A 144,179-nucleotide genomic window follows, 5' to 3' on the forward strand; every position below is an offset into this window, starting at 1 on the left:
GCACATGGGCCTGAACTGGTATTTAAGATTTTTTTTTATTGGCTTGGTTAGACAACAGCACACACCTTTAAAGTTCAAGTCTGATTATCACCTTGTGCTTCAGCAGCCTTTAAGCATCTTATTAGATTCTTTTCCACACTGCCTACTGTTCAGCACTAGATTGTTCTTCTGGACATGTAAGATTATAATTCAATTTCAACAGATCAGGTTTCAATAATTTTAGTATGTTCTTACTCTTACTGAATGCTTCCTCAGAGACCTCCCTGAATCTCCTTATTCTTATAAGAATCTGTTAATATTTGTCCATTTGTCAATTGTCCACTGCTAACTGTATCTATCCCATAATACTTGCTATTATCCCCATTCCCAATACACTTGCAGAAAAGCAGCTTTTGAAGTATAGCAGGTTTGCAGTTTTTTTGCATGTTTGCTACTACAAGTTGCTTCATCAAGTAAAAGAGCACCAGAGTACCACTCAGGCTTTTTGGTGCCACGCTCATGCTTTATTAAATAAAAAAAGGCAAAAAAAGCACTACAAGATGCTAAGAAAAATTCACATTTACTTTACAAAAAGCCTGCATTCATTTTCAAGAGATCTGATCTCACTTATAAATGAAAACAAGCAGGTAAAAAAAATAAATGTTAATTTAACATTTCAGTTGCAGTACAACATCCATCTAAACTTAATCATCCAAAACAATCAGTCATTCTTAAACAAACTGACTGCTGACTGTATCTACAAGAATCATCATCTCCATCACTTCTTTGAATAAAAGAAGTGCCTGTGATAGTTTGGAACTATATGGAAAACTGTTAGGAGACAGTGTAATTTAGTCTACCTATAAACTCTTGCAGAAACTGAAAGCTCTGGCTTCACGTCCTCTTGTAAGCAAACTGCAAGTCCTCTGTATATTAAGAATCTTAGCATAAAGCTGCTAAAAGTTATTCAATGAGAGGATTAAACTGGTACAGCACAAATGTTTGTAGTTACTATCAAGTTGCACTAGTGCTACATCTTACACAAGCAGCTACCATGAAGCTAGTAAACTTGAGTAACTCTGAAATACTCCTGAAACAGCCCTTGTGTCACACCTATGAGGTAGATGCACTGTCTTTCCTTTGGAGAAGACAAAGGAATCACAATAATTTCTGAACTGCTGCTTAGTACATCAAGCACACTGAACCACCAGACAACCAGACTATGTTAGCATTTTACTTTCCCCTCTGCTTCCCTGAATTCAGATCTTTCAAATGCAACATTCTGTTCAGCACCATGAGCTCCAGGAATAAAAACAGTGAACAACGACATAGATTACTTCCATTCCAAGATAAGGAAGATGCTCAGCATGAATGTCTTGAAGCTGAAGTACTGCCATCACTACTCTGCTCCATCCAATTCTGTGGCCTATAGTTTAGCTATCTGGTACATGAAGAATCATGATGACCCTTCATCCTTTAGTCTGACACCAGCCATTTTTATCAGATTAAATGATAGTGGGAAAATAAACTGCTGTCAGATAGTATAAAGATTAGAAGGCTACAGGTATCAAACATGGTTCAAATGTAGCTAAATTAATGCTTTGCTACCTATAGACAGGAAACAAAGCAGGCATCATTCCCTCTCCTCCCCAAGTACAGACTTGTCAATCCTTTATAATTTTTTATAGTATTTTAGGAGCCATGAGGAAGGAATTAACAGTGGTCCTTTCACTAAGGCCATAGTTTCATCTGCAGCTTGACACCATCCTTAGTACCCCTTACCAATAATGGCAAAAACCCTAGCAAGACTTCTTTGAGTCCTTGTTCCTCTTCTCATAACTTCACATGAGCAGTTGCTTAGTAAACTGGCAGAAAACCAGGCTGGTAAAAGAGTGCAAGATTATATAAATGCTTGTGCTACCACAGGAAAAAGGGTGGCATAGCAACAGGCAGAATTGATAACTCGTTCCATCTTGAAGTGAATGAAACTACAAGCTACTCAACTAATAATGATATCCAATAACATACCTCTGATACTAAGCTATCTGTATGGGCAATGTTTTTAAAAAAAAAGTAGAAAAGTTCAAGTATCAAAGTGAAAGTTGTTGCATAACCAATAGCATAAACCAGCCATGTTTTCCCCACTTGAAAAATCCAGATGTAGTGAACTGGCTTATTCACTAGAAAGAATGCAAGAGATGCCAAAGTTCAATTGCTACTACACACTAGAATGTTATTTGTTAAATTTCAACTAAAGCAAACTAAGATGGAACAGGGAATTTAGAATTGTTACTTCGTTTATCATGAGGAGTACTGAACTGCTAGCCAGAGTTCCTACAAACTAACTGCTTATGACTGAGAAAGTTACTATTAATCACCCAATGTCAAAGTTCTATGACCTGAAAGACATCACCTTGTTATAGCTGTACTTTTCAAATTGCTAGTTCCTATGCAAGTCTGCTAAACTGTCGCCTCTCTTCTTTCAAGCTTAGAACTTGAGCAATTGGATCTTAACCACTGAGTGGAAAGGAGAAGAAAGCTGATACCTTCAAATATTAGTTTATTTCTACTTCTTATTTGTACAGTGTTTCAGTCCTTCTACATTCAACTTTTTCACTGGAGTTCTGGTCAGCATAAAATATTTTTAAAAGGACTAACTTGCTCCTAAAGGTAAAATCAGTAAGTTCATTTGGGGAAATTAAACTAGGTATTCCAAGATATTACAGATTACTACCTTCTGTTCTGATCCTTTGCCTTTTCTTGCAGAGTACCACTGAATCTAGAGAAACTCATTATCACCACCTGAAGGAAGAGTACCTTCCCTTCTTGAAATCTTACAATGAGTTAAAGTCTACAATTTAAGATCACCTTTTACCAGGAGGTTCCAAAAAAAAAAAAAAAGTCTCCTGATTTCAGGTAGGTGGAAGAGGTTTAAAAATCTGATTTCAGGTAGGAGTCATAATCAAAGAGAGGGCAGATACCCTTCTACTTTAGATGTGCAGTACAACAGCCATTGCAATAGCTGTAGACTTTAGTATAGCAAAATATTTAATACATAAACATTTTGGTGAATTAATGCAAGCTGGAACAACACAAACCTACCACAGAGCCAGTCAGCCAGATTACATCACTTAAGGCAAAGTTGTTCCATGCAATTTGTTAGTCACCTGTTCTGAAAGTAGCATTCAACAGTTTGCTAAGTCATATATATGATGATCCAACAATCTTAACTCTTTATTACATTATTCTGCCTGGGCTAGCTATGTTATCAGCACGTTAAGCAAAGCATCGAGGTTGTTCTTCCCATTCTTACATTATATTCCATTGCAAGATGAGTAAAGAACATCTTTACATTTCATTTTAGGGAAGCGTATAGTACAATAGTGGCAGTACAGGTAGCTTCAGACCTTAGACACTGCTTCAAACACAATATGGTGACATGATTTGCAGGTATTGCTCAACTCTCATTGGCTCAGATGCTCAGTCCCTGCAGAACAAGTATAGATCAAAAAGAGCACTTTCTCATATGGGAAATCAGGAAGGGGAAGAAAAGAAGAAAACAGGACATCTCAAATCAATGTGTTTCCTAAACTGAACAAGTTTTAAGATAGGGTCCAGATCTTTAGACACAGGAAAATATGCATGAGAGATGTAAACAGTTCAATCCTTGTTCAAGTGCCTAAATGGCAGCAAACTGACTCTTTGCAATATTTGCGCCTTTTGCTATCAAAGTTACATTCCTGAATGCAAGGGAGTCAGATCAACACCTCAGTTCCCGGTAATCACGTAAGTGGTGTCTTCCACAAAAGAGAATCCCATTTGGATTATGTACAGCTTTTCTGCTGAGTGCTGAACTAACACATTTAATAACAGAAATGCATCTGTGTTACTAATATGAAAGACAGGATGATAAAAACTCAACTTGGACTGACATACTGGTAAGTGCAAAAAAGTGAGATAAAAATATAAGTGACAGAGAAACCACTTATTCACCCTTTACACTTGTTTTGATTACTTGAAGCCAACAACTTTTCAAATTCAGTTTCAAGTGTGTACAGTAAATCCAAAGTCCTTCCCCATGTAAAGCTTCATAAGAAAAGTCCGTGTGTCTTGATACAGATGACATTCTAGTTTTTGAGAGAGAACTGAGAACTTACTGAAGAATTAGTTGTATCATATTCAGTAATTTTTTGAGCAAACATTCCAGAGCTACCACTATAGTCAGAATACCTAAGCTGCTGGCATGACTCAATAACTAATCATTTAACAAGTTGGGTAAAAAAAACTTATGTAGTAATACCAATTCAGCACACAAATTCCATGCTTCACAAGTTCTGCTGCTGTATAGAAGTCCTCCTAATATTTACGGAGATAAATTCAGATTTTTAGCTCACTGCATGCCCAGATCAAAACAGCAGCAAAATGTCTACTGCTACAAGCAGCTATACCCAGTTGTGCCTTTAGAATGCTAATTATGCAGAACTCTAATCAGTGTTAACACTGAAGTAGGACCACACACACAAATTCAGTATGTGTGCTGTAGAGAAAGTTCTGAAAAGAAAAATGCATACAGACTCTGATACAGACAGTATACAAACAAGACAGATTAAGTCACTACACATTCAGATTGGTGTGAACGGGGAGGGGAAAAATCCCTCAAAGACAGCATACAGATGAGAAGTCAGCATTACAAAGAACTCTAAAGGCACATTTCAGGTAGTATGATTTTGTTAAGACCAACTGTTTACACACACAGGCACAAAACTTAATGGCTACCTCCCCTCCCCCAACAATTAACAAAAAAAAGAGAAGTGCATTTTCAGTAATATTAACACCATTCAGTTAATCTGTTCAGTCCAAACATTTAGCAGTATTTTCCTTATGGTGGTATGGACTCTCTGCACTACTCCAATCCAAAAAAAATCCAAACAGGCAAGATTAGTAAAGGTTGAACTGTTGTACAATTTAACATTTACTCATCAGATCCCACCGATCTTTTCTGTGCCCTCTTGCGGGGCAACCGCCTTGGTGAAGCTTTATCTGGATTTGAGAGAAAAAAAAACAAAAACAATTGCTAGAGCTACTTCAGATTAGATGTTATTTGACAAAGTATGTACTTTTCTCTCTCCCACACACAGACCAAACTGCCCTTCCAGTGTGACACATCACCACATAGAAGATAGTTTAAACAACTCGTTAATGCTTTTTAACTATTAGCATCCTAAACAGAAGGTAACATAGGGGAAAAAAAGAAAAAAGTGCTATTCTGTAACATGTAACCTCAGGGCTGAGCTTGCTTAACTTGCCAGTTACTAAAACAAAAACCCACACCATATCCTGCTGATGCTGCATGCTCTGCTGTTTAAAAAAGTTCCATGCTTAGGAATTACTAAACTTTCAGAAATTTAATGAATTATTTTGGTCACTACTGTTTTGAGTTTACCTGCCTGAAGAATGTGTGATTGTCCTTTACATACCTTCATCATATATGAAATATTTCCACATTCATACAGATTAACAGCAAGAGAATAATGTTTATCATTTTGGTTGCGGGGAAAAAAAAGAGAATGATTCTTACCCAGGGAAGCAGCCATATTTAAATATGAGGAGGATACTTTGTAATCAGGTATCTGGTATGGGTTAGCAACCCCACTTCAGCTGTATGATCACTGGATGCTGAATTCTCATCTTAAATTTTAAGACTTTATGATATGCCTATAATTGTCCTTTACAGTGACAGTGAATATGTAAGGTGGAATTTTTAATCCTTACAGGATTGGAGAAAAGCTATGCTACTTTGAAGAAAAAATGTGCCTGAGCATTTACAAATGCATATTTTGTTAAAATTTGTTAAAAATAGAACTGTTTAGAGCATGAGCAAATACAATGAGCAACTGCCATGCTGTTACAAATATCAATCAGTACAGTATGAAGAAGCATCTTTTGACAGCTAAAGAGTCTAGAATCTGAGGATCTTGAGGGCCATGTATTTCAAAGAATGCTAGTATAGAGTTCTAATTACAACTAACCTGGAATTAAAGAAAAAAATAACACAATTAAGGAAAAGTCTTAAGACTCAGTTTTTCCTAGATTTCAAGTACTGAAAAGTTGAATACATATCTAGCTTAAAGAAAAACGTGGGGAGATAGAATTCAAATCTTACCAGAATTTTAACTCAGTTTAGATTCAGCTTATTCTACAGAGAAATTTAGCATTTAGAGCTTCAATCAGTTCTTCTTGCTAGACTAAGGCTGTATGAGACTGTCACATACAATAAACCAGAGTGTGCAGGATAGAGTTTACATTTTCAGAAATGAAACATCAGTCCTTACACCTAGTGTAATACAAATAACAGTTAGTAAAGGAAAAAGGCATTAAAAAAAGTGAAGTCGTCAGCTCCTGGCACAGTTTGATGTCAGAAATAGGGCCTGTAGGCTTTCTACATGAATAAAGCTGTCAGGCTCGCTCTTTAAGATCACTCAGAACATGCTTATTTCATCAAAATAGGAGTCTCTTTCAAGTTAAAGTAGTTCCAGCAAAGTGTTTTCAAAGCACTTCTGATCTGGGCTGCAAGTTTTATCAACTCACCTCAAAACAGATAGTGCTTTGGTGATAGGAGTTCATCTGGGATAAGGAAGACCTGGATAGATAAACCTCACTACTCAACTGTTAGGCTCTAAGCTGAGGTTGTTTTTTGTTTCTGACTGAAACAAGATGTGCTCAGCCATTGGTCATGATCAGTCCTCCATGTTAATCACAAACTGTAGCATGAAATTACATCAAGGTGGTGTGGAGGACAAGATACACATCTGTATTTTAGGTAAATGGTTCTAGACACTGTTAGAGCGGACCAGAGTATTTCACCAATGTATTACAGCTAAGCTACGCTACTGCAGTACAACTAGAAATTTTTACTTTTATTTATATATACACGTGTGTGTGCATGTATGTATATACACACACATGTATATAATATAAATGCACACACGCATGTCTGTCTAATCAGTTACTGTTCACGCTACATCACCAATCACTGCATGCAGGAAGCCAGAATTCTATCCATGCTTAATTATCACATGGACACACAGCAGTAATCTCCACTCTTTAAAGCACCAGGGTTTGTCTCACCTCTTCTACTCTGCACTGAAGCCACAGGAAAGCAAAACAGAAAAAACAGCAAGAGAAGTTAGAAATATCCACAAACATAGCTGTTCTAAAGAAATCAGATACTGAGTTTACTGTTGGGTATTGAGTAGAATTTAGTTATTTTGGACTTGCGAAGGACATTATGATCCAAGTCTTAATGTAGCTTCAAGACAGGGTTACACACCTCTGATGCTTATTTAAAGGTTCAGCCTATAGGCAAGCTTCCAAAAAAAACTTACAGAAACTTTCAGATGATACACTCCCCTACCATTTAAGCCTTTTGTGATACAGGTTTTGAACAGAGGTTTTATACTGTTGAAAGAGTCTACAGAACAAAGTGTAAAATCACCATGATAGCTGTTATTGTATCAACTGTATCAACCAGTCAAGTCTGTTAAATACAAGAATGAGCTGTCAACATAACAGCTTTATTAAGCACAGTGCTTTAGACAACTTTTTATTCCCCAGATGTATACTGTCCTGAGAATTTAGCATGAGCTACTTAACTGTTTTGATTCATAAGTTTGTTATGCTCCAGTTACGGAAGGCAGGCTACTTACTGATTTGATTTAAAGTTTCTTGAGGAATCCAGCTCATATCAACATCATTCTGATTTGATGTTCCCATCTCTACTTTCTGTACTGGTCTCTTCCTCTGAAAATTCAAGAACAGAAGATTTTGCCTTCCACATAAAGGTTCTGGTAGCACAAATATTAGAAATAACTAATAATCCTGTATTTAATAAACTGCAATTATTTCACTGAGACACAAACTTAAGGTTAGTCCCTGTATCAAGCCATCTTTCTAGCTTAGCTTTATAAGCTATCTTTACCCATTAGCAACTTATTCACCTAAGCTTGGTGTTACCACTTCTAACTCCTTGCAGTACTAATTCCACACAAAGATATCAAGATTTTATGCATGCCTGGGCAAGTTCATTATACCTGTTGTGGGGGGGGGAAAAAAAAGCTGATGGATAATCAAACTTTGTGATGAGCTGTTTTGTTGTACTTTTTCAGATTAGCACAATATTTGTGTTTGAGTGTCAGCATGCAAAATGGAGTTCATAGCAAAAACAGTTATCCATACTTCTTCCCAAGGGAAGCTACTTCAAATGTATTGTAAGCTTGGCTACACAAAGAGATACTCTAAGTATTCCGGCCAATTTTCCCGTGCAGATAAGACTTAAGTTTTCCACGGCTTATATCTGCCAGACCACTTATGCTGAGAAACCCTTAGCTATTACAATATTACAGAGGAATGCAGAAGGCCCTAATCAACATTATAGTAATGCACTGTTAAGCACTAAACAAAGGACTAGACAGCTGTTTTCCCTAAAGTTTGATCTAGTTTAACATAACAAATACATATACAGACTATGGGGAAAATTCATGCAGTAAGTATTAAACCAGTAGCTGCAGACGTTCAGCATTTGGAAAATATGTCAAAGCTTCCAATTCAACTGCTTTAGTGTGGTGATAAAGAACAGACCCAAAGAGCATTAGGCAAGCAATCTAAGTGCCTTTAATGCTGTGTTTGGAGGGGCTTTTTGTTTTTGATTTTTTTTTTTTTAAGGTCTCTAGTTTTTCCAGTGATTTTCAAGATCTCAGTCCTGAAAGTAAAACTTCTGAAGTTCTACCTGTACCATTCTAGGCCAGAAGTGATTTACAGTAATGCTTTCTTACTTTAAGCATACCAGTGAGGTCCTATATTAACAAGTACACAGAGGGAAGAAAAAAAACACACACACGCAACCCACCTTCCTGGATTCTAATAATTGATGTAGGCCAACAATGACAAGTAGACCAAGTCCAGCAAGGAACATGTACATGAAGATCCTTCAAGAAAAACAATTTAAGAAACCATTAATCTTAAGTGTTTAGAAGTTTACAAACAGGCAGAGCAATTAAGCCTAGCTTTGGCCACATGCCTGCTTCATCCTTCCCAAGCCATGTGCAGAGGTAGGGGAGAGGAAGCATGATATAATGAATCTGAAACTAAAGTGCTAATATATGTTAAGTATTTATTCTAAATTTCAGAAATTGTAACCCCAAATTTTGAACAACAGAACATTTGAGCAATGCCATATAAGCTCAGAAACTACATAAACTAGTAATTATTGAAATTTAGTACCTGCAAGGACTCTTTTGCAACACCACATTTCAAGATATTGGGTCGTAGGTAGTATTTGTGTGTGTGTGTGCATGACTTGGCTTTAACCACTTACAAAAGCTTCAAATCCATTATATGCTTTTAGTATGCTAATGCAAGGCAAGTACTGCCAGGATATTCATATTTATTGGCAAAAGAGCTTTGAAAGCCTTGCTTTAAAGCATCTAGTTCTGTGTTCCACAAATAGAATTCCTTAAAACAAAAATGCATGAATTTCACTGACAGAATTCTATCTGAAATACCTGTTAAAAATTAGCAGTAGGTGAACACAATTTCAATATCAAATTAATTTTAGGAGCAGGTAGGACTTTTGTGAGGTGAAGAAACTACTACAACATTTGTTGAACATTTTAATTCAAATTTACAACAGAAATTATGGAGTTAAACTGCAGAAGAGAGACTTAACTGAACATCCCTGTTTTATGGGAAGTGCCCATTCACAGGACATTAATTCAAACTGGTCCCGATTGATGGATTTGAATTCTTAGAAGAGCCCCTTTATCACCAGGATAGCACACATTTTCAGATGATCAGTTGCTCTTTCATTGATGCTATTCTACTTTGCAAATATGAATTCATGCAACAGCTATTTCCTGTGGTTGCCCTTTTTAGGAGGGAAGTTTGCTCAGTGGGCAAATTCTACCTGTGGCAGGAGAATTCAAATATTCATTGTCTTCAAAAAAAATTTTCAGAAATACTTAACTCGCAGGTTCTCTTAAAATACCAATCCAATATTAGAATATTAAAAAGCATATTATCAGAGCACATGTTTGCAACACATAAGGTCTGCCAGATTAACTACATCTTTAAGACAGAACATGCATGAAAATAAAGAAATCTGCTACCCATAAGGGAAGTGCAACAAATAATGAGTGCAAGTTTCCCTATCTCATACTGAAGGGGCACCTTTCAGTTTATATAATCTTGGATTACACTGGAGTGCTCCAGAAGCATGTTATTCCAGTCTTCAGAGTAGGACCTACAGCCCAATACTCTGAACCATCTACATCTTTTAACTCCTAGGAAAAAACACACTAGGATAACAAAAGCTTGACAGCTTTGTATTGCTATATATCTATGCAGCATTATGTACTACTCCAGGCTTAAGTTCCCTGAGCAAAACATTTGCATAAGATGTTAGTTAACACAGTATCAATCCTGAAGATTCCCAGTACTGACACAGAACTTAGTTTGGAGGAAAAAGCTCAGGTTTCCAGTGTATCAAGGTTTTCAGTGTATACAAGTCAAATGCCATCAGCAAGACACAGATTACATCTAGTATCCAATAAAATGAAGATACAAGAACAGTCCTCATTGACCCCATCAATAATCGGTTCTACCAGTATACCAACTAAGTTTCAGTCTCCAGCCTACTTACGTTTCTCCATCTAGCCCATCTTCTTTTTCAATAATTGTAACTGTTTGATTGAAGACAGCATCTTGGAACACATTGCCCTACAAAGTTTCCATGTATTTTCAATTAATTTCTTTAACAACATTTTTTGTACAAGTACAAAGAAGTCTTGATATTAGCAAGAAAGTCATATCTAGCCTTAATGAGATTTTCTGTAGCATAAGATATTACATGCCAAAGGATCTTATTAGCTCAGTCAAAACACTTTGAACAATGCAGAAGTCTTGTACTTCAGCCCACACTAAAATAAAAAGGAATCCCATACTTTAATCCCCATTTACGCTTTTGGAAAAATTTTTCTCCCAACTGCAACTGCTGGTCACGTATTTGCTCAAAGCTGAGTTTGCAGATGGGATTCAGGTTGATTGTTGAGTTTGTTAAAACCCAGTCTGAAGGGTACAGTGAAATTTAAACTATCCCAGAGAAAGTTCTAACTTTTTTTCTTAAATGACTACAACCCATTTCTACATAATTCTAAGGCAGTCTAGCTTCCACTGTTAACATAACTTCAAGTCTAACATACACAGCACTCCTCCATGTATACGGAGGACTACTGTGAAACAGTCTTGCTTACTTTGCTTATGCATTTATTAATTTGCTTAAAAACCTCAAAGGCATTCACTGTCTGAGAAGGTATTAACTTGACTAAGCAATTCCTTCCTGACATTTCCACATCAACTAAAAAGAATATGAGGAATGACATTAGGCTTACATTTACATCTCTGTAGTTCAGATTGATAACTAGTCCAAAAGGGCGACCACCCATAGGCTCAGCTGGGATGAAAGAGTACTCAAACGTGGCTTGTCTCTGTGGTGGAACTACTGTATTCAGTGGGAGAGCTGTGAAGTTCTGGATATAAAACTGGTAGTCTTGAGGGTAACGGAAAGAAGCATCAAGAGACTCAACAATAAAATCCTCTGTACCCTTATTGGTGAAGCCTACCAGAAATTTTACGATGTTGTTTGCTGGAAAGTCTAGAACACAAAAATATCCAACTGTTAGAAACTTCAAACAGCGTACCTAATCCTTGTTTTCAAACACAGAATGCCTGGAAAAGACTTGGTATTTTAGAGCTTCACTGTTTTTATGCACATATTGATATACTTTAAGCAGCAGTAAAGAAATTGATTGTAGACTGGCACAGGACTCTTACCTTCACCTTTCACAAATAAGATAGTTGTATCAGCACTAGGTGAGGCTTTAGGTTCGCCCGACAAGTCTTCTTCCTCTTTTTCTTCTGTCTAAGACAAGAGACTTTTTTGAAATAGCCTATAATGAACAGTGATGCGAAGACCATGCTTGTTTTACAAGAATCCCACATGACAAGTATTAGTGTGACAAAACATACAATGACAGTAAGCACTAACATCAACTCCTGCTGTTGCAGAATTCACATATAGGATCTGTGCTCCCTGTAGATTTGATTAGCATCCTTTTCAACATTTATCCTTCTACCTGTTAGATTTGACACAGTGGCTAATCTCAACTGCATCTTGAATGTATTCAACAGCATTTAGCTGTACCAAAAGGTTTCCAATCAGAAAGCCACAATAAGATTTCTTTTTTGGGGGTGGAAGGAAAAGGGAAGAATCTAAATGTAAAGTGTTCACATCTAATATATTTCAAATTAGAAAACAAGCATTTTCAAAGTTATAAACAACCACAAGGCAACTGAGTTACTTCCACTGCAGGGGGGAGTGTTTAGAGAAGCTTTTTATTCATTTTTAAGAAGTTTGGTGTTATGTCCCTGAAAGCATTGGACTCTGCTGACACTAAATGAGTTTATAAATTCACTTGTTCACCTTTTTGATGATTCTCTAATTGGGCAAACACAAGCATTAAGGGCTTATTTTCCACATGGAGATGGTGGATCTCCACCCCATCATAAGTAAATGCATGGCTGACCCCATTTTGAACTGTTTCCTAAAGCCACTGCTTGCAAGTTGGTTAGATCATTCGATTTGACTACTAAAACAACCACTTTAAACAGTGGATAGCCAATTGGATTCAGTTGTGCAAGCACCATGGGCTAGGGAAGCAATGAACCACAATTGAGTCGAGCATCTTGAAGTTGAGATGCTATGCGAAACTGTATCTTGTGTTCCAGTGACAGATAGAGTGAACTGCCTGAAAGTGACCACTTTGTACCTCGCTTAGTCTTACATTATGCATTAAAACCAAGTTACATCTAAATTTACTTAATAAATTCTAGCAGTATTGAATAACTACCACATCTTCTACCACTTGGAAAAGCCAGTCAACCATGAACTCAACTTAACATCAGTAAATCAATCAAACATCAGTCTAATTGGCTTCAAGAACAGTCTACTGGTTCTTTATTTTTTATCATGCATAGCTTATCACACTCTTTGTTGTCTTCTCCTCCTAGTCATGCCCTAGACTTCATTATTATAAAATACTTCATTTGATCAACCTGAAGAAAGTGACTCAAAAGAGCGATATGGCCACAGGTTTAACAAGCATACCCTGCAACTAGAGTCACAGACTATGAATGTAATCAAGTGAAAGCAGGTTGCAAAACAAGGTTTTCAGTATTACTGCAGAGCTTAATTAACAAATCCAAGACAGATTTGTACTACAAAGATTGTTTCTTCTTGCACATCAATACAAAATAAGCCAATATGAAGTAGTCCTGTACCCCAATGCCTTTCTCAGTTTACTGAGATGCACCTGGGAAAGAACTACTAAGAGCTTCTATGAGATTTGGTTATCCCACTTGGTGTTCTTTTTTCTGAACTACAGTTTTCATAGTTGGAGCCTGGCTGTCCCCATGTAGTCCTTCCACTGGTAATTCAGAAAGAAAAAAAAAATTTTCTGAAACTTCAGATGGAACATAAGTTTAATTGGAGACTTTGAAAAAGCAATTTCTAAGTATCAATGACACTAAAAATATACTTACATACATCTAAGCTATCTAGCTTCAAGCACTTTTGGTCTAATTCACACTTCTGAAATAACATTCATGCACAATTACCAAGTCTGTAGGCTCATCTTCTTCAACTTCTGCTTCGTCATCTTCATCTTCAACTACAGAATCTTCCATAGCTTCCTCATCTTCTGCAGCATCTTGAGCTGCAACAAGTAAACCTGCACCTACCAAAACAAAATGCAAATACAAGCAATATTTTTTCACGTCTAGTTGACCAACAGAAAATTGACACTGTAGTATGATTTTCAAGCTGATGTTTGACAAATTGCCTAAAAATTCTTCAAATACAGTATTTTGAAACTGCAGTTGTAAAAAACTCATTCAACTGATTGTCTGTGTTGATCTGTCTGCACCTTTTTCCTTCTCTAACACTCTCTAAACTACTCCTGTACAAGCCAGTAAGTTCAAAAAACAGAGTTTATATCTGGATAACCCAAAATTCAACATTCACACAGCAAAGCTTAAATTGCCACAGAGTAACAAACTGCATTAAAAGCTATTACTTAATTTTTGAACTTGTCAACATATTAAAATATTTTAATTTTGTTTTGTTATTAGAAATCTGAAAATAAAGGACACTTCTATTAGCCAGGGAACTAATTTAGTGAGCTTTGTTTCTTCTAGGACGAAATTTAATAAATGATTAGCATGTCATTCATCTGCTGGTGCCAGAACACCACATTTCCACATGTATTTATAAAACTGTTATTTTTGCATACATTTTTCATTCAAATTATACTATAAACAAAAGTCTTTTTTAGTATGATCTTCTGAATATGATATACTATTCTATTCATATGTTCAACAAAACTGGACTACTAGTTAGAAAAGAAATCTGAATATTGAGCAAGGCTCCAGGAGAAGTGCAGTCAGATAACTCATTACTTGCCTGCTTCTATGGTGTTGCGCATCATATATTCAAACACTGGTCAGATATGATTAATACAAATACTGGCCATAGTATGAAGTTCTGCCTGTTTGTAGTTTAGAGCACATGCAAGCCAGGCTGAAAACTCTTACAATATACACAGCTACAAATTTTTTTGATGAAGTTAATGTTTTCCAAAAATGAAAATAGTAGAAATGAATGGAAGATGGAGTTATACAAACATCAGAAAGATCTAATTCCTATAAGTACACATTTTAAACAAACACTTAAACTTTCACATGGAATAAAAATCCTTAAGCAGAACCAGTATACCCAAGGAATTCGAGATTTTGTCTCGAAAAAAGCCAAGCACAACACTCCTCTCAAATGTCTTTAGAGGGTACGCTCAAAGAATTTTGCTCATACGTATGTAATACTTCACCTAGGACTAACTGCAGTAATTTTATTTGCTGAAGTTTTTAAAGTTAAAAGCCCACAAATAACACGTTTTTAATTAAAACCCTTACACCTGAACAGGCTACTGGTATGTTATGCATGTTCTTCATATGCAATAGCACCAGCATATTCTCCTAGATGTCTAAATTGCAATCCGTTCAGTGGATGTCAGAAGGGCTGATGATGTGGCAACAGTGGGAAAGGAGAGCTTCCCCCTGTGGTAACACACGATGTGTGCTGCAACTCACTGGCAAAGCAGGGCGAGATGGTTGCCATTCAACCTTTCCATGCTTAATAGTATGGAAGCAGCTTTCAGATCGCGAAACAGATAAAGCTATAGTGTAAACAGAGATTAACGTTCTGCTATTTGAAGGACACTTAGGGAGCTGGGGGCACAGGGCAGAGAGGAAGGCTGACAGCCAGTGAATCTCTGTAGAACCCAAAGTCATCTTAGAGAAGGAGTGAAGACAAAACCGTTGCTGCTCTGGTCGCAATCTCAAGGGGGTTTTTTTGTGTGGGACAACCGAACCCGTGCGTTTCTGAGGCCGATTTCACAGCCAAGTTTGAAACCAGCCCCCCAGATAGCAGCAGTGCCCTGCTCGACTCTGCAAAGTGCGGTTCCTTCCGCAAGAGAGGCCAGAGCCCGATCCCATCCCAGGGGCCCGTACCCCCAACAAGCGCCCTCGACCGTGGCCGCCGCCGCCCCTAGGGCGCACAGCAGGACCCCGCTCAGAGTCGAGACACCCCCAGAGCAGCCCTCGTCCCACAAGAGCATAAATAGATCCCGGGGCAGCCTCCCGGGGCCTCCTTCGGGCCACGGCAGAGTGACGCCCAGGGACGCATTGAGGGAAAGCAGAGGCGGCTCCGGGAGGGAAGCCCGGTCAGCCCGCCTGAGCCCCGGCGGCGAAGGCACGCGTGCAGGAAGTGTGGGAGGCCCGTGCCCGAAGCTGTCCGCACAGGACCGGCAATGAATGAGTAGCGCCCGCCCGCCTCCTTCCTTTCGGCAAGGGGATCGCAAACGCGGCTTCGGGTCTCCCAACCCCGGGGAGAGCCACTCCCCCCCCCACCGCCTCCAAGACGGGAAAGCGGACGGAGCGGCCCCAGGCCAAGCCCGCTGCGCCGCTGCCGCCAGCGGGGAGACCGCCGCGCGCACGCGGAGCGACCGTTAGCGCTCCCGCTGCTCCCCCGCCCCAATTCGAATCCCGGGCAGCAACGGCCGCTCAGCGCGGCTCACCCGCCCCGCCTCACGCGCGCCCCTGCCCTCTCGCACCTGGGCCGCGGCGGGCGCCGCCGAGCAGCATGGCGGCGGGGAACACCAGCAGGACAAGCAACAGCAGCTGCGACAAGCGCCCCATGGCAGCAACAACCCAGCGCCCTCCCCAGCCTCTGCGCCCGCCACTCTCGGCTGTCTAAATGGCGATGGCCTCCATCCGGGGACGCGGCCTCCAGGCCCCGCCCCGGGCGCCGCCTCCCCCAGCCGTAGAGGACGTGGCTCCGCCGGGGAGGAGGCGGAGAAGTCACGTGAGCTTAACACGCGTCTCCGTGCCGCCCGCCCTGCGCGCGCATGCGTGCAGCTTCCCGCGCGCATGCGCCGCGCTTTTGCGTTTCCGGGTCAGGGCTCTCCTCCGCCTGCGGGCTTGAGGGGATGGGGTGGCCTTTGTCGCCGCGACGCAGCACGCATGTGTGCAGTGTCTGCCCGGCCTCCGAGCGCGTATGCGCCGGCCGCACTTCTGCTCCGCGCCTGGGCGCTGCGGCCGAGTGGCGTTGCGAGGGCGGTGGAGGCCCGCCGGCGCCGGGGTCCCGCGCAGCGCCGCGCCGCGGATCCTCTGCCTGGGGGTGGCTGCGGGGCGCGGTGCCAAAAAGGTTCCGAAAGCATTGTATGTAGTGTCCTTCAAAGTGATAGATTACTTTTGGCTTGGAGGAGAGGGAAAATTCATACTGAAGAAAATTTTCTTCCATTAAAAGAAATGCAAAACATACATTTAAATGGAAAAGCCTTCCCAAATCCCGTAATCAAAACACTCTGTGAAAAAATCAAGGCCAAAACCAGGCCCTGGGCTTTCTCTTGTGCAATTAATTGAGCAATTTGCCTAGAGAGTATAATGAAAAATCAGTGGTGCTTGGTCACATTCTGTATTTTGCAGTAACTTTTATTTGTCATTTGTACATATGCAACTTACTGCCATGCTAGTGGTAAATGGCATCTTTCTTTTGTCGTTCATTTTCCATATTATTTTCATTCATTTGATTTTGAACCTCTTGAATCTGCAAAGTACAAAAAAAAATCAGAAGCTGCCTTTCTGCAGTACACACTGAAGCTGTTATTGAAATGCTGTTAAGTATTGACTGAAGGCAAAGCATAATCATGAAAACTGGAGAACATCTGTGATTACTAGTACTATTATTTCTAGTCAGATAATATCTACCCAATGGTATAATGTTATTTTTTCTGCAAAGATCATTAATTTTTCTGACTTAATCTGTGGCCAAGCATGTTTGACTTACCCGAGTCATGGTTTTTGGAAAAGCAGCGAAGTATTTTTGCCTGGGGGAAATGCAAGAGAGAGCACTAGCATGCCATAGGAGGTTTTCTATTTAGCCCTGTTCTATGTCTTCTAAGCAGTGACTATGAATATTATGTGCCTCTTTTCCATCTAAGTTAACTGATCCCAATGTTACTAGTTAATGTTTATGTATGCTCTTACTGAGTTTGCATGGGGTGGTGGCAGAGGAAGGCGTTAATTAAAAAGGTATACAAAATATTGAGATATCTTGACTAGCCTTAGCAAAACACTTGAGTTGCAGACTGCAATACTATAGCTGTGCCTAAGCACCTATTATGCCATGGCTCCTTTGTACTAAGTACTCTACCCATATTGAACAATTTATAATCTAAAATGAAAGAGTAAACAATTAAATGAAGCAAACTGTGGAGAGATTTTTGTACAGACTGCTCTGTGTGTCTGTTCACAGACATAACAAACTACTTGTTGACAATAATTGCAATTATTGCAACTTTACTATTTGACATCTCTCACGTTGGATGCTAATTCTGAGAAGAATGGGAGGAACACTGGGAATTCCTAGCAGTATTTCTCATTGTGTACAAGCTTTGTATCCTTGTATTTAAAAAATATTTTCAATTAAAATTTACAGCTAGAACTGTTAGGAAAAGGGCCTTCAGTTTCATAATATATATTCTAAAAAGGGTGAGCATTTTTAACACCATCTTTTCTGGCCTATGGACTATAACTAATGTTTACCTCAGGTTTCCATTTTTCATTTTGAACTTCTTAAATGATTCTCCCAGATGTGTAGTTCTTTTTTCTAAACTGTCAGCAAAAGACAGACAGCTGTTTATATACATATGGAGATAGATCTATATATAGCTTTTGTTTCCACCTTAATATTTGTGTTAGGCATGACAAAGTGCTTAAGAAATCTGTTGGACTATCTCTTCAGCATGTACTATGTGGCTTCTATGAGAGATGATTTTAGCAAAGCAATGCTAGAAGTGGTGTCCTACACACAGTCTCCACCTATCTGCTTCCTCTTTTTCAGTTTTGGATGGCATACTGGGACTTGCCAAGAAAAAGCTGGCTAAAATGTAATCTGACCAGGAGAGAGATCTTGTTTGTAATATAAGGGGAAATTTTGATGGTAAATTCAGGATGTTCTTTATCTCACTTTTTGTTCCCTGAGTTTTCCTCGAATTTTAGATACTAGCAAAATTAATTTTTAGCTCAGTTATTTTTCTCCAGACTTTGCTATAGTTATCCCTACCTTTCAGTGTGACCATGCACTACTTCCCCATTCTCTTTAGGTTCACTTCTGTGCAGTGGTTTTGATAAATAACCCCTTTATCCAGCAAACAAAAAAAAGTAGCTCATTGACTTCAGTGGGACTTTTCATAGGCTTGCAGATAAGAATAAGTTTTACTGCTTTTCAGAAACAGTGTCAAAAGCTGTAAAATTTCCTGTTGTCTAATAGGTAGAGACTTTCTACCCTCCTGCAATTCTGTTGTGACTGCTGAAATCAAGAGAGAGTTGTGCTGCATATTGCTATCTCTTCTTAGAATTACATATCTGGAAAATGTAGCAGATGGTTCTCAGGGACATGTCTCAACTCAGACTGTCAGTTATGTGTATCAGTCAGTGTGTCGGTATGTATATTTGTATGTATATCTGAGTGACCGAAAGAGCCCAAGTAAACCTAAGGTGCATTACTTGCCTGAATGGTGTAGTGGTGAAATGCATATATAAGTTGGTAAGTTGAAATATAACTGTTCTGGAGAAATATTTTTTCTGCTAACAGTTTTTTAAGCAATATTTTCTGTTACAAATATTGTATGTGCATATTTTTTCATGAGAAGTGTTTTATTATAAAGCTTATACGTAAGTATAGTAGAATTTAATAGAGAATTGTAACGCTTAAATTAAGCTGACACAAGCAAGGGGACAGGGCCTATGGCCTGAAATTAAGAGACTTGGCATCAGTTTTCAACTCTGTCCTTGATCTGATTCTTGTGTGAATTTGGGCAAATAACTTTTCCAGTCTCTGTCTCATTTTCCTTTCCGATGGCTTATTTGTTTTACTGGTTTGTACTGTGAGTGCTTCAGATATGGGACTTTCTCCAATTTTATATATATATATATATATATATATATATATATATATAGCCTAGCAAAATTGTGTTCCAGCTCTTAATAACAGATTCCATTGAGAATCTCCCAGTTGGACCTATCAAGGTGGTGTCTCTGAGTGACCAAGTTACTATCTGAAATTGATGAGGGCAGCAAGTGCTCATATTGCAGGCTGAAGCCTTGGGAGTCCTGCCTACTGCTTCCAGCTGGGTAGTAGCAAAGGAGATAAAACAAGTATACAGCAGCTCTTAGTGAGATCTGCTAGGTTTTAGACTGATTTATGAGGGTCCTTTGAAAGTCACTGCTTTCCTAATTTTAAATTCCAGGAAGGAAATTTAGCTGCCATATTGCAGCAAAATTCCCTCAAAGATATCCAGATTCTCTGTTTTATCTGAAAAAGAGATACCTGTCAGGGGATTAACATGACACAAATATGCTGAGTAATGATGCATTCCATGAGTTTGACTAATTTAGACATGTTTGTGAGAAACAGAAGGAAAAGAAAAAAGCAACTGATAGTCTAGGTAACTTTTGTCATTGCTAACACTGATTGCTGAATCAAAGATAGACTTAAGAATTCCATATCCATTCAGTTAAGAGAGAAAATTTAGCACAATGATGTAAATCTGCCAAATAGCCAGGCTAGAACTGCATTAGCAACATTTATTTACATTATGGAATAAAAAATAGCCTCTTATCCTTCAGTGCCAACAAGTTTTTTTCTGCTCTTGATAGGGAGATATAAGATTAAAAGTCCTTTGGTAAAAGTAATTTGCATGCTTCAAGTTGTATATATTGCTAAACCATCATCCCAATCAACAACCAAAGTGTTATGAAAGGCTTAAGTTTGGGTAACCTTGAACTAGGAGCAAAACTTGGGAGCAAAGAGAGCTCCCAAGTCATTTTCCTGTGGCTGTCATAGGTAGCCCAAACATGACCCCAAGAGCAGCCTTTGGGACCACTGTGAGCCAAGAAGGTGCAAGCTGGACAAACGCTGCACAGACATTCAAGCAATGGCTCCATCCAAATTATCCTTGCAACCGGAAATTTTGGAGAGTGACAGTGCAGAGGCGTCTGAACTGGCCCCAAATAAACTAACATCCAACAGGGCTTATTAGCATCACTGCAGTGCTCCATGAATAATACTGTACTTTAGGATGCAAGCAAGCAAGCAACAGTGCTGCACTTGACTTGTAGCACAGGCTCAGGTTAGGCAGAGATCCCTCTGTAATGTTTTACTGTGTAATGTAGACACCCCTGGCTGCTCTGGTGTACCAGCCTCAGCTGCCTGTTTCTGCTCTTCTGGCATGAGCTGGCAGTACCTTTTAAGCAGAGCTGGCATAACAAAATGTGCCCCTCCTTTGGTGACTTCAATTCATAGCCCAGTACCACAATGACTGCCACTTTACTCTGTTATGTACTTTATATGGAATATGTTATGGAAGAGCTGAGACATGGATTAAATGTTTCTTTCTACATCTTCCAAAAGAATGATGTCCTCTCACAGACAACACAGCAGACAGAAGGTTAGCAATAATCCTCTACACCAAGATTCAATAGAACTGCCATCAGAGTGTGCTGTATGCTGTCTTGCTCTTGCAAGTCCTCTTGCATGAGGACTGTGGCCTATATTTTTATATTGGTTATGCATATCAGACAAACAGGACTTGCTCTTAAGTTTTCTAGTAATAGTAGCTTTCTCCACTAAAAATTTAGAATGTGTCTTATAAATTATCATCATTTATTCTTTCTAATTCTGTGATACGAGGAAGTCTCTCTTTCACTCACACATATGCTCATACACACCTCTGCAAAACAAGGAATATGATCAATAGTGATATCAGTCAACCTACTGTGGTATCTGGGAACTCCCAAGCCTTTCATCAGGGCATGCAATAATTTTCTCATATGATACTACCTTTAAAAATAAAATTAAAAAATGATTAGTTCCTGTATAACTGAGGTATGTACATACATGTACATGCATATACATATAAAGATATATGTATAAATAATACATATCTTCTGTATGGGGAAAGGAAGCTGCTGGCACCAGTCAGCTCCATTGCCTATATCCTACTTGCCATAAGCAGGTAATTCCACCAATTTCAGAAGGACTGACATAAGAAGAGCCTTAAAAGGATTTAGTTTTTACATGAAGTTCCACACACACCAAATCAAGACAGTGTTATATAGCCTCCCCTTCTATTAGAAAAAAAGTATATGAAATGGAGGTAGGAATTTAGTAGGTGTCTCACCCAAGCATTGACTTTGTCTTACATTTCTCATTTGGGAGGTCAGATGAGAAGCTCATGCAATCTGAAGGTCCATTACCTCTGTATAATACAATACACTGCTGTATATAGCTATCCAATCTTACTGTCAGTAAGTTTTTAAGTACTATGTCTGTGCAGCTGGCCACTCAGGGTTTTCAAAGGTTCTGTACCTTCAATGTCATGCTTCTCAAATCTTCATGAAGTTTGTCATTTTCTCCTGTAAGTCTCTTGCATTCTTCCTCCTTTAACTCCAAGTGATTTTTTAGTTTTTCAATCTCAGAAAGCAATAAGAAATTTAAATAAATAACATGATAAACATACAGTTAGCAAATAGAAGAAAAAAAATCTATCACCAAGGGAAAGCACAGAGGGCAAAAGGCAGTCAGTTTCTATGTAAAGTGGTAGTGGTTTCTGCAACCCTTTATTAATCATTTACAGTAATTCCCAGAACTGTCATGTGAGAAAAATTCCTTTAATACTTCCTCAGGATAAGAAGTTACTTGTACAGTACTAGCTTCTGAGAAACCTCAGTGTACTATAAGTAGCATCATTCACACTACCAGAAAATGTCGGTATTTTTGTTTATGTACATCCAAAGAGTGTATCATTAATCAAACATTGTGAGAGAAATAGATACTTTGTGACTGAAGCTATATGGCACCCAGATATCCATCACAAGTATTTCTATGGTTTTTGTTTGTTTGTTTCAGTCAGGTGTAGTCTCTTCACCTGGCTCTGAAGCTCGTTGTTTTGCTTGTGATATTTATCTAATTCTGGTCTGTGCAAATCAGACAGTTTTATACCATTTCCATGTTTCTGATAGCCAGCTCCTGATTCCTGTAGATAAATGTGCCATTAATAAAAACAGAATCAAATTCCATATCTGTCATTAAACTTACTTCTCTTCCTGAAAATACAATTTTTCTTATTCTAGGATGTAATTAGCATACTTTATACTTACAATATACTTACATACTTCAGTATACTAATGCTAATATCTAAACCATTCAGTCTACTAAAGTCTAACTTGGTTTGGAAGGATTTCATTTTGACTTGCTTCTTAAGATCAGGATTTTCTGATTTTTCCATTTGTCGGTCCAGTGTTATACTAATGAAATTTCTTTTAGTATCGTTACACTGGTTTAGAACTGAGGACTCCAAGAGTACAAGAGGCCTTTATTTAATAAGCTTAAGTTTGACTAAAAATTGTCTTTCATTTAAAATGGAAAAATCACTGAATGACATAACTCAATTTTTTTCAGTGTGTGCGTGAAGTATAAAGGTAATGGGGTAAATTTCCATTACAGTCCCCTTTCTTCATGATGCTCGCACAGTATGATAATAATATATTCATTATAATTCTAGCTTTGGGAATTCTGCTAGTTTTGGTTTGTCCCATAAGTTATATAACCATAACTAACACCACTGAGGCAGTGACTAGGCTGAGGATTAAGGGCTTGCAATTGCTTCCCTGATGACCCCTTTTTTGGTGGGCCTAACGTCAGTTTGGCATAGCTATAAAGTCTGGCTCTGCAGAGTTACACTGAAATTCTAGTGACATGGGAACTGTGATATAGCTTGGCTCCTTGCTCCCTGAGATAGCATGGGAACCCTAGTGTTAAAAAGTGATCCTGTCCTCATCTGTGTGAAGTAGCATTTCACATTGCTCACTCCTGATTTGCCCACCGTTCTTCACTGGTTAGCGAGGCAACCAGGATGAACACTGAAAAGAACTGTAGCTAGCCTTTCTCGCCAAAGAGAAGGGTGCTATACTGTGAGATCAGGAAAGCATGAAGTTGGAGAGAGTCCTAACTTCTGAAGAGGTTCCCGACTGGATCTAAATGTTTGTTTTGCTTGGGAGACACTAATGAAAAGATAACCCAACAGACCTATCCTAACTCAATCCTCTTTAAGTAGAAAATTGAATCTTTTTTAAATAATAGAATTACTGTATGTAAAGAATAAGTAGTATGTGCAATATTTTTATATTCTGCATGAAAATTTAATCTGAGAGTCAAATTGTTTTTGTGTTTCTTGGTGGTACCACAGAAATGATTCATCATATCCATCTATGTTTATATACTATTCCTTGTATATTGGTCAGAACCTAGCTGAAGATGACAGAGAGATCAACATCAAGATTACAAATTAAATTCATAATACTTCTGAATGCAAATGAAATAAACTGGCAGGTGTGAGAAAGTTTGCTTATATTAGAGCCTAGGTACCAGAATTTCCTTTTACAAAATTGAGACTCATATCTTGGAAGAGTTCAGGAATGAAAATGAATTTGATGGTGTAGTCTTACATAGTAAACTGGCACAGTTCAGAACTGCTGACAGTTTTTTTCTGGAGAGGCTCAGGGCTTACCCAGACATGGATGTTGTTCACTAGTGGCAAGTTCTGAAGTGAAAGTCTGCAAACTATCTCCCCACAGTTCCACAAGAGATTCCATATTTTGCTCTCACTTCAGAAGTAAAAACTTTTTGGTTTTGCTAGAGTTCCAAGATCCCTGATGCATACTTTACTTCTGTTGACTGTACTACATTACAGTCAGCAGAGATGTCTGGGTACTGTGAAGAAAACAGGTCCCGTTCTTAACACCAGCATCTCTATACAGTTTGTCTTTTCCAGCAAGTCTATATAATAATAATAGTTCTGATGTGGATGAGACATAAGCCTATGAAGTAAAGGAGGGAAAAAATGAGGATATTTCTGTACTAGGCAAGCTACCTGGCTAATGAGATAGCTAAGTGCTGCCAGCAGTGTCTAGCTACCCCGTAGTACTTCAGTGCAACCATATCATCCTGCTTTGTTTATGTAATATGGTGCAGTGAAACACACATACATTTTATTGACTGTGTGTACTCAAGCATTCCTCCAAAAGGAGCTTGAATAGCTGTCTAGCTAGGAGCTAGAAGCCAGTACTCAACTAGTAAGCTGAGGATGCCTGCATCTCTTGTATTATATATTTATTACTAGCACATTTCTGCACTTCAGGGCCCTAATCAGCTTCTAGACTCCATTTTACAAGCTCTGTATGAACACAATAACAAGGAGCAAGAGGGAAAGGGAGCACAGTACATAGTAATGTCTATATTAACAGTGCTCAGAACACCCAAACAACCTCCAACCTCTAATTTCTGTCATTGTGAATAATGATGAACTTACCTCAGTAACTTGGTCTTGGAAAGATTTCATTTCATTAATTAACTGTCTTGTGATTGCTACGCTTTTCATGTACTTCTGTAACTAAACATTTATGGTGATAAAATTTATGAGACTCAACGGTAATTTATATATGCTATGACTGTCTTATAAAAACTATTAATTGTAATAGCAGAGTTTAAGAACAGACTGTCAATGATAAACCCTGAGCTGGAAATAATGCTTTATATATTATATGTGGAGCCTCTTTCTAATATGTATTTTATAACATTCTTTTTGCTGCAGAATCACAGCTATCGGATGTAACCAGCTGTTCAGATCTTTATATCATGGCCTTTAGCCTGTACATTCAGTTATCTTCAACTAGCTTAGGCTTTTCTTCATTAAATTTTATCCAATTGGTCCAAGAGATGAGCCTAAGAAGAGGTAAGGGACCTCAGAACTCCTGGCATGCTAGGGGAAGGTAAAACCTGTGGAGTAAAGGAGCTGTAGGTTCAGTCCACATCATTTCTCTCTCTTCCTGGCTGGCAGTTACCCTTTTGGATACTAGCAGAGAAGAATCTTTCAGGGGAGCTGTAATATTATGATTGTATTCAACCTCAACACCACAGACCCATTTCATCCCTTCTTCTGTGAAGACTGGCTAGAAATCTACTCTTCACCTTTTTGTTCATTTTGTTTTTTGCATCTATTTTCCCTCCCCCCTTTCTTTTTTTCAGACAAAACACTAAGTCCATTTAGGGGACCTTTTATTACAGTCATGGAGTACAACAAGTAAAATTCTATTTGAGGATATCAATAGTTTCAGTTGTGATACCATCCCTCTTAACACCATGATTGTATCAACACAAGGGCATAACATAACACTCCAAACAAGAAAGCTTTAAAAGCCTATAATAAGGCAGTTTGCAGTATGCACTATAATAATATTAAGCTGGGTTCCCAAGGTCAGCCAGCCAGTCAGGCCATGCAACATTAACAGAGAGAACAATGTGACCACGGTTAAAACCCTAGGAGGACAAAAGATCTATAGACACAGACATTATCCCTTCTACAGTTCCTTATCTAGCCATGGAGCTCAAACCCTTTACTGCAATATTCCTGCCAGTAAAATACCTTCTAGTGCCTCCTTAAGGACTGGTATGCACTGTATGATGCTGCACACAAAATATTGTACATCCACAGGCATACACTCCTTATCCATATTCATTAGAATCACTGAAAGCATTTCTTGAATTTGTTCTTGGTTACTATGTTACTGAGTAAACAGTGTAAATAATTTGGCTGGTTTTGGCTTACACTATAATGGAAAACTTCCGGCTTATCTCTTGATTGATTTAATAGAAGGATGTAATACCTCATGTCATAGGTGAAGGGTGGCTTTTTGCTGAGTCGTTTCCAGAGTCTGACCTAGAAATCTGGTAACTAAATCTCAGCAGCCATTACGATGAGAGAAAACTAATACGATATTATGTGTAATGCATTTTACTAGACATAAAATCAAATAATCAATCATTTAAAGGGTAGGCTTCCTTCACTGGGAAGCACATGGAAAGTGTGATGGAAACACTGTGAATCAGCTAGAGCTTTGATAATCAATCCTGAAGGAGGATCACTGAGAGCTGTATGTTCTTGGGCTACAGAACCTTTCTTCATCAGCTGCAGAGACCCATTTGTACATTCCTCAAGCATTCAGGAAGATCTACCTTTTTCTCCAAGGTTTTCTTTTTAAGGGTAAGGTTCTTCACTTCTTCTTGCAGCTGAACAATTGCTTCATTCTTCCTGTTATGTTCAATGACAGAAAGATGATCTGTGTCCTAGTGAGTAACAATAGGAAAAACATAACAATGTCTGAACAGACAAAGACCCCAAATTTAGCAGAGTTCATCACTGCCTTTCCTTGGACTTAACTGAAGGATAACTCTGGTGTCTCGACCAAACCCAGCTATGACAAATGGCAGAGATAAGTATTAGGAGAAACTGGAACACTCCAGCCTCCTGAAGATCCTGAGCACATAGGCTACATGATACACTCCACAGGTAATTAGCATTGTATATATATGTCAGAGATCTACTTTTTGAGTATTAAAATACAGAATATATTATGTAACCTAACATAGTGTGTTTCCTGAAAACATCTAAGCCTCTATTAAGGTGTATTTATAAATGTTAGTAAAGGAAAAGAATTTAAGAGCAGGCCTGTGCCATTTGTCATATACTATTTCAGAGCTCCCCCCTTTAACCACTCCAAGTGAAAAGAAAAATTGTATTCTAAGCCTAGAATCTGTAGAATAGATAAATAAAATATAACTAGTAAGAGAACATGTACTTATAATTTGGAATAAAGTAATCAATAAACAAGAAAGCCATCTATGGCAGTGTTAAAAGTTGTAATTGAAAAAAAAGGCGGGGGGAACTGAAGAGACAATGAACTCCTAGTCATTCCACTTTATGCTGTGGGAAATGAACAAAGCAGATCACCAAATCACAGAATAGTTGGGGTTGGACAGGACCTCTGGAGATCATCTAGTCCATCTGTCCCCCAACCCCACCCCCTGCCCCTGCTCATGCAGGGTCAGCTAGATCAGGTTGCCCAGGACCGTGTCAAGTCAGGTTTTGAATATCTCCAAGGATGGAGACTCCACAACCTCTCTGGTAAATGTGTTCCAGTATTCAACCACTCTAACAGTAAAGAAGTGTTTTCTTGTGTTCAAGTGGAATCTGGTCAAGTGGAGATCTGTTTCATTTGTTGGATAGCTTTGTGTACTATTATCAGTACATTCAAATTTGAACAATACATTCTGGGCCTGAACACCATTTTCTTTCTCTGCTCAGTAAAGGAGCAATGCTCTTGCAACAAGGAAAAAAGTTTCTTTTAACTATAAGAATCAAGTACATAACTCTTGATTACCATCCAGTTTTGCAACTGAACCCAACAATGCTGGGTTTCATTCTCTGTTTTTCATGTTGTTATATGTAATGGCTCTGTATTTGTCACAGAGAATTTATCTTAAAATTTAGCATGTCAAATCAAGTACAGGCCTAATAAATGAAGTGGTAAAATAACATACCTAACCTTTATCATAGACACCAGGACTGTGATCAAACATTCTGAAACAACGGTACAACTGAGGGAAAAAAAAACCACCATAATTCCACTGCTATTTGGCTTTAAGAAGTTATTTTTCTTTTAAAATAGTGGGCTAAAATTAGTCTAATTTCAGTTCTGAAATAGTCCTCCTGTTAATCTCCGTCTCTTCTTCCTTGGGTCTTGCCAGCCATGAGTTCAGTTTGAATGCAGTTTATGTGATCTGGAGAATGGAGAGGAAGGAGGATGATATATTAACATCACCACGTGGAGAAGATGCTGACTTTTTAGAAGCTGAGGTCTTTCAGAAGGATTAGTTGCTGTTCATTTAATACTGCACTCCACTAATTGTAATCATTACCCCAACTTTGCATCCTTTATCTTTATACTTGATTGACCCTGACACATCCGAGGAAGGTGATGATGATGAAAACACAACTCTTCAGAAAGAGGCAGCGATAACCCTCACACTAAAATACCTATGTTGGGTGTTCAGTTTCACAGATAATGAGTTTGATGAATAGAGAAGTGCCTTCTGAATGATATCAGCTGCTGAAAGGCCAGCATCCTCCAGCTGATGATGATATTGTTACCTCTTTCTAAATGAAAAATGGGAGGACAACAGCACGATAGTAAAGATCAGTGACAGAACTCTGACATGATGGATAGAAAAGTGACACATAGCAAGGTGCTGCAGTATCTTTCTCATATTCCAAGTGGATTCTTCAATGGCCTCTGAGAAGAGTGAGGCCAGCAGACAAACTATAAGTCAGTTAGACGGTCAACTGTGAGACTCAAATCCACTGGCCACTAAATCAGGTATGGTGCTCAAAGAACTACCTGTAACAACATTTTTTTGTAAGGAATATCAGAAAGATTGGCATAAACCAGTACTGTGATTTATAGATATCCTCCCTGACCCTGCTCTAAAGCTGCAGTGAGGAACACAGTGCCCACACAGACCTTTGTGGCTTCTTTTCACATCTTCCATGCAGGATTTGCAGCAATGGAAGAAAGTCTGTTTCATGCTGCTGTATCTAGCCAAGGGCTTACCTATTTTTAATGTTCTGATTTCACAGGCTGTCTACTAGTGAGAAACTCCTGTGATACGTTTCATTGTGGCTGGGATCTTCAGGACACACCATAAAACTTCACAGATTCAGGGGAAGATGATTTTACTATACAAAATCCTTTAAAAAGCTGATTTTACACATACAAACACCAAGCCATATGTGTCCAAGTAATCTGGCCTGGATCAGTTGTGTGCAACATAGAGGACAACGGATGCCAGCTGTTGAGTCCTCACTGCATCTCTCAGGTTCCTCTTCATTGGCAATGAAAAAACTAGTTTTTAGACAGATCTCCTATATCCTTAGGAGTCATTAGTTGTTATAGGGTTGTCCTTTGCTGAGAATCTTGCATAATTCAGCCTCCATACATCTTAGACCAGATTGCTGCCCAGTATGTTTTTCCTTGATAGGGGTATATGTTTGAAATACATGTCTGTTATAGTTTGTATTCCTGCTGGGCTGTAAGGTTCCTGAATGCCTCCATTAGCCCTAACTGCCCTGACAAGTCACACCTTGATCCGCACCCACTCCCCTGTGCCCACTGGCATGGGAGCTCCATTTAAGCTCAGTCCTGTAAGCTCAGTTCTTGCCTGAACTATGTTGTAGGTAGACTTGACTCTGGTCCTGTTCCCTGCTGTTCCTGACCTGTTGACTGGACCCTGTTGACTGGACCTGACTTGTTACTGGGCATTTGATAATCACTGGGACTATTGGCAGAACCTGTTGCTGTCACCACCCCTGCTGTGCTTGCCTTACTTGGATACTGTGAGGCACTGCCTGTGCTGGGGTCACCATCAGCTTCTAGCTCATCTTCCCTTGTGCATCAGCCCTGCTCTTGCTGTTCCCTGACAGTTAGCTTGGGTCTCCTCGAGCTCTGAGTTGAGCACTGCGAGGCCTGGCCCCCAGACTGTGCAGGACCTTGCCCCACGGTTCCATGACAGCTCCTGGTTAAGTGCTGGATCCTGGCAGAAGGCTGGCCAGCCTACAGAGGTATGTCACAGCCCTGCTGGCTTCTGTATCCTAAGTGACCTCTGCTTCCAGGGCTCTGAATCCTTTAATAGGGAATGGGTGAAGGTATGGGGGTTTATTAATCAGATGTGGTTAATTATTACTGTCTATTCAGCAGGTATTAGCAGCTCAGTGGTAATAACCTGCTGGCTCTCAGGAGCTTCATATTCCACCTGGATGCCAGTAACAAGTAGAGTACTGCAGGCATCTATCCTGGGACCTGTCCAGTTTAATATTTTTGTCAATGATTTGGAGGAGGCAATGGAATGCCTGTTTACAGGGTTTGCAGATGACCCCAAATTGGGAGGGAGAACAGGGAACCAGTCAATAGGCTTGATGGCAGGGCTACCATCCAGAGAGAGCTAGGCAGGCTGGAGAAATGGGCCAAGGGGAACCTCATGAAATTCAGAGTCAAATGCAGAGTCCTCCACCTGGGAAGGAAGAGCGAGCCCTAGCAACAGTACAGGCTGGGAACTAGCTGTGGAGCAGCTCTGCTGAGAAGGACCGGGTGGGGGGAGTCCCAGTAGATGGCAAACTAACCATGAAGCAGCAGTGTGCCCTGGCAGCAAGGAAAGCCAAGAGTGTTCTGGGGTGTATTAACAGCAGCACAGCCAGCAGATAAAGGGGAGCGATTATCCCCATCTATTCAGTACACATTAGACTGCATCTAGAGTACTGCATCTAGTCTTGATCACTTATCAATATGTGTTCTTCCTTTATCAATATGGGCCATTCTTTTAACCCTTTCTTCTAACTTTTTTCTTCTAGTACTTATACACAGACATTTTCATTCAGATTTTATCCATAGCAACATTAATATTGCTGTTAAATCTCTTCAACTCTTGGCTCATTTAAAGTGTGGCACTAAGATCAATGATACTAGCAGATGAAGCACCCAAACATGTTATCTAATTTTTAAAAGATCACTGAGACTATTTACGGAGTCTTCTAATAAAGATGCAATAACTGCAATAATTTGGGGCATAATATATAACTGCAATAATTTTGGGCATACTGAAACTGTCTTCAGGAAAGTGGGATGAGACCACCACTTTTTTTTCGTTTTTTTCCCCTCTAAACTGGCCTCCTGATGGTCATTAAATGGTAGCAGATTTTGCTCACTACAAATGTGAACCAGATCTCACTGAATGTAAAACTGAGTTTTCTCCCCCACTCCCTTGTCATTCTGAGAGAGGGATGAGAGTATGAGCTGACAGGCAGGAAAAACAAATATTTGGTACCTCCTCATTTTAAATTCTCGCCCTTCTCCACATGGAGAGAAAATAAGGCTTTTTAGAAGAAGCAATCCAAAATGACTTCCAATAGATTTACCCATGTAACACAGTAGAAGCATGGCTGACTAAAATCAGAGGAAGCTGGAAGTAAAGATGTGTTTTAAGCTCTTGGTTTTGAGGTATATCTAAAAACTCCTGTATTTTAAATTCTTGGGAGAATACAGCAAGAGTAAATGCCAGGTGCTGATATTTGAACTGATCTGAAATCAGTGTCTAGGATCTCTGTAGACAGTTTCTGAAAGAACTGTTTTGTATTACCTGACACATAATATGTCCATCTGCCAGAGCCAGAATATTGCAAACTTTAGATAACATCTGGGATACTCTCTGCACATTAAAGGTGCTAAGGCAGTCTTTTCCACTCTTCAGGTTTTTCTGAGGTAAATCAGAAAGCACTGATGATGTCACATCCTAAATGGGAACATCAAAATTTACCTGATTTGAGGAGATCTGCAACTTCTCAATGGAAAATAAAAGTAACAAATAGAACTGATCTTACTAAAGAGAAGACAAATGCAGTACAGGATTCCCACTCTATTTCAGTCACCATTTGGTAAATTAAACCTGGTGAACTGAAAGTGAGTGCACAAAGTATTCTCAGTTTTCATCCTGGTGCACTTATTTCTCAGATTCTGACAGAGATCTCCATCTAGCCATTAAGATTAGCCTCCCATTTACTACCATTCTTCTCAAAGCCAGGATCATACCTTCTTTTGTACTTAGAAAACACCCTGCCTAATATGAGTGTCACTATTTCCATGAGTTAGTGGGATTTTCTGCTTTCAGTGAACATGAAGCATATACTATTCTCTTACCCCTAGATAAGGCTCTAGATTTATGAGGACACCCTGGTGGTCTTTTGAACACAAAAAATAACAATTGTCCAAGGATTCTGCTCTTTCCCACATCCCTCCTCAGTACATGCACACCATTATGAATACACAGCCTTTTCCCTTTCTCTGCTAAGAGGGCTTGGTACTATCAAGCTAGAGGCAGCATGAGCTAATGGAGAAAGAGCCAGCTATACAGAATTCCACAAAATTGAGGAAAGAGGTAAGGTGCCAATCTGCTAAACCCACAGGAACAATTTGGGACATGTTTACTTTTATATTCCACTCCTTTCATTCCTTTTCCCCTTGAAGAAGCTGAAAAAATGATGTTACCATAACTTTATATTCCCTCATTTACCTCAAATAATAAATTGCGAAGTGTGTGATCACTGTTTGAAAGTGGGTGATTGTATAAACCTCTCTATAAGACAAATTTCCACACTCCAGACTGCAGTCTGGTAAAGAACTAAAGAGAATAAGTAGTATCTTAACTTTAATGTACTTAAAGGCAAATGCAAGTTTCAGTACTTTCCTAGCTCTCAACTTCTTGGTCAGACCCCCTGACTTGAGTCAATGGAAGTTTGGCCTGAGAGGGGAAGGAGAGAAGTGTGTGCTTCAGGGCTTAGCAAGAGTATAAGTGCTACTGAGACTAAAATATTTCCTACAATATTTTCTTCTAAGAATATATTGCACAAAACCTAACACACCGGAAGACAAAACCTCTCCACAATATGCCTCCTCTGCTCTACTACTTCTTTCTTTCTTAATCCTCCTCCTGTAAGCAAATTTTATGCCTGAGTATCTGAATCATTTTGAAGTGCAGCTGATTCTGGCATAGAGACAGTAAGGTTAAAGAATGAGAAAACAACTGTTTTTCCGTATACAACTGCTCAAAATAAAGGGTCAAAATGTAAAACTCTCCTCATACATTTCATTGCTTCCACACAATGTAAAGTAAGAGGGCAAGGAAAAAAGCTCGCTTTTTTGGAGGAGGGAATGGGATATGGAATACCTCATCCTACTTCTGCATGTTAGACTCTACAGTTATTTGGGGATTTTTAATTACATGTAAACATAACCTTGATGTTCAGCCTAGGATTTACACTTAATTATTTTGATTTAATGCTTATGCAACATTGTATGTTTGCAAGTTGTTTCATGAGCAAAATTAACCCATTGTTACAGAGCAGCATATGTACAGCTGAAGTCCACAGGAAGTGTCTAAGTAGGACTTAGTTGGTAATGCACATTTGTATGTGCATTCATCACCCTGTTTTAAAACAGAAGGCACAGTGTTACCAATGCTGTATATGGCAACTAGGAACTCTATTCGTTATAGGTTCTTATGATGCTCAGAGTGCTGTACTGATCTGAAGTTATACCTTGGCTGTCTGCGATTCTCTGACTTTATCATATTTCTTTTTCCACCTGGCATTTTCAAGCTGCAGGATGCGGTTTCGTTCTTGGTCTTTAGCACTCTGTTGCTGCAGCTTTTGGTTCTCTATTCTGAACTCACAGATCTGCTGTTGCATTTTCTCCCTTTCAGCTTGTTCATTTTCAAATTCTACTTGCAGAATTTTAAGCTGAGCAGCCAGCTTGTTATATTTGGATCCCAGCTGTTGCCTTTCTGCCAAGCTGGCATCCTTTCCTCCCTGAAACGTTGTTTGCAAGGATAGAAGCCCTTTCTCTGTATTCTCCTTCTCCTCCCTTAGCCCATGCAGCACTGAAGTGACAGTATCAGCCTCATGTTCCAGTTTTTGTTTGAGATGCTGCAGTTCCCTTATCTTTTTTTCTTTCCTGCATATAGTATGGTCCCTCTCCAAGTACTGTCTCTTAGATTTGGTCTTCAGTTCTGCCTCATGCTTCTTTTGAAGGAGACAATATGCAGACTTAAATTCTTCTACCTGCTGCAGAAGGGCTTTTTTTTCAGTCCCAACTTCCTCGAGATGTTTGGTGGCATTGGATAAAGCTTCCTGCATGACTACCAGCCAACTCTTAGCCTCATTTTTCTCCTTTGTGACCTTGTCTTTTCCTTCTCTTAGATCTTCAATATCCTTCTTCAGCTTGTTCACAGTTTCTTCAAAATGCCATTGCTGAACAGTTTTTGTTTCTAATTCTTTTAAACTGGTCTCCAGAGAAATGGTTTCAGAGTAAGAATCAATTATTTGAGTTGGCTGTTTCTTCTGATTCTGCTTCATCCTCTTAGTTACTTCATTCAGACCTAAATCCCCTTCCCTAAGCAACAGTTTTCCCCTGTCTTTAATCATCTTCTTCAAAAGCATATCATCACACTGAAGATCTATGATTTGGGTTTGTTTTTGCTGGCCTTGCTCTAGCTCCTTGATGACCCCACTAAATTTCATAACTTCCTCCTGAAATGGTCATTTCTCCAAGTGGTACTTGGAATACTGTGTCTTAAACATGTTTGAGGATGCTTGATATGGACTTAGACAAGGGGTCCCTGTTTTACGAGTGGAGAGGATCACTTTATTGCTTGTGTCTCCTTGCTTATATTCTTCCTTGGGAGCAAGCGATGTCTCAGAATAATGGCGTAAAGATTTCTTGTCAGCTTTAGGCACTTCCTAGGGGGATAACAACATTCTGACATCAACTAATTAGAAAAATTAGAACTCACATGGCTTGACAGTCAACTATTCAGGGAAAGCAGAAAAGCAGCTGAGGATAAATTTGAATAAGCTTCACCCACACTGTTACAGTACTAGCAGAGCTGTGTCATTCTACTGTTACAAAACAAGAGGTGACACCCTTCACTCTATACTCAGTTCTATTTATTCAAATTATTTCTTCATTAACTTCAGTGGAAATTTTCAGTCCACACTATAAAATGATAAAAAACAGAGCCCACCCTCCAGCAATGCCTGCAAGGCCTTGCACCTGTATCAAGATCCAGGGGAGTGAAGTCTAAAGAGTGCCTTTGTCAGATTTTGGCCCAACTTGCAGTAAGTTCTGACCTTAAAGCAAGAATTAAAAACAAACAAACAAACAAAAAAAACAAATCAAGATTAAACTATTGGTCAAACCACTTGATTGTAGAAAATGGAGAAAGAGAAATGTTTACATTAAAGCAATATGAAGGAAAAATGTCTTTCAATGCTCTATGCAGCAAAGTATTTACTGAATTTCCAGCAGATTGATAGAAGTGAAATTTTACTCAACTGAAAACAGAGCTAGAAGGCAATAAAATCTGCTTGAAGTGCTACTGACTTAGTCTTTTGGATGGAGTGGGAGAGTCGGAATCCTATAGTGCTTTGTATAAGAGGGCATTGAATTTTTTTTTACTGAATTTGCTAGATAATATAATAAAACTAATAATAAATAGGAGTAGAGTTTGATCCACAATCTTTTTAACTGTTTGTATTTAATTTCTTTCTCACACTACCTGTAATTAAGAAAGATAGAAAACTAAAAAAAGGAAAAAGTATCTTACAGATTCTGATGGAAACTTTCTGTGAGCACTTCCTCTTTTGTTGTACTGAATTACACAGTTCTTTATAGGTCTTTTCACTTCTCTACTTGACTGCATCAGAGCTGGTTTACACATAAAGTTCTCATACAAGGAATCAGGAGAAAAACTATTGTTGCTCTCCCTACAGGTGTTTGAAGGGTCAAGCTGTTGTCCAGTGATTGCCTACCAAAACAGAGTCGGCATGTGTAAGCTGAATGGGAACTTCAGAGAATCACAGAATCACAGAATCACTGAGGTTGGAAGGGACCTCTGGAGATCATCTAGTCCAACCCCCCTGCTCAAGCAGGGTCACCTAGAGCACATTGCACAGGATTGCATCCAGGCGCGTTTTGAATATCTCCAGAGAAGGAGACTCCACCACCTCTCTGGGCAACCTGTTCCAGTGCTCTGTCACCCTCACAGTGAAAAAGTTTTTCCTCATGTTAAGATGGAAAGTGAAAATGCATTGCTTCTTTCATTCAGAACTCAGTTAATTCAAGGTGCAACTCTAATACCTGCATTTGATATTAACACTCCTCTTTCATATTATACATCAGGGAGGTATAACACTCACACATAAGATACTGCAATATACACCTCATTTAAAGAACTATCACCAGCTTTATCAGAGAACAATATTTTCATCATTTAAGCCTCTGTTCAAGCAACAAGAAATCTTACCATATTTCCTTTTGGACTGGGAGCTTTGCCAGCCAAGTTCAGATTATCCTCTCCAGAAAACAGTTCTTCAGTACCAAAACTTGGATATATCTTGAACAGAGAGCCATGGGGTTGAGTGAGAAAATAAGATACATCTTTTATGGGGGATTCTTTAATAATACAGTCCAGTAGCGACTCCCCCATTTCTACAAATGGCTTTTCATGAGGAGATACAAGGGACTTAACTGATAATTGTTCTGACAGGGAAACTTTTTCTTTCTCAGATTCCCACAATGCTTTTTTAATGGTGTCTTCTCCCTTCATGTTTTCTTCTAGCCAGCCCGGTATTCTCGTTTGATGTGCTGGCTCTTTGCCTATGAATTCCTTCTCTGGGATAAACATTGTGTCCACATCCGAAGATTCATTCCAGCTGGCTACACAGAGAGGTCTGTTGCTTTCATGGCAAGTGTTTCTAAGACTTGGTGACGTTGTTTTCTGTAAAGAATCTTGAAAATGTGTATAGAATCAAAGAAAAAATTAAGTTTCTTAGAACTGTATCAAAGAATATTCATGGAAATAACAAAATATAGCTGTGGAGAGGAATTACTTTGTTTGGAACTTAGCACAATGCATGAATCATTTGCCTCTTCAGTATATATCATTCTTTGATCAGGAGCCACCTAGCCAAAACATGGTGCAACTACATGAATGCTCACATCAGGATTAAAGTGTCATATTAATTTCTCTCTCCTATGTATGTGTGCCTCTTTCATTTAAACGTGCCTCTTCCATTTAAACTGATGTATATATAAAGTTGGAATATAACCTACAGTATTGGAATATCAAATGATGCAAACATAGTGCTTGACGTGGAGATCTGGCCTCTTACTGCGGTGATGTACAAAGAGAATCAAAGTGGAAAAAAAAGGGACTGCAAAAAACAGAGCAGGATTACTCTTATGTCCAAGACAGCATGAAGAGTTTCTTCTGAAAGTCACATGAACTTGCCTTGCTATTGATCTTTATTTTGACACAAGTCATTATTGTTGGAGTGAAGCTGGAGGGCCAGAGCTCAGCTGAAGCCATATCTCAAGAAAAGGCCACCTGCCAAGTGATGGGTGTGTGTACCCCCTCACAGCTATTCATGCTCTGTGTGTTGTGACAGCTTACTCTAATCATGGGCAAGAAAGGACTCGCAACTGGGAAGAAGCTGGAAGGACTCAAGTAGTGGAGAAATATTTCACTCTACGTTACACTAGCAGACTAGAAGGGGACTGCATTGGTCACAACAGTTTACTTCCAAAGCTGCACATCAGTGAACCGATTGCCTGACCTTATATTTCTTCTCTGTATGATTCCTGTGAACCTGTGAGCTGCAAAATACTGCCCTGGCATACTTTAGGGCGAGATAGATTAAAAGTCATTATAACCCATCCCTAGCACATGGTAGTTGAAATCCCTTCTCATGTTTAACATCACCAACAGCAACATACCACCTGTCAAATTTTCTAAGACAGGCTCAGGAACATGGGCTCCTTCGCAAAGTTGGCAGTCAGCATCTTTTCCTCCCTCTGGGTTCTGCATTTCATCCTGCAAATATAAAAAGGGAATTGCTAATGGCCCTATTAAGGTGCTTCTCCCAGAGACGAGCGAGACTGCAGTTCTTCCAGAGACTCTGATTATGGTGCTTTTCAGTTCCCCAGCTTCAGTGTGAACTGCAACATGCAGTGTATGTACTTTTTATGCACTTTGTGGATGTCCAAATGTGAGCAAGCTTTGTAACGCTTAATCTGCAGGAAAAATAATTTAAGGCAGTCATAGCCAGATTAAGGGAGGCAATAGTTTTCCAAGGACGTTCTTGTGTGAGGAGGACCATGAAGCTATAGTGATCCAAATGCACAGGCAGATAGAGGCCTATACTCACAGAGATTAAGGATGCTAACTGGTAAACCTCTGTCACCTCTTTCCACATGCCTTGTCATACGGTGGCTGGCACTTGGAACTGTTCTGTTGTCCTCCCCCTTCACTCCTGCTGACTTGCACAGTGGTCAGTAAGGAGTGGAGAGCCTTAAGTTCCTACTTTCCCTCAATGTGATCCTACAGAGGAATACTAAAAATGTTACCTCTTCATGGAGGTTGAAGAGGGTGAGGGCTGAGGGCAGTATCCTCCTACTTTAAGTGTCCCATTGAGGTGGAATGACTGTAGGCTGTGATTGCCTGCCTCCATCCCCCTGATCAGTTGACTAGATTTGCCTGATGTAGTCTATGTAGATAGCTACATGGGCCACCTTTCCTGTCCTAATGCCTTCTAAATGTGAATACATTTATCCTCACATCATGTTGGGTAAACACAGGAAATATTACCATCTCCATTTCAGAAATGAGAAACTGCAACCCTGAAAGATTAAGGGAAGGGAGTCACCCAGGACCACACTGCAGTTCAGCCTGTGACAGAGCTGACCGTGAGTCAAAGTGAGCCTAGCACAGTGCTTAATATAGGAGATTCTCCTTCTGAAGGTAGCACAACCACCCAGTAGCCTGTTTCACTTGACCCTTTTGCAGATGAATCATTTGCAGAACAGTTTGTGCCTCTTTCTGAATGAGTCCTTAAAACCTGGGATAAAAAAACATATCGCAGTCCACTATGGCTGTAGGGGGAGTTATGGGGAAGCTTGGAGCAAAGAATGAATAAAAACTGAATGAGGGAATCCTATGAGTATCCCACTTGCCATCCCACGTGTTATGTTTCAAACAATTCCGTCATTAAAATTAACACACATATTTACTTAAAGAGCATTGAATAATCTATTAGATACTCAGTGAAATAAACCTATAGGATAGCACATTCTCTGCGACTTCACCCACATGCTCTGAGAGTCCTGTGATAGCTGGATCTAAGAAAAAGATCAGTAAACAGGTGATCTTAATCCAATTTCTGTTGCATGTAGCTGAGCATTGGGAAAGGCAGCACAGAACATACCTCCATGAAGACAGATCTACCCTCCCCAAACTGGAGGCTACCCAGATTAGGTGAGGGCAAGGCATGCTGGTGGGGCAGCACTGGAACTAACCCAGAATCCCATGGATCTTGGTGTGTGACAGGGCCACTGGCTCAAGTCTGCCTGCCCCCAAACCAGGTGAATCCTGCGCTGCCTCTGCTGCATTCATTTTGCAGCTAAATAAAGAATAGCAATACATAGCATTGCATTCACTTTAAGAGAAAATGGTTAGCAGTGAGGTCCTTAGGGTACAGGCTCCCATTTTTGTTCAGCATCTGTATAATGCCTAGCACAACAGGGCATGGTTGGGATTTCCAAATAACAAAATATAACCAGAAATAACAGTGCAGTTTGCTTTCATATGGGATCTACCTTTTCAATTACAGACATCCCAAATGACATGGCAGAGAATTGACTGGGTATTGCAACTACTGGATAGCATGAGGGCCCTACAGTAAACCTCCCTCTCTTCTCTGGCTGAAGTCACCAGTGTCCAAGCAGTGTGGTGTTACGTCTTTATGCAGTTAGGCCTTGTAGGTTTGTCTACACTAAACATAGTTCTTTGGAAAGCAGTTGTGCTTGTAGTTGTGTCAGCAGACTGACACTGTTCTGAAGTGAGCAGTAACATATTCTTCTCTGCCTTACCACCTGACACTCTTTTAGAGAGAGAATATCTGACGCAATATTCCCTCTTGTATGAAAAAGAAGGAGAAAGGCATATTTCAGTTTCAGGTGCCCTAGAGTCAGAAGCTTAAGTGAAGATAGCCCTGAAGTAAAGCTCTTGTGTACACACCTCTGAAATGTCAGAAGCTGTTGTGTTGCTCTCCACATTCAGAGACTCTCGATGGTTTGACTTTAGAGAAGCACTGCAGATGGAAATGACATCTATTCAATTAATTCTTTGTAAAGGTTCCTCAGCACAAGCATCTCTCACTGCTTTCTGCAACAATTGCAGACTTTTTAACAGCCTTTACATTTGCCACTTGGATAATGGAAGAACATCTACAGAAAAGACTACAGTTGTTTCTTTAGATTTTATCATTAAGCACCAGAAAATACAAGTACAATGCTGACTTATTTTCTTAAACCTATTTTATATTGATATATAAATGGTGATTGCAGTTTGTTCAGTGTAATGGGTGTTATGGTTACTTAAGATGCTTCTAGTGAAGATGGAAAATTTGGAATTCCTTTGGCTTCAGCTGGAGTTTTATATTAATAAAGATTTGATTGTAATGTTTCAGAGTATATTATATAAAACTCTATCTATATCTATCTCAAAGGATACAGATGCTAAATAATGTCTCACAAAAGCAACCATGAATCTATGCCCTTAATAGAAGAAAACGGTCATTTCTAGCATGGGAAAAACAAATTGAAGATGCAATATTATTAAGGATCTCTGTATCACAAGTAAGTAAATTGAATAGTTGCCATGAATTCCACCACGGAAAACCCATGGTTGTCTGTTTTCTTCTTGTAGTGCTTGTGAGAGCTACATGGTGTGCCACTGACTTCAGCGGGGGTAGGATTTAAATCCTTATTCTTAGGCTTCTCTTCCCCTTCTAAATTTTCATTCCACCCTTCCCACCACGTTGGCTGCTCTAAGCTGGAGCAAATCCCAAAATAACAGAAATCTCATGGATCTTCTGGGCTGATTACTAGCAGAAAGTCCCCCCAACCTTGTGAGTATGGAAGAGAGGAGCAGACAGAAAGCAAGAAGCTTCAGTTTAAAATTCACGTATACCCGTTAGAGAGGTATCCTGAAGACATACTTCGTCCGTAAACGACGGGAAACACCCTGTGTTTTGCAAAGCAAACCTGCGATCCCACTCAGGCTTCAGAGGGTCCGTGCTCCCTTCCGGAGGGCCCCCACGGCCCGCCGTGGCGCTTGTGCCCGCTACGCCCCGCGCGGCCCTCAGGCTGCTGCGCCGCGCCCCGCCCCTCGCGCTCCCGAGGCTCGGCGGCCGCGCCATGCAACGATACGCTGCGCTAGCAGCGTCAGAAAAGCCCTTGTGACGTCAGGTGTTCGTAGCCAATCCCGGCGCCGGAACGAAAGGGACTGCCATAGAGCGAGAGAGCAGTACAGCGGCCGGCGGAGGGGGACACCCTCTGAGTGCTCCACCCGCACCGAGAGGCACGTCACAGCCGGCTTGAATATACCACAGCCTTAATTGCACCCCCCCCTGCGGGGCAGGCGCGCTCGCTGCTTTTAGTCCCTCTGCCCGCGCCGTAGGGGGTGGCTCCGCGCCGGGCGGCGGGCCGGGCCGGGCCGGGCGGCGGCGGTTGGCGGCGCGGCTCGGAGGGGGCGGGGAGTGGGAGGTGCCGGTGGTGGTACGGGCGCGCAGCCTGCGTCACGCCTCGCTCTTCCCGCGGCAGCACTGGTGTCTGCCGCCCCGCCGCCATGGACTACCGGGCGGCGGCGATGAGTCAGGCCGTCCCGGGGCAGTTTGACGATGCCGAGTGCTCCGACGGGTAAGAGGCGGGGCGGCGGCAGCGGGGAAATGGCGGGGCGGGAGTGGGGGCCGCGGCGGCCCCGGGCCGAGGCGAGGCCAGGCGGGCAGGCCTGGGCGGCTCGCTCGGTTTCGGCATGGTGCTGTCTCCTGGCTCGCCCTGCCTCCCCCCCAGTCCGTGCTGCTGCTGTTTCTCTTCCCCCGCAATCGCTTGTCTAGAAAATCTGGTAAAAAAGGGCGAATTGTGAGGGGAGGAGCCCTCGACAGCGGTCTCGGTTTGGGTCGTTGCTGGGGAAGGTGGCCCTGCAGAATGATGCCTGGTTAAAAACCGTGGGAGAGAACAGAGTTGTTACCTTAGTTAAAACTGTGTGCATGGGGAAAGTTTGCTCTCTTACTCTTTTATTATTACTTGAGTTCTGTTTCAGCACTAAAATGGACTGACCTAGCTACAAACTTGGGTCTACAAGCTAGATAATTTAGCTTTGTAGTTAGTTGGTTGAAACTAAGCATCTGAAACCATGTAGGAGAACAGTAATTTAGTTAAGATCTATTTGGGAACCAAAATGCACTTTCTGTTGAACTTAAAGCTTTTTATGTTTAGCAGGGAGCAGAGGGTTGAATAAGGAATGGTCTTGTCCTGTGTGTCCAAGCCATTATCTTCCTATTTTACCACTTAATTAAATAAGTATTAAATGCCTGCAGAGAATCTGCTCAGGGACATGCTTGTTTTGGCAGAAAACATGATAGACTGAAGAAATCAAAAGCACTAGCAAGTCAAAAGGGTTCATTTCTCCTACAAGTTCTTTCATAGGTCTGCTTATTTTTTTCACGTTGATTGTGTTGGTGACCCAGAGTTACTAGCAGGCTATCTGTTGCCACCAGTGAGAGCTGCTGTAATATCTTGTCAGGTGGAAATCTGATGTGGCCTGTGCTGTGGCAGCAGCAGAGTGGTTTGGCTTTGATGAAGGAGCTGGCTGGCATCATCTGGCATGATCTATTCATTTGTCTGCAGTCATGGAGAGATCTAAATGTTTGTAAACAGAAGAAGTTAGAAGGTGGCATTGAAGCAGTGAATAAGATAATTTAAATGTAGTCCACCCTTTAAAGGCAGTGACATCTTCATGTATACCTGTTTTAAAGACAGGTGAAGTGACAAGTATCTTGATGACTGTAGTGATCATTTATAGTTATATGAATGTCTGTATTTGTTTAAAGTGAACTTGCTCAGGACACAGAAACAGCTGAAAAAGGTGAAGTATCCAAGAATTGCCAGTCACGCTTGTGTGAAGAGGTTAACACTGAAGAAGGAGATGATCATGACGATGACGAAGAGGAAGATGAGGATGAGGATGAAGACTGGGACTGGGATGATGAGATGGGAAGACTCATGAAGCACCACAATGCGGTTGCTGGATGCAATTCACAGGTAAGTTGAAGGCTATTTTGTGAGCACCAAGGGTGCCCTAGAGCAACTGGGACTAACCCCGAGGCTTTTTTCAATGTTAATATTATGCTGAGCAAAAATTCAGATGGAGCTTTCTACTCAGGCGAATCCCCTTCCTTTGAGTCTCTTCCTCTGGCATGCCACGTGTGTATGTGCATTGTAGCCAGAACTCCTCTTGATTTTCTTGCCCCAAATCCTATTGCTGTATTCTCCTTGTTACTGCAGTGGTCCTTCTGTTTTTAAGCTTTCTTAACCTTTCTTTCTTTGCCTACCCTGATCTTAGTGCTGTTGCCTACTTTTCAGTATTGGTCCTCTGTGTTTTTGAGCATCTTTCCCTTCATTTCCACTGAATTTTGAGAGAGTACTTGCTTGTCATGCCAAGGATGAAACAAGTTGTGTTTTGGACTAATAGTGAAGGAGGCGAAAGAATGTATAGGAGCTGGAGGGAGATGCTAGAAATAGCTGAATTTAGAGCAAACACTGTTGCATTAGAAACATTTGGTTTGCTGCAGACTGAAAAGCACATACTGTGTCAGAACTAGCATCCTTCTTACTCTCAGCTTGGACAATGAAGGTTAAAAACCTTTCCTTTTCTTGTTGACATCAGTACAACAGAATAATTGAGATAAAGTAGAGTGGTGCTGATCATGGCACATTGTGTCTGAATCACAATGCTTGTTGTGGGTGATTTATTCTTGCCTTTAATTAGGGGTTTATGCCGTCCAGTGTTGGTGAAAGTGGATATTAATTAAGACTTCCTGTAAGAAAAGCTAACAACCTTGGAAAGTCTTCTGCTTGTTACCTTCTCAGTTCTTCTCAGTTTTCTCCCATTTTTCTACTTGCTTCTTTCTGCTATTCCTGTTCCTTTTAGGGATAAAAAAGTGTTAATATGAGAGACTTGCAGAATGATTGCCTGACTAAAAATAACCCTGTACTGGGGCACTTTTATTTTCTTCTCTGGAATTAAATAAAATCTGATGCTAATCCATATCCGTTTCTTCCCCCTTTCTGGTTTTGTATATGTAAAACCCTAGGCATAGGAATTTGACCTGACTTTTCCAATGATACTGTCTGTATTTCAAGGGCTATTTAGAGAAGGCAAGTTATATTAACAAATCCTTTGTTTCAGGCAAATAGACAGACCCCTAGTTGCAATTCAGCAAAAATGTCTACCCCTACAGACAAGGCTTTAAGGAAATTTGAACATAAAATTAATTTAGGTGAGTATAATTGCATTGTCTTCTTTTATGATAACAGATACAGTTCTGTAATGTTCTCGGACTAATTCTGCTTACTTTAAGTCAGAGCTTGCTGGAATGGCAGTTAACTGTTGCCAGGCAGATTAAAAAGGGCTCTAGTGCAGCTGAAGTTGCCTTTAGTCTTCGTTAACCAGCTGTCATACCTCTTTCTCTTCCCCTTTCAGAGCTGGAGAGCTCTTTTCTGCCTGGCATCTCCAGACCACACGAAATATTTCTTCCCTGGCTTCTCTGTAGGAGTAAGCTGCCTGGCTCGTGGGAGGGTATCATCTCTCTGCTGGAATGTCTTTGGCCGTTCTCAAGCCTGCTAAATTTCATGGTTGATTGCAGTTTCCTGTAGTATTAGTGTGACACCTTGTGCAACAGTTGTCTCACAGAGGTAGACTTTCTGCCATGGGTGGAGAGGCTGATGTCCTAGCCTGTGTAGTGTGGTGTTTATGATATGATGGGAATAGTTGTTCTGCTCAGCCTGTTAAGGGTAGATGCAGCTATGGCTGGGTTTTTTTGGTAGGATATTAAAAAGAGTTTGCATTTTCCTTCATAACTAAGGTGATCTGAAATGAAGGCTCAAAAGAGTAGTGCTGGGGTATATAGCCAAATACAGCAGCTTTTACACACTTAGCAATTAATAAACACCATTTAAAATACACTATGGGGAGACAATCCTAGAGACTATTGCTGTTCTGTTTAGAAAAACAACATTAGACTGTGGAAGAAAATGGCAGATAAATTTAACAATAAGATGTTACCCAAGAGGCTGTCTCTTTCTCATCATCTCTGGATGGCATTGTATCTCCAAGTCTGTGGGACTGTCTCAGTAGTCTGTGTTATTATTACAGTCCTACTTTGAAATATAGACAGACAGAGTGGAAAACTAAGTTAACTGATGCTTCTATGGTATGTGCTTTAAGTACCACTTCAGTTTGTTGTAGAGAGATCCAAGTGTGTTTGAACATTGTATTGGGGCATATTGGCTGGCAGCAGAATTGCAGATGCAATTCTGAACATAGGAAACTTCTTTGGTTTTTGTTTTTTCATTTCTTCTTGTGTGTTTTTCAGATAAGCTGAATTTTGATGACTCCGTTATAAACCGAGTCACAGAAAAGTCTAGACAAAAGGAAGCAGACCTGTGAGTTATAAGCTTGGCTCTATTTTCATTGACCTAATTTGGACCCAGAAGAGTTCTTCTTTCCTTGTTTGATCCAGAGTTTTGATTAAATTTCTTAAGAAAAAAATCTGTAAATATACTGTATGTAATTTGCATTCTGGTCTTAAAACTTCTTGTTTTCTGGATCTGTCACCTGAATCATTGCCAAGTTCTGGTGTTCCTGTCAGTGCAGTTGATAGCAAATCTAATCGCTATTGGCATTGTAATGCAGAAGTTACTGGTGTTACTCTAGTAGCAAAAGGCTCTTTTTCTCTGCTCCTTTCCTAAACAGAGGTCCTTGAGCAATTGGGCTAGAAAAAATACTGGAAGCCTTATGAAGGTTCCTCCTGATGATTTGGTGAGGAAAGGCATTTTTGTTTTATTTTATTTTTTTTCCCCTAGTGAGCCTGCAGCTTATAGCCATAACTTGTTAAGACAGATACCTTCTTGCCTCCAGTGAAATATGCTCACTCATGAGCAAATGGTATCTGTAGTAGTGAAGAGCACTGATGTTGGATTTTTTTTTTTTTTTTCCTGCCTGAAGGAAAGTGTTTGCTTTTGTATGAACTGAAAGTCTTATTTTTTGAGGCTGTTATCTTCTCTTTGAAGTAGAATGTCATGCTTTATTCTGTCAAAGTACTGAGTCTGTGTGTGGGATTGTATAATTTTATTTTCACTTCTGCTAGGTATCGAGTCAAGGATAAGTCAGACAGAGCAACAGTAGAACAGGTAAGTCCTTACTGCATCAAATATTTCTGTTCTGACTGGAACCAATAATCTGGAGTTTTGGAGCTGGTGATAAAACTCTCTGGAGCTACTGTTGGAACAGGATTTCACCTTGGAATTCCATTTCCTTTGGTATCCTAATGAAACTTGACTTCTATTTTTAAGCTTTTATCAAACTCCAAGAAACAATGAAAAGTTCTGGATTTGCCTGTTTAGTTTTTTTGGTTTGGGGGTTTGGGGTTTTTTGTTTGTTTGTTTCATTTTCTTTTCCCTTAAGTAAGACTGAACTATTGTTGGCCCAGGGCCACATGACTGCTCTATTTCAGTTATGGTAACTGTATCTTAAAGGAAAACTTATTTTAACACATTTAATGCAATTGTGGATGGGAAATCATTCTCTTACGTCCTTCAGCTAGCTCTAAAATTGTTATATGCTCACTTAAAAGAAAATTCTTGAAAGAAAAGGTGAGGCACTGTTCTAGAATTATGGCAGAATCCTGAGTGGCTACTATTTGAATTATCATTTGATTCTTAAAAATAGTCTGATGCTGTAGGCCCTTTAATGCAGTACTAAGAATAGGTTATAGGAGTAAGTTTTGCCCTCTTCAAAAGAGAACAGTTGTGCTAACTTTTCTATATTAACCTTGAGGTATTGGATCCAAGGACTCGAATGATTCTATTCAAGATGCTAACTAGAGGTGTCATATCAGAAATCAATGGCTGCATCAGCACAGGGAAAGAAGTAAGTTTCATTATAATTCATGTGACGCAGTCTTTTTCTCAGCAAGCTAGGTAGACACGGTGCTCAGAAGATACATTGAAATGCTTGGTTTTAGTATTACTTTTTGTGTGTTATTTGATTAGCATGAAGTTATCTTAGGATAAAATGCAACTTACGTTGAAGGAAGTTGGTTTTCCCAGCTATGAAGAATTTCTGATAACACTTAAATGTTAACTTAAATTAGTATTTCTCATTACTTCTGTGTTATAACTGAAATTTTTGGAAAGGATATGTGTACACACAATATAAAACAATGTCTGAAAAACAAACCCAGCTAAGCCTTTCTTCAGCAAGACAGTTCTCTTGCATGCAGATCAGACCCACTCCACATCTCCATAGAGATGGGAATGCCTGAATGGCATAGCAAAATACTGTTTAAAATACTATTAAACCTTCATTGCCTTTACAAAATTAACATGTTTGTGTACTGTTACTATCAAGTAATATTGCTGGTAACTAAAACCAAACCGCAGTTTTCAACAGTAAATTAATAAGTTCGTTTTAGAATGCCTAGTCTCTAGGCTGATCTGACTTTATTTGGAGTCCTTGGATGCTGATTTAAGGTATAATTCCATGCTGCGTGGTGGTGTCAGCATGAGGCATTTGGGCCATGTTTTAGGGCCTAAATAGTGCACAGGTCTCAGATTAACCCTTCACACAAGGGCTTGTTTCAGTCTCAAAATGTGGATGATGTGGAGTTCTCTTGTGTGCTGTAACACCCCTCCCCAGTCTTAAACACTCCTGTAAGCTGCTGCTTGTAGAAGCAGCTCTCCCTTGTATGCAGTCGCACTAACTCAGCTGAGTGCCACATAGGGGCTAAGGTGAAAAAGTTTATCTTCTCTTTCTGACATCCTGGAAAACATCTGAAGAAAGAAGGTTGTATCAGTTACTGTAAAGAACTCTTCCTTTAAATTTAATTTCTTCCCTTTATAATCCAATAGGCTAATGTATATCATGCCAGTACTGCAAATGGAGAAAACAGAGCAATAAAGATTTACAAAACCTCTATTCTGATGTTTAAAGATCGGGATAAGTATGTGAGTGGTGAATTCAGGTGAGTTGGAGTTCTGCCTGATTTTAATACAGAGTAGGGTTTGTTTGCATGATGGTAAAATAATCATTACTAATACTGCATTTGCTGAGTGTTGTTTGTTTGTGTTTTCTTTTTTTAAGATTTCGTCATGGATATTGCAAAGGCAACCCAAGAAAAATGGTGAAGACGTGGGCTGAAAAAGAAATGAGGAATTTAATAAGGTGATTCTTCCAGTTTTTATTTCAGCATGCAAACTGAAACTCATTTCTGTAACCGAAACTCATGTTTCTAGGAGATAATCCTTCTATTGCTAGACACTGGATATCACTACCTTTTTTGGTCTCTGGAGTATTCCAGAAAGTGTCTTAAGCTTACCTGTGGGAGGGAGGGGGGAAAAAAAAAAAAGGACTAAAGATATTCTTTTGTCTGACTGTTCATGCTGTAAAGTTCTTCAACATCTGAACTCTCTCTGACTTGACTGAAAACTGGGGAGAAGCCAGAAATAGCTGCTGCTGAGTAGTAGCACATTGTGTATTTCTGTGTGATATAGGTTAATCTAGGATTAACCAAAACTGTATAAACATTCTTTGTCTGAAATAGGAATGTTTAGAGAGGGGTTGGAGCAGGATGGCTGTGGGTTTTTTGCATTCATTGCCTAGTTGTTCTTCACAAGCATGAGTATCCTGTGTAAAGGAGCTCTTAACTCTTGTATGATGTTTAAGGCAACAGAGCTCCTGTAGGCACTATTGCAGTGCAAATAATAGAGTTGGTTTGTTTTTTTTTTTTTGTGAGTTTTGTTCTTGTGTTACAGGTTGAATACAGCCCAGATACCTTGCCCAGAGCCAGTTATGCTAAGAAGTCACGTGCTTGTCATGGGCTTTATTGGTAAAGGTGATATGTAAGTATCCTTAGAAAATCAAAATGATTCTTTTTATTAAAAATAAACAAACCAGCCCTCTGAATTTACCTACTATTACTTTAGGCCTCTAAAATTAGTATATTACTCTTATGTGTGTGTGACTTGTATAATACCCAGATCTTTGCCAGCTACAGCTGCAGACAGTCTACCTGATTCTGAAGCCACAGCTGTATTCAAAATGAATCCCTGAAGTGGTTTAACCGGAGGTTATAGGTGGAAAGGCTTGCTAATAATATGGGAAGATAACTCGGCATTCTATAGTACAAACATTAATGTAGCATGGTCCATTGTCTTAGCTTATGTTGGAAACGGAGCTCCCAGTATCTCTGACAAGCATATACCAAGTTTTGCTGCCTGACAGGCTGATTCCATGCACTTTGCTCAAGTCAGGGCGGGCTTTCTACTTACTGAGCAGAAGGGTCAAGTACTGCAGTTAAAGCATTTACAGCTGGTAGGAGGGAAATAGTACTCACTTTGTCTTATTTGTTTGGTAATTTCAAGGCCTGCTCCTCTGCTGAAGAATGCTCAGTTATCTGACTCAAAAGTCCGGGAGCTGTACCTGCAAATCATCCAGTACATGAGAAGAATGTATCAAGATGCCAGACTTGTTCATGCAGATCTCAGTGAATTTAATATGCTGTATGTTTTTAAACTTTGCTCTGAATTGTAACATCTAAAATGTATGTGCTGGCAGCTTCTGTGCATATATTTAAAGTACTAATCTACACTGGGGGGAAGGGGGGAGGGCTTTTCAAGACTGTGCCTTTCAATATATCTACTTAATTATGTAGCTCTTAACCCAGATCTGAAATCTCTCTATAAAAAACCTGTCAATTAGTGGAAAAAATCTGCAAAATATATATATATATAATAAATAATAAAAAAGATATATATACACACACACACGTACATGCACACAAACACTTTTTTTTTTTTTTTTCCTCCCCTCTTCCTTCCCCCTGCCTCCACGATTGCTTTTTGTTTTCCTCTGAAGTTTACTAATACAGCCTGGGTGGAGGAGGGAAGGGATTGACAAAAAACAAACAAACCTCTGGCCCTAATATATGAGATTTATGCTAGGAAAATGTTACGTTTGTCTGCTGATTCTTAAGTTTGCAATATGCTTTTTATGCCCCTCCTTTATCTTTCATGTAACAGTCCTGTGGAATCAGTGCAGTTCTGTGCGTCTATTTGCAGGTACCACAGTGGGGAAGTGTACATCATCGATGTGTCTCAGGCAGTGGAACACGACCACCCACATGCATTGGAGTTCCTGCGAAAGGATTGTGCTAATATTAATGGTGTGTGGGCTGCACTTCTGATGGCTTGTTTATTTAGGAAGGTGAACTGTGTTCTTCCTTATATTTTTTCAGCTATGATTCTTGACTGTCAAAGCTGTCATACTTTAGTCAAAATGTTCCCTCTCCTAGGTTCTCATAACTTCCTCAGGGAGCTGTAGGCTGTGCTGATCTCAGAAGACTGAGGCCTATCTTACTAGAAATTATCTGGCCAAAGTGAGTCACATGGCTGAATTTCATATATTTCAATAGAAAGCAAGGATTGGAGTCCAAGCTTGCACTAGCGCCCAAGCCCATCTTTGCATACTCCTTAAAATAAGGGCAGCTGACACACTCATCCGTTTCCTTCTGTGACTGGAACCCATAGCTGGAATTCCTCAACTGGCAAGTTACTATGTATTACAAAGTTCCCTGCACTGGTCCAGCTCAGCTTAGAAGATCGAGGCATTCTCTAACTTATTAGAGAAGCATCAGTTATCATAGTATTCTGATCAACAATGTACCTTTACAGTATTTTTCTCTTAAAGATTTGGTCTTCATGTAGTATGTGGGAGTATGTGTAACAGACATGTGTCTTCCACTAGGCTCTGTTCCTCTCAGAGGGCAAGAAGTATGTTGCTGCAAACTGCTTCCCCCCCACCTTTCTTTTCCATGCGATTTTTCTTATTTTAAGAGACACTTGAAAATCTGTGAAACATACCTGCTTTACATTTTGATTCTGTGTGTTTGTTGATACCCAGTATGCTAGTTGTTTCTTATTCCTCTTCAGTTCATGAATTTCTGGTTAATTCCTTCTGGATCAGATATTTGCGCCTTTTTTTTGTTCTGTTTTGTTTTTTGTCATCTATTATGGCTTGATCTCCCTAAATGCTGGTGCCCTAGTGAGGTGGTGTGTGTGTTTTTTTTGTTTTTTTTTTTTTTTTTACTTTTTCCCCCACTACAGTTTTCTCTGTGTAATCCTGCTACAGAGACTGTGAGACTTCTCTCCAGATGTACAGCCTCCAAATGTAATTATACTTGACTCAAAAAATAAATAAATAAAATAAATTTTGGGGGGGCATAATAGAGAAAATGCTAGTATGTTACGGTGCCCCATATGTCTTCATACTAAGGTGGATCATAATTAGGCTATACAGTGTTTCAGTGGATATTTCTCATTTTCTTTGACAAAAGTTTGAGGTCTGCAGACCTTATTCTTGAAATAGTTGTGTTTTTCATCTTGGTCATTGCAAATGTTGTCGTTGCAAATAGGTTAGCACCTGTTTCTTTCTTTCTTGACCCCTGCACCATTCAGTCTGACTCCTGCTGAAGTTGATTTGGCTTTGATGTTTAACCAGTTTCTCTTCCAGATTTGTTGCAACTGGAAGATAGTTTTATTTTGGATGGCCAAGAGTGCTTTAATAACCAAACCCAGCAGGATGCAATATGCGCAGCTGAGACTTTTGCAAGTCGTCAGGGCAATTGTTTTGCTGTAACTGTCACTTTAACATAACAGTTGCATGTGTCACACAATGACTTTTGTTTTTTTTCTGCCTTTGATTCCTTGTAGATTTTTTCCAGAAGCACAATGTTGCGGTGATGAGTGTGAAGGAGCTGTTTGAGTTTGTTACTGATCCTTCTATTACAAGTGAGAACCTGGATGATTATCTCTCTAAGGTAAGACCTCAAGGCCTCATTGCTTGTCTAAGAAAGTTTGAACAAAATATTGACGTTTGGTTCAAAGTCCATCTCACTTACTCTACAGCCTGCTCTTGAAGTGGGCTGGTACCTGATGTTGTCATGCCAGTACTTCAAACATATGTGGATCTTTTCCATATGTACCATTATAGGATGAACACATTTTCATTCTAGGTTTTCTGAAGCCTAATTGCGAAAACTCAAATGTCCATTTCAGGTGCTACTTGCATTAAAAATGGGATGCTTGAAATTAGTTCTTCCTTTTTGGAAAGGAGAGGAAAGCTTATTTAGCTCTGCAAATACCTGGCAGAAGCATAACCATATTTATATAGAGAAAGGAATTAAGAATGCAGATTTAAGCAGGGAGAAATTGGGAAATGGAAAGGAAAGGAATGACTCAAGGCAATATTACTCCGAAGAACACAGTCTTGCTAGCCAAATGTAGTGGCTGGTGGGACATACTGATTCCAGGAGGAGGTAAATGTAAATTATTTCTTTTCTAGGTGCCATTCCTTTGCTTCCAGTTAGATGAAAAAATAACTCTTCTAGTTGAAGCGACAGACATGGGGAGGAGCCAAATCCAGGCCATGTAAACCAGGCCGGGAGTGGAGATATGATGTGTACATACTCCTGGCTGAGACCATGAGGCAGAGGCTGAATGTTGTCCAAATACCAGTATGGCATGGATATTTCCAGATGTTGTGTACTTCTGTCATAATTGGAGGCTGAGTGAAGCAGAGCTGTGCTGCAGGGTTCCCCTCACTTGTGCTCCCCTGGTTTACTCAATGCGTGCGACAGTGAGAAGAACAAAGCCCAGAACTGGGGCACTGCTCTCTATATTCCTTGTGCTGTTATTTCCTGTAGTTATGCTGGGCCTGCATAATTTGGTCTGGAAGGATCAGGGAGTGTGTTCTTCCAGTATTAACAAGGCAAATCTGCAGTCATGAGTGAGTGTGCTCTGCAGAAATGCTGGGTACCGTTAGGTGTCGCTCAAGGCATTGCTGTGAGGAAAGCTATGGTATTTTGAGTGATACGAGTAGAATACAGGGAGAAATATAGATGTGAATGGTTGGTTGGATTAAATGATGTGATTCTGTAGCATGATAACATTATATTGTTTCATATTTCTTTAGGCAATGGAAATAGCATCCAAAAGAACAGAGGAGGAAAGATCCAGTCAAGATAAAGTAGATGAGGAAGTAAGTGAGGACTTTTGTTCCTGCTATGAAATTAATATTGCCTCTTCTAAACAATGAAAATTATTCTTTAATTTGGAAGAATTTACAGCTGATAAACAAAATATAATGTTTATGATACTGGTATGTCCTGAACTATTTGAGGAGACAAAGTATTGAGGGATGCCGTGTGTAAAAGCTTAAGTGCCAGCGATCAGAAATTGGAAGGCAGACGCTCCACTTTGTAAACCAATGTATTTGCTTGTGGCTTGACATGTCTTCCAGTTCAGGATCAGTTAACAGCAAAGAAAATGAGATCTGATTGTGCCGATGTGATTGGACCAATAACACAGCAACAGGAAAATTCATGGGATAGTCAGATGTGTGCATTGACCGAATTGCCCATCTGGCTTTCTTCCCAGTCTAGTTCAGTTCTACTTATTATTTCTCTACCTTGCTTTTGCATGCAGGAGAAACAATCACAAATCTGATCTGTTTGCATTACTGAAAACTGTTAGCATTCTGGAAAGCTTCATTTGAGTTGTAATCTTATGTTTCTGTTCCAGAAAAGTTTAAAAATATTTTGTCTTGAGTAGAATTTTTATCAGTGGGAACGTACTCATGTTAGTTCACTAAGCATTTATTGTTGGAGTCAACACTGCTTGATTTACTAAAGACTTTTCTTTTGCTCTTGGAGCTCTGCAGGTTTTACTGACTGCTTCTGGCTCAAGCTTGGCCAAGAAAAGGCTTTGTTTCCTTAGGAGTTCCTGAGAATAGAAGTCCCACTGAAGCATAGGGCCAGAGGTTACTATTTTGTTACATGCGCACCTTTTGCAAACAAATTATTCTCAGAAACAGAGCCTTTGCTTATGAAAAGGCATTGTCTTGTGAGAGAGATGGTTCAGTACCATCTGAGTTGAGTTTTCTGCTCTCTCTCAGACTTCTCATGTGACCTCAGGCTAGTTGTGGCGCTTTCTCACTCATGAAAGAGTGGAGCTTATTAAATGCAAGCTCTGTGGAGACAGGGTCTTTGCTGTTTGTACAGCACTTGGTCTAGTCATTATGATTGTAAAGCGTGTTTGTAGTCAGTTGACGGGAGTGATTTGGTACCAGTGGATTCCATGGAAAATAAAAATGCATCTGATCTAGTAGTGACTTCAGTTTGCTGGAGTACGGTCTCAAAAAATCACATTCCAGATCTGAAGTAAGATGTTGTTGATGGTGGTTAGGTTTGAGTTGGAGTGTATATTGACAGAGAGATTATTTGTATAAAGATTGAGTTGAAACAATGCATTTTTAATGGAGTTGCCTCCTGAAGGCATTGTAAACCTCACATTAAAAACATAAGAAAAAAATCCTTAGAACACAAAACCTCAAAACGCAAATCAGTTAAGAGGAAAGTGAAGGGTTTGGAGAAGGTCACAAATAAGTGGGCTGCTGGTGGTCATAGTAATGAGTAAGCCTTATTAGTGATGAGCTATCAAGAATGTATAAGTTCCATGTTAGTCTGCTCCAGCGAAAAAAGATACTCTTCAGTGGAAATGGTAATGGATTACTGCTTTATTCATTTTGAGTTTCTTGGAGCCATGAAACCCCTCATGATTATTCTCCTAAAGATGCATAATTAGGAAGGAAGAACATCATGAAACTACATGTAAATTAGTAAATCTGCTTGTTTCCTTTCACTCTACTAGGTGTTTAAGAAGGCTTACATACCTCGAACTTTGACTGAAGTTAAAAACTATGAAAGAGATGTGGATGTAATGATGAAATTGAAAGAGGAGGACATGGCATTGAATGTTCAGCAGGATAATGTGAGTAGACTTTCTGAGGCACTGCAAATGAGGGGGAGAGAATATGAATTCTTACTAAAAATTGATAGTAAAAAACCACTACTGTTGTACTTAAAACTGTCTGGTTAGTACTAATGCTTACATCGCTATCTTTTATGAGATACTCAATTTCTCTAGGTACTAGATGTGAGAGTCATATTTTGATAATATAATTTTATTTCTCTATCCCTGGGTGTAGATTCTCTATCAGACTGTGACAGGATTGAAGAAGGATTTGTCTGGTGTTCAGAAGGTGAGAGGGCCTTTTGCTATCCCTCTTTTTAACGACTTTAAATGCTTAAGGAGTGCAGAGAATGCCTCATCTTGCAGCTGGTGCCATGGAAGAAACCTGTTGATTGCAGAATGACTGTTTCTGTCTGCTTGGGCCCTGCCTGTGTGGAAATAAGTCTGGCACCATAGCGTATCTGAATATGAATTGCTTCCCTGTCACCAAATACAATATTGGGTTGCTTGAGAATGAAGTGATCATCCTTGCTATCACCATCCTCTTTAAGGGAATGCGTGGAGGGGGAGGAAAGATGCTTTCAAATCATGGAAAATGTAATTGATATGAAATGTAGTATGACTATAAGTTTTGATATGTTCAGGATATCTGTGCTGTAATTACTGTGGAAAGATCCACCCTGCAGTGTACAGCATAAGATTTTGTCTTGCTATACGTACAGAAATGTCACAATCAAGTACTTTAAAGCACATTTGCATAAGAAGTAGGATACAGATCAATCTATAGCAGTATATCTCAAGTTGATTACTCAAAGCAGGAACCATGTTTGGATCCCTTCTCCCCCCTCCCCCCCCCCGCTCCCATTTTGAAACCTTGGGTTTTCTAGCAGTGTTGTAGACTATTTTAAAATGAAAATAGAAATATGGGAAGGGATCAAGCTTTGGTGCAGTCATAGTCTGGCTTAAGAGTAAGTGTGTTTTGCAGTGTAGATGCCTGTGTTTCCACTGAAGCCTATTTGGGTGCCCCTAAATAGGTTTTGGTATGATCTGAATATAGTTAAAAAAACTAACTTCCATCTGTGTTAGCAAATTGCTCTTTACCTTATGTCAGTTGGTTTGGAAGTGCTAATGCAGCTGTGCATAAAAGGTTCTATACTGTATATTCTAAATTTCTTGGTTTTAGTTTGGGTTAACCTCTCTTTCATTCTTTTTCTTGAAATTCATTGTTTGTGGTAAAGGAGATGACACAAGCTTACTCAAGGCTTTCTTTGTAGGAGATTCTGTTCATATACTGATTTTTGCCTTTGTGCTATTGAGTTTGGATTTGAAATAAATTCTCTATTGGTCTATCTTGCAGATCCCTGCACTTCTTGAAAAAAAAGTGGAGGATTTGGAAACAGGCTCTGATGATGATGATGGCAATTCAGAGGGCTCTGATTCAGGCTGTAAAGAATCCCTGCATCCGAAAGATAAACCTGCTGAAGTTGGCATGGATAAAAGGGTAAGCTGGCCAGGGACTGTGTATTTTTCTACATCTGCCCATGTGACAAAACAAATCCAAACTTAGATTCTTAGGTTACTTCTTGATGGAAGCAAGCTATGGTCTCCTCTGGTTGTGGAGAGTGAGAGCAGAGAGTAAATTTCATTATGGATGTTTACTTTAATGGTGTTCTTGTACTGAGGGACATATAACATAGCTCTCTAGCCAAGGCAAAGTCAGAATAGAGATCTGCGTAGGGAACTCTGAAGCTATGCAAAGCAGAATTTAATGAAGACTGGGCATCTCTTCAGTACCTTTGGCTACTCTTCCAGGATTTGATCAGCAGGCATGTAGTCATGGCCCCCCTAACCTTTTGCTGAGGGAACTGAGGCCACTTACCTATAGAACAGGAAATTTGGTAACAATGCTTATACCATGGTCATAGTGGCTTTTGCAGAACTGTTAGTGAAGGCTGACTAGCTTTGCTGTGGGGAAGAGACATAAAGCAGACATGCCAAGGGGATTATGTGTTTTTCAGGTTTCTTTTTCCAAACTGCGTAACAGGTGTGCACTATTTTGTTCAGGTTCTTTTGCAGATTATCACCCATGTCTGAGAGCCCTGTGCAAAAAAAGAGTGAAAATTGCTGGGTTTATGAGGGTTCAAGATGAGGGGGTTTGCTTGTTAGATGTCATTCCCCACCCCACCCCCCAGGAAGGATAAGAGATAATAGATTCCAAACCTGTTAAATGAAGTTGCAGTACCCTGCTAGACACTTTTCTTAGAGATCTGTAGCTGCTGTCTTTCAGAGGCAAAGCAGAAAGGTCTTGGTCACTTCTCATTGTTATGGATGGGTTCTCACTTGGACTTCTTTTTGTGTGAATAAGATGAGGTGCTTGGTAATCTACATGTTGAACTGTAGGTTCAGCAACTGATTAGGAGTGATTATGGGTGTGCTTTTTGGTTTTGTTTTTTGTTTGTTTTTTCATCTATTATGTTGATTTTGCATTTTCTGGTTGAGTGTAGCCTCTTCACTGTCTGGCCCAAATTATAGTGTGCTGCAGTGGCATAGCACCTTCTCCTGCCAATCCTTTCCCCTTCCCCCTCCCACCCCCGCCCCCTCCTCTTGCTAACAATATATTTGATGCGGTGTGTTAACTAACCTCTTAATGCAACAATTGAGAGTGTGAGCCAAAGCTGCTTACCCCTTACTCCCCATCTGTTACAATGTAGGCATAACTAATCAAGTCAGCTTGCTCAAAATCTCTTGTTCTTGCTGGTTTTAAGTGACTGGTGTTTGATTCCTTGTAGGAAAGGAAAAAGATGGTTAAAGAAGCCCAAAGGGAGAAGAGAAAAACCAAAATCCCAAAACATGTGAAGAAGCGGAAAGAGAAGACTGCAAAAATGAAGAAAGGCAAATAAAATTGGCTGTGGCTTGGAAAAGGGTTGGTTGTTGTGGGCTACTTACTCACCATCAATTTTTTTTTTTTTTTTTTAATTAAAAAACATCTATACATACAGTACTAACTGTGAGGGTGGTTTCGTTAATGAGATGGTGTAATTGTTTGGACAGCCTATTCCTTTTTATTTTTTGATAGGAAAGAATGATTTTAACACATTTGTGTATATTAAAATCCTTTATATATGCAGGTTTAAACTGCTATTAAAGTTACATCGATTTGTTCCTGGGGTCCTACTTCCCTGCCTGCTTGTACTACATACATGTTTGGTTTGCTCCAGAGCAGTGATTTGGTTTAAAAAAGATTCTTGGAGGAGAGAGAATGTCAAAGGCTGGAAAATAGTTCACCCAAAGGCCCGTGCCTTCTTTATACTATAGAAGCAAATTGAGCTAGCTGTCTTCTGCAGGCTACTAGTCATTTATGGATACCCTTGCAGGCTTTGTGTCTTTGTTTGCCCATCTGCACTTGCATCAACTTTTTCATTTTACTGAAAGTTGGATTTCATGGTTTGGGAAGCAGCTCTCCTTACTGCCCAGTGACATTCTGAAGCAGTTGGGCAGGCATACCCAAACAGACCAAGGCCCTGATCTTTGCTTAGATGCCAGTGTAGGGCTCTGCTGTTCTTAAGAGTATTGTGAGCAAGCTGCTTGTAAGCTGCTCAAATGTGTATTTGCTATCAAGACTAATAATGTCTGTTCAAATTCAAAGGTGTCTGAGTGAAGGCCTGTGACAGGAGCTCTCTGTGGTGTGACTCAGCACACCTATCCATCCTGTGCTAGGCTGCCTCAGCTCTTTGGTACAGAAGGATTGGCAGTGTTCTGCTCATAAATGAGCTGCTTGGGTGTTGGGGCAAAGGTGCCACACTTCAGGCAGCCCACCTTCTCTCTTGGCAGCCACTTTGACCTCTAAGACTGACAAAAACCTTGGGAGACGTGTCCTCCTCACGCTGTAGAGCACAGACCCCCTTTTTCTGCTGGCAGCAGTCTTGGAACTTCCTGCGCCAGCAGAGAGAGGCTCTGATTTCTGTAAGTGTCTTGATTTATTTTCCCACGCTGGAGGTGGAGTTGTTGCCCTGGGGATTATGCTTAAGGGGCATACGCTGTCTGATTACAGAGGACAGCCTTTATCCATCAGCTAATGGGCACTACCATGATGGGTTGGCCAGGGGCAGGTTGAAGCTTCCTTCTCTAGACTCACCTCCCACACCCAAAAGATTGCAGGCTGGTCATGGGCAGCCACCTCTGGCAAAGAGAGAGATGTTGATGGCCAACTGCACATGTGGCTGCTGCAATGAGTGTGTTCCTCAAGGCAAGATGGTCTTGTTGCAGTTTGACCTCCACAGCCTTTTTGGTGCCTCTGCCTTGGAAAACTTTGGTGAGAGAGGAACTGGCTAACACTTCCAAACACCTCTCCCTCCCTTCATCCCCTTTCCACTTAACCATGCAGAGACTGACCAGCACTCTTATATTCAGTATGTATGTAAGTGTACACAGCATTGCTGAAGCATGTAGGGAGGCAAGATGGGTATTACTTCAGCAGTCAGGGATGTTTTCTTGGATATAGAGTAGAAATATCTGTGCATTTTGGAAAATGGCACTACATCAGGTGCAAGAAAGGGGGCCAACTCTATCCCCTTGGTAGGAAGGGATAGGGAAGGTAAGGTTTACATCCTGAGGGAAGGGAGTACTGTTGATGGACATTTGTCTAATGCCCAGGGCTGAGGTACTGCCAGTTGTATGAACATAGGCCCTTTCCTGCTTTTGCCTGCCACTGTGGGAGCTTGCATAGTGCCAGAACTGGGCAAAGGTGGCCTTGAGTGCCATGGGAGATGGCTGCCTTGAATCTGTGTGACTGTCTTCATATGTGCCATGCTGGAGAAGCTAGTGTTGAACCTGCCCAGGTGTCCTGTATCTTAAGCCTGTCTGGTTGGTAGACTAACTGTGGACTTGGGCTCTGCTAAACTCCCTATGAGGGCTTTAATTGTCAAAATTGGGCTGTGATGAGGGAGAGCAGGGGAGGTGGTGTCCAAAGTGGATGTCCTCCAGGAAAAAAAAAAAGGATGCTAGATTGTCACCACTTCAGCTAAAACCTGAGGGTAGCCGAAGCAATAAAGACACTGTGTGCTTTGCTATTGTATCACATTATGATGTTGATTCTTCCCTGCTGACTGACAAGGCTATGGTGTATTCATCAGTGATACCATTTGTGGTTCATGAAGGTGTATGCAACAGAAAGTGTGTGCCTGTGTGTGTGTTGTGGAAATGTAGTCCATCTGTTGCCTTGCCTCTTTCACCTGAAAACTGGTTGATCAGTGTTAGTCAGGAGTTGCCAGGCACAGGAGACAACGTTTTTATTGCGGGTGAGTGCTCTGAAGATGTAGGATAGCTAGTAGTTTTTGGCATAGGGCCTGGAAGCCCCGGGCCCAAAGCATGTGTCCAATTAGGTGCTTTTGCCTCCTCTACCTAAGGAGGCACTTTAGATCATGGCAGCCACCTTTTTTGTAGTGTAGTGCTTGAGGGGAGAGGAAACATCCCAGTTCACATAACCCTGTCTTTCCTCTAGGCCATGCACCACAGCTTGATCAAGTTTGCCTAGTTCTAGCAATTGTGTAGCGTAAAGGTGGTCCTGAATCGGTCATTTAGGATTCAAGCCTTGCTTGCAGCAATGCACAGCAGGACTATCTGGCAGGCTGTACAAAGCATGGGCTGACTATCTGCTTTGGGTGTTTTTTCTTCTCTAGAGTACGTTGACATAGCCAAGGTGTTCACATAGCACCTGAGGTGGAGCATGCCAGAAAAGCCTGTGTTGTGAAAGTGTAAATGGCCTGGGGATAGCTATTGCAGCTTGGTATGTGCTTGTGGAGGTGGGCTATGAGTGCAGTTTATGTATCCTGACTGTTGCGGACTGGAGATGTATAAAAACGAGACAGTCCACAGGAGCTGGGTGGGCCAGCAGGAGCTCTTTGGGTCAGGACCATGAGATAATCCCTCTTTCTGGTGATCCCTGAAGCAAGAGAGTGGCTGTTATCAAATACATTAGAGAGATAACTACTGAGAGGCACCAGTCTGGGGTAGGGGGCAGAACTATGTATCCTGTGTTAAAGTCTCAAAGTAGCATAAGTATTTAGTTATGCTCTGTTGACATCAGTGTGTGATGATGTAAGGTTTTTTCCCCATAGTTTAGGGTCTGGAAAAAGCCCACTCACTTTTCATTTTGCCATAGCTGAATACTTATGGCGTGCCCTGTTGCTGGCATCTGTGCTAAGCAACTGGACCTTGCAGAGAGGAACTATTGCTAGGGCAGGAATGCCATTACCTGGTATAAGATAACCTGTGATGCAAACAACTCAAGGTAATGCTGCTGTCTTCCCCCGCACTTCCCTCCCTCCCCTCCCTTCTCTCACCAAAAGTAGACTTAGTGGCAGGGCTCTGCGGTCTGTTGTGGGCTGTTGCAAGTGCCACCGCTGGGGAGCTTGACTGATAGCAAGCAATACAAGTGGACAGGCTGGAGAGGTTGTGGAGGTAATTGGTGAGCTGTGGCCCCTGCAATCCTCAGATGGCTCTGAGAAGGGTTGATGGAGTGATGTGGCTAAATTGTGGAGATGTGATAGCTACCCCTAAGCCTGTGAGAATTCATTTCTGTTGACTCCAAACCTGTCCTTCCTTTGTTCCATTGTTCAGTGGGTGTTTCAGTGTCAAGACTTATCTAGTTTTTTGGCTTTTTTTTTTCCTCCCCTTTTGAACAAGAACATCTCTACAGAGTTAATAACAAACTCAGCTGCTTTGTCATTGTGGCTTTGGGAATGTTTCTGCAAGCAAGAAACATATTGTTGGCTTGAAATATCTTTCAAAACACAAATTGTTTTCTGTGTTCTCTGAAAATATATTGGATTCCCAGTTCTTTCAGGTGAGTAGTATGAATTTATACAACTGTAAAAGACGTATGGTTAACTATATGCTGCTTTAATACTCCTTTCTGGTTAAAGGGTAAATACTAAACATCTAAAATACCAGTTGTGAAATCAAAACCCCTATACAGAACATTTTCAATTGGAAAATAATGTTATATTTTAGTTTAAGGAAGGATAGTAGCCATATCTGGGGAAAGTACAGTGATCTGATCAGCAGATAGATTTCAGACTGAAGACAAAAAGCATTGTGTTTGACCAAATCTGAAAGTTGGTATTCAGTTTTAGTCAGAACATGGTCCCGCAAAATGTGCTCTTATTCCTTGGTCTGGTGCTGTGTACAAGATGGGCAGCTACCACTTGGGGAGGAGATGGTGGCATTGCGTATGACACTTCTGAGATCACTAGCTTAACCTTTGGATGTCATCAGGAAGAGGTGGAGAATGGGATGGAGGGCAGCATTTGCTACTGGGTAAAGCTTTGGTGTGCCTTCATGTTGAGTGCTATGTGCATTTCTGGTCTGCACATAGTGGTGTTAGGAAGGCTACAGAGCTTCCCCGGGCGTGCATGATCAAGGGCATGGAACAGCTGCCTTGTGAAGAGGGACTAAAAATGCTAAGACTCCTCAGTTTGGAGAAGAGAAGGCTAAAGCAGGGGGATACGGCAAAGGCTTACAAAATCATGAAGACATACGTACAAGACATACAAAGTGAACACAGAAATGCTGTTCACCAAATCCTGCAATACTAGAGCTAAGGGGACTAACTTAAACTAGTGGAGAATTGGCTTAAAACAGATAAGAGAGAATGCTTTAAACGGTGGGTAGACAATTGGTATGCCACAGTAGGGAGTTTCTTGTGATCTCTTTGCACCACTGCAGGTAAGCAAACGCTGAAAATTTAGCAGCCTAGTTGAGGTGCTGTTAGTGGTGTGGGGTGTTTTTTTGAACAGGCTGACCTGTTTTGAAACATGTGACACAGGTCAGATACTTTGAAAAAAGCACTTCTGGGAATTTGTGGCCAAAAGACTTAATGATATTTGAAAGCTTAAATGTGTGCAGAGAAAACATTTAGAGCTATACTATCAAACATAAAAATGTACAAAAGCAATTAGTCCCATCTTTCAGGAGATAAGCCAGCCCTCATTCACTGAGACTTGGTGGGAAGGATATGAGACTGGAGGGCTAGGAGGGAAATACTCTTAGCAGATATGTTGGTTTTGTTGGGGGGTTTCTGTTTTGTTTTTTTGGGAGGGGGGAGGAGGGAGTTATTTGTCTGTTGTGTTTTGGTTGCGTGTGTTTTCCACCCCCTGATATCCTGCAGTGCTGTGTGACTGCTTTGCACTCTGAGCAGTTATCTCACAACTCCAGCTCAGTTCTGAAGACTGTACCAGTCTGGTATTAATTTGCTCTTTCTCTCCCACTATAGATCTTGTTTTATGTAGCAGCAGAAGCATTGAAAGGTGGAGGTTTGCAAATTTGGTTTCCCCATGATGAAGCAGGTAAAACCAGCTTTGCGTGTAAGGATGTGTCTGCTTAGAGGGTTTTCATTTCTGTGCTGAAATATTTTGATTAAACAATGCAAAGCTAGCTGTGACAGGCCTCTGGTGCCCAGATGCATGCTTGCTTTTGGCAGCTGTGCTCAGACAAGAACCACACCTATGGTCCTTCAAGATATAAAAGAAACAAGGTCAACATCTTCTGAAGACTGTGTCCTGCAGTTTTTGTAAACAAACAGCTGTGAGAACAATGATCTATGGGTGCAAAGGCGAGAAACTGATTCCATTTTTTTTTTTTTCCTTTGGAAAAATATACCTGGTTCTGTAGCTGAATCTCCTACTCTACCTGGTATTTTTACCTGTAAAATTGTACAGCAAGTTTGAATGCAATATTCAGTTGTAAATATGACACACAGATGCAGAATGCAGCAGGCACCTCATCTCTATGTACTCTTGATCTGTAGGATTCTTCCCTACGGTGTGCTTGCAGAATGATGAGGTACTATGGCGACAGGAAAGCATGTAGGGGTCTCCTGTCTAGTTACATGGACCTAGCTATTTACATCTCTCTCTGCTCAGAAAAATAAAGGAATGAGGAATTGGACCTTCAGTGAGTGAAGGTGGAATTAAGAAAAGTTTTATCATTTTTAATTAACTCTAAAATATTCAAAACTTCATAGATAGTTTATAAAGGAAAAGCTAAATGACATTTTATTTTTAACTTTCTGGGGCATTACTGTAAAAATAAATATGTAAATTTGTAAGTCATTATTTTTATAGATGTAGTTTTGCTCCTTCAAAAATACTGCTAAGCTTCTATAGCAAAAAGGCTGACCTCTGCCTTAGTGGCTGGTTACTTTCCTGATCCTGACATGATCTTATTTTCCTTGTGTTAATTTTAATTTCCTCTAGAGCAAGAAGTTCTTGATCAGACTATGTTATAATTATATATATATATATAAAATATTTATAATATATATTAAATAATATATGTTAAACCTTAACAGACTTTTCAACATAGTCTGATCAAGAATCTGATTATATTACATGTTAAACCTTAATATATTGAAAAGTGGTAATGATGTTTCAATTCTGTACGTAACTCTTTGTAAACTTTGATGGATTTTTACATAGCAGATAGACTTTTTTTTCCTGGATTTATAGTTCTTGGATAAAGTTTTATGCTCTCAGAGGTGATAGGGGTATAATTTGTTATGGATCAGGCAGGGGCTGCAGCTATGGCATTACTACTAGATTTAGGATGAGGTTCTAGGCAGTATGTAGCAAACACCCAAAAGACTTGTTTTTTATATAGGAAGACTCAGGTTGAGAAAAAACAGAAAGCATCCCATTCTGAGACTGTTCAAATTCACAGACATGAAATGCAGTCTTTAGTGTAATGCAGTTGTTAGATGGTAATTATTTAGGACTAATGCTTGTGGCAAAACACAGTCTGAGCAGTTGACAGTTACTCTCTTGTCTTTTTTTTTTTTTTTCCCCCCCTTCTCCTTTATGGTTGTTTGTTTTCAAACCATTGAAATATGAGCAAACTTGGCCCTTCTTCCTGACGTGCAACAACCTGCATCTGAACTCTGCAGCCTGTGCAGAGCTGTAAGCTTTCCTAAGCAGCAATGTGAATGCTACACCTAGCCTACAGCACTAGATTTAAGACTCCCTTTTATCTGGCCCAGAGATCCCTGTCTGCTTTGGAGTTTGCAGAGGACCTGAGGCTGGGGTTGTAGGGCAGGACTCGCAGATGGGAGTTTTGCTTAATTTTTTGAAAAGACAGCAGGCTGTATTAGGTTGCTGCAAAGAAGGATGAGAGATAGGCAGTGACCCCTCTGCTGGCATTTGTGTTGAGCTAAGGGTTGGCATTAAGGCCAGGGATGGGGATATGAGGACAGAAAAGCTTGGTTCATAGCTTCTGCTGGTGCCAGAAGGTTTACTTGCAAGTCCTACTCTTAAACTTAGCTTTTCACCCCTTTGCCTAACCTGAGCCCCAATCCATGAAGGTTCACGTGAACCCCATGCCCCAGACTGCGGTCTACCTCTCCCAGACTCAGCCTGAGCGGATTCTCTGTAGCTGGCTGCAGCCCCGCCCCTTCCTCATCAGGGTCCAGGGCCAAGTCTAACTCTTCAGCTCCTTCTGCCCTGAACACTAACCCCAATTCTAACTCTAGCCTTACCCTGAAGCACAAAGGTCCTGCATTCCCCAGGCAATTGTGGGCTGTGACCAGCACCAGCTGTCACTCCAATCCCATGGCACCTAAATGAGCAAGAAACAAACCTCAGTCTTCAGCCCCTAATCTAAAATTGTGATCAGACTCAGCCAAACAACTCCTTCCTGTCCTGCACCAAAGTTTGTCTATTTGGTATTGTCCAGAATCAGCCTAGTCTGGTAGTAGCTACAGGGTTCAGAAATGAAATTACCTGCTCAGCCCTCTCTCTCCCTAGCTGTAGGCTGTGGCTTGCCTGAGAGAATGGATGGGACTTAGGATGGGCAGCACTACAATGCCTGTGGGACTGAGAGAACTGAGGCTGGCAGGACTGAATGGCCTTGATAACTCTCGTAGGCTAGGGCTCGGGAGAGGAGGGACTGAATGGTTTGACTTCTTGCTGGATCCTCTAAAGGTACGTGCAGAAATGATGGTTAATTCTGGGTTGGGAGATGTTGCAGATCTGTTACCAACAACTTGGATGGGGATCTTGACAGAAAGTCTGAAAAGTTTTAATTTCTCTCTGGATTCTTCAGCATGAGGACTGGTGCTCACAAGGTATATGAGTTAAATTCATCATATTAGTAGTGCTGGTATTAGCCTATAAAGAGTCAAAGTAGGCTGGAGTCAAGGTTTGGAGGGTAGGTCTGGGTAAGCAGGCTTCTTACTAGAGCTGGTAAGAACTGAGTGTTGAAGTGAGGTCAGGTGCTTATGGAGTTGTTTGTGGTAAGGTTTGCCCTGAGATGGTAAGAGTGCCAGTTTTGGCCTGCATGTTACAGTTGGAGTTTGGGATACTCAGAGCTGATACTGACTAGAAATGGGGAGCATTTGATTATTTCTCTCTCTCTCTCTCTCGTTTTTTTTTTTTAAATCAGAAAAAAATCTATTTAATTTGCGTGCTTGAGATGAGATGTTACTTTTCATGCTCTTATACTTCTGATTAGGAAGAAATTTGAGGGATTGTTTGTCCTTTTCAAGTTTGTTCTGCAGTCCTTCGAGGTACATGAGCTTGCAAAGTATGAGTTTGCATGTGTTGCAAAGTATTGTCTCTCTCTGGGCTACAAACTGGGCTTCATAACCATGCATTTAAGAGCTACCACTGTCCATGGTAGACCTCAGGTTTGATAAATATTTGGGCATTCATGGACATGCAAGGATATAATACCATATTGCATGAAACACTGTTTATACAACTCACTTTGCTATAATAGCTGTACATGTTAGAAATGGCTCTTCTGTGGGTATGGTGATAGCTCAAGTGATGAACAATGGTCTGGAGAAAGGGTGCTAGAGGGGAAACAGCAGTTGAAGAGGAGGAGTAGGGTTTGCCCCCTTGTGGTTTTCCAGCACCTTTTGTACCAGTGCTTGCTTGCTCTGGATGCTGTCATCCATCCATCCCATGTGCTCATAAATGCTTGCCAGCTCTGCTTTCCTTGCTGGTCCATCCTGCCCTCAGCTCCTCACCTTCACGATAGACTGAACACCAGCTACATGTGAGGCAGAACAAAGAACCAGCAGGGAGACCCAGAGACTCTTTTCAGGGTGGTTTTGTCTTGTTTGAAATGCCACTCCCTGTGGCACGATTGAGGTGGCAGATTGGTGACTTGCCTCCATAACATTGGGAACATCAGTGTACAGTACAGGTAGTGGATTTGTTGTTTGGAATGAGTAGGGATCAGACCAAGGGCTTAATCCTGCTAAAGGCTCAACTCCAGTGCAATTGATGAGAGTTAAGAGCTAGGCTGGCTGAAAGGGGGGGCTGAAACCTTGAAAGCTGAGTAAGGGAGATATGTTCAAGAAACCATGCTCCTGTCATATTACTTTATGTTCCAGTATATTAGTATCAACATAGCAGGAGAAAACCAGTGATTCCTTCAAAGTCATTTTAAAGGCCTTAGCGGAATAGTTCGGAAGAGTCATTTATGTGTGTGGTTTTTTTTTTTGTTTTTCCTTCTCTCTTTTCTTGAGCTTGCAAAAGCTGGAAGGGGTGGAGTGGAAGGGGCTGAAAAAGAAGAATATACCATATTTGTAATGACCTTTTTTTGGTGATCCAAAGTGCTTGCATTAAGATGGACTTCAGCATTATACATATGACAGCTGGTGAGAGAAAATCCAGTTTCCATCTTTCCTCAAAGTAGACCAAGCTCCACCCCTGCAATAGAAGTATTTATCTAAAAAGCAAAAACAAGCAAAATTGGTTATTGGTAAAGAGCCACAAAACAGTTTGATCTTGACTTCAGCATTGGCTTTCCTAGTATTTAGACAAATTTAAAACTTTGCCAAAATACTGGCAAGTCCTTGTCAAACATGTTTTATGGACTGTTTCCTCTTCCACAGGCGAGCCAGGAACTCCCTTTAATCTTTTCCATTTGTAGAAAACCAGTGACGCCTTGTAGCAATGCACATAGACGCTACTGCTAAGTGATTTCCACTTAAGTAGAAATGAGATGTCAGCTTTCTGCAACCAGCAACATCCGTATGTGGAGAGTCCATCGATTACACTAAGTCCCTTGTGACTACCTATGTATTGCAGAATTAGATGCATTGTTTGTATTGGATTAACAATATCAAAGTACTACTTGCATTGGAAACCTGTTTAATGTGTACATTTTATTGGCAGTTGATGATCCTGGGTGGTGTGGTGGTGTTCTGCTTTGGAGTGACTGGGACACTGGAAGCGTTAGGAAGCTGATAGTAATTAAATGAGTTTGGTGGCAAGGCTTAAATGAAAACAAAGTGTATTTTAATCAAGTCTTGAAAATAAGTGTTATTGGTACTGACTCTTGTGCAGCCAGGAGAAACTGAGTTTCCTTAGTTTGTACAGAAAGGAAAGGGGACAAGTGAGAGAAAATCAGATGACACAGTTGGAATCCTTCAACAAAAGGTGCAGATAGCATAGGAGACACTGACAGCTCCATGCAATCAGCTGTGTGTGCCTTTAGGGTGTTAGGTAAAAGTGCATGATAAACTTGAGACAGCTCTTTGCTATTGCTTTTTGCTATTTCATAGTTAAGTTAGTCAGGACTGAAGAGATGTGAGATCCCTGACCAACACAGCTGCTCTTCTAAAAGCCTCAAGTGAGTGATCACTTCTGAAAGTTCACTTCTTACCTAAGGGGCGCTAGAGGCAAAAGATACAAACACTTCAGTGGGAAGGAAACTCATAGTAGGCACATCAAAACTGTAGCTTGTGAATTGTGATTTTACTATACTGGAGAGAGTGACTTTGCTGATTAACAGGGTCTCTCCGAGGTGTGTTTGGACAGTCTCATACACTACTAATCTATACTGTAAAGCACTTCCAGGGTAGCTGTAACCTTGCATCACTAAATGAGTGACTCCCAAGTTACTGGATCTGGCAGCGTTCACCAGGCTGCACAAAACGATGGTGATTGAACTACTTGTGCTTTGGATGTGTTTGTGATGCCCTCCAGCATCTTGCTGCACATCATAAAATACATTTTGAAACTATATTAGGCTTCCTTGATAATTTCCTTTTTTGCTCTGCCCTTAATGAATGTGTAAACTTGGTATTCAGGAAACATAAGTCTGATAGCCCTGGTTTGAGTAAAGAGCACTGATTGCCCAGCCATGTTTGTACGGTTTTAGCAGCTGGACGATTTGGCGAGGGACCATGGTGCTATATAGCTGTTTAAAATAAAAAGCTGCAGAGCTCTTCCAGCCTTTGTCAATGGCAAGACCCAAAAGATGAATGAAGCAAATGGCTAAATGGCCATGGATAGGAGCAGCAGCATGGCATAGGGTTACTAGTAAGTTTTGGTAAAGACTACTTGTAGGCCCAGTTTGGTAGCTGCCAGCATTACTGGGAAAGGTGAGTTTAAAGGAAAGATTTAAAGGAGGATTGGAGATAGTGACATCTGGAATTTTTCTAATTTGTAAGAGGAGAACTGGAGACTCCTATAGGTAGGAGATGGACAGTAACGAAGGCAGTGCTTCCCCTGCTATTTCAAAATAGGGATTCTTCCACGTCACGCTTGCAAGTTACAGTGAAACCCTTACTAATGCTACGGGCCAAATTTTGTTCTCAGTTACACCCATGCAACCTTACTGAAGTCAGCAATTGTCTGTTTTGCAACCATTGCCTGATGCAATAACTTGAGGGCTACATACCTTAAAGGTTTAAGACATGCTTGCATTCCCAGTGCTGTGACAGCGTATGTTGTTTGACATGAAATTGTTGTTGCCTGAATAATTGCTGAAGAATAACTGAGGTCAGTGGCGTTGCACAGTTGTAACTAACTGCACTGGGCCAGAAACACTCATAAGGTATCTGTGAGTTCATTGGGATCCAGAACAGCCTGGCCCAGTCTCTCCCTGCTGTTGGAATGCCACTTTCCCACATCAGACACTCCCTGCAATAATTATATCTTTTTTAGACTCGCCCTTGAGCAATTATTCATTTAAGCCCTGCCTCAAACTGACATCACTGGAAAGTCCAATAAAAATACAGCAAGCTTTCAAACCATCCCAGGAAAGCAGAATACTATATTATTATTATTATTATTATTATTTCAGTGCAGCTGTTTGCTGCTGATTTTCTTAACCTTATCTCATAATAAGGAGAGTTTGAGTTCCCGCCCAACAAATGGCCTTCAGGGTCAGCAGAGTCCTTGTTTCTTCTTCAATAATGTACAAGTGTCAAAGCGCTTTGCATCAGTTTCTTTCTTTTTCTTAACAACTTTGTTGTCCTAAACATTTTCTTCTGGAAGGCCTGATACTATGCTTCTTGTAAGGATGGCTGATGTTTTAAGTCAGGAATTCTCTCTCTCCTTTTTTTTTTTTTAAATATCTGTGTCCCTCTTTTTTTTATTTTATTTTATTCTTTTAGTTATTTTGAAATTGGTCACCTCTTGAGGAGCATAAAGATATATTCAGAACATATATTGGCTCAGGAAGAGACCTAAGCAACGTGAGCTTGCTTTACTTTAAAAAAAAAAAAAATTCCATGAAATTCTGTGAATTGGGCCTTCTGTGAGGAAATTGAAACATTACCTTTGTCGTAGGTAAAGCTGAAAAGCTGGACCTGAATCAGAGCAAATAGTTGGGTTTTTTGTTTTGTTTTTTCACTGTGGTCCTGTCTGAACTGGCATACAGATCATCAGATGACATCAGTGTTCTGTTGCTTTTTTTTTTTGGGGGGGGGGGGTTGGGGGGGGGGGAAGGTGTTCTTGGTTTGCCAGGGAACAGTGCTACAGAAAAGAACTTTCTGAACAAATAATAAGTAAGGAAACTACTTGCAAAAAAATTCAAGGAAGGTAACTGGAAAACTTTACAGGGCAAGATTCCTCTTCTATAACACCTGATGATGGAAGTATGAGGCTTTGCAATTGTAAACATAATTTCTTTCCACCCTGGTTGGCAATCGTATTCATTTTTTGGGTGTAACCCTTTCATGTACACAGCTGCACTCCCCATTCCCATAGCTAGGCATGACGGGTAAACCTTTTGATCTTGCATTCTAGCCTTTGCTTGCTTACATTGTGTTTATTACAACTTTTTAAACTCCTCCAGACCAGGGTGTGATGGATGATCCTTGAGGAGCTGCCCTCTAGATCTCTGTGATTATACTGAGTTGATGTTTTCTCCCTGACAGGTGCAGGCAAGTTGATTTAAAAACAAAAAAATCATTTCAGTAAAGTGAAACTTACTTGGTGTGAATTTTTTCTTCTGCTGTCATACGAAGGTCTGGAGAGCAGAGGCTTTACTTGACTTCCAAAGCAATGACTTCCATTTTTGCCTCTGGCACAATAATCTCTTTGAATCACAAATTACTTGTTTCATGCTTGCTCGTGTTATTTGGTACCAGCAACGGCTGTTCCTCCGGAAGCTGAATGCACAGGCCGTGGGAGAGTATTTCAGGTCTTAGGAACATGTTTTTTGCCTTTTGGGTTTCTTCTGTTTTTGTTTCTTTGTGGTACTGATCCACAAGCCGCCAAAGTCAAGGGATTTCTCCCACAGTTTGCAGCAGGCTCTGTGAGAAGTGTTAGACTGAACGCTAAACTCCTTGCACACTAAAAGCTCCTGTTGACATAAATCTCTATATTATGTGCTGGTAAATGTCTCAGACCATTCAGAAAGATACTGCAGCTTTTCTAGCAGCTTCTAGCAGCTGAATTATTGTACAATTTGCAAGTGCTCTGCATGTTTTTGCAGAATGCCATAGAGTTTAAAAAAAAAAAAAAATTGTCTGACTCTTTCTCCAATCTAAATACTTTAAAAACTAGTCACAGACTTCAGACTCCTTGCAAATCATTACTGTATTGTCTTGCTGTTTTGGAAATTGTATACCATAACTGCGATCAGCCAGAGCACATGCTCTTGAAAGATATGAAACGTCATTCTGCATTCCCCACAGTTTCATAGCAAAGAAACCTTTTAATTTTTGAAGTGCTGCACTTTTTTTTTTATCAGTTTCAAGGAAATATAAAAGTAGCAGTACAAAAGATACTCAGTTCTTTGATATCAGGGAAAGCCAAGTGTCTTTCCCATTAGCTTTTGTGCATGTGTGTTGTCAAAACTTTGGTTGTCTGTGGTAAAATAACACAAGGCCATCATCTGTGTATACCATTTGTGAAGCAATATGAAAAAGCCCATTTCTTTTAAAAATATATTGCCTTAGATATTTATGCAGTTCAGAGCATGATGCTTTTTGTATTTTTGGGTGTGCACACAAATAGCTTTTAGCTGATTCTTTCAAAAATATATATTGTGCATTTTTTAAAGGAGAGGGAAAAAATGTCCCCATATCCACCCTTTGATGCCTGAGAAGTTTGGATTGAAGCTTTACAGTGAAAGAAGATGGCACACAAAGTACATGCGTCAGCTCAGCCACTTTTTAATCTCTGTGCCATGGTTTGTCCACACTCAGCAGCTTTTTTTTTCTTTTTTTTTTCCCCTCTTGGCTGCAACAGAAGCCAGCACGGTGCTTCAGGCAAAGGCGTCACCCAAGCTACCTTAATTGATGAAACTAAAGTTGCTTCCTGAGTGTTACTATGCTGTACGTTGGATGAGCTGTGGCCAGTTTGGATGTCTAAGTGATTTACTGTGTTCTGAACTGTAGATGCTTAATGTACAGCATCTGATCTGGGACAACCACTGTGAGCTGTCACCACTGAAAGTGAGCAAGGGAGAGATTAAAGCCAGTTGAAGAAAAAGATTATTTTTTATAGTAATTCTTGGTGGATTTTTTTTCCCATTTCTTCCTTTATTAAAAGACAGAAAGTTCTAACTCTCCAAAACATTTGAGCTCCAATCTTTCATGGTGGTTTTCTTCTGGTTGTGAGTTACTGGGAGATGACATGAAGAATCATGCTGCCTGTTCTAAAGCCTAGAGAAGAAATTTCAGAATATGAATACAAAAAACCTATTCACTTGAGAGCTCAGGCCTGGATTAACAGGGGAATTAAAATGCATTTGAAATGGCAGCAATCCTTCAAGGTCTTGTGCATGGGTGAAACCCCACAGGGACAAGCTGAGAAACAGTGATATTAAGAGTAGAAATACCATCTCCTTTTTCTCCTTACTTTCTCACAATTTTCTGAAATGCACTGACTACATATCAGGAAGATTTAAAGCATTGTAATACTTGCTGGCAGTGGAGTGTGTGTGCCTATGTAGATATTGATACCAAATTTTTTTTATACATATTACCAGGATTCCCAAAAGTGTTATTTCAATAGTAATATTGCCCATGACTAGTGTTGTCTTTTCACAGACAGATACTGGCAGTCAAATATGAATGTAGGTATTTATGCAGGATTTAATATACATTTTCTTTACATAGAGATGCACTGATCTTGTCCATGCTAAATTGCAATAAAGCATAAAAACAATTATCATCAAAGAGATTAGTAGTAAATGTCAATACAGAATGAGGTCAAAGTCAGAAAATGTCATTTTTCTTAGTTTTCATGAAAACAGATGGTATTTTTCCAACTCTTGATTCACTGTAAGAAATAGAATAACTGTTATTTTGTCTGTTTCAGTGAGAATGATTGTGGGTAAAAATGCACCATATAAACCTCATGAGTCTAGTAGGTAGGGCATATTATTCAGCTATGAATATTTATACAATTAAAAATTCTGATAACTTTCTCTGGCTGGAAAAGTGAAGATAATACAAATAATGTATTTACAAAATTCAACAGTCTCAGCACAATTGTGGAAGTATCCTAAAAGAAAAAAATGCACACAAATATGCAGCCCTTATAGTGACAGTCTCAGCATTTTTGAAAGCAAGTAGTAGATACATTTCTTAGTTACTTCAGGTGTAAGTTTAAGCACTGGGAGCCCTGGAAGGAATATCTTTCCTAACATGGAGAGCTAGTCCACAATAATAGTTCTAACCTGCCAATAAATACATGTAGGCAAGCACTTAAGGTGTATATTTACAAATTAAGTGTGTGTGTGGGGGGGGGGGAATCTGCTTGCTTTTTACATATTTATTGGGCATGAATGTGTATCTGACCTTTCCTAAATCTGATGAACTTCCAATGATACAAGAGCCTTTCTCCCACAGATGGACTGTGCAGCCACTGAGTGCTCTAATCCTTGTTAGAAGGTCATTTCTCATGGAAGCACTGAAACATTTTATCCATGGTTCTGTGTCTGGTACAATTTTGCAGTTACTGTTAAGGGTCGAACAGCAAGTTTTTTCTGAAGGTTTAATGCCAGACACATTCCTTATTCCCAGCGCGAACTACAGTCACAAAACAGCATTTAGTCATCTGAGCCAAAAAAGATTAAATATTGTCAGGGTAAATGAGGGACAGTGCAGGAAGGAGAGAAAGGAGGATACTTAGAGGTAAGGTGGAAAAGGAATGGTGTGGAGGGAAAGGAAAAGAAAGAAGTAGACAATGATGAGAGGGCAGTAAAATCTTCCTTTGGTCAGATGTGGAATCACGAGGTTTCATGTGCATGGCAAGTTGCCAGAAGGCAGGTGCAGGTGAGCCCATGGCCTCTGCAGCGGGGATGGCAAAGGAAGGGAGGGTGAGAGAGGACCTGCTCCTTCTCCTGAAGGAAAGTGCTGCATGCCTCCTGCCTGCCCATGGTGAGGACGAATGCCAGGCCTCTGTTGGGAAAGGGCCCTGGTGCCACGTGCCAGATACCGGTCTGCTTGGCTCTTTGTTGTCTGCTGTCTGGGAAGGGTATAGGATCTAGGCATGGGATGCTATAACTACAGAAATTACTAATTAATAATGACAATGAACAGTTGGACCAGACTTAGTTTCAGCTACAGGGAAGCAGTGCTCACCAGTGACAAGTTCAATACCAGCAAATGTGTTAGGTGTTTTAACTGCTGTTCTGGTGGAAGAATGAATCCTCTAGGAGCAGTGCTTGGACTTCTGTGAAAAGCCTCGTTGAAGTGGGAGTTGATGTGCATGTGTGGTTGCAGGTTTGCTTTCTAACACTGAGGTCAGCGCTTGGGTGGAGTTAGCACTCAGATTTATAGGAACTCTGGTGGATCTGTTGTCACCTGTGTCCATTATGGCCAAAAATACCCACATACTGTAATTACCTAAAGCAGTGAAGTTGGTCAAAGGGAGGTTTAGTGCTGTGGTAATTAAAGAATTATTGAAAAACAAGAAGCCTTCACTAATTGTTATGAGAGAAGTCATCCCTTGGGGAAGGAAAAATGAATGCAGGAGTGTGGCTATGGAGGGAGGTCATCAGTGGAGTCTCACGTGAGTCTGCTGTTCAACATATCCAGAAATGGTCTGGAAGAGGGTGAACGGTGAGGTGAGAAAATCTGTGGGTGGTTCTTAGCTGTCAGAATGAGGAGGTTGATGGTTGATTGTGAAGGACTGCAGGACTCTGACACTGACTGGATGAGGAAATAGCAGATAAAATACAGTACAAATAAGTGCAAGGTGATGCACCTGATGAGGAAGGGCAAAACAATCCCAACTTTATTAATAGTGGGAGGGGTTCCAAGTTGGTAGCTGTCACACAGGAATGAAGTCTGGGATTATAGCACGGCTGTGAAAATATGCTTCATCCTCAGTTTAAAACAAACAAACAAATAAAATGCAAGGAATATTTGGAAAAGCGATGGAGAACAGTAAGGAAGATGTCAACATGCCGTAGTGTATGTCTATGGTACCTGCATGCTATGAATACTGGGTACAGGTCTGGTCTTTCTACCTCAGAAACAGAGTTTTAAAATTGGAAAAAGTATGGAGAGATGTGTTCAGGGTGATCAGGAGTACAGAATAGTCACCCTGTGAGAAATGCTTGAATGGCCTAGCCTGCATCAGCCTGGAAAAGAGGGATCAGACAGCAGTTTACAAAGTTATGAAAAGAAAGGAGAAAGTAGACAAGGATTGATGGTTGCCTGTCTCTTCTAGCAAAAGGCCAGGTTTACAAGATGCTGATGGAGATACTTACTCACAGGATACTTAAAGTTTACATGGAAAAGAATTGAATAAATTAATGAAGGGAAATCTATTGCATCTAATTCAAAACACTCCTGTGATGAAGTGTCTAACCCAAAGTTCAGAGATTTGGGGAAGAATTGCTCTGTGCTTGCCTTGCACATATGCAGTTCTCTAGGTATGTGTTTCTCGGCTACTTGATGGAGTCTGGATACTGAGCTTGATGGACCAGCCTTGTGTTTCTTATTAGATAAGCTTGTTCCTTCCTGTTCACAGCCCCTGTCGTTCAGCTTCTTTTATAGCACTGCATCTGCTTTGGGTGTAAGGAAGGGGATCAACCTAAGTGGATTAAGCGTATAAAATTCCCCTCCCAAATCATCCCTTTCCTTACCAGTTGGTATTGGTGCCCACAGTTTGGACTGGACCATGGGGTGTGCATACCCACGGCCTTTGGAGTTTCAGGAGATGTATATAAAATGTGTTGTACCGTTTATGATGACTTCTGATTTACAGTATTGTGTTGTATAGTTCAGGTGCTAATGAGCATTTTGACAGCACTCTTGGGTGTTCTGCAGTTGCCCAGGTGGAGTGCCATGCCTTCTGCTCTGCCATGGGCAATTCTGTTGTTGCCTGCAATGATTCCCCTTGACCAGCTCATCTGATTTAAGTTGCAAGCTCTATAATGTGATCTGTTGCAAGGAACATCTGCAGAAATGGACTTGGAACTGTGCAACAATCTGTAAGTAATGTGAAGTACTGTGAAGTAATGCATCCCAACTCCTTCATTCAAAGTGAGTGCATTGGCTGCCCTTTACACAGGACTTGCTGTTGTAGAGCTCAGTGGGACCATTTCTCATTTTTGGAGGGCAGAGCCTCCCAAAGGAAGGTCGAGTCCTACTGCCCATCCAGGTCATCCATTTCATGCTGTCACACTAGTTTGCTGCAGAAGCAGAGGGCACTGTAGGCAGCATGATTTGAAAAGAAGAATCATTTGAAAAGAACTCCTAACTTCTCACTTAGAGTATGCTTCTTTCTCTGAAGATTACATCAGTGTAGAGGGGAGCAAACAACTAGACAGGCTTCTGTGTGTGCTTTGTCCAGACAGTACATGTATCACTGCTAGAGTCTACTGCTAACACCTCTGACAGCAATGAGACAGGAAGGAGGGGAGCATGTTTGTGTAGCACACTGCTGCTTTTGCTGTTTCATCAGGCATTCTCCACAAGACTGTGTAACCACAGCTGCCTCATTTGTTCCATGTCAGTGATAAGCACATTGCAGAAATTAAGAAAAAGACACTGCAAGAGGCGCTCCTTCATTCATAATTTTATAGTACTATTTCTTGCATTGCAGTGAAGTACTCTGAGCAAGCTTGAGGCCCCTTTTGGCTGTACATCAGCTTGATGAGAGGCAGCCTTTTCCCAGAAGAGCGGATAAGCTTAGTAGATTCAATAAGCAAAAGCTGGGGGAAAGGAGGAAATATCATCACTATCATATGCTGCTATGCAAGATTACACTGTAGTTCAGCTGAGAGTTAAAAGAATGAAGCACTTTATGGAAGAATTGCTCAGCATCTTCTAGGACCAAGCTTCTAGATAAGAAAATGTGTGAAATAAATTGCAAAGTACAACAGGTGCAAACATCTACTGGGAACTGCTGCTTGTCTTTTCACTCCAATGGAAAAAAGGAGACAAGAGAGTCCAGTAGGACAAGACTTGTGAAAGCAGTATCCTTATGACTGATTTTATGCACAACAATGGTGGTGGATCACCGTCTTGAGCCTTGTAGCAGAATGGGTTGGACTCTCCTGACATCAGCCAGAAACGCAGTCCTTCTCTGACCATTCCTGAGATGGAAGATAGTGTTGTTTTTACTGGCACCAGCCAACCACATAACAGGTCAGGACTATTTTTGAAAAGCATATACATATATATGTATATATATGTATACCCCCACACATACACACATACTATATACATTGTATATATATTAATATACAAAACTTAATATACCAGTGAATACTTTTTGTAGCAGAAATGTAGCTGGGCAACTTAACAAGCAAAATCTTACTGGACATTACAATGATTGCATAGGTTTCTCCTTTCCTCTTTCACCTGCTGTTTCACTTGTAATCTCTACAGGCAAGGGACAATGTGTAGCTTACTCTTGTTTTTTCTGCAATACAAAAAATTACTTGGTATTTACTATCAGTATCATTTATTTTAATAGTATTGTCTTTACAGGCAAAATAGATACAGTGTAACAAAACACACACTAATAAGTCGTAAATACTAGAACTATAAACATGTTTTGGCCTGTTCCTCAGCTGTTATAAATTATTTTATGTGCACTGAAATTGCCTCATAAAGTACTGCCCTATTACATGTTTAAGCAGAAATCTGAAGTGATATTAATAAATGTACAATCAAGAAAGAGGCTATTTCTTAAAGTGTTTTGAATAAAAAGCTTTGAATGGAGGTTATCCAATTAGATGACTTTGAGTTCTGCACTGCAAAACACAGCAAGAACCTCAAAGGTCCCCAGGCCAGTGCTGGGGGTGGATGCAGCCACCCCTTCATACAGCGCAAGTCTCAGTGCTGGGCTGGTTGGCTGTCAGGCTGCAACATTTGCTCAGCCCACTTACTATGGGCCAAACCCATTGACAAGAACTGTGTCTACCAGTTAGGTCTTCTGCTGCTGTGGTAAGGAACTGAAAGGCATGAGGAAAGAGAATTATGGTAACAGATGCTTGTGTTCACAAGCATACAGCCTTGCAGCCCCAAGATCGTGCTGAGGTAGATAAAGGTGTAGCATGAGCTGGACAGCAGGAAGCTTTGTTCTCTTCCTATGGTGATCATGTGCCTTCTGATGGAAAGAGCATGGTCAGAAGTAACACAAGACTGAATCCACATCATGTCTGGCAATGATCCTTGAGGATGACACTTTTCATGGACTGGAGATGCCAATAGCCAGTAACATTTTATATCATTAAATGATACATATGAATCATGTCATCCCACACTGCACTCCTTGGCATTGGTTAGGGAATAGGGGTTGGTCAGTGAGTCCTTCCCTGAGCTTCACATCTTCTTTTTCTTGGCGTGGTGTCTTAATGAAATCCTTCGCTTGGTCTGTGAAACAGGCTGCTCTTTCATCTTGTTCTGCATTTTTCTTTGCTGGTGTAGAATAGGAGCAAGGGAGGGGGCCGATGCTGGAGAATGAGAGATAAAGCAAGTTTGTTTATGGCTGAGTCGGAGGACAGTCAGATGGAGCGTTTCCCTTGTAACCTAATAGATGCATTAATCACTGGGGCTGCAGCTACTCCCACTAATGGCCAGGAAAGGACCTTGATGTCTCATAACTTTGCTGATACCAAATGAGTTCCCTGCAAAAATTCTCTTGTAGCAGGTACAAATATAGTGTTTTAATAAGCTTGCAGGATGTGGAAAGATTTTTAGTTATCTTGCGTTAGACACAGCATAACCTCAGCAAGAGCAAACACTTTATGTAATTTCAGATTAAATGAAATGATTTTGTATTAGCAGGGATGTAATCAGAGCATCCCTGGGCAACTGGCTAAGTGTTTTTTCTGCAAGTGAGATATGATCTGATAGTGTTAATGCCATATACTAACAGAGGGCTTACTGGGCAGCAATCAGTTCAGTATGGCCCCGATAAAATCATGGATCAAATTTACAAAAACATTTGACTGTGTGTGCTCAAATACATGCATGTCAGGGTCATGTAAATAACATATTTATGCCTACTTAGAGAAGGAACAAATAATCCTGTGACTGAAAACCAAAACTGTTTTAAGAGGAGTGGCTTCAGTGCTTTGCTCTGCCAGTATTTAGGATGCTGAGCAAGTCACTTAACAGCCTCTCCCTTTGTGCCTCAGGGCCTCAGCTGTAAAATGGGAGATAATCCTTCTATGCATAAAAGGATACTTTTTTTCCGTGTGTCCTTTAAAGAAGGGGTAAATAAAATTTCCTTGCTAAATGGTTTATCCTAGCAGACTGAAGTTCAACACTTTCACCCTTGGACTTCAGCAGGTCCCTTTCACCAAAGTTCTTTGGGCTCCAAACTTTAATCTGGATCCATATTCCCATATCCCTTGTTGTCAGGCAAGGAATTTCTAAAGTACCAGGCTGAGTTACTATAAATCATAGTGAAAACAAATAGGAGTTATGCTCCTAACTCACCAAGGCATCTTTGAAAAGTCTCCTCTTAAACTGATAACAAAGTGGAGGAATAGCAGTGGCAGATTATTAATTTAATCTGCGTAAGAATAGGGCAGCAGGGGAAAGTAAGGTATAAAGATCACAAAAAAACCCAGGTTCTCTACTTTAGTCCTTATGTTCTCAGAGATACCATCCATGTTAGTCCCACAGTATCTGAATCTTAGCTGGAGGAGAGGCTGCACAGCTTGTCACTGGGTGCTGTAGTGGCGCTGCTGGTAAAGAAAGCAGTACCTGTCTCCCAGGTACTGTGAGCACTCACTGCCTTTTCCGTAGCCTATAGCCTGGTGACATCTGCGCAGTTTATGACTCTTTGGGCATGCTCAGCCTTTGCTGTGTGCAGTGACATGTTCAGCCACCTGTAATACCAGAGTCGCTTTACCTTGCTCGCTGATACCTGCCCACTCAGCAAGAAGGTAGGTTGCAGCAGTGAGTGTCAGCAGAGTCCGACCCTCTGTTGCCTTTTTGCCCTAAGTTTACCCTCCCCTCTGTGGCAGTGAACCGTTCCTGTGCATCCTTGGCTTTCCTCTTTGCCTGCTGTGTGCCTGCTGGAGGTAGGCAAGCACTGCTGTCACTTGAGCTACGCTGTTCTGACATAATGCCTACAATTCGCACACTGTTCCAGGTGCAGAGTTTTTATTTATCTGATTGCCTTGTGTGCAGGCTTTTTTATGTCTCCCCTGCTGTAAAGACTGCATCTCCTCAATCGCCACAAGTCCACTGGGTGATTGGAAGCAATCCCACCCTCTCCCAGCACCATGCTGCCTGGCCACGCAGGCATTGCTCCTACCCAGCCTCACTGCTGCAGTGGTCTGTTTTACACCACCACAGGCCCCCCCTTTTTTTATGCTTTTCATTGTTGTTGATTAGATTGCCAAGCCAGGGAGTCATTTTCAGTCTGGAAGGCAGGTGAATGCTGGGGAGGAGCTCAAGGGTGCAAATAGAGAACGGTGAGCGTTTTTGGCTCTCTGGTGCAATGCAGCAGTGGGCTGGGTGCATAGCTGTTGAGGGAAGAGGGAATTTCCTTGTGTTTGGAATGTGGAAACCTGGCTGGATCCAAGCTGCAGAGCGCTCCGTTTCCTCGCCCACTTTGCGCTGTGGGTTATTTTCAGCCTTTATTGTGGTCTTTGTATAATCGTAGTTTGCTAGACTCATAAAAATAGTACTTTATGTTCTCTGTATGGCTAACTACTAATTACTTGCAATCATCACTTACAGAACAAAAACAGGCAGCCATCCAGGCTGCATGTTGCTACCTGTGATGGGGAGTGAATGATTTAAGTTTTAGTGATTGCAAGGGGATGGAGGGTGGAAGCCGCATGCCTTCCACACCCATTGCCAAGCACTAAGACAGCCTTGGAGGAGCTGGAAGCTGTTTCAGAGAGGAGAAGCAAGCTCTCTTCTTCTTCCCCAAAACAAGGGTGTGCCGCTAAAAGAGCTCAGATCCAGTATGGCTTTGAAAAGAGTAAATGGGAAATAGCTTGTCCTAGGGGTGGTTGACTTGTACATTGATGTGGCTTCATGTGAAGGATCCAAGCTGTCAGGGTGGCTACACTCTGAGACTAAACACTGCTGACTGTGCACTTGGTGCTCCCGCTCAACCTGAAAGTCCTTCGCACCTAAATGTGCGAGTGAAATACTTTAGGACAGCTTCTGTTTCAAGCTAAAATTTGGAGGTACATAGAGACTTGCAGACGCCACCTGCTTTTAATTTCTTCCTTGAAATTTACTCTATGTCCCCTCAAGTGTCACCCACCAGAGGCTCTGGAAGATCTCCACCAAAAGATGGATTTCTATGCCATCAATTGTTTGTTTCTGATACTTCAAATTGGTATAGGGGAAAAAAGGAAAATTACTCCTTCTCTCTTTTTGAAACACAACCAATTCTTAATTCTTTCATGCACTGTTACAATCATATTCAGTCGGAAATTATCTAAATTTGAATTTCTTTCTGAAGCATGTTTCTTTCTGAAGACAGTTGCTGGATGAAGGGCACTGAGGCTAGATGAACAGCAAATCTGGGCCAAATCTGGAGTCTCAGTGTTCCTTTTTATGTTGAACTTGCTCACCAGACCCTCAACTTCCTTTGCTTCCCACATTCGTGGGCCTTCCTAGCTTTGATGTTTCACATGTTGGATTAATGTTAAATAATGTTGCTCCAGGAGTCACATAAATAAGAGAGTTGTGCTGAGGCCAGCATAACCAGAACATATACATGTAGAACAGATAAAAATGCACAATATTTGCAAGCAGCAATCTCTGATATGCAATGGGTAGGTGCAGTGCAGCAGATCCATCTGTTGTGCACAGCCACTGATGTCAACACATGTAAATGCAAGGTGTGTTTGGCTCAGTAGGTGGAGTTGAACATTCATCTGATCTGCTGCGTGGTGGCTTTTAGCCGTGGCTTTTAGCATCCAGGATCACAGGTTGCACAGAGACACAATCCTCCCTGGACCTCCCAGGCAGGCTGCAGGAGTCTGGGGAGTAGGGCAGGAGCCTCAGCTTTCCCAGGTGACACAGGAGGAGGCAGAGGGCCAGGTCCTTTCCCCCTTCTCATCCCTTCTTGTTAGCTAGAACTCCAACAAGCTTATTGACTGAGGTCATTTTCATTCCACATGTTGTGTGTGGGATCATCCCGTATTTTCCAGACCTCAAGGGCATGTGTGAAGATGGCAGACACAATCCAAGGGACCACAAATGGATCATTCTATAAGAAGAAGATAAGTTGTCTTGAGCAGACTGCAGCATAGAAATGTAGCAACCTTACAATCCAAAAAGGGATTACTGTGTCAAATTCTTCCACGGGAGCAACAAACCTATTTCACCATAAATTAAACATTTCTCCAGGCTGCATGTTTGTACAAGCTGAGGTTATAAGTCACTGATATTAGTTTCCAGACCTTTTACATTTTAGGCACCGTTGGTGCAGCTGTGCAAAAGCCCTAAAAATTAGGCCTGCAATGTGTCAATACATTTAAGTCTGTTAGTCTAAGTCCAGATGTAAATGTAAGAATACCTAGCTGACACCAGATGGTACCTAATCTTCTGATAAGCCTTGCAAGGTACCATGAGCATGGAGTAGTACTTCACAGGCTATGAAAGATTAAATTAATTTCATTTTCTTGTATTAATCAGAGGAGACTATGTCAAGCAATTTAGTCTCCACACCGCCCTTGACCCACAAGAAAAGGGCTATGCACCAAAAATGAGCTATTTCCGGCTCATTGAAGAGCTCAGAAGAGGCGGGAGTTTAGATCCCATTGTACGGATGCCAAACACAGTGGAAAGTGCTGCTTCTCTAGGTTAGTGCTCTTTTAATATGGAGGCAGAGGGCCTGTGTTGCAGGAGAAACACCTTGAGGATTTCTGGCTTGTGGCCATGCCCCATCCCACCCCTCCTCTTTTCAGAAGAGAAGTTTGGCAGGAGCTAGTTTTCTGGTGTGCCAGGGCTCCTTCGGGACATGATGGCTGGCCAGGATTGCAAGGGAAGGGGAAAGGCACAGTAATTCTCAACTGAGGCAGCTCCACTTCAATGGAGGATGCCTGAAAAACTCTTAACCACAGGTCTGTTATTAGCTGCAGCAAGATAAAAGGCATATTTTATGAAAGTAATACATTCCAGTATTACACGTGCAAGTCAGCAGAGAAACAGCATGCTTATGAATTCATTGTCTGTTTGTTTTATGCATTATTTTACATGTATAGGACCAAATGTTTTGGTATTTTGCTGTGGTTTTCCCTTTTGTTGAAAAACATTTTTTGTGTTTAGTGTTTTCCAAGGTGAGATGCAAATTCTCTGTGTCAATTATCTGTCATTTCTGTAGAAGTGTGATAGCTGTGATGATTTAAGGATAAAAGGGAAGTCTAAAATTTTATATTGGATCAACTAACATGCCTGGAAAAAATAGACCATCTTTCCATCTCAGTGTCCCTTTATCAAGTCTCTTTTGTTGCAGCTAAGCTTTCTCAGCTGGCCCAGTATAAGATACTATTTCTTCCACTATTTCTTCTTGTGTTCTTCCAGTTTTTGGACAGTGCTGAGGTGTTCTTACACTGTTTACTAATGTGGGGATAGGATGAGGTTAAACTATCAGCTTCATGGACTCATGATCCAAAATGATACTTTGAAATGACTTTTCCTCTTGAATATCCTAACCACTGCTGTCATACGGTCATCTGGAATAAAATCAAGATTGCCTATTTTAGAAAAGTTATGTCCTAACTCAGCCACAAAATACAGGTTTGATTCAAGATTAGATTTACAAAGTGAGATTACATAGTCTGTCCTATGCCAGGAACCAATTAGATTATCAAAACAATTCCTTCTGACTTTAAAATGTTCATCTCTGTGAAAAATAGCCAGCTATTTTTGAATTATGAGTGTGTGCAGGATAGAATATGACTTAGAAAATTGTCTGTTACGTCTCTTACAGCTGTCTCATGCAGGCATATACAATTGTTCAGTTGTGCCTGCAGTTTTGCTAAGAGGCAATGGTTTGCTGGCCTCTTGACAGTGTCTGACAGCTTTTACTGATGAGAGGAAGGAGTGGAAGAAAGCTCCTTGCCTGGTGCAAACTGGGATTCCTGCAGCTGCAGGGCTGGCAGTCCCTGTCTGGATTGACAGCCCACTCCCTTGTGTTGGGGGCACAAATTGCGTGTTTGCAAGGTTTCAGAGCTTATCCTGGGGTCTTAACAAGGCCTCAGCTCTGTGGCTATGTTTCACTTGGCAATAGGTTTGCTTTCAGCCATGTGCTTATCTGTGCCTGCATTGCTCCTGAAATTCTGAATTGCCTTGCAAGGCAGTGGGTTTTTTTGCTGCCATGTCTCACACTGTACCTCAGCTCCACTGAAGTTTAAAACCTTAGTTTAAGGTCAAACTGCCCTCTGCTAAATGAATATTATATTCATAGACAAGCATGAATATTGCACGACCTTTCTGGGAGCAGAGTTCAGACCTCTGCTTATAGCTGCTAAAAAGAGAGGCAATGTCATTAGGCCAGGGGAGAGAGAGTTCTGTACTTCATTCATGACAATTCTTTTTTTTTTGAATCTTTTAATATAGGACACAATGTATTAATTTTTTAACAAAAAATCATCTAGATTAAAAACTTCCAGGAAAAATCATTCTGCTCTTTTCTGATATCTTCATAAGTCTTGCTCCACATCATGGTTTATCCTAAATGCATCTATCTACTCAAATCAGCCTCCCTTCCTGCTCTACTATTTCATGCTCCTTTTTCTCCAGATTTTCCTCAGTCTCTGCACTGATTTGGGTATCTTGTCTTCATCCACAGTGCCCTGCATGACCCCCTCCCCCTGTATCTCCTGACATATTCCTTCCTTATCTGCCTTTCACACTGCTCCAGACTCCCTCCTGACTATATACCATATATATTTACTGATCCCAACTTTGTGCCTTCTAATAAAACTGGCTTTCATCCTGATAATGAGGTTTATGACCTTCCTCTCTTTTTAAAAAATTCTTCTGTATACACATGAAACCTTTAACAGTGACATCTGAAATATTTCTCCATCATTCTCCATATTCGTATCTTTTTGCATATGTGATCAATGGCTATGTTAGGTGTTCATTACACTCTTCTGAATCTGTTCTAGCTGTATTTTGGCTACACTAGGGTGACCTTCAGGCAAAGACTGCATTGTGCTTGTTTATACAACACTAAATAATCTGTTGGTGCTCAACATACAAGAACCTTAAGCATCCGTAGAAAGAATTCTTGTTTGAAATGCATGCTTTGACTTTCTTTTTATATAGATCAAATAGTCTATATAAAGTTCCCTTACTTTCTTAAATTTTGCAGATTTGAATGACTTCTGGGTTTGTAGATTTGTAAATATCATTACATTTAGCTCTCCCTTTTGCCCGTCTAAATGATGTAACTTCACTTAAGCTTAAATTTTTTCCAAAGGTATCATATGGGGCAACATCTACTCTTTTAGGGGAGATACTCAGCTTCAGGAAAAACAGATTCTGAAATGGGCTGAATGCATGTTGCCTACAATGTTGTGTCGTGGCAAACTTTAGAAACTCTATCGTTTATCAGTGTGAGAGGCCCCACCCCAAATGTGATTAAAGCAAAGCTCAGGTCATAAATCTGTTGGCATCCCAAGTCAAGCTGGTGTTTCCTGAGGATGAAGGTTATCTTCTTCTTTTGCTGCTAGTCCTTTGAACTTCCTGTGGTCAGGGAATCCTGTCTTTTAAGTCTTTTAAACTAGAATAACAATTATGAAACTATCCCTATTCTTTTGGCCAGAGTTCAGTCTAATTAACTTTAACAGGAGTCATAATTTTAAGAGTGATTTCTCAAAAGCGTTATAACTAAAGACAATTAAGACTTGAGAGAGTGAGCGCGAGACAGGGAGGGGAGAAAAACAGAGGCACTCCTTGGGGCAGGGCACTTCATGAGTATTAAACAGATGTGACTCATTCGTGCCTCTGGTCTCAGCAGAAGTAATACCTTTTGAATAAATTCTGTGTGCTAGATAAAAACTTGTTTGCTGGTGCAAAAATCATACAACGCATGTTACAACAAGCACCTCGATAGACTATTCCCATTAAAACCAATGTTACACAGAAATGTTTTTTTCAGTCCCTTGGTGCATAGCGGACATAGCTTTTTAGCTGTGAAAATTTGTCAAAGACTGCAGAAGGAAGGAAAAAAGGGGAAGATAATGCAGACCAAAGAAAGAAAGAATGAATTCTGTTGCCATTGGGGAGCACAAATCTTTTATTATTATTATTATTATTATTATTATTATGCATGAAATATATAGTACTATATATGGAACAAATCCATCAGCCTATTTGGCAGGCAAAACCTGATCTTCTTGAAGACTTCTGAAACTAGAAAGGAGGTTGTAGCAATGGAGGATATAAAAATGATGGGCATCCCCTAGGTCTGACTTTTTGTGTATTTATTTGTAAGTAATTCTGCCTGCAGTACTGAAGTCTCTGTACATATGACAGGTGTCTGCTTAAGTCAGGGCATCCCCTAGAAGTGATGCCACAGTACAGCATTTCTTGGTGTGAAGGACCCAGTCTCCCATAAATGTATGGAAATTAGGTTTTGTGACAGAGGATTGTAGGGAAATCTGCTACCACTACTATAGGAATGATCCCTATCCTTAGTGACATGAGGATTCTGAAGGAAACAGTATTTTTACCACAAAATTGGCTCAGAGCAAAATTAGTTGGTGTAGTGGTTAAAACACGGACAGACAGACAGCCTACACAGATGTGCCGTCATTACTAGCGTTCTTGGAGATGCCCTGTTGCTAGAACAACAAAGGACTATTTTGCTTAATACCCTCACGGCTAGCTCTGCACCTGCACAAGGCAATACAGAGTTGTAATTCTCTTCACAACCTCACTCCAGTGGCTATATTCACAGAGGGGAAGCAAGATCCTTACACAGGGTGGGGAGGAAGAGGAGCCAGGAAGGACAGTGGATGATATGAATCACCACACGGATTTTCATCTGCCACACTGAATATGTCCACACTGCAACTGAAGGTGTAACTGCAAGATGGGTGGACTCTGTGGCACTTCTTTTAATGTAGCCGGCTCAGGTAGTAATGACAATATAACTATGGCAATGCAATATCAGCATGTAGCTGCCCAAGCCTGCGTGAGGCTTTGCTGTATATTCTGGTCATCAGCCTGCGCTAAGTTTGTGCTGCTGGAGTTTTGCTGCTATTTGTGCCTGATTAGAGCTAACTCATGGACTTCTAACTGTGCTGCAGTCCTGGACAATCCCACAGCTGGGCAGTCTACCCCTGCCCAGGCGTTGTTACAGTCTGCTTCACAGGCTGCTTCTGGTACACTGCAACTACATGTAGGTCTGCTTGCAGTGGGTGGTCACCTAGCCAGAAAACAAACGTATATTCTCCCTTAAAAATACCAAAAGATCATGGTGCAACTGTAAGTTTCTTCAATCACTTCCTCACAGCAATGTTTTCCCCCCTTCCTCAGCAGTCAAATATTTCTGTCATTCAGTGCTGTATATTCTGCAGTTGTTCTAATAGCTTCCCCTAGAAGAGCCTTCCAGCTCCCTTTATACAAAACTGCTCAGGTACTCTAGAAGAAATGATATAGCAAAATGAATATCGTAGTATGGCAAGAGACTAAGAGTGAACCTATGCAATCCGTGGTCTATTTGGGAAGAGAAACTTGACCAGCCAGGGAAGAAAAAGCTGCCCTACCAAATAGTAATGTCTGTGTCCATGTAGCTGGGACCTGGGAATTTTGTGACCTCTAGGAGAGAGCTAGTTGATTTTCTCTGGGCAGGAGCCTGGGGGCAAACCAGCATGTATGCAGCTTGGACAATCAGGGGCCCAGGAGTGAAACGGGGAGTGAACTGCAAAGACAGTGTAGATGTATCCTAAGGATGATACTTGATAGTTTTACAATGTATTGTTATAAACAATGAACATGAATCATACGTGAACTGTAAACCAGTTTGATTTCTATTTATTCCTAAGAATTTAACAATTTTTGTTCCTTGTTACATTTCTAATGTTAGTTTAGCCATTAGGTTATCTTATTTGATTCCTCAGAGATGCCAAAATACAGGGGAGATTTGTGGAACATATTTCATCAGTATTCTTCATGGGAAAATTGTGACCAGCTCTAATGTGCTTGACTGCAAAAATCACTAACATTTGGACACCTCTATATCCCTTATTTTATTATAAAAACAATGCTTAACAATGCTGACACCTCCAACTTCTCTTAAAAGCTGTCATCCAGCAACAAGAATTAAATAATAATAAAAAATCTTTGCCCAGGCAAGTATTATCTTCCTCCATTCAAAAGGCAGAAGTATCAAAGTCTTCACTGAGTCTGCCAGAAATTGTGTATGTCACTAAATAATGAAGAAGGTGATTTATGCTCTTTGGAATAAGCAGAGTTCCATGGCAGATATGGTGTATTTGTATGGGTAGCAAACCTTTCTGAGGGACAGTGCTGACTGTGAAAGCTTTGTAACATGGATGAGAAGGTGGTGATTGGGAATAGCCAACATATAGACTTACCAACGGTAAATCAGAGTCACAGATCATGTAGGCAGTGTAAGAGCTCCAGAGGTCTCTGGTCCAACCCCCTGCTCAAAGCAGGTCCAGGTAGAGCAGGTTGTTTGGGGCCTTCTCCAGCCAGGTCTTGAAAATCTCCAAGGTGGAGTCTCCACAGCCCCTCTGGGTACCTGCTCCAATGTTTACCCTCATGGTAAATTTATGTTCCCTTATATCAAGTGGGAATTTCCTCTGTTTCACCAGTCTGATTGCCTTCTATGATAAGGGAAGAGCAGTGGTTGTCATCTACCTTGACTTTAACAAAACTATAAGCATGGTGTCTCACAGCATCTTTGTATGCAAGCCAGAACATTAGGGTCTGGACAGATAGATCAGCAGATGGGTGAAAAAACAGCTTGCTTGTTGAGCTTAAAGGGTAGATAATGGTTCATACTCTACCTGGAGGCCATTACAAGCAGAGTTCTTTGGGGATCTGTTCTGGCATCTATCCTATTTAATATCTTTGTCTGTGATGTGAAAGTGGAGACAGAATGAACTCTTATCAAGTTTGCAGCTGACAATTGTGACAATTGTGTGTCCAAGCCAATTGGAGGAAGCAGTCGACCAGCTCGAGGGCAGGGCTGCCACTCAGAGGGACCTAGGCAGGTTGGAGGAATGGACCAACAGGAACCTCATGAAATTCAGCAAGGACAAATACAAAGTCCTGCACCTAGGATAGAATAGAGCCTTGCATCAGTGCAGATAGGGGATCAGCTCTGCAGAAGAGGACTTGGGGCTGCTGGTGGACAGTAGACTAAACATGAGCCAGCAGTGTATCCTGGAAGCAAGGAAGGCTAACAGTGTCCTGGGCTGTAACAACGAGGACCAGAGCCAGTAGATCGAGGGAAGTGATCATCCCCCTCTACAGAGCATTTGTTAGATCCCACCTAGGGTACAGCATCCAGTTTTTGGCCCAAGTACAAGAAACGTTGATAAAACTGAGTGAAACCAGCGTAGGGCCCCCAAGACAGTTGGGGGCTGGAGCACCTGCCCCATGAGGAGAGTCTGAGAGACTGGGGCTTGTTCAGACTGGAGAAGAGACGGCTTTGGGGGAGACCTAACAATGCCTACAAGTAGGTTATCAGAGGTTATCAGGTTATCAGAGCCAAGCTCTTCACAGCGGTGCATAGTGGGAGGACAAGAGACGGTGGGCATAAATTGAAACAAGAGAGGGTCCAACTGGATATAAGGAGAAACTTTTCCCCATGGGGACAGTCAAGCAGTGGAGCAGGTTGCCCAGGGAGGTTGTGTAGTCTCCATCCTTGGAGGTTTTCAAGATCCAGCTGGACAAAGCCCTGAGCAACATGGTCTAATCTCATAACTGACCCTGCTTTGAGCAGGACTTTGGACTAGACACCTCCTGAGGTCCCTTCCAACCTGAATGATTCTGTGATTTCCTGTTAAAACTGGGAAGGGAGACTTTATTACTTAAATTATTCAATACCTAGAAGGCCTAGTGTGGTCTCAGTTAAAGTAGCGTCTTCATAGTACCAGTAAGTGCTCACACATGAAATGAAAGTCCTGAAATCTTATGGCCTAGTTAGATGAAGCAGACAAAACATTATAGCAAAACATATCTGACCCAGGTATTGGCTGTTACATGACAGTAACAGACCCTTCCTCCTTCTGCCCAGCTCTGCTGCACAGGAGTGTCCCTCGGTCACAGGGTTTTGCCGCTGCCACCCAAATACCTATTGCCCAGCTGAGACACAGGTGAAGCGAGCTGTGAGTGCTCCTGCCTCTCCCAGAAGAGCCAGTGGACAGTTTTTCTTGTTCGTCTGAATCAATGGAGTGTGTTAGTGACAAAAAGTACCAGGAAGCACAGAGTTATGACCGGCAGCCCAGTTCATTAATATTATTTTATTGCTTTCTTGCAGACCAAACTTGCATTTTTCAGGGGCTTGGCTAGAGACTGCCCTGAAAAAAAAGATTTTTTCACGCATCTGGCAGTACTAGACTTAACTTTCAACAAAGTGGCATGGACTAGTGAAATTTCTGTTTACATTGAAGGAAATTATAATGAGCTATGTTTAAACAAGAAAATTATGTATATATTGTGTTAAAGCTATTCCACATAGTATGGTCTTCCAGTATCTGTTTACAGGTTTGTTTTAAAGAATACTTCAGAACATTTAGTTCACTGAGACACATGCACAATGAAGCATTATTACAGTAAGATGATCTTGTTCCCTACAAAGTCATTTGGAGGAGATTTCCTAGGAAGCCACATATAAGAGAAAATAAAACTAAAGAGAGCTGTTAGCCCCTCAGTGCCAGAATAAGGTCTCAGAGCTGTGACAACAAGGTTAACATGGAACAATCCTTTTTTTCCCTTGTTTCTCATCAGGCTCTTTATTGATATTAGCCTTACCAGTTCTTATGCTGCCAACCATGCAAAAGATTAGCATTTTTATGGAAACAGCTTATTGTGTCCTAAAGGTATTCAATTCATCCTAACAAAAAAGTGGGTTTGAACAAAGAAAAGAAGAAATCAAATAGCAATTTTATTTCCTACATGTCTGACTCAGTCCTACTCACATAGAGAAGATATTGCAGATACCCACAGACACATCTAAATCACATGGAGATCAGGGGAGAAAACATTAATGCAAAGTAGCTTCTTTATCATCTCATATCATATTAGGGCTCTAATTCTTGGTCTCTTTATCAGGCTTCTATAATTACATGGAGCAGAGAATGAGAAGGTGGAAAACCAAATGAAATCAGTTTAGCTTTTTGAGCTACAAAGTTTGTGTAGGTGTTTGGGGGAAGAAAGTGGAGCACACCAGCTCTTGAACATGGAACAGCAACACTGTAACAGTAACTGAGGACTGGGAAGAAGGAAAATACTTCATTGCAAGTCTGAGTGAAATTTAGGCGGCACTGGAATTTGGTCCAGACAGGGCAACACTTCCACATTTACATTTTCACATCTTGAGAGTGGCAGTCATCGCAGATGTTTCGTGACACCCAGTGTCTGCCTTGTAGTGTCCTGGTCCCACTTAACAACAACTATTCAAGTTTTAAATGAGTTATAGCAATGATTGTGCTTTCATATGGAGGAGAATAAACTTGAAAGAGATAAGAGCTTCTCACTCTTGTGTTTCTGTTCAACATGACTCAGTTGTATGAAACAGAAAGGCTGGCAGCAACCTCTCACCTCTGGACTTATCTGTATGGAGTTATGGGGAGGGAGGAGCAGGGGCATGGGGAAGCCTGCCTCTTTTTTCCTCACTCGTAGTGCAAACTTTATAGTAACAAAAGTCCCTGTTTAACGATCACAATAAAAAAGACTCCTGGGAAACTTTTGAGTCAAATACTAGCCATTTGAAAAGGCTTTTTCAGCATGAAACAATTCTTAATGCTGCCCTCAGCAAGTAGCCAGAGTTTTCTTTGGAGTAGGGAGCTCTTGCTGGTTGGGTATACAAGCAAGCATGGCTGGAGCACACAACACTGTGATAACATCTGCAGTTTGTAGAGTGGGAATCTTGGTAAGGAGGTTTCCAATTCTTCTAGTAGAAAGATGGCCCTCCATAGCCTTGGGGTTTTGGAGAACAAAATATTCCTGTGAGGATGACACCTCCACTCCTCAGCTGTGAGAAGGAGAGCTTCTGGCACAACACAGAACTACATCTTTATCTTCCCTGTTTGTTATCAAAATAGCTGTGGTATGACCCACAAATCAAACATGAAAGGACAGGTCTGTTTGCAAGAACTAATGCAAAGTGAGTTAATTGCTATTCTTTTGTGTATGTTAGATCCAATTCTCCATTGTCCTGCACAGCCTGCAGCCATTTTATACCATAGAAGTTCAGCATGGAGTGGATGTGCATGCACATCTGTTTAAAAAGTTCTGCTTTTTTTCCATCAAATTCGTAAAGATACTCAAGACCTTTATAACTGCTCTGTCATTCCCTCTTACAAGTTAAAATATATTTTTAATTATGGTGGCAACATTTTAATAAGACTATCAGTGCCCCAAGCCAATGCTGTGACCCAGTTGTTTGACATGCTGTAATGACAAGCATCTGTAATAATGTGCAACCTTGCTAAAGGAAGATTCACGCTAATGAGGGGAAACCCTGGGTGTCTACAAAAGCCACTGTAGCAACTCTCATTTGATCCTTCATTCCTATTTCCAAGAAAGAGGCCATAATCAGAAGACCAAAGGGGTGGGTGTCAATAAAATCATCATGCCCCCTGTCCGCATGGGCCCACAGATAGTTGGGTGTAAAACAGAGCAGTCCCAGTGTCAAGCAAGTGTAAAGATCACTTGAGAGCTCACACTGTCCCACTTCTGATCTTGTGCTACGCATGGCTCGGCTGCACAGTAGAATCTAACACCAATATGAAACTCTCTGAATAATGAGCAGGGATGTGTGCTGCCAAGAGTTCATGCATTTATTAAAATAATTCCTGCACACAAATGAATGTGTATTGCCTGCATGTCATGTGGTTGAAAAGATTTGTGTCCCACTGCTATGAAATAGCAAGTCAGAAATAGTATTGCTCTCAGCACTATTAAATATTTTTCAACATGTTAACTTCTCAAGCTTCAGCATATTTCACCAGGTGTTCATGAAACAGAATTGTGAAGTGAATTTTTGAAGGACCAGAAAATAATGTAACATTAAATACTTGGCCTTGTACTATCACTGTCAGTTGCTCTGCTTGCAGTAACGTGAAATCAAAAGCTGTGTACAAATGCAGTGTGCACACTCTGTTCATCATGGTGGGAACGTGGTGGGAAAAGGATGTCATGTGCTGGTCTCCACCTGAAGCAAAACAGGGAGGCTTTCTGACATTTTTTGTCTGAGTAGTCAGTCAGGTTTGACAAGGCTAACACATCCTTCACCACACCCTTTACTTTTGCGTTGTATAGAAGGAATTGTACAGTCCTAGGATGCATTTTCTGCTTGAATGTAAAGACTTTTTTAGTCAACCAGAAACTGGTACCGTAATATTCCAGTGTCTAAAATAAGCACAGCTGGTGTTCAGGGATCCAGGACTGATAGCTCTGGGCAGGCAGTCCAGGGCTTGCTTACTCACAGGCTCGCACTGAAAGCGCTGTGTCCATCATTCCCTGCCCCTCCAACCCCTCCAAACAGTCATTGGGGCATGTCTACATATTAAAATGGTTCATGCTGCAGGGCATTGTAAATTTGCCCATAATTAGACACCAGTTGAGTGTATTTAAGATATAGCTTCACCATGACAGAGATATTCCATGAGTAAATTGTCTGAGCCCTCTAGATTTGTTATTAATGACATTTCAGACCATCTCTGCAGTCACTGTAGAGGTGTTGCTACTGATACCAGCTGGCAAGCCTCCCTTCCATTAAGAGCAAAGCTCAGACTCCAGATGTACGAATTTTCAAGAATAAGCAAGTGTTAACTGTGATTTTTTTTTTTTTTTGGCTTCAGCTTCAGTGAAATGAGGAAGTGGAAATTCCAAGGACTGACCCTTACTTCCTAAGAAACATGGGCTTTGTGGATGCTGCCATTCAATCTAAGCTGTCACTTCTCAGGCTGCCATTGCACACACCAGTCATGCTAGAAAGATACATAGCCAGATTCCCGGTTTGCACATTCAAACTCGTCCTTACTACCCAAAATCGCAGGAGTTCAATACACAGTCACATTCTGTTTTACCTTGATGACTCAATCTTTGGAATCCCCGACCTGATTTTTCCTAAGCAACAATAATGAAAATCAGTCACCAGATCATGTTCAAAATTGTGCTTTCAATGTGAGATAATCTTTGGTTATTGACTTGTTTCAACTATTTCAACTATTTTGTTCTTCTCCATACAAGGAGGGTATTAAAGAGAGAATGTCATGAATTATGCTCAGAAGATGGCACGTGAAGTAAGAGAGGATGGCAGCTACTGCTAAAAGTTGTTAATTAACAAGCCGCTGAGGAGAATTTCAGTGTGCCTTGAGAATTCAGTTTATAAGATAAAATATAGATGTCTACCTGATATAGACAGGGACAAGCTCAGCTTGCAGTATACATATCAGGTAGTTCCATGAATAATTAAAGACCCTCTAGCCAGTAGTCCAAGCCCAAAACAGAGTTTTTGGGTATGCCATTTGTGGTTGGGGAGGAACTGTTTACAAAACCTAACGAGAGAAATTATGTCTAGCCGAAATATAAAGGAGCTTCTGTCTTTTCTCTAAACGAGAACTTAGGCACAACCGTATCCCCTTTGGATCCTTGGAATTACCTTCTGCTAATATCCTCTTGATATATGCAGTTCCAAAGGAGGTGAGTCCGGAGATAGGGCAGTAGAAGGGACATTGGTTCTGAGTTGGCTTAAGGAACCAGGAGGGACCTATTATACCTTCTTCAGACTGCATCTTGCTTAAAGAGAGTTTCCTAAGATCCAGAAAGCTTTTATGGCTCCATGTCTTAAGAGGCAGAACCCCACCTTCATGCTAAGGGAAATGAGCAAGAAATTCCAAACTACTGCATTTATTCTCTTCTGCATGGAGTATTCTTAGGGAGAAAAATGAGATACTGAGCTTTATGTAGACAGGCTTGCTCTCAAAAACTCTTGGAAGTCAAAGAGAGTTAAAAAACTTAGGACCTTAAGTACTTCAGGACTGGGCCTTTCCAAAAGTAGTGGAGCAAGGCTTAAGCAATCTGTTCCAATTATGACATTGATATTTTCCAATGTGACTTGATTTTGCTGCAAGATAACTGATTCCACTCAGGGTAGTATCCATTTATTTTGCTTCAGCAAATAAAAATATTTGTATTTGCTTGTATCATTTGCTTATGTATGAAAATAGCTCAGATAGGTGCATTGACCTATTTTCAGTAGCAATTCAGTCTTATCCTTGCCTGTTAATTTCAGTGGGGCTAATGGTGCAAATACAACCAGCAGAACTTAGTCTATTTGCTGTTTAAGCACATTCTACATGTCCAGGTAACAGTGACTCATTTAGGCCTCCAGGTGTATCACAAGCATGCAGTCTCCATTACAAGTAATGGAGTGTCTCACTGAGCTGGCACACTAGTCTGAGCTGAAAGGTGGGGCTGATTGGAGGTGGTTCTAAAACTCAGCAAGAACCCAAAATCAATGTGATACTTCCTGATTTCAAAACGCATACACACATAAATGAACAGCTCTCAAAGTGACCTGCTGAAAAAAATGCTTCAAGTTTATATATCTAAATACAAGTGCCAGCCTTGATGCACCACCATTTGAGAAATCTGACTTTTAGGTGGCAATAACATAACGATCTACATTTATGTTTCAAAAATTTTGGACTGGCATATCAAGGCATAAAGTACCCCTCATTCTGCATCTGCCTCCCACTCCACATCTGTGCTTGTTTTCTACCTTTTTACTTCCTTCTCTGTAGCATTAGGAGTATGTATTTGCTTTTCTTACTCATCCTTACTGCTTTTCTATTCTGCTCCCTAATGACTTGGAATATAATGTCAAATTGTGCAGATACAGTCTTTATTCAAAAAAGTACCCCAAATCCACACAAATATATGTATATATTTTATATGCACAGATACATAATGATGCATGCTATATATAATACAGAATATATGTTACAATATAGAAGTCACTGTATAACTTCATAGATAATAGACAACTTGCATTCTGCCTCTTTGTAGTGTTCTATACGGCTCCAGGCTGTGCCTTTAGGTTGCCTTTTGGGATCAAGGAACTCCATGTTTGACTGGGACAGCTCTTATACCTCCGCTATGCTGTGCCCACCACCACCTCCAGCAGCAGGCCAGGTTCTCACATAATTTATACCATGGTATTCCACCAGTTTCAGTGGCATCGATTAAAATTGCTCTTATTCAGTTTTCTCTTGAATAGTCCTGGAAGTTTTCTCTTGAATAGTCCTTTGGTGTGTCAGGGTTATTTTTATTTATTGCTCTTTAGCATATCTCTCAGATCTAAAATACCAGGAAAATGATCAGTGCAGGAAAGGCAAAAATGGGCTGAAGAATTTATGGATGGTGTGAGCTACATATTTAAAAAGCCTACGGCACATACATTGTCACAGAGCATGACTGATGGGTTGCACTGCACTTTGGGATGAATGTCTTGGGATTATTTCAGAAAAACGTGGCAGAGTATTCGTGAGTGACTGCACCTTCTTTGAATCTGGCCATCTTTTCTTTCTCTTCTGACATCCTGGACAAGTGGCCAGAAGAGCTCAGAAGTGCAATTAAGCATAGCTGTGAAATTGTTCCAAATTGATCCGTGAGACTGACGCAATAGTCAATGGCTGAGAATGAAGGAACTACTGGGTATCTATGGCAAACTGTTGACACCCTGCACACACACAAATGTGCTAAAATGACTTTTTCTCTAGAATCTGGCTTATTTTTTATTTTTTAAGAATAAAGCTTAATTTTTGGAGCACCAGAACACAGGCACCAAGAAAAAAATACTAAGTGAAAAAGTCAGTTTAAACACCTGTCTCTGGATATCATCTTTCACACACACAAATGCAGTCAGCACGTTACACAATGCAAGCATTTCATTGATTGACACAGAAGTTGCAGCGCTGCCTTAGAAATGAATTGGGCTTGGGAAATCAGAAGTGTTCCCAAATGCAGGACTTAATGCATTTATAAATGGATGAAACAGAGGCACTGCTTTCCTGACAAGCATTGCAGCCCTGCAACACGCTGGATTTTGGAGTGGGGGGAAGAGGGGTGCTGATGGCGGACCAGCCTCATCCTTGATATAACCGCGCTGTTTTAACCACCGCTGTCTTTTCTGAGCGCAAATGGCCTGGTGGATGCATGAGGCCGTTCTGTGTGGCAGGCCCCCCTCCACAGGCTGCGCACGGTGGAGATGCACCTGCCTGGCCTTCCCGTTCCCAGACCTCGGGGAGCTGGGGCGGCTCTGCCGAGGGTCCTGCAAGAGCCACGCTGGCATCACCAGCTTGTGCCTGCCATGAAGGACACTCCACGTGCAGGGGGCTTTTTGGTGGGCACCAGCCTCCCCTGGCGAATGGTGAGGGAAGCCTGCAAACTGAAAAAATTGGAAAAAACAGTGTTGGAAAAACCAGTTGGAAAAACTCGTGCTCTGCCCTGGTGGCGGGGGAGCTCTGGCTTCGTGCCCGGGCCTCCCTCGGGGGTGCCACGCGTGCCCACGGGCGTGCGCGGGGCGGAGGGGCAGGAAGGCAGCGGGGGCAGACCGGGCCGCCCGTGGAGGCGGCGGGCGGCCGCGGCCACGCGGAAGGCGGCCGGGCCGGGCCGCGGCTAAACCTGCGGGCGCCGCCGAGGAGGCGCGGAGGGCGGCGGCGGCGGCGGCTCCCCGCCCCGGCTCGCCGTTTAAAACCGACGCTGAAAGGTGTGGCCTCGCCTTTTCTGTGCCGGCGGGGACGGGACGGCACAGCACCTCCGCTTCCACCGCACCGCCAGCAGCCCCCGCCGCCCTTCGCCGCTGCGGCGCCTCCCGCCCGCCCGGGCTCCGCCGCCGGCGGGACCCTGCGCGCCGCAGCCCCGGCGCCTCCCGCCTGCCCTGCCTTTCGCCGCGCACCTTGCTCCCACCTCGGCGCCGCGCTCCTCCGCTGCGCACAGCGCCGCCCCTTCCCCCCCATCCGCTTCGGGGTTGTCCCCCCCCCACAAGCTCCCCCAGCACCAGCCCCTCCCCGCGCGGGCTGCGGCGGCCCCCGGCGCTCCGCCGACATGAGCATGAACGGTGGGTCGCACCCGCGGCTCAACACCTTGGGCAGGATGGCGCGGGCCGACTCCGGCACGGACCTGCGTTACGAGATGAGCTCCCATGTGGCGGGGGGCTGCGGCAGCGGCGGGGGCACCACCCACAGCCACAAGGCCTACTACTACCAGCAGAAGACCTACAGCGGGGACTACGCTTCGGACGGATACGGGTAGGTGCCGCCGAGCCCCGACGGCGGCGCCGGGACCCGCGCAGCGCGGGAGGGAGCCCGCAGCCGGGACGGAGGGACGGGACTGCCCGGGGCGGGGCGGGGCGGCGCGAAATGGCGCCCCCGCGGGGCGGGGCGGGGCGGCACGACACGAAATGGCGCCCCGCGGCCGGGCGCCGCCGCCAGGGGCAGCAGTAGCAGCGGCGGCTGCGCCCCCCGCCTCGGCGCGGCGGCCCCGCTCCCGCCGTCAAATATCTGCGAAATGAGGGCGTTTGCGGCCCGCCGCTCGGTTCCCGGTTTGTGCCGGGCTCGGGTAGTGGCTGTCCGGCAGGACACGGGCGCGGTGACCCGGGTGAACCGCGGTGAACTTCCTCACAGTGCGGCCTGCAGTTTGGCTTTACCTGCGTTCAAGTTTGCGCTCCCCCCCCTCCCCACCCACCCAAGAAGACTAATTTTGAAAGCCTTTTACGTGCAAGCAAAGAACAGTTTTAATTATCATTACTTTTTTTCCTTTTTTTTTCTTTTCATGGAGACTCTCTATGAAGAGAGTAACGGGATTAAGAGCAGAAAGGTACCTTGGTGTCCCCTTTTCACTTCCCAGCATATATGCATTTATATCAGCTATACTGACACAGCCGGTTGGTGTTGATACAGCTTAGTTTTGCTTGGTGATGCAAAATAAACTGTACTGATGTAAATGCTTCCATACGCGATATCCAGTGTCAGGCCTCGCTGCCATCACCAGCAGTGGCATAGTTAGGCCTGTAAAACCAAAACTGTAGACTAGCAGGAATCCATCTTTTATGTGTCCTTGCGTTCGTTTCTAGCCTGTGCCAAGCATGGAGGTTTAAGGCCAGGATCCCTGATCTTTGGTGGCTGAGGAGCAAAACTGTGCTCCAAGCCATACCACGGGCTGTTTTCTCCCCTCCGCCTGCGTTAGCTTTTTAATTTCCGTGCTGCTGCTGCAAGCACAGTCAAGGTCTGGCGGAGAGGGTGCGCGCCCTGAGCCCCACATGGGGAACACTGGCTCTAGCGGCTTTCAGGTGTACTGGGAATCTGCGCACATCAGTTCTGGCAGAGACTTTGCTCTGAATGTATGAAAAATAAGTACAGCAGTGATGAAGACTTTTCCATTGGTTTGGGGTTCACAGGACTGAAGAGTAGGCGCCAGTTACGATGACTGAAGGAAACAGTCCCGGTGTATGATGAGCCACCCGTACTAAACCCTGCTGTTGATTACTCTTTGGTACATGAGGAATGGCTCTCTTAAAGCTAGTGGTCTAATTATTGATGCCACGGATTTAGGAATTCATTCAGAAGGGCTGTGATGTGACTTGGGTTAGAGCTTAACCCCCAGTTTTACTGTTAGGACATCTTGATTAGGTTACAGAAAGATGTTAAAGGAATTAATCATATACAATAAACGGCAGATGACAACATGTAAGCTTTATTAAGCATATTCACAAATGGCTGTTGAGAAGTGAGATTACCCTAGCCAACACCTAGATCTCTGTTTCGGTGCTTCGGACCTGTTGTAAGAGGACCATGCAATGGAAGACAAGTTCACATTCTACCTATTTTTTGTTTATTACTTTGTCCAGTCCTTAGTTCTAGTGCTTCATTTGCCTTTTGGTTTGGTGTGTGCATAGGTGTATTAGTTATAATTAATTTCTGCTGTGACATGTATATGTACTATTACAATAACATGAGAATACCTATTTATTGCTATGCAGTTAGAGCAATTCAGTGCTTTACCAGGGAAGATTATACATACTGGGCTTCCAAAATGCAGTAGCTGTATTGCATTTTTGAAGGCCTGTTTTGCTAGTGGTGCTCCATTGCAAGTACCTTTAATGATTGTAGGAGACAGACATAAAAAATTAGTGGCAGAACATGCTACTTCCTGACCATTTTCTGTTTCACAGACTTTACTCTGGTTCAACTACATTGGCTTCACTGGAGTAACTTCCCTGTTACTCCTGACTTACGCTAGAGGATAAATACCTTCCTTTAATTTAGCATTCTTTGGCTTTTGTTACATATTTTAAACCAGTCCATAGTTCGTTTGGTTCTTCTTTCTTTAGCTTTCAATGATGGTTTAGCAGGAGTAGAAAGGACAGGCCTGATCAAGAGACTAACAACCTTGTATCATCATCCTTTCATTTGCTCTCTACAACATGCAATCTTTGTATCTCCTTTTTGAAAAGGCTTATCTGGCACAGTAGAAGTGCCTCTTCACTTTACTGGGAGGTCTCTGCATGGAACTAAAGACTAATGAGATCAAAATATATACATATGTATTTTATATATAAATGTATTTTTATATTTTTTTATTTAATATATATTTATATATGAGACTATTCAAAACACTTTACATAATTATTTGAAAAACATTATATGTGTTTGCACCTTATTGAGTTGCATAGATTTGTTTTAAATCGGTGCTTATTTTAATCAGAATGTGTTTCAAAAAACAAAATGAGGGTTTTGTTGCCAGAAAAAGAAAAAAATCAGTTGTGCCTGATTTTGCATAAGTGCTGTGTTCAGAAGATCCCCTAAATCCTGTGCATGTTGTGTTTGCAGAATCAGGGCCATAACCTGTGAATTGGTTTTAATAATTTCATTCAGCCTGATATCTTTTGTGCCAAATTTTAGTGGCAAGTTACTGAACTCACAAAACTGATGCTTCTTTTTTTAAATGGGAAAAATTACTGTACCTTAATTTTAATTGCAGTAGGATTCGACTTAGGGTCTGGTCTTGTAACTTTTGGGGCGTATTCTGCCAAACAAGTCTGTGCTGAGTATTGCATTACTCACAGAGCAATGTAAGACGCTCCCTACCCTTAGGGCTCCGCAAGGTGCTTTTACAACATTCCCAGTTTCTTCTGGCTTGGGAACTCGGAAGGAGCTTGGCCCTGAGTACAGATACACAGCTTGACAGTGAGTCACACACTCCAAAACTGCCAGTTCATCAGTCAAATATTTATTGATATCTTTGCTATGGAGAGATAAAACACAGATACACTGTGGAAGAAGGAAAAAAACCACCAGAGGCATATTCTGCAATTTTCAAACTTCTTCAAAGTTTGCTTTTTTGCCCTTCAGCCTGGCAGTGGTTGCAGAGTCCTGGCCAAGATGGGTAGTAAGAGGGCTGGTGTAACAACGTCGTTCCCTTTAAACTTCTCTGTCAAGTGGCACACTGGACGTAAAAAGTGCCCTAGTGACTAATAAAAATACCAGAAGACAGAGAGTAAAGAATACATCTGAATTGCCAAATACCTATCATGCTAGCAGAGCACATATTGTGCTTGAGTCAGCAAAGTCTTAACAACTGGTAACACTGCAACAAGATAGGAAGAAAACCAAATTACACCTTTCCTAACTCACCTTTTTTATGGGTGTATCTGTGATATCACTTCCATTTCAAGCTATCTATCTTTGAAGGAATAAAAGCCTCTGTTAAGTGAAGGGTTTCACTGCATTTCAAGTGCATCTTCTTGAGAGGAGGTGCATTCCCTTGATCTTGCTTCTAGGCTGGACTCTGGATTCAGTTCCTTCCTCTTTCAGACTTAGAAATTGGAGAGAGAGCGCTGCCTATGTAAACATTTGTTCAGCCTATTATAATTACCAAGTATTGCCTTTAAAAATGGTGTCATTGTTTCTGGTGATTAATATTACAAACCTCACTGATGAAAACGTGCCACTCAAGAGTGTGAGAATTTTCTTGGAAAAGGTGTGGCAGGATTCCTTGTGAAATCCTGGTTCCACTGAAGGTACTTGGCCTCAGTAGTTTTAAGATTTCACCAATGATTTTTTTTATGTATTTCTAATGATATGAAGAGCCCAGTCATGCAAGATACAGGTATCTTTTGAGCTGTACTGTCATTATGTTCTAACCTACGTGTGTCCTCAGAATATAGGAATAGCTTGATGAGGCTGCACTGTGCCAAAGTTAATACTAATTAATACAATGATATATATAAAGAAAACATGATTATGACATTCTTGATTTTTCTGACAGTTGCATTCACCTTCTTTGAGAAAAGAGTTGTTTTATAGTATTTTAATTTCTGGTTATACTCTTAGGAATATTGTGATTAGCCATCTTGTATCCATTTCTCTCCAAAGAATCTGTATTTGTCATAGCTGGCCTATATACATATATGTTAAGCCATTTTCTGATACTTGATTTGTGTGTATGTGTGTATTTGCAGGTGCACACAAACAACTAGCAGGCAGCAGAGGGGAGGTTAAGCCAGTGATGGATGCAGTCTTTGTGCCGGGAATTTAGAATCCAGTTCAGGTTTTTCTTTTAGCTTCTGTGCCCTGGGCATACCAGGTTATCCCTTGATGAATCCCTGTCTTGTTCAAACAAGTCTGTGTGGGTGAAAAAAAAAGAAGAGGTGGTATTGTTTTACTCGGCTGTCTGGTATGGGAGTTGCTGGATACTTTGAGCTTGCAAAAAGACCTTTATAAAAGTTTGCTTTAATTTTTAAATGAAAAAAATTTGCTTTTAATTTTCAAAAGGCTGAATGTTTTGAGGAGCAACCAAAAATATTTAACAGGGATTATTTGTCTTTTGCATGTACTCTCTCAAATCAGATCTTTGGGCCAAGAGGACTCCTTGTGCTTTTCAAAGTTTTAAGGAAATGTGGAGCTGTTGGAAGGCTCCACATAGCTGCCAGACCTACTTCTGTATGGCCCCTTTACCCTGCTTCTCTAGACACTAATAGTCCCCCAGGTAACACAGCAGCCTCCTGATGTAAACTAACAGAGGCAGGACTAGAGCAGCCTCCGTGCCACATTGCTTTGCGCTGGGAGTATGCTTGTCTTTAGCAGTGCTGGGCAAAGGAAAAAGCAGAAGGTAACCGGCTTTCTCCATCACCACTTGAGTTCTGCATTAATAACAACTCAGCTGGACTTGTTAGGGTGGAAGATAAATGTTTACAGAGGATATATAATTTATTCAAAAATGTCATTTATGATCTCTTTTCTAACTGCTCGAATATGTCAGTGGCAGCAGTAATCACCCATGGTGCGTTCTGGAGAAGTAGGCACCAACTGTGTTTGGAATATTTATCTCAACTCTCATGACTCATTGCCTGGCCTTGAGAGCGTTTTTCAGCCCCATTTACAGAAAGCAGGAATAGTTAGTTCTTGTTTCTCTGTAGAGCTGTGGATCTTGTGAGAATCACTGATACCGCTACCAGTTAAGCGTAAACATAGTTCAGAAATTGAGGATTCACCAGTAAAGTCCTGACTGAGTTTAGCTCAGTCGGTGTATTGCAGCAGGGAGATGTTGTCTAAAATACCATTCTGCACAAAGCCCGGCTGCAGCAGCAATCCTGGGCCATCCCCTTATTTCTCTGGGAGAGCAAGAGCTCAGTCTAACAAGGCAGCAATGTTCTGTCTTACATGGAGCAAGCAGGGTGGCTTCTGTACAAAAGGACCAGAACCCTAAGACACTGTGCCTTTCCTAGTGCTCCTCTGGCAGTAGGGAGATATGGGGTTTTACATTTTAAATCTGCAGCTCTCCCCAAATCAAAAGCGATTCTTCTGTGTTTTGATGTATTCTGATAATTTTAAAACAAAAACTCTTCCCCCGTTTTTTTTCCTTTGTTCCTTTAATAGTTAATGACTATTAAATAAAGTCACTTTAATAGCATCTCTTTGAAATTCATGATTTACCCTCAAAATAAAAGTTGCAGTCTGAAATTTTGAATTGTAGGTACAAATAGGTAGTTAAGTTCTGAAGCAATCCAGGCTTCTTCAGTCATCTGTGCTGTTTCTTAGACTTTAAAAAAACCAAAGCAGTATAGCAATTAATCAGATCCTTGCAAATATGTATATTTATTAGTAGAGTCCATGCACTCTTGTTTTATAAGACCTGCCAAAAGGCCTGAGCTCCAGTTCTTTCCCTTTCTGCCCAGATAGCTAGGATGCTTGAATATGCATACTATATTTACAGGGATACTCTAAAACAAGTGAAAAACTTGTCCGTGTTTTCACTGTGCATATCTGCAGTCTTTGGTGCAGCAGGATCGTATTCACCAATTGAGCTTTAGATACTGCCATAGTTAAAAATGAAAATGAAAAAAAAAGTCATCATAAGAGCAGTAGTTATTACAATAACCAAACATTACTTGCACTTTACTCTGTTTAATGTAAACAAAATCAGATGAAGCAAGAGACACACTGATGAAACACCTTCCATGGTAATCCAGTTAGTCTGTGTCAGGTGCAGATTGTCAGGGTCCTGTGTCTTTCTGAGGCACATAAATGTATTTCTGTTAACAGCATCCAGGTTACGTGGTTGTACTTTGAAAATCCAGGTTCTTTCTTGCCTGCACATTACGATGCCACCTACCATGATCACGCATTAGGTTTCTTTGGTTCAGTGTTTTTTTTTTCCTCTATGACAGCGTATTGCATATGATTTTCCTTTGGCTGTTTCATTCTGCCTCAAGGTGGGATGTCTGCTTACTGTGCATTGGGGTTTCTACTTTGATCTACTCATTCCCATTAAAGGCCTGTCATCTTCAGTAAGAGGAAGATTACGCCAAAGCTGAAGGCTTTTGAAACTGCTGAGGAAATGCTTTGCTGTTGCATGGATGAAAAATATTAGGTTACATTCATGTCAGATTGTGCTAGTGCCGTCTTATATGCCAACCAATATATGTTCAGGTATTGTCTTGCTGCAACTATTTATCTTTTAAATTTGGAGATTGGTTTATATTCTTCTTGAGTATATTTGTGCACTGAAATCCTCTTCAGGTGTCAAGTCTTTGAGTCGCCTTGACTTAGTGGAGCTGTACCATTGCACATCAGCTCCTGTACTGCCATCTGCTTTCTCTAGGTATGCCCAGTAATGCAGTGTAGCACCATTTTTAGTTGGCTGATAGGATGATAGGCTTTAGGTCTCCCAGTGTTGTCTGCTGCATTTAACAGGCCATTACCTTTTCACCCATTATCCTCCTATTGATCTTATTATTTTTGTGTTGATTAACATGTAACAACAAAAAAGATATCTAAAGTGCAAAAAGCCTCATTGCTGAAAAATTGTGCCACTTTTCTGATTTAAGTTTGTATTGCTCCAGCTTCTGCCTGTGTTCTTGGTTATAAGAGCCTTTAACACTTACTGCTTTCTTTTTATGAAGGTCCCCATGAACTGTAAACAAGTAGCTTCTAGCTCTTTATTTGAAAATCTAATGCAGAGTGCTCTTTGGTCTCCCACTGCTCCCATTTGCTCTTGTAAGTGAGTCAATTTTGTGCATCTGTGTTAAAAAATCTTCAGTTATCTGACTTTTTTATTATTTGGACAATGATGCTGAATGTGGTATTCTACTATCATTGGGCTGAACACAGAATACTTGTAATTCTACTTTTTCTGTCTTGTAAATCAGTTTAGTAGCTTGATTTATTTGAAAACAATTCATTTCTTCTCAATTTCTTAGTGTGTTATCTGTGACAGCCACTGTTTAGGCCTCCTCTCAGTGTAAAGTGAAGTGGATTTTCTGAGGTCAATGAAGTTCCACTGAAGCCAGTGGAGATATGCTGATTTATTACCGTAGGGATCTGGTTCTCATCTATAGTTCTTTTGGCTTTAATGGATGTCAGACATTTAAAGTTATCAGGAAATGATTAAAAAAGTGACTGAAGAAAAAATACTCTTCTCATGTTCTAATAAGAGAAAGTTACTTGGAAGATTCCTTTCCCTTCTTTATTATGTTTTGCTAATGATAATAATTGTGGGTGCAATTAATGTAAATTTTAGATGCGGTCAGATGGTTCTAGGTCCAAAGACAACAGCTGTGCCTAATGAGAAGGAATGATTGAGAAAAGGAAGCTGATGGGAAGCCTGGCTGAAAATTCGACCCATATTTTATTTTTCACAATTGTTTTCTTTCAGCTGTTTCCAAGATACACAGGGGTGCATAGCACAGTAGGGCACAACATTTTTGCAGCTAGAGCGTCAGAGTGCAAGTCAGGAGTTGTTTGTGGACAGCTTGTTTTAAGTCACCCAATGAATATCCAGTCCTGTCTCTGTGTCTTTGAAAGTTTATTCCCTGGCACTAACAGGAGCAGGTTGAAAAAGTTCCTAAAATACTTTATGCTTGTTCAAGACGCTGATAGGAAAACTGCATGCTACTGAAGCACAAACTTACACACGCTGCCTAAGAGCTCTTGAAGTTTATTAGTGAGCGTGTCTCTTCACTGCAGTGATTTTCCAAGAAACAGCTCTTCCAGTCTTTTTTGCATTGCCAAAATTCTTCTTATTAAATCTCATCGGAGTCTGTTAAACTCGGTGGAAAGACTTCCACTGAATTCAAATGACTTGCTGGTTCTGTTGAATTGGACAGGTTTGCATGGATAGTCTTTTTGATGTTAGTGTTATATTGAAGATTTAGTCTTTCAGTGATTTGTATTGGAAAAGGTTACCTACTGTGAGCATAGGAGTTAGAAAACCAGGCAAGGCTTGGAAGCCTTTTAATTTCTTACCATCTCTTAGTAATGATTTATTTTAGTTTCACTGAGAAGTGCATCAGTTTGGGAACTGTCTGGGCTTGCTTGGGAGCTCTAATCCCATCAGCTAGGAATGATTGCTAGCTCAAAGCACCTCACCCACTTTCAGCTAGCAGTGGCACGTTTTGGTGACTGAATCCCAGGATGGGCATATGCTGAAAAAGCAATGTTCTGGTGGTATGGATAAAGTAGATTCTGTGCAAATCAACAATAATGATCCTGCTACCTACCTTGACTTTTTTCCCTACCAGCGTTTTCAGTTCCAGGGTTACTTGGAACCCCCAAACTCCCCCTTTTATTTATTTGTCAGAGACACGTCTTCCCACTCCAACCACTACATCTATTTTTGTAATGGCTTATGCATCTTGTAATGCCTTTTTAAGACACTGCACTAGCTTCACATGTTTGTGCTGATAACGGGGCCCTTCATACAGTTTTATAGACTTGTGTGCTTGTACGCTTGCATAGGGAATCCATCCCTGCTTTCTTTTTACACTCAAAGTTCAATGGCTCTCGTGATAACGTGTAGGATAACATAACATAATGTAAAGGCTACATACTAATAAATTGGCTTTAAGAAAGATCTTGAATAATTTATTCCTACGATAGTGCTGCCAATGTGTTCTCAGTCAAAGTTACAAATATCTGCTTTGGAAGAACCCCTTTTTCCTTTACCACATGACAGTTTCTGCCTTCTGCTTGATGCTGTGGCGAAGTCATTCTAAGTCTGCTGTTGCAGAATTATAAAATGGTTATGCTGTTTGGGAATCAGCATTAAAACTTCACAGGGAGATTATGCAAGAATGCGCCAGATAAAGAATATTTGTCTCTCTGAAGCTTAACTAGATTCGTGTAACTTCCCTTAGCTGTTGGAAATTTGTACTTCTTATTTCTTTTTAAAATGTGTGATTGCTCTGTACTTACTTGATTGTATTCTTCTCCCCCTACAGTCAGAATGGTACCTGTACAGTTTCCAGACGTCAGAACACCATTCAAGAGCTTTTGCAAAACTGTTCGGATTGCCTGATGCGAGCTGAACTCATAGTACAACCTGTGAGTGCTTTTTGTTCTGCCTATCAAAAGTGATTATGAATATTGGAGGGAATGAATGCTACATTGTTATCTGTACTCAGTGCTGTCTGGTTCTTCTTTTGCTTTCTTCCCTTTCGGCTGTTCATGTAAGGGAACTGTGCTGCTTACCCTTGCAGTGGAATATCGCGTGTCCTATGTAGGTCTCCCTCTCCTGTCAGCCTTCAGTGTTCAGTAGAACTGATTAAAATGCATCCGATTAAGAAAAAGGAGACTTTTTAGTTAGAACTCCCTCCACCTCAAACTTCTAACACATTCTACTGGATCTTTTTTTTCAGTTTTAGATCAAGGCCACTGTCAGTGTAAACAGTTGTTAATAACGTTTTGACCACTTATACTCTCTTAGTGTATCCTGTAGAATATCAGCATCATTTTATGAGCTATAATGAACTTGACCCACCATAGGAAAACCCTTGAATACATTTGTTTTATTTTACCAAATGATTCCTAAGGAAGTGTATGAAACCAGGTTGGAATCTCCTTGACTTTTTCATCTCAAATATGTAAGGATCATCTTTGCTGAATGCTACACTAATATAAACCCATTGTGTTTGGTGGCTGTGTTATACAGTGATGCTAGATTCAGTCCTGGCAAATGTGGAATGTCCTTGGTTCCTGCTGAAGTCAAAGGAAGATCAGGGTGATGAGTGCATCCTGCTACTGAGGCCGTTGAGATCCAAAATCCATTCACAGTTCTTGCAGTAGATACAATTTAATGTACATTTTTTGACCCTCTGTGGACACAAAAGTCCTTCAGGAATGAACTCTGTGGTTAGCAGTTTATTTCCTTTTTGGAGATGCAGCACGTGTGAGCATGTTTATATAAAAATCAATGCCAGAGTAAATACTGCCTCTTGTTCAGGATTAATATTTCTGCAGTGAAGTAAAAAGAAAGCAATGTTTAGTTCCAGCTTGGTTCCACAACATGCACTGCTTGCTTTTTTTTTTTGAGGGACAAAGTAATGAGGTCCATCAACATTTTCTTTGCAAAAGCAGATCATGCTTGGATTGTGCTTGGTTCAGTGTGGCTATGTGACTGGGGGTTGAGATCAAAAAGTCTTGTTTTCCTGCTCAAAGCATTGTGAACATTTGGGTCCCCTGCATGGAGAGGGAGCACAGAGAATTTGGCTAGAATTTGGCTAGACTTTGGGCGATAGGATGGTACACAAATGTGTCTAGGCATAGAGCTGATTCCAGGCAGAAGGGGTGCATTCTGTATTTTGGAAAGGAAGGAGCAGTGTCTGTAACTCAGAGCCTCAGAAAAACTTCTGCAAAAATCAGAAGCAATATGCAGAAACCACCGCTAGAATAGAGTGTTTGTTTCTTTTCCAAGCATTTGCACTGAAGTTGTTCCACACACTTGGGTATAACTATAATTAGACTACAGTTACAGACCTAATTACAACCAAGTGGGAAATAAAACAGCTGTGAGCAAATATGTACACATTTTTTTTAGAAATAAAATGGATGTCAGAGTATATTAATTCTTTATGGAAATATTTGGTTTGTATAATGTTTTAATAATTGCCTTGTACATTTTATTCATAATAAGGACTTTAGAACGAGTGGATCCTTTGTTAATTGGCCTTCTGCCACTTAAAACTGACAATGAAAGACCATAGCAGCTGCCTAATAGTTGGAACCCATCACACGTCTTAAAATTAATTACTCTTCATAACATCTCCCTTAATATAACCAAGCTGAAGCTTATGCAAAGAATATTTAATTTGATCTCCATCTCTTTCTTTTAGGAATTGAAATATGGGGATGGTGTCCAGATTAGAGGGAACAGAGATCTGGAAGAGTGTTTTGCACAGGCAAATGACCAAATGGATATCCTGGATGGGCTCATCAGAGAGATGAGGCAGATGGGCCAGCCCTGTGACATGTATCAGAAAAGGTATGGCCAGGGAAGGATTGGGGAAGGGAACGTGCCAGATGTAAATTTGCAGTGTGTAATGCTCACATTCTCTGATGTTGCAAGATGTGACAGAGATCAGCAAAGTGGAACTAAACCTGTTCAGTTTGGGTATGCTAACATGGAGAAAGGCCTTGTGATAACATATTTCTCACAGAATTTCATACACTGGGTGTCCCATGAAATTTTAACCAATATCATTTTCCGTGGCCTAAGCTTTCAGTGTTTCTTTTTGAATACTTGGTGGTCCAGTAGGAGATAAGAATTGCATAGTTTCCATGTTTTCTAGGTGTTCTCCTCATAGAAGCTAACTGGTTCCTTCACTTTCAGGCTGCTTCAACTTCAAGAGCAAATGCGTGCCCTGTATAAAGCCATCAGTGTTCCCCGTGCCCGGAGGGCCAGCTCCAAAGGTGGTGGTTGCTACTCCTCTCAGAGTGGCTCAGGCTGGGATGAGTACACAAAACGTGTCACAAGTGAATGTTTAAACTGGATGAGACAGCAGAAGGTAAATCTGTCCAAAGCTCAGAGAAAATGCTAAGAACTGATGTTGCTTATGAATGTCACCTTGCATACAGCAATGTTTTGGGTGCCGGTAGAACATTAAAGATATACATAGATTCTAATATCTTGTTCCAAGTTTCTCTTTTTTTCTCTTTTACTTGCAGCATTGTACATGTAGTGAATTTCCACAGAAACACAGAAAAGGATTTGGGGTCTTCTTTTGCAGAGGAAAAAGTATGGAAGCCAGATTTAAAAACATAAATGTGACACAGCTGTTAATATAACAAAAGGCATCAGCATGTTTGCATTAGAGATTATAATGCTCAGTATTTCCTTCCTTCCTTCTGCAGATACTCTTCATGCTTCGTATTTATTTTAACCCTTTACACAGTTAGGACCAGCTTCATGGATTTAACCTTTGTTCAGTATTTTGCAGTTGTTCTCCCTCTAATCTATCTTTATCACAGTGGGAGCCAGAAGGTAGAGTTGATAGTCACAGGACTAGACTTTCAGAAGTCACTGCCTAAATAGAAACTTCAGCATTTTCATGTCTCTGTTGCATGTGCAGAACTAATTTGCCTTTGCCCAGCTGTTGATTGTGTAGCCTAGGGTAGAAAACACATGTTAAAAGCCTGTAGTCTGGTTTTGTGCTGCTGAAGCCCAATGTTTGTGGTGGAACAGTTCTTTCTGAGAGACAGGTAGGGTGTATGGAACAAGGTGGTCAAAGTTAAAATTTGCAAACTTCTGTAATTTGAAATTGCATTATTTTTAATCTCACCTTATTAGATCGTTGCTTAGTGATCCTGTCGTTATCTGCATATGGTGTTTACCAGGTGGCTGCTATGCAAACCAGTTGAGGAGGGGACAGCTCTGTACAGCAGATCCCATACTTTTATGTGAGTGCTAGTCATAGTCTAGTCCTTCAGGGCGCTCCCACACTGTGGCATGTTTCAGAGGAAGAAAGGAAAGTGGAGATACACTCTTGAGTGGTAACACTTATAGGTGTTGCGCCAAGAGAGCAGCAGCAGGTATGATTGCTCTACACATACTTTGGGAGAGCAGGCTAATTGTCAGACCTGCCATGCTTTGAGGAGTGATATTTGACAGTGCACTGGGCATGTTTCCAGTGATGAAAGATCATGAACATGCGGCATCTCCCAAAGGAGCCACATGACACCCTGCTCAGACACCTCTCACTAATCGTGGGAAGCATAAGCAAGCACTTCAAAGCAGTGTTCCCACGCAAAAGCTCCTATGAAAGAAAAAGCTCACTCTCCCCTCTTCAGTCCTTAAGGCAAAGCTGAGGTGAGGCCAGTAAGCACTTAGCTCCCTGTTGGGCTTTTGTAGTTTTTTGGGAAAATTTCTTTTGAACTTTCTGCCATGGCTTTTTCTCTCCACAGTGCAAACTGTGTCTCACTATCTGCTAATATGGTAACAAGATAATGTTTCCTGGTGTAATGTGATGAGATGTGGGAGAAAGCTCTGAGCAGCTGTGGTTTTCTGTCGTTGTTTTTGTTTTCTGTCATGATGGTTTGCTGACAGCAGAATCAGGTGGTAGGAGTGCTGGTCAAATTTCCCTTGTAGGACTAGGGAAGGTGCGCTGAAATCCAGACAGCCATTGTTCACATATTGGCAATCATCCAGGATTGCTCCTGTTGATACGGACTCTTTAGTATGTATAAATATAATAAGAAAGGTCGAAGTCCTGTAGCTGTTAGGTGGCTGAATGTAAAATGGTTTTGTTTGTTGGAACCTTTCCAACCCTTCCTTTAAACCCCTTCGTTTGAGTGTCATTCAGGCTTTATTGATATCTGTTGAGTCATAAAGATTGGGCTCCAGGCTGGTAATTATCAAATTCAGTCCCAACCCAAGATTAAGATCTATCTGCTGTGCCTGTGCGCACGCAGGCATATACACAGAGGCTGATTGTGATTGTGTCTTCACAGCATAAAAGATGATTTGTAATTTGAGCAGTTGAATAGTGAATTCAGTGAATTTTAATATTTGAAGATAATGAAACAACTGTAATCAGGTAGTTTTCAAGTTAATCATTATCCAGGTGCATTACTGTTTTTCAAAGGCTGTTCCTGGAGATTTTCCCTTGGCATCCCCACATTAAATGTTGCCAAAATGCCGGACAAACAACATGTTCTGTAATCATTTCAGTTTATGAATTACATAGCTTTACTTCTGTTTTTTCATTTAGCTTGACTGCTCCTAACTGAGGTCTTTGGAATTACGTGAGTGTAATTAAAATGGAAGTACAGTGTACTGGACTACAGAGCTTCACTCTGGGTACTTTCACATGAATTGCATGAGTAACATAGTATGACCAAGTCATAATTTGTTTTCAGAGTCACCAGTGATATACTGGAGAACATAAAAGAACAGTTTGGCCCAAAGAAAACAGAGATGAAAATACACTACTAAGTGTGCTTTATCTAGTCAATTTTAAGCTATTCAAATATTTCCCCTACTTGTTTCTTCTTACTTTGGGAGCTTCTCACACTGTTTAAGTGATGACAATTTTAAGAAATTTTTACTCCTGTTCTGAACTTTACCTTGTTCAGTTTTACCCTTTATTGCATAGTCATGTTTTCTTCAGTGCAGTTCCTTGATGCTCTGGTTTAGATAATAATGTCTTGTTGGAAACGAAAAGACAAATATTCTCTCTTTTTCTTAGGCTGAAATGGAGCTAGTGAAATGGGGTTTTGATGCAGCATCCATCGAACAACAAATCAGTGACCATAGGAGAACTCACAATGCCATTGGAGACTATCGCTGGCACCTGGACAAAGTCAAAACAGATCTGGTAAGATTTACTGTCTTCCCTTACACGTTGCTTAGTTTAGATCCATACCCTTGGCTTGCCAGTGTTCCACTGCCATGAGAAATGCTGAATAGCTCAGCTTCTCTTCAGAAAGCACTGATGTCATGATGGCAACTGCTTTCAATGCTGGTACTCTACTATTTCATGATTGTTTTTTGTTCCCCTTCTTTCCCAAAAATCTTGAAATGAAAATTTAGTGGCTATGTAACATTTCATTGCTGTGTACAAAGGCTGGCAAATAAATCTGGTGACATTTTTGGTGGGAAAGATGGCTAAGAATGATTATTCTCATTTACTGTCTAGGTATGTTAAAACAACAAAGTAAAAGGATAAGATGGGTGCTTAGATAAAGCCTTGTGCAATGAGGGGATTTTTGTAAGAAATGCCCAAACTCTGGGCTAAGGTCAGAGCTATTTTATTCTTGTTCTTATTTGTTTTCCACTGAGGCTTCTGGTCTGGTCTGGGTTTTGTGATTGGAATAAAGAAGCCACTGAAAATGCAGTGGTTAACTCCCTCTGCTATTAGCACTGCAAGTAGGGATAGGGGAGAGAAGGCTCACTTTGTTTCCAGGCTCACTTTGTTTCTATTCTTCTTTTCTGTTAATTGCTTACATGGGCAAGAGGAAAGAGTTGAATCTGAAGAAATGGGACTCGGCTCTGGATCTCTGATCTCTCAGCCAAGCTGAAGAGTGAAAGGGATATTACTTCCTTTTTCCCTTCTGCTTGATCAAGTAGGAAAAGTAACGGTCTAGCCCTATGGAATACCTGTTCCAAGGTTGTGCAGCTTCACAGTCAGGGAAGCAGGAATAAAAATCAGTCTCCTGCTAAGATCATAGATTATACTACTTCACAGTCTCCCAAGCTAGGGACTAGTTGGTTCTCTGCAATTGTCTAGGAGTTCAGTACAGAAAGAGGTCCAGTTTAAGGGGCTGTTTTTGTGATACAGGGGTTTTGTACAGCCTTGCTTATGTACTGAATATTGCTGGGGGAAATAAATTGGTCCAAGCCTTGTTTTTATACTTCTGGTGATCCTCCAACAGCACAGACCAACTATTTCCCTGTATCCCTTGCAGGCGTTTTCAAATTACCACCTGAAGTAATAACATCATGGTACTGACACTGTAGAGGAAATATAAGCAATCAGAAACTTCTTTTAAAAGGTACACTAAATATTTACTGTCTCTGTTTCAGCGTGAGAAGGCTGCGGTTCATCAGCTGGAGGAAGAATATGAAGGGCTGCTGGTGAGCACAAGTTGTGTTCATATCTGATATCCTCTGATGAATGCTTTTTTTGCTTTGCTAACACTGATCTTATAATCAAGGAACATTTCAGGTTTCACTAGAGTGATAGTTGCATATTTAAGTAATTCCATCCAGCAGTAAACTGGCAGTGTTTTGTAGTTAATATAAGGCTCAGTTTGAGTCATGAACTTGAAATTAAGTCATTACCTATTATAAAATTGACTTATCCTCAAAAGTAAGGTTCTAGTTTGCACCTAAGGAAGGGGGTTGGTCACTAAGCAGATAAGGAGTAGAACTCTGCCTCCTCAATGGGACTAAATTTATCAATGAAGTTAGGCTATACGAAAAGCTTAAAAAAATCACACGCAAAGCTGGGATGAGAACCAAATTCTTTGTAGGGCTGTGCATCCACATTGGGTCTTCGTATGAAATGCAGCAAGAATCTTATGCAAATGGTAAACAGACATAACCCTTGGAATTGGAAGCTGATCCCTGTGCACATTTCAAGTAACAGGAGGTGTGTTAGATGCGAGGATGGAAGGAATCTTGTCATGAAGAGTGTCTTTTGTGCAAAAGGTGCTACTATAACATCGAGGATATACTGTCAGCAGCAAATGTCAATAAAAGTCAGGTTAAATGATGAATGGTCTTGAATTTTCCCACTTGTATTTTCCCCCATGTCGTTTTGCTTGCTGGCTTACGTCCGCTACATTTATGTTTGAAATGAACTTTCAGAAGCGTCTGACTTTAGGTTCCCATTGTTTCATAAATCCAGGCATGTTATCCACTGTCCACTGCCAAGTTTTATAGTGGTATGTTTTTTACTGTTATTCTTAGTTTAAACAAAATTTATGTGCTGTGCTTTTGACTTCCCCCTCTCTCCCACACATGGGCTTCTCTGTGTTTATTGCTTCTCATTTCTGGAATTCCTTGCAGAAACACTCCTTTGAGAGAATGGATCAGCTCCGTCAGTTCCAGAACCTCATCCAAGCCACTAGCAGAGAGATCATGTGGATCAATGACTGTGAGGAAGAGGAGCTTCTCTACGACTGGAGTGACAGGAACACTGACATTGCCCGGAAGCAGGAGGCCTTCTCTGTAAGAGAGCCCAGCCTCCCCCTCCTTTCTATGAGCTGCCTGTTAGCATAGTGAGAGAGGATCAGCCTAGCTCAGGAGGCTGATCATGGGGTGGGTATTTCACTCTTTCTAAATTTCTGGGGATTTTTATCAACGCTTTTGGAGTAAGTACTATGTGACAACCTTTTTAAATCAAGATTGGATACCTATTGAAAGATTGTGCTCTCGCTCAACTGGTTGTCATGGTTCATTTTGAGCTTAAAAACTGACCTTTTCAGTACAACTCACTAATAATCATGCATGGCTTGCTAACACAGCTGTTATGTTGGCGTGTTATGCTAAGGGACAAGCAATTTAGTTCTCCCTGTTAGGGCTATTTAGGGGATGAGGGTCCCCGTATCAGGCCCTGTTCTCTGTCACCAGGAAGTAAAGGTATTCCAGAGGGAGCGGCTCACTCTTCCTCTGACATCTTGCCAGCAACACACTTAGAGTACTGTCAGAGGTGTTTTACACTGCTGCTTCCTGTTTTCTGTGAGTACATAGGCAAATTGAGCCTGTATGTTCCTATAGCCCATGTCAGTGCCAATCCCTGAACTAAAAAAGCAATGACAGTTCACATCATTGAGGAGATACTTTTTCTTAGTTCTCTTGTTCTGGATGTTGCAAGATGCAGTCATACTTGCTTCCATCAATCCTCTTTGACAAAAAGGGCTATATTTTGGATGCTCTACTCTATAAGTGGCAAGCCTAGAGACCAGAACTGGAATGTTTGTACCTTTTTGATGCTACTGTCTTCCTATTTAACTTTAGTAAACTGAATAGAATTAATATTTAATGTTAGCAGGGATAATTTTACACAATCCTAACTGTCTGGGAAGTTTCAATTAAACCATCCTATGTGATTTACCTTTGGGGGGTTGTTTACTGCTGTGCTTTGGTTGTTTAGAAACGCATGAGTGAATTGGAGCTTAAAGAAAAAGAACTCAACAAGCTAAAGCAAGAAAGTGACCAACTAGTGCTCAACCAGCACCCTGCTTCAGACAAAATTGAGGTGAGTTAGATTTCATATGATTTAACTTCACCCTTTAGTTGTTATGTGAGAAAAGGTCTCAGTGAATGTCTGTAAACGAAATACCACATTTGGATCTGGAGAAGGGCTTGCCTGCCAGAAAGCATGTCCATTTTTTTTCCAGCTATATTGACTGATCTAATAAATAATACTACCTTCTCCTACAAACCTGGCCCCTAGTACTGCAAATTTCTTAACAGTTCAGGAGAAATCTCTCATTGCCACCAAAACTGATCATAGATGCATATAAAAATTAATATATGGGCTTATGGAGCTGTCTAAATGTATTCAGATTGCTGTATCTCCTATGAGTTGACTTCAGTGCAGCAGAATTAATGGTAGGAAGGCATCCCGTTCTTGTTCGTCTGCTCTCTTAGCAGGCATGTTTTGAAGACAGCCACACCCTTTGCTGAGGGTTTATATTTAATCCAAGTGCAAATACTTTCTGCAACTGAAATTTATAATGCTTTTCTGTAGTTTAGCCGAGATGGTTTTGCTTTCACAGCTTGGTATATATTTACCTTTCAATTACAAAGGCTGCATCAATTTGAAAAATCTCATTTTACTAGAAAATGCTGTAATAATAATTTCAAGTATATGTAAGAACTCTGAAACTGAAAGAAGTTAATAGGAAAAAAATTACTCGTCTCTGATTTTCAGTATATTTACTGATTCATCTGGTATCATGTTGTGTAAAATCACTACTCATAATTTCCTCTGCGGTCAGTTTCTGCCTTAAAGGAAAGATCCTCGTAAGCTTCAGCAGTGAAGTAAAAAGTCATGTAACTATTTTTTTAAGAATATACATGAGGACTCCAAAAAGTTTAAATTTAAAAGTAGTCATAATAAACAGTCATGCTTGACAGTGTCCCTTGGAGAAGGAGAACACACAATTTGCAATTGAAATATTTTACTTGCACTACTGTTTGTGCTTTTTACTTTCCCAGTCATCCCCTTTTGTTCATGCACTTCAGGCTTTATGGTGATGAAACAAAATTCAAATCATGAACAAATTTCTCTCTGCATCCAACAAACAGGTATTTAACTCTCTTCAGTCAGGTAGATGTTTAGAAGTCATGGAATTATATGCATGAGTTGTATTTTTCTGGTATGCATGAATTTGTTGTAGCAGATCTTTCATTTGCATTTATGTGGAGCATAAATAATTGTGCTTGAGTCTAGTCATGGGAGAGAGATCAGGGCGATGATTACAGTTCTTTATTTTGTTATTTTTGTTAGGCTTATATGGATACACTACAAACTCAGTGGAGCTGGATTCTTCAGATTACCAAATGCATTGATGTTCATCTGAAAGAGAATGCGGCATACTTTCAGGTGAGTAGCGATGTGGAGAATTCACACTCACTTTTGAATTATACAAGTATTAGACAAGTAACTGTTCATAAATTATTACTTCAGTCAAAAACTTCATATTCTGCTAGCATTTACACATTTAAAATATACGAATATTTTTTAAAAATTCGTATATTTCAAAAAGCTACTTTCATTTGCTAGCAGTGTTGAGTAACAAAAAAACTGTATTTGGTGCTTTCTACATGTGAGAATTTCAAGAGCTGTTGACGTGTTTTGCTCAAGAAGGAGCTTCAGAATTTAGTTTACAGATTGTGAATATGATCAACAGTTCATAGTAGATGTCATATTCCTCACTGCTTTTGTTGAAGGGGTGAATCCCATCACTGGATAACTGAAAGATACTTTTTCTGTACCAGAATCTTCCTAAATTCATGCACAATTTTACATAGCACAGTGTTATCTTATACTTGTAAATGCTGTCATTCTTCCAGATGTGAACTGGGATTTCTCATGAAAGAAATCCATTGATTTTAGTGGACTTGTTTGTGAGAGAAGTGTACAACTGAAATCACAACTTTTCTCCTGTAGTTTTTTGAAGAGGCCCAAGCCACGGAAAGCTACTTGAAGAATTTACAAGATTCTATCAGGAAGAAGTTCATCTGTGACAAGAGCATGTCACTACAAACCTTGCTGGAACAGATCAAAGAACTGGAGGTACTGTTAGACCCAACTCGCAGATTATGTTTTGGCTTCCATGGAAATCAGTCACCAAACTCTTATGCTCTTCAGATACCAAATGCAAACCCAGTTTCACTGTAATGATTATATACAGTGCTGTACAGAATTTGAAACGTCAGTGCTATATTAATGCCCATTTCTGAGAGTAGCCTATAAATAGGTCGATGTTGTCATTTTACTTTGTGTAATACTGTTTGGGACCTGTGCTGATGTCTTTTTCAGTCTGAAATGAGCCTGACAAATTCACAAGTTTCTGACATGCTAACAAGTTAAAAAAAGAAAATACTTTAGTTCATAGGTGCAAGGAAAGATTTTTCCTGAAAGGATAAGTGTGTTTAATAAATGATCCATTATGTCATTTTGTATCGCAGTTGTCTCTTTGAAAGGACTTAACTTTTATAGCTGAGTTAACTGTTTGCTCATCCTGAGTCAGCTCCTGCAATTCTGAATTGCATCTACTTCAGGAAAAATGGTCAGTGATGTAAAAGGGTAATTGATGAAGTCAAGGCTGCAAATGTAGTTTTTAATAGTTTTTGTAGCATTCATGTTGTAACAGATTTCTTTCCATTTATTCCTGTGTCTCTTACCTCACTTTAAGCACATCATGGATCTAGAAGAAAAACAGCACCTTGTTAGAGTTGCAAAGATACTTAGTCTGGTGTTTCTCCTCTCTTTTTTTTAAAGTGGCTGTTTTACATTATAGTCCAAAGACTTGTCCCACTGGAGCCAATGGAAATTTTACCTGCAGAGAGCTCCAGATGTATTCCTCTATTAATTAAACTTTAGGAACTAGATGTGGTTTCTTTTTAGAATGAAGTTTTAACATACAGTTAATCTTTGCAGAATGAACGAGAGAGAATTCTTGAATACAAGAGGCAAGTGCAGAGTTTGGTGAATAAGTCCAAGAAGATTGTGCAGCTGAAACCACGTAACCCAGACTACCGGAGTAACAAGCCCATTATCCTCAAGGCTCTGTGCGACTACAAACAGGATCTGGTAGCGTATCCCTTTCTGACTGAGAATGAACAACATGTAAACTAGAACATGGCAAATGATTTGGTAAACAAACTGTTGAACTGATAGGTTTAACCCCTTTGTCTGGTTTTCATCAGCATTTGCATTTCTTCAACAAAAAAGCTCTGACCTTTACTCAGTTCCGAATAAACAAGAGAGGTTCCGGTTGGTTGAGTAAGTCTAATCAAAATACAGCAAATGGCTATTATTAGTATTAATAATCACAGTTCAAATTAATACAAAAAAGTCTTATTGATACTAGGGTTAAAATTGTTATACAGACACTTCCTAGCATCTACCCTTCTCTTTGGTGCTGTGCTCACCCTTCCAGTGTCCATCTGGGTCCTAAGGTCAACACTTCAGGCTTCATCTAGCAAAAGGTGGGGAAATGTACAATGAGTCATTGGTACCCTGAATTCTTTGCTGGGAGGAGTGTGGTGGTGGTGGTGGTGGCTTCTTCCTGCTCAGTGCTGAGTCTGCTTGGGTTTATTTGTGTATTTGTTTCTAACAGTCTGCTTAGGTGCTTCTTCTGCTTATGTGCTCTTTCTCCTCACTGGTTGCCAGTTATCCAGTTTTTTCTATTCTCTTTGTTATCTCTAAAACTGGTTTTACCTGATTCACAAGGTTGCGCTCTTATAGTGACCAGTAATGGGCCATTGTGATTTGTCTTTACAGTCTGGGACTTCTGCTGTCTGCGCTCTGTGTCTACGCTTTTCCATACCACATTTTATTCTAGAGTCACAGGAGTTCAGCCCACGCAGAATAACTACTTGTTATTACTGTAACTAAAGCTAAACAAATTTAGGCAATGGTTACCTGACTGCTTGACAATTGCTATCACAGTTAAACAAGCTAAAGTCTACGCAGGGCAAGTATGCCCGGACAAGTTCAGAGTCAATACAAAGCCTGTGGCCTTTTACTAGTAATGTCAAAAATTGTATTTGCTGGTTGCAGTGGAATGATGCAGGGAGTGGCTCCTGTCAGGATAAGTGGTAGGAGAAGCTTTCCCCCCTTGGATGCGAGTGGGTTGTATACCTGCACCATGACTACATCTGTGGCCTCAGGGTGTCGGAATTTCTGGCCAATGTGGCTGGTGGATCTCACTCTGCAGCACTCTCTCCTGGTCCCTCTGCAAATATGGATGCAGCACTGAGCATCCTTACACCTCCAGATCACTGTGCAGTGGCCTACAGCCATAAGTCATTGCGTAATTTACTCTGGCTGTATATCCACACTCAGTATTTGATATTTGTCACAACAGGCCACAAGGTCTGATGATCAGCTCAACCAGCAACTGCTCAGAGCGCTCTGTGGCTCCCATTTGGTTTTCCTGGGTTTTCTTTGCAAGGAAACCAGATTCAGGAGGAAGAGGCCTGTACTGATCTCTTGACCCAACATGAAGCCAGGCTGCACACTCAGACCTGGCAGCTGGGAAGCACTCCCAGTTCTGTAATCTAGATGCATCTTCTTTATCCATCTCTCTTAGAAAACCCACTTGCTTAACTGAAGAAAACATGCTTGTTCTGTGTTTCTTACAGAAAACAGTGCGCAAAGGAGATGAATGCATCCTGAAGGACAATAATGAGCGCAGCAAGTGGCTGGTGACTGGCCCTGGAGGAGTCGATATGCTGGTGCCTTCCGTTAGTCTTATCATCCCTCCCCTCAATCCGTTAGCAGTGGATCTTGCTACCAAGTGAGTTGCCTGGGTTTGTGAAATTACACCTACCACTGAGAGTAGATGGAAGAGTTTACTCAAAATAGCAGTTGACCACAAAACTTCGTCAGTGCCTTGAGTAGAGCGCCTCCCACCCTTTTAGGGTGGAGGATTACAGATTAGACTCTTGACTTGAGGAAATTCACTGCAGTGAAACTTGCTAGGACCTAGGCTCGCATCTCCGAACATTTAAAACTCGGTTTTTTTAAGGTTTTTCTCATCTCTAATAATGTCTCCTGCCTTGAAGCTGTACCTAACTGATGTAGGTTAGGATAGGCACAACGCTGTTGTAATGTGCAGGGGATCTGCTTGTCACTAATAGCTCTAGGAATGCACTTGCCACAGTCACTGTGTGGAAGGGAACACAGTGCAGAGAATCCTTGAACTAAAAGAGACCTGAGCCAGGAGGTCCACACAATGCAACAAACTTAAGAGCTTGGGTGGGGAAACAGTGGGTCTGTGTTCATGTGATGCCACTGCTGGACTTACTAGGTAGGGCACACTATGTTGTGCAAATACACTGAATTTGCTTGTAGATGTGAGCTGTTTTGTGTGGATCCAGCTCAGGAATCCTTGCACTCATGCCATAGACATGTCCTGAGTATTTTGAAAGTGTGAGCTTGGTCTGAAAGAGCATGGTTTATCTTTTAGCTAACACTTTGTGTTGCCTTTTGCTAGCTTGAATTACATGCTTAAAATTACTTTAGGCTATCCAGTGAGAAGAAGAGTCTGAGTTTGCTCTTTTCCTTTATCACTGTAGAAAAAAGCTTTCCTCTTATTAGCAGTATCACCTATGATCAAAACCAAAATACTGGAGAGAGTTTGGAATTTCAGCTCTAAATTCTTTGATATACCACTTAGTCCTTTGAGTGTTTTAGATAAATTCATTTGCAGGACATTTTCTAGTAGAAAACAAGTCTTAACACACTCCACATCTAATGGATGTTTCTTGGGGTGTTTTGCAGCTGTGCTATATAAGAGACATACAGGTTTTGACTCTGAAATTTTGTTTTCCCATCTCAGGATTGAGCAGTATTATGAAGCTATTCTAGCTTTGTGGAACCAGCTTTATATCAACATGAAGAGCCTGGTATCCTGGCATTATTGCATGATTGACATTGAGAAAATCAGAGCAATGACTATTGCCAAGGTAAGACTCTTAACTAGTCTTAACTGTAGACCAGGGATATCCATGACCTGGCCTCTGCTGTCCCGAACAGTGCTTGCTGTCTCCTGTTCAGCTGTATGTTCTCCAAAACCATGGGCCTTCCTTTTGCTGGATTACACAAGGAGTTATATTTTATTGAAGGAGAAGCAAAATACTATCCCTTTTGAACATGGTATGGATTAATTGGAAGATTAGCTAAGGAGATTTATTGCATACTTGCTATAATAGTTCCCACTACACAAGGACATGGATAGACAGCATAAGGATGTGGAGTCGCAAACTATTCTTAGGTTGTGAAATTTTTAAAACAGAAGTAGATTAGTTCGCATGGCACTTTTCACACCATTCTTTTGAAAGCAACTTGGTAAGTTTTGTTCTAAAAAGTACTTCCTCTGTTTTTCTACAACTGTATTAGTATGTTCCCTAGTGATTCACTTGTCATTAACCTTCTCCAGTTGCTTCCTTTTTCAACACACTCTTCTTCCTTATTTCAGCTGAAAACAATGCGTAAGGAGGATTACCAAAAAATAATAACTGACCTGGAGATCCATTATCAAGAATTCCTCAGGAACAGCCAGGGCTCAGAGATGTTTGGTGATGAAGACAAACGAAAGATCCAAACTCAGTTCACTGATGCCCAGAAACACTACCAAACCTTGATTATACAACTGCCCAATCAACCACGGTCACCACAAATAGGTTTGTTGTACTTCTGCATTTTGTATTGATTGTCCTGCTTGAGTTTCTTTGTTTGGGGATGTGTGGGTTTTTTATGTGAAAATGTGTAGTGAGTTTAAGCTTTCCTTCTGCTAAATCTCTTCTGAAAAAGAGGAGATGCTGGAAAAGAAAAATCTCACTGAAATCCATTGACATTGGACTGAGCCTTTGAGAGACCAGAGAGTACTGAAAGTACTCCTCAGAAACATGTCCAAGAATTGTAACTGCTGTCTCCCAAGATAGCAGATAAAACTGACTGCACACAGGGATTTTGTTCTTCCTTCCACTTGTGTGAATCTTGGGGATACTCCTCTGAAGTTCATGGAACTTGCTGAGAAAGTAAGAGGAATTTAGTCCATCTGATATGTTTTCAGTTATTAGGAAGCAAAATCTCACTGCTGCATTTGGGGAAGCAAGTTTCTCTTTTTGTGAAGGGGAGATTTCATGACCTGAAACAGCTGCGTAAAAACCCATATCTTCCACTTGTTCTTAGTTCTACAAGTCAAATCAATACTTAGGTCTTTTTGGCATTGCATTGCCTTTCCATATGGAGGAGGTTGGTTTTTTGACAGTTGATGCTTACCCAGAAGCTACCTCCTAATTTTTACAGTGTAAAAATGTAAAAAAAAATTTACATTTTACAGTGATCCCAGCTGAGACCTGTCCTGTGGGTTCTTCAAACACCGTTATAATTAGTGACAGAAACCGAGAGCATGAGAAGCAGGAGGCTTGGCTACTGATGGAGCTTCAGAAACTTCGACGTCAGATTGAAGCTTCTGAGATTCGGATGGTTCAAAGAGCTGCTCTTGGAGTGGATCAAGGGGCCCTGCATGACTTTTCAGTCAGATTAAAGGATTTAGAGGTAACTGTGGATGTTTTTCATTGAGCTTCTCAAACTTGGCGTGACTCTATCCTGCAGAGCACACTGCAGTTATATTACTGATCAGCTGTGAAAGCCATGTTCTTTCCTTTATGTGGTTGATTAGCATATATTTTTTCAATTGGAAGCTAACCGTGATGATTTGGATTGGAGTTTAACTCCTCATTTGGGGGCCCAAATAGAAAAGTTGACCCTTGGATATTAGAAGAATTCTATCAGGCTAAGAATACAGAAGGCCTGATGTCAAGTGGATGTGAGCTCACGTTAAGCCTCATCCAAGTTAAAGCACTGTTAACATCCTTCTGCGCAGACCCCACTTCACCACCCACCATTGAAGCGCTGTGTGGGATGCAGCACGGATGCATGAGGCCTGTACACTCTCTTCCCCCTCCCAGCACTAGAAGTTTGAAGGGGACTGGAGAGAGAAAATTGATAAGAAAAGAGAACAGATTCAGTATATGAGAGTGAAATTCCCATGGAGCAGTGAGGCTGCAAAGGCCTTCAGAGCAGAAGGACCTTGGCACTTCCACTGTGTGGAGTAGGCAGCTGGTAGTAAAGTGCTCCGTGGCTGCTTTCTGCAAAGCTGAGTTTCACAGTGCCCAGAGTGGGAGAGCTGCTCAGATAAGAGGTATTACCGTTGTGGACTGTGCACTAAAGAAAACACTGAATGTTATTAATCTTATCTTGAAGAAAGCAAGCCGAAGCACTGCTTCCGTCCTCAATTGAGCTGGTTAGATAATAGCAGACTATTTGGATAGAGAGACCAATAGCAAATGTGCAGTAGAATGATCATTCAGCCACAAAAAATGTGTAAATCAGGCATTCTCTTTCCTTAGGGTGTGCAGAATGACTCTCAAATAATGGCTGAAACCCTCAATAAGCATAAGGACTTGCTGCCTAACTTCAGAGGCTCTGAAAAGTATGTGTACTTGCAGTCAGAGATAAATGCCCTATTTCAAAAACTGGAAAATATTAATGGTGTATCTGCTGGCTACTTAGACAGGTAAGAAAATCAAGATTATAGCAATAAGTCATTCACTTTCTCCCATAATTCTTAGTCCAGAAACCTGCCTTTTGATATCAGTAACATAAAATTACATCTTCTTTTCTACAAATGTTGCCCATGTGGGTAGAAACAAACACCTATGTGAATTTCTTCTTTCTGAAAGATTGTTTAAAAAAAAAAAAAAAGTGAGAATCATGGGAATAGCTGAATTTTCTTTTGTATTGTTGGTTCTCTTTAACGATCCACAATGGATTATAAGCAGCACATTTTCTGCCTCAGTTCTTAATGGATTTGTCTTTTATTGCATTATTTATTGTAGCTTGGATGCGCTAAGGTGTCTGCTCCAGGTCATTCTACAAACAGAAGATGTGATCAGAGTTTTTGAAGTCAGACTGTCTGAGGAGGAGACTGTTCCTTTGGATCTTGACAAAGTGGAGGCTTATCGGGCCTGTCTGAAGGTGAGAGGCCGAGTCCCAAAGACAAAATTCTTAGCTGCTGTCCCTGGTCTGTTGAGCTGGCTGGAACCCTTGCAAAATGACAGGAGTTGAAGAGCTGATCCTGTTGTATTTTATAACATAGATGTACAATTGCTTCTGCAAATTATTAGGAGGAATGTACAGGTTACCTCTTCTTCCATCCCCTGGTTGTTGCTGCCCCCACAGCAAAGCCAGCGGAATGGAAGGTGAGAGCTCTCCATAATCCATGTTAATGCAAAGTTATTTGTGTTTGTTTGTATCACTTACGAAGCTAGATTTGAAAGCAATACCTCCTTTCTCACAAAAAAGCTTGTTAATTACTTGTAATGTCATTGAGTTGTAACAAATTAATTTATAGTGTTATTCTGTGTCCTGTTCCTGGATAGCATGTCTTGTTCCAGGATTTTCTTTACCTGACATTAAGTGGATCCTTGTGTGCACTGAGTGCCTTCGGTGACATAGACCTCCTTTATTCTTTCCTGCTCTCAGATGTAATAGGGAAGAGGTGTGTGGGTGGCACAAATGCAGCACAACCAGGTTGCCTTTTTATCATATTAAGTGAGATCTACGGTTTCAGCTGTTGGGAGTTGTTTTAGCTGGTGTAAGTTTGAGCGAGACAAAAAATGCTTGAGCATGTTATTAAAGGATGCAGTAATCCCTGTGACAGGGAATGCAAGGGAGAGCTCTACCTGCGCTGTGTGCCATTTCATGATACCCCACAGTATGTGTGTATATGCGCATGTGAACACACACAAGTGTGTGTCTGTGTGTGTAGAGTAACATCTCTGTGGAAGACACTTATAAAAATGTAAACAAACTCCCCCCTTCCCCCCCCACCCCCAAGTAATCAGTGTAATTCTTTAGATAAAATTTAAAACTGTATGTGACAATCCTGAGGCTTGGTTCTACAGCTGTTGGAGGTGCAGTAAATTTTTTTGACTTCAATGACATTTTCTAGTCAGTCTCTTTTTTTTTTTTTTTTTTTTTTTGAAACTACTGTGCATAGGTTTGAGAAACTGAAATGTTAGCTACAGAATGTGAGAGCAGAGGGCTTTGGTTCAGCAAATTACTTAGGAATAAGTCTGACTTTAAATACATTCTTAAGTCTATCTCTGTTACTGGAGTATATGCTTCACTTCATGTATATTTAAATCCAGCTCACATCAGCGTACATTGCTGAATTAGAAACAAAATGTTTGGATCCTAACATATTGTGCATGCTGTTGATGGTGAAATTTCAGTACCCTCTGAAGAATAAAATGTATGACACCATTTTGGTTTTCCTCCAGAAAATGAAAGCAGACCTAAACATGAAAAAGTCACTATTGAATGCCCTGGAAAATGAACTACAGAAAACATATCAGATTCACTCACAATCTTGCCAGTCATATGCCCTGTATGATATGGACATTGGAAAGTTTTCTGACAAAGTTACCCAACTATTAGATCGCTGGCAGAGAGCTGAGAAGCAGATAGATAACAGGTTAGTATGAATTTCCTAATAGCTTTTTCCTTATTGCTGTTGCTGTGGAGATCACCTAATAGTAAATCTAAAGAATAGCATTGTTGTAATGTAACCAGTCCTCTGGAAGTGATAGTTCACAAATGATGATCTCATGGCAATAAAACTAGAATTAACTGTAAATAGCAACTGTGAATAGATTGAACATACTTCAAAGGGATTGTGTAAGACTGATCAAAAAAATGTAGTGTTTTGTGTAAATATATAACCTATGAGCTAAGGAATTGTTTTAAGTATTTTTTTTTTATTATTATTCTTGCTGACGCTCTTGGATTCAGTACTTCCAGCCAGCATTTTGCTCCTCAAACAAAGCAACCATGTTTATTCCTCAGTACCCTTTACCTGATGGGTAAAAAAATTTAAACTAACACAAAAAATTAAGAAAAAAATAAATCGAGATGCTTTTAATGCTTTAATGAACTAAAGGCATATTCTAATACTTTTTTACTTCAGGCCAAAATCTAGTCCTAATGATAAAAACTGACCAGTTTCTCCTTGATTTGGTGAAAATTGTGAATAAAGCGTACTGAAGTCAGTGGTCTTGTTTCTTGTCACGTGCAGAGTTTTACCCATCCCTCAGGCGATAGGAGGTTTGCCAGCCTGCCAATATTGCACACTTGCTCAAAAGTGAGGCACTAAAAACCCATATTGGGTGACTGGTAACTGGTACAATTCTCATTTACTGAAAAGTTTTGTTCAGAATCTCGTTTCAGAGCCAGCATTGTTTTACTTAGTTTATTACTGTGTTTATCAAGGTGTCTTGTTTCTAAACAAATGTTTCAAAAGAGAGGAAGAATGCACTTTCCATTTTGATGGTTTTCCCTGATTTTTCTAGATCCTGGGATTTAGAAAGGCAAATCAAACAGCTGAAAACTTACCGAGATCTATACCAGGCTCTGAGCAAATGGGTCTGTGATGCCAGGCGCAGGCAGGATTCCATTGAGTCCATGAAACTGTGTGATTGCAACACCATCATGAGATATCTACATGAACAGAAGGTATGCAGCACCTGACAGTTGTCCTCAATTAATTAGATTTTAAATTGCTTTACTCTTCAGAAAATATCTGTATCAATGCAGTCTGCAAGTGTCCTGTTTCAAATTATAAAATATGCAAGCTACCAAAAAAACACTGCATGTATAGAAGGCAGGAGAGAGGAAGTATTATTATCCTCATTACTTTCTGACGGTACTGCTACAGATGATGAGCAAGACTCTGTTTGGCTCCTACCCAATGACTGGCACTCTTACACCTCAGCTTTGAATTAATCAAAGGAACTGTGTGATGTTGTAACTTCTGGGACAAATTATAGCACAGGAATAAAAATAAAGAGAAGATAAATATACCTAAGGTAAAATCAAGCAACTGTCCTGCCCCAGCTCTGGCGGTTGTTCAGTTGCTAGGCATTTCTTACTCAGAAAAATCTTCTCATTCACAGAGAGCTTGCCTTTTTTAAAGACTGCACAGCTACAGGCCCTTTCAGGTCCAGGCCTCTGGGGTTGCAGTGGTCTCATACTGCAGGCACCTTCTGATGGAAGCAGTATGTACAGGAAGAAATACTGGCAAATCTGATGCACTGCTTCACAGCACGCTTTTTTCTTGACAGAACTTGCACAGTGAAATCTGTGGGAAGCGAGACAAAGTTGAGGAGCTTCTCAAGCATGCAGATCAGTGCTCGGCTGCAATTAAGGTACTTGGATTTCAGTGTTCTTGTGGGACATGTTTTTTCGTGGTGGGGCATATCCCACTGCCGCTGCTCTGCTGGTGGGTGAAATGTCAGCTCCCTGTTGCGTGTGTGCAGAAATTGCTGAGTGAAGCACTGGTGTGTAATGAAAGCAATTTGTAAACTTGCCTTTTGAGTATCACCAGATGATGCAGGAGATACCAGTGAGAACTTCTCTTCAGGAGAATCAAAGCCTCCTTTTAGACAGACCAACCCTTTCCATTTCACATGTTAAAAATAAGAGAGTAAAGAACAGATTGGTAGCTTAGGAGGTAGGACTGATTAGGTCTAGGAAGCAAGACTGGTGCAGATTAGCAGGAAGAGTGGTGTGCGGTAGCCATGAAAACCAAGAAGATAACAGGGCATGGTTTTGTGGTCTTTGAATTTCTATGTAGCCTTTATCTCCATGCTTTTTCCAGCTCCATCTTACTCTTTGTGACAAAGACTTTGCTATGCCTGGCATGGCATATATAACATGAAAGAGATAGGGAGAAAGTTACTTGTGATAACATTTTGGTTGATAATAGTATCTAGACCAATTGCTCCCACGAATCCTTCTACCTCTCTGTGACCCTCAGCTAACAAACACTTATCTCCTGGTTTTTGCAAAATGTTTATTCTCTCTCTTTCCCTTTATCATTCTTCTTCAATGAGTCCCTGCAGTGGTAGTTGGACTGATGAGCCTCTGTTTATGACAAGGTCATTAGTACATGGCCAGGGAAAAGCAAGGGACAATATGTAGCTTTATAACAAGAAAAACATCCTTATTTGCATTTTGAAAGTCCAAATCCCAGAGAGTTCCTTGGCAGTTGCTAAATGGGTCTTATTTTTCTCTATTGTTTTACAGGATTATGAACTACAGGTTGCTTCCTACAGTTCAGGATTAGAAACCTTGCTCAACATACCTATTAAGAAGTGTGTCGTTCAATCTCCTTCAGTGCTGATTCTGCAAGAGGTATCTTTCTTTCCTCCCCCATCATTCTTTTGAATAGATTTATTAATCCATATGAGACATGGCGAGTTATATTCAGCTATATTCTAACAATTAGCACTGCTATTTGTAAATGTGTACTAAGCATGTACACACAGGGAATTAGTGCAGAATAGTCGCTGTGCTGTGAAATTGTGCTTGGGCTCATTTAGACAGTAAATCCCTGTGTAGAATAACCCTCAGGAGTTTACCTCATTCCTATTCAACATCCATTACATACATATTGTGAGAAAGTAGTATTCATGCCCCAAGTGGATTAGTCACTTTCAAGCTGGGAATTAACCACTACTGAAAGTTTAACCTAGGTTACTTGTGACTGTCAGACAGGAAGAACGTGATGAACCAGAGAATGAAGCCTTGGATTTAATATCACACCTGCTGTGGAGGAAAATAATCTTGAAAACGAAGGTGTAGGTTTATCAGGAGGGAGAATTTATTTTCTGTGGGATCCCCAGAAAGTCATATGAAGTTATCAAGAGAAGAATTTTCTCTTTACTTTTCAAGTGTCATGTTTTCTCAAGTGGACTGGAATCCTTTAAGTGATCTGAGACATAAGCGTATTAGTGTGTTCATATCTAGCTCTCTAGTAGAGGCTGATAACAATTCCCTTTTTCTTTTCAAGGCTGCTGAGGCTCAGTCTCGCTACATAGAACTTCTTACAAGATCAGGAGATTATTACAAATTCTTAAGTGAAATGTTAAAGAGCATGGAGGATTTGAAGGTAATCTACTCTTATTTCCTTTACCTTCCATTTTTATCACAGGCTAGCAAACTATCACTGGTCAAAAACTTTCTGCTTTAGTGCAATGCAAAATGGTCCACAAAACTAAATCCTGAGCTTACTCAACCAACAGAAGACTCAGTGGTGCCCCATCAAGCAGGCATATAAGCAGTTTCGTGCATCTTCTGTCAAAGAGTATGGTGTATTGCAGTCATCTCTGAGGTGATGTGTGGGGTGGAGAACTTTAGCCTTCTTGGTAAACGGGAGGTATTCTTCAAAAGTATGCAGCCCTGGTCCATCTCCTCCCATCAGAGCCTAGACCTTGGTGAGCATACAGTTTTCTGAGTGCTGAAAACCTCCTTCTCATAGTCAAGAAGCCATGTCTCATTTCACGCCATGTCTATGATGTTGGTATCCACTGTTTCAAATGGAGTAACTCCTAATCTGATTCAGCTCAGTGGGAACAGAAAAATGTCCCTTTCAGAAGTCACATATAGGGCGTGTGAATCACCTGTTAGAAAATGGTGGTGATTCTCTATGAGGCTATTTAAGAGTTCGTTGGTGAATTCTTGGTACATCAGATTTTACCATCTGTAGTCCATCTTTCCTCCCCCCATCAAATACCTCCTCCCTCTGAAAGTCATCCTGTTGATTTCTGAATAATATCTGACTGAATAAATAAGGATTCTAGTATTTGCCTTGATGACATTAAACAAAAAAGGATTTTGAGCTCCCGTTGAGGCAGAGAAAAAAATGCTTAGACATACATCTTACAAGTTGTCAGTGTTGTAAATGTATATTGTATTGCATGTAATTTTGAAAAAGTTGTCACAAGTGCATTTTTTTTCCTGTTTTCATTTTGCAGATGAAAGCCACCAAAATTGAACTCCTGGAAGAAGAACTCAGGCTTGCCAGGGATTCAAATTCAGAGACAAGCAACAAACATAAATTCCTGGAACAAAATCTGCAGAAGTACCAGCTGGACATTTCTCAGCTCAAAGCAAAGCTGATGAGTCTGGAGGAGATGAAAAGACAAGCTGAGATGGATGGAAATTCTGCTAAGCAAAATCTGGACAAATGCTATGCCCAAATAAAGGATCTAAATGACAGAATAACCAGGCTGACTTATGAGATTGAAGATGAGAAAAGAAAAAGGAAGTTGCTGGAGGATAGATATGAGCAGCAGAAGAATGACTATGACCAGCTGCAGAAAACAAGACAAAACGAGAAAGACAGCCTTGGTTGGCAAAAGTTAGAGTCTGAGAAGGTCATCAAGGAGAAGGAGTACGAGATAGAAAGATTAAGGGTTCTTCTTCAGGACGAAGGCACACGGAAGAGGGAATATGAAAATGAGCTGGCTAAGGTAAGAAACCAGTTTAGCGAGGAGATGAGTAATTTAAAGAACAAGTATGAAACTGAAATTAATATTAAGAAGACCACAATCCAGCAGATAGCTGCACAGAAAGATGATGATGCAAAAGGTCTCAGAGCCCAGGTTGACAGACTGACAAGAGAAAACAGAGACCTTAAGGACGAGATTGTGAGGCTCAATGATGCCATTCTGCAAACCACAGACCAGCGGAGGAGGGCAGAGGAGGATGCCCTTCAGCACAAGGCTTGCAGTTCTGAGGTATCACAGCAAAAGCACCAGTTGGAGCTGGAGCTGAAACAGATTATTCAGCTTCGTAGTGAAGACAACTCAAGGTACAAGCAGGCTCTTGAAGAGGCTGCCTCAACTATCCAGGATAAAACTAAGGAGCTAGAAAGGCTAAAGGTTCAGCTTCAGGAAGAGGCTAAAAGCCAGTGGGAACTTGAAAATGAATTGGCTAAGGTAAGGAACAGTTATGATGAGGAAATTATTAGTTTAAAGAACAAATATGAAACTGAGATTAATATCACAAAGACCGCAATTCACCAGATCACCATGCAAAAGGAAGAGGACACAAATAATTATAGAACTCAGCTTGATAATGCCATGAGAGAAAATAGGAATTTGTGTGAGGAAATTAGGAGACTGAAGAATACAATAAGTCAAACAACAGATAATCTACGGAAAGTAGAGGAGAATGCTCAGCAGCAGAAGGCAGCTGGCTCTGAGCTTTCTCAGAAGAAACAGCAGCTGGAGATTGAACTAAAACAAGTTATTCAGAGACACTCTGATGAAAACATGCGATACAAACAGTCTCTTGATGATGCTTCTAAGACCATTAAGGAAAGGAACAAAGAGATTGAAAGGCTGAGAAAGTTGTTGGATGTGGAAACAAGTCAAAGAAAAGAACTAGAGGACGAGAACAGTCAGTTAAAAAGAGTTCAGTTTGACCTGCAGAAAGTAAACACCAGTGCAACTGAGACTATTAACAAGCTGAGGATCCAAGAGCAGGAACTGACCAGGCTGAAAATTGACTATGAAAGAGTTTCACAAGAGAAAAAAGGAAGGGATCAAGAAAGTGCAAAGTTCCAAAGCACTGTAAAGGACTTACAGATCCAGAAACATAAGCTGGAGGAGGAACTTTGCAGGCAGAATAAAAATGTAATGGAGGAGACATCCAGGAGGAAAAAATTGGAAGAGGAAATAGAAAGCATGAGGAGATCTCTGAGAGAGCAATCAGTTAAAATAACTAATCTCATGCAGCAGATAGAGGAAGTGTCTATTGTAAAGAAAAGGAATGAAGATGATCTTAGACACCAAAGAGAAGTGTTAGATGGTCATGTGAGAGAGAAGCAGAGATACATGGAGGAGATAAGAAAATACACATCTGATATTGAGACTTTACGCCGTCAGTTGGTCCAAGAACAAGAGCAATTAAAACAGGCTCACCTACGATACGAGCACTTACAGAAAACGTCTGAGGAGAAAAGCAAAAACTTGAATGAGTGCAAAATAGAAATCGAAAGGCTTCAGTCTCTCACTGAGAACCTAACCAAGGAACACTTGTTACTAGAGGAAGAGCTGCGAAATGTTAGATTGGAATACGATAACCTCAGAATGGTCAGAAGTGAAGTTGATGAGAAAAATACTGCCATTGCTGAATTAAAGAATCAGCTCCAGATGAGCAGCAAGCAAACCCTGGAACTTCAGGGGTTGATTAATGATTTACAGAAAGAAAGGGAAAAATTGAGACAGGAAATTGAAAAATTCCAAAAGCAGGCTCTAGAGGTATTCACACATATTTTGATCCCGACTTTACTGTCTCTCAGATTAATTAATTGCAATGTCCATTTGAATCAACTTAATTCACATCTTGTTATTTTAAGTTCATTGTACTTGTGACTAATATCCCTTTTATGACCTCTCCCCTTGTTCATTTTTAAAGAATAGGGCAAGTTTTGGCTGCTTCCTCAGTCCCTTTACACCCTGGGAGCTGTGCTAGGAAGCCATAACCTGTCTTAATCATCCAGCTGAGCCTTGCCCTCAGGGTCTGCACTAGTCTCCACCACACCATCTTAGGGGGAAATAAGAGTATGTGGTGTAGCACTGTGCTTTAGCTGTACCCTGCTGGCTGCATACTTCTCAGTGCTGTTTCCACCAGGATGGCTTATAGTAGTCATTTGAGGCTGATCTGAGTTGTATCATCAACTAAACCAGCTAAAAGCCCCAGAATCAACAAGCTGTCAAGGTGCTGCTTAGCTGGGTGAAACGAGTCTTGGCTACATCTAAGGATTAAAGGTGACATTTTCAGCTGTATGTAAGAGACTTAAAGCCTAAATTTCATTGACTTTTGATGGGATTTATGTTCCTAAGTCACTAAAGGCACTTGCCAATTTTACCATCAGCCGTTATTTCCTCAACTTGAATCTTAGGTGATAACCCAGAAAAGTAAAAGTATTTTTTGTCTGTCTGTCTTCTGCCAAGTTTCTTGTCCAAAGAGCTATTCCTATATATACAACTGAGCACTTGTGAAAACGTTTCCTTTTCCCTGTACCCTCTATAATCCTTTTTTCATTCCAATTCTGAGATACTCTTTCCTTTATTCAGTTTTTGTTTCCTTGATTTTAAAAATCTTAATACTGATTTAAAAAAATAACGTTAATGTTTAGCATTATTTGACATCAGTACTTATATATATGTATGCATGTGTTACAAATACATAAACTCATATTCAGTTTAATATGGAGTGCACACATGTTTGTGTGTGTGTATGTATACATATATGGAGACACTAAGTGAATTAAAACATAAAGCAACACAGGTGAAATCTTTTGGAGTAACATGTGAAACTAATAGAAAAGGAGAAAAATGAGTTATGTATTTCCTATTTACACATTTATGGCCTGCCCTTAGCTGGTATAATTTGGCCCAGGTCAGTCGGACTATGGCAGTGTGCATCTGCTAGGCATCGTACTTTTAATGAATCTTGATGCTCTATGTAGATGTGCTATAAGAAGTATTAAAAAGTTATCAAGAAGTAAGTAAATCACCAGCAAATCAAATCAAGGCTATAGGTAGTAGAATGAAATCTCTGTGGTACTAGAGATACTTTCAGTGAAGGGATGTTTGTCCCTTTACTGTTCCAGATGTATCCATTGTCTTCGGTAAGACACAGTAATGCCTAGGATGTCTTCCAGTGTCAGTTTGCTGTAGGCTAAGTGACAGGCTAAAGAGCATTGTAAGTGGAAAGTATAACTCTAACTGTCCTCTCTTGGTTTATTTCTTCTTTTAAATTTTAGGCATCCAATAGGATTCAAGAATCCAAAAATCAGTATAGTCACATTATGCAAGAAAGAGAGACCTTGCTGATAAAGATGAGTGCTTTGGAGCAAGACAAAGCAAGGCTGCAGAGATTGGAAGAGGAGCTGAACCGTTTGAAAGTTACCCTGGAATCAGAGTGTCGTTTGAAGCAACGTCTGGAAAGTGAGAAACAACAAATCCTAAATGACCTCAATCAGTGGAAGAGCCAGCATTCCCGGACAGAAGAATCCATCAGAAAGATTCAGTGTGAGAGAGAGAAGAGCGAGAGGGAGAAGAATGCCCTGAGGAGTGAGATTGAAAGGCTGCAGATGGAGATTAAAAGGATTGAGGAGAGATATCGGTGCAGACTGGAAGAGACTGCTGTCAAGAGCCAGTCAGAGTTGGAGTCCGAGCGTCTCAGGCTGCAGAGAGAGATTGAGAAACTCAAGCAACGCCCATATGGGTCCCACAGGTCTACACAGACTGAAGAAGACTTTGGTATTGACGCCTCCAAATTGCTGTTCAGTGGGCTGCGGAAGAAGATTACGGCAATGCAGCTATACGAGTGTCAGCTGATAGACAAACTTACGCTGGATAAACTGCTGAAGGGGCAGAGGTCAGTGGAAGAAGTTGCTGCTGACATTGAACCCTATCTCAAAGGAGCAGGTGCTATTGCAGGGGTGTCTCTTTCGCCCAGACAGAAGTACTCATTTGTTGAGGCCAAACGGAATCAGCTTCTTACACCAGAAAATGCAGTCCTCCTTTTAGAAGCCCAGGCAGCAACAGGAGGTGTGATAGACCCACACCGAAATGAGATATTAACAGTGGATAGTGCTATTGCCAGAGATCTGATTGACTTTGATGACAGAGAACAAATTTATACAGCAGAAAAAGCTATTACAGGATTTAAAGATCCCTTCTCAGGCAAAACTGTGCCGGTGTCTGAAGCCATCAAGAAAAACCTGGTTGACAGAGAAACTGGGATTCGCCTCCTTGAAGCTCAGCTGGCTGTAGGAGGGATCATTGATCCTGTCAACAGTGTTTTCCTGCCCAAAGACATAGCTTTATCTCGTGGGTTGATTGACAAAGACCTGTACAGGATACTGAACAACTGCCAAGGTTCTACAAAGAACTTCATTGATCCCACTACCAAAAAGGCGGTCACTTACATGCAGCTGAAAGAAAAATGCAGGATTGAGCCGCACACTGGTTTGCTCCTCCTCCCAGTGCAGAAGAGAAGTATGTCATTCCAAGGGATCAGGCAGCCTGTCTCAGTTGATGCGCTCTTTGAAGCTGGAATTATTATGGAATCAACAAGGAATGACTTGGAAAGAGGTGCAATTACAGTGGAAGAAGTAAGTGAGAGAATTATTGATTTCCTTCAGGGCTCTAGCTGTATCGCAGGTATCTACAATGAAGCTACTAAAGAGAAGCTTGGCATTTACCAGGCTATGAAGATAGGTTTGGTTAGACCGGGGACAGCCCTTGAACTCCTAGAAGCCCAGGCAGCCACGGGATTCATAGTGGATCCTGTCAGCAATGTGAGGTTGCCTGTTGAGGAAGCTTACAAAAGAGGCCTTGTTGGAATTGAATTTAAAGAGAAGCTTCTGTCTGCTGAAAGAGCTGTCACTGGGTACAAAGACCCAGAAACTGGAAACATCATTTCTCTGTTTCAAGCAATGAACAAAGAGCTCATTGAGAGAGGCCATGGCATTCGTTTGCTGGAGGCCCAAATTGCTACTGGGGGAATCATTGACCCCAAAGAAAGCTACCGCTTGCCAGTAGAGACAGCCTACAAGCGTGGCTACTTCAATGAGGAGCTCAACCAGATTCTCAGTGATCCAAGTGATGACACCAAAGGGTTTTTTGATCCGAATACAGAGGAGAACTTGACCTACTTGCAGCTGAAAGAAAGATGCATAAAGGATGACGCAACAGGGCTCTGCCTTCTACCTCTGAGAGAAAAGAAGAAGGTGGTGCACACTTCACAGAAGAACACCCTTAGGAAACGCCGGGTTGTCATCGTAGATCCAGAAACAAACAGGGAGATGTCAGTGCAGGAGGCATACAGCAAAGGCCTCATAGATTATGACACCTACACAGAACTAGCTGAACAGGAGTGTGAGTGGGAAGAAATAACTATTACAGGATCAGATGGCAGCAGTAGAATAGTCCTTGTTGACAGAAAAACGGGTAGCCAGTATGACATACAAGATGCTATCGATAAAGGTCTGGTTGAGAGGAAGTTTTTTGACCAGTACCGTTCTGGCACTCTAAGTCTTACACAGTTCGCAGACATGATTTCCTGCCGCAACGGCACTGATGAGGTGTTTCGGCATGAGTCGGTAACTCGGTCTCCCACAGTGCTGAGCGTCAGGAGTTCTTCCTCACTGCTAAGGAGTGGTTCTTTCTCAGAGACCCCAGAGGAGTGCAGTCCTATTGCAGCCATATTTGACACAGAAAACTTGGAGAAAATCTCCATTTCAGAAGCTATACAACGGGGCATTGTGGATAGCATCACCGGGCAACGGTTGCTTGAAGCCCAGGCCTGCACAGGGGGTATAATATGCCCTACCACAGGCCAGAGGCTTTCGCTTCAGGAAGCCGTCAGTCAGGGCATCGTTGATCAGGATATGGCCACACGGCTCAAACCGGCCCAGAAGGCCTTCTTAGGGTTTGAAGGCATAAAGGGTGGACGCAAGAGAATGTCAGCAGCTGAAGCGGTGAAAGAAAAGTGGTTGCCATACGAGGCTGGGCAGCGGTTCCTTGAATTCCAGTACCTCACTGGAGGCCTTGTGGACCCAGAAGTGCGTGGAAGAATAAGCACTGAAGAAGCCATTAGGAATGGATTGATTGATGGTCGTGCTGCCCAGAAATTGCAAGACACTAGCAGCTATCCCAAAATTCTGACCTGCCCCAAGACCAAGCTGAAAATATCTTACAAAGATGCAATGAATCGGTCAATGGTGGAGGACATCACTGGGCTCAAACTCTTGGAAGCAGCCTCTGTTTCATCTAAAGGCATATCCAGTCCCTATAATGTCTCCTCAGCGCCTGGCTCACGTTCTGGCTCTCGCTCTGGCTCACGTTCAGGCTCTCGCAGTGGATCTAGGAGGGGAAGTTTTGATGCATCAACAGCATCTTCGTATTCTTACTCATACTCAACCTTCAGCAGTGGGTCTATTGGGCGCTAGTAACAAGCAAGGGAATGTATCTGCATTTGATATCATTTAGATTAGTCTATATACCTTTTCCTAAAACAGCAACAATAAAACAACCCAAAGCAAAACCCAGACCAATCTCGTTTGTGGTCCTGTTTTTATTTGCTCATGCAAAGTCACTTTGCTGGAAAAAAATAAAGGCATGGCCAAAACAAATCTCTTATGTGTGTGTTTAACTTCTCTTCTGAAAAAGCTGTAAAATGCTTGAATGCAAATTTGTGGAGTAAAGATTATGGGACACAAAAGGTCATATTTGTGAATTTTGAGTTTCGGTTGCCATTTTCTTTTAGTGTTTGGATTTTTAATCAGTCTCCTTCTGTATATTTTAAATATTCTATCATTTGCCTTCTGTTATCTGTAACTGTCAACCCATAAGGTGATAAATGAGGTTTGAAAGTCTTGCAGTAGTTAATTTTTTCCATGTAGGCCTTTTTCAATTTGCTATTAAGAAGAAAAAATTAATAACAATGCGGACAGAAAATATCTTTCCTACTGGTTTGGAATCTATAATGTAACATGAAAAGCTCTGTCTTCTTCCAGAGATAATCTACTTTTCTATGTTTGGCTCTCTATTTTCTTAAGTATAGCTTGATGGATATTAAGGGCTATTATTAGGCTGGGCTTTTATTTTACTACTGCCTATATATATTTTCTACTATTTTGCTTAATTTCTGTGTAACAAAACAAAAAACTAACTGCACCAAGTCAGCTGTTCTGGGCAATAAACTTTTACAGTTTTAAAGTATTTGTTGTGTGCTTATTAAATTTGGCTATGGACACTCTTGGACCTAAGGATTACAGAAAGAACTATTATGTTAAAAAAGTACCAAATACTAGTTTTGTTGTAAAAAAACACTGTACAAGCACACTGCTTTTCATGATCCGTCATGTTTATGAATACAGACACCCAATTCTGCATCTTCTGTAGAAACATGAAGATAGCACCAGTTCCTTAAACTGTGCCTCTAGAAGCAGAAAACCACTTTCCAGAGTTGGTTGCAGATGTGACAGTGACGAGAAGTACGTTTCTGCTCGTGATCCAGCCTGTGGTCTCTGCAGCTACAAGAGACTGTGAGTCAGATTCTCCCTTACGCATTAATTTAACTTTGATCAACTGAGCAGAACAGAGATGTCATGCCTGGGCTTAGCCAGACAGGGTGATGAGAGAGGAGGATCTTTCAAAAGCCAAACAATCACCTCCCACAGCATCCACCTTCCTTGGTGGCTCCTGAAAGCCTGGGTTGAGAAAATATTTGGCAAGGATATCTCTGTGTTTGTGCGATGCCTTGGTGTTGGCAGTGGACAGCCTGCTGGATCCTTTTATCTGGGGCCTGTCCCAAGCTGAGAAAATGGACCAGTGCTCAGTGACCACAGGATTAGAGGACACAAGCATGGTCTGAAGCCACTTCAGCCACACTGAATGTTCCTCAGCCAGAGCAAAATATGCTTTGTATACAGAGAGACTCCCCTCCTCTCCCTTTCACAGCATAGTGCAAATACCTCTGGGTAGGCATTATGCTACTAGCAGTGTGATCACTTACAAGAATTAGTATGGTTATAGGTAACTGCCAGGTCAGAGCTTCAATGAAAAGCTGTTAGGACAGTTTCAATACCTGAAATAAATTCTTCCTGTAAGTAGTAGGTAACTAAGTAAGGCAGTAAGTCAACAGTAAATCCTGTTGCCTGAGGCACATACCTGCTTTTAGCCATATACCATGTAAGAACTCCACCTGTCTTGTTGAATTTTATCATTAGCTAAAGATAAAGCTGATAGACACAAATGCTAAGCACTGTTCCAATGCCACCTAATTCCTGCAGCATGTTCCCTTCACTGGGGTGAGGGATGGGATGGATTTTGGTAATTTTTTCTCCAGCAGCTGAAGTGCAGCGTCTAATCTGAAAAGCAGCTGCAGAGTTTTCTGAAGATCAGAACTGTATCTAAACTCTGTGCCATACACAAAGTATTCTCAATTACTGGACTAAGAAACTGAATAGAGTGGTACAAGGCAGTGGTAGAGACCTCAGCAGAATAATCCAGTAGGTGGGAAAGTGCATCCTGTCTGATAGGAAACTGCAGCTTCACAGCTTCCTACTGCTGCAGTTGATTAGCTGTACCACAGGAAGATCCAGTTTCTGAATAGCTTTTGACTGCTAGGGAGAAACAGCCATGTAAAAATTACTACCTTGCTTAATTACAAGCTGTTTCTGTAGTTTTAAATGGCTAGTAGGTTCCTGGACTCTACAGTAAAGATAACACCATTCATTATTGAAGAAAATTCTGCTATTGGCTGCACCCCTGCAGTTTGCATGGACTGGGGACATCACGTGTGCTCTTTGTGGCACACCTGCCCCTCAACTGTGCTTACAGTTTGCACAACACATTCCTGGTATCTCTGGTGGGTCATTTAAAGCTTAATCTCTATATGTTACCTCTCTTACTGCTTGATCAACTCTTTGTCTCGTGTTGACAGCCTACATGTAAGATCATCTCCCAGAAATGACGGTGACACTGCTTTCTCCATGCATATGCTCCAGCAGCAGACGCCAGTGTGGCACTGTAAGAGCCTCCAGAGTGGCCTCATGGGGCCAGGGGTGTTTGGTGCAGGAGGGTTGCCCAAGGCCTGAGTCACAGCTAGACCAATATAGGCAGCAGGTGGGACAGGTTGATAACTCAGGGGTACTAAAGAGAGAAATGGGGAGTTTTCCTCTGTAATGTAAAGGAGCTGAGGAAAAGGCTAAAGGAGAACCTCTGTTTTCTGGAGCTGCAGTTAAGCAGCTGCAGCCTGGTATAGTACTCAGCCAGCAGAGAGAGGCACAGCAGGTAAAGGCACCAGGAGGGGAGGATGCTGCAGAGCTGAGGGAGGCAGGTCTGGGGCAGTGCCCCATGCTTGTAGGCTTGGAGAGCAGTACCTGGGGTTTGAAGAGCTTGTAGGGTGGTCTGGTGGGGGCTTGGAGGTGAGCATGGGGCTGTGGCTGTGGATTTGGTGTAGGATGGTCATAAGCTGTGTAGCTCTTCTATAAGAAATGTGAAGGGAACTTTGTATATCTTTATAAAAAGAGACTGACAACTCTGAACAACATCTGCTGTTGAAAGGGTAATTCCTTTAGTATTGAAAACTCGGGGTAAAATTGATCTAGCTGGTGGCTGTCAGCACTTTCCTGTGCAGGAGGAGTGCTGGACTAAGTGTGTCACTGAGCAGCCCTGTGGTTTAGGGACAACCCTCTGCATCTGCTGCTTCCTCTGCACTTTGGGCAGGTTGTGCTGGTATTCAATGGCAAATTGTGAAAAACCCTGCACATGCTCAGCTCCTATGGCTGGGGAGAGTTCAGTTATTAGCAAGGTCAACTCCTTAGAAATTAGGCTTTGCTCTGAAGGGAATTCAAATTTATTTCTAAGAGTTTTCTTCACTGAGATAATTGTTTTAATGTTGTGAATTTGGCCTTCTGCTTGAGCCAGTGGCCTGGGAAAACACTGCTGCTTAGGATCCAGAGTACGTAGAGCACCATATGGTTTGCACGGCAGTGCTCAAGCCAGAATTTTGTCTGTGTTCTGCTATTTGGTAATGCACATATGCCATGGCTGATTAATAGCTTTAATAGTTTAGCATTATGAATACAAAATGAAGGGTGGGAATATTTACAAAATGACAAGTATATGATTTAGTGTAAAATTGCCTGAATTATTAGATTATAACTATTTACACAGAGGGTTTCTTTTTTGGGGGGGGGGGATTTGCTCAAATTTCTGCATATTTGTACGATATAAATCTGGAAGAGTCATTTGCTTTGCTGAAGTTTCTCTGCATCTAGCCTGTTCTGAGATAAGCAGGATTTACTCGTTGTATATAACTCTTTCAGAATGTTGCTATACTTGGAAATATGGTTTGTAGATGACCAAACAATTTGAACAATTCCTAGGTCCCTCAAGGCAGGCTGTGCGTTGGATTCTGTCATTGGCTCTCTGCTCCTTTCTGACCTGTGTTTGCTAGCCTGCCATTTAATAATTATACACCTGTGATTTGAGGTTGACTTCTTTTCCCTCACAGTAACACCAAATGCACAGTTAGTAAGTATATAACTGCATCATATAATAAAGAAAGCAATATTTGAGGCTCCATTCATAAAATCTTTCCCCTGTTAGAGCCAGTTACAGCTTTAGTAGTTTATCAGCAAAATATTTTACAGTAGAGTAAATTCAGTGGGAGGCTCCATTAGGAGAGTTAAGTATCTGGTGTATTAACAGTTCAAGCTGCTGGTCCCTCTTCTGTTGGCAGGCTGGGGACATACATAACACAGTCCTTTGCTTCACATAATGCAGATGCACCTGGTAAGCCAGGAGTCCTGCTTGCCCAGGGCAGCCACCAAGTCTGGGGGAGTCTTGCTTGGCCTGGCTGCCTGTCTCGGGCACCTGCAGCATATCCAGGGAACCCTGAAAAGGGAAAACAAAACTACAGAAGGAAAGCTGAACGAGTTGAATCCCCACCATGCACCACAAAGTCATCTGTATGATCCTGAATCAGGAGTGGCTCCATGACCACTGGTGAAAGTACACTAGTATAAGACTTGTTTGAGAGACCTGACTCCAGTGCAGGGTTTGGAGAAAATCAGTAATGCTAGCAAATGGTGCGGATTAAGGGGTCAGTGGGAATCGAGGGAGCGAAGCAATGGAGGGTTGCGCCTTCTCTGTTGGATTCTCCCATGCGTGC

At 41.0% G+C, this 144,179-nt stretch overlaps 4 protein-coding genes across 5 annotated transcripts; 2 read left to right on the forward strand and 2 right to left on the reverse strand.

Moving 5' to 3' along the window:
* Positions 1-543: 543 nt before the first annotated feature.
* Positions 544-16,433, reverse strand: SSR1 (signal sequence receptor subunit 1). Its single transcript, XM_067290831.1, has 8 exons — positions 16,257-16,433; positions 13,708-13,826; positions 11,866-11,953; positions 11,424-11,686; positions 10,676-10,752; positions 8,885-8,963; positions 7,686-7,779; positions 544-5,019 (listed from the first exon to the last, which is right to left on the reverse strand). Exons 1-8 carry the CDS (start codon positions 16,339-16,341, stop codon positions 4,952-4,954), a joined length of 873 nt encoding a protein of 290 aa, XP_067146932.1. The 5' UTR covers positions 16,342-16,433; the 3' UTR covers positions 544-4,951.
* Positions 16,434-17,115: 682 nt separating this feature from the next.
* Positions 17,116-40,350, reverse strand: CAGE1 (cancer antigen 1). The gene is made up of 8 exons (XM_067290832.1): positions 40,283-40,350; positions 37,984-38,080; positions 36,512-36,996; positions 31,793-31,945; positions 26,780-26,890; positions 22,076-22,180; positions 21,483-21,547; positions 17,116-17,251 (listed from the first exon to the last, which is right to left on the reverse strand). The coding sequence occupies exons 2-8, from the start codon at positions 38,072-38,074 to the stop codon at positions 17,227-17,229; spliced, it is 1,035 nt and encodes a 344-aa protein (XP_067146933.1). The 5' UTR covers positions 38,075-38,080; positions 40,283-40,350; the 3' UTR covers positions 17,116-17,226.
* A 1,198-nt stretch (positions 40,351-41,548) lies between these two features.
* Positions 41,549-58,181, forward strand: RIOK1 (RIO kinase 1). 2 transcript variants are annotated; one of them, XM_067290834.1, is made up of 17 exons: positions 41,549-41,626; positions 43,158-43,368; positions 44,516-44,606; positions 45,702-45,771; positions 46,476-46,518; positions 47,165-47,257; positions 48,238-48,350; positions 48,470-48,550; positions 49,141-49,227; positions 49,750-49,887; positions 50,446-50,549; positions 52,096-52,202; positions 53,357-53,422; positions 55,093-55,212; positions 55,430-55,483; positions 56,552-56,695; positions 57,984-58,181. In XM_067290834.1, the coding sequence occupies exons 2-17, from the start codon at positions 43,318-43,320 to the stop codon at positions 58,092-58,094; spliced, it is 1,473 nt and encodes a 490-aa protein (XP_067146935.1). In that variant the 5' UTR covers positions 41,549-41,626; positions 43,158-43,317; the 3' UTR covers positions 58,095-58,181. The 2 variants fall into 2 exon arrangements, with proteins under 2 accessions (XP_067146935.1, XP_067146934.1); XM_067290833.1 differs by lacking the exon at positions 41,549-41,626 and adding an exon at positions 41,817-41,964.
* Positions 58,182-99,151: 40,970 nt separating this feature from the next.
* On the forward strand, positions 99,152-140,218 carry DSP (desmoplakin). Its single transcript, XM_067290835.1, has 24 exons — positions 99,152-99,354; positions 108,825-108,927; positions 110,715-110,863; positions 111,212-111,386; positions 114,066-114,194; positions 115,403-115,453; positions 116,390-116,551; positions 117,477-117,581; positions 118,839-118,934; positions 119,502-119,627; positions 120,495-120,647; positions 122,204-122,358; positions 123,403-123,529; positions 124,042-124,246; positions 124,909-125,126; positions 125,981-126,147; positions 126,470-126,608; positions 127,916-128,109; positions 128,984-129,146; positions 129,755-129,838; positions 130,719-130,826; positions 131,485-131,583; positions 132,449-134,740; positions 136,252-140,218. The coding sequence occupies exons 1-24, from the start codon at positions 99,152-99,154 to the stop codon at positions 139,444-139,446; spliced, it is 8,598 nt and encodes a 2,865-aa protein (XP_067146936.1). The 3' UTR covers positions 139,447-140,218.
* Positions 140,219-144,179: the final 3,961 nt, after the last annotated feature.

This window comes from Apteryx mantelli, chromosome 2 (assembly GCF_036417845.1).
Source record: "Apteryx mantelli isolate bAptMan1 chromosome 2, bAptMan1.hap1, whole genome shotgun sequence".
NCBI classification, from domain to species: Eukaryota; Metazoa; Chordata; class Aves; order Apterygiformes; family Apterygidae; genus Apteryx; species Apteryx mantelli.

Bases quoted from the DNA above. Each gene is read 5' to 3' on its own strand.
- SSR1 (XM_067290831.1), bottom strand. From the start codon at position 16,341: ATGGGGCGCTTGTCGCAGCTGCTGTTGCTTGTCCTGCTGGTGTTCCCC. The intron at 11,954-13,707 runs GTAATTGTGCAT...CTCTTGTCTTAG, and splicing joins AAGATGAGCCTACAGACTTG to ACAGAAGAAAAAGAGGAAGA. The intron at 8,964-10,675 runs GTAAGTAGGCTG...TTTTTCTTGAAG, and splicing joins GATGGGCTAGATGGAGAAAC to GATCTTCATGTACATGTTCC.
- CAGE1 (XM_067290832.1), bottom strand. From the start codon at position 38,074: ATGCAGAACCCAGAGGGAGGAAAAGATGCTGACTGCCAACTTTGCGAA. The intron at 36,997-37,983 runs GTATGTTGCTGT...CACATTTTCAAG, and splicing joins CTTAGAAAATTTGACAGGTG to ATTCTTTACAGAAAACAACG. The intron at 26,891-31,792 runs GTAATACAAAAC...GTTACTCACTAG, and splicing joins ATGGACATATTATGTGTCAG to GACACAGATCATCTTTCTGT.
- RIOK1 (XM_067290833.1), top strand. From the start codon at position 41,894: ATGGACTACCGGGCGGCGGCGATGAGTCAGGCCGTCCCGGGGCAGTTT. The intron at 49,888-50,445 runs GTATGTTTTTAA...GTCTATTTGCAG, and splicing joins CTCAGTGAATTTAATATGCT to GTACCACAGTGGGGAAGTGT. The intron at 52,203-53,356 runs GTAAGACCTCAA...ATATTTCTTTAG, and splicing joins TGGATGATTATCTCTCTAAG to GCAATGGAAATAGCATCCAA.
- DSP (XM_067290835.1), top strand. From the start codon at position 99,152: ATGAGCATGAACGGTGGGTCGCACCCGCGGCTCAACACCTTGGGCAGG. The intron at 117,582-118,838 runs GTGAGTTAGATT...TATTTTTGTTAG, and splicing joins CTGCTTCAGACAAAATTGAG to GCTTATATGGATACACTACA. The intron at 126,609-127,915 runs GTGAGAGGCCGA...GTTTTCCTCCAG, and splicing joins CTTATCGGGCCTGTCTGAAG to AAAATGAAAGCAGACCTAAA.